Raw genomic sequence first — 144,179 nt, 5'->3', positions numbered from 1 at the left:
CAAAGAACAACAGTCAAAGTCTATTAAATATTTTTATCCTATGTTGCCTATAAGGAGATACGATATCTTAGGGTCAAGGCTTATACAGCTTTCCATGCAGAACTGAAAACGTACACTGTAGTCTGCGGGCCTGTCCCTCCGACTGGGAAGGACTGACACCATCTGAATCATACCCTGTTTTTTAGGGATTTATTTATGGGTGGTACTAATAGTCTTCAGCCAACCTCTGCAAATAAACTGTTGAATATAAATCCAACAACTAAACCAGGTCCTTTCCCCTGAGAACAGGAGCTTCCTTGTCAGAGTGTCCCTGATCCCAGCAGCTCTTCCCCGAGCCCTCTTATAGGCCATCTGCCTGGAAATCACCCTATTGCAGAGATTGGCATAGGAGCCAACCTGTGGCAGTTGTCCTCCCTCAAATTGAGCTCTTTCAGCCTTAATAGAAGTTGGGTGCTCATCAGGCAATCGCTGACCACTTACAAACTACCAGGCCCCAACCTGTTCTTAACAGGGCTCCACTTCAGGACTGGGCTGGCTGGTCCCAGGTCCTTATAGTGGCAGCCCACTCTGTTACACATACCAAGAGGCAAATCATGGAATGGTAATGAACTAATTTTGTTTGAGAGTTTCATTATATTGGTGTTTCAGCCATGAAAATTATGTCTTTGTAAACAGCATGGTGCCTCATTTTAGTTTCATTATGTACAATAGCACGAATATCTGAGCAAGAAAAAATCAGAAACAATGTAAAATAACTCTGTCCAAATCATTTGTTTGCTTGGCTTATCGGCTTCCACGTTATAGAATGTTTCTAGTTGAGCTCTCTTTATTACCCTCTGTGACTAAGGGATTGGGTTATTCAATCCCTTTCACTTGTGTTTTATATAATTCAGTTTAATTATTATTTTTACGATGTGTCACCCTCCACTTTCAAAGTAAGCTCCATAGAATTACATCAGTAATTTTAAACATCTTAATAAGATCTGAAATATAAAAATCAGTTTAAATAGGGACTTCACAAATAGTTTCAATAATATTGTCAAAGCCACTACTGCTAAACAGCTATTTTTAAAAATAATCTTCTATATTTGTTATTTTAGAGCTATCAGGAAAAATTGAGTTTTGGCAACCTTTTTTATCTAGAGTTATGTTCCTAAATCCACATTTAGGCACTTGAACACTTATAGAACTTCTGAAAATTAGGCATTTTTATTTAGGTACCCAAATATGGATTTAGGAGCCAAAGCCTGATATACACACGCGGTTTTTTTTGTTTTTGTTTTTTGGTAGTATAACTTCTTCAGTTAGGTGTGTAATTTGTTTTCGAAAATAGTTATACTGGTACAGCCCCTAGTGTGAATGCAGTTACACTACTATAAAAGTGCCTTATACAGAGTTAGATTATTCTCCTTCTCATATGGTATAAGCAATACAACTTTTATGTGTAGATAACCTTATCTTTAGTCTTCGTGTTTGAAAATTATTACCTTAATTTTTACTAACCTACAGATTATCTTCTTATTTCTAAACCTCATGTGTTATCAAAGGTGATGCACCGATTGCAAAGCTGAATGAGAAATGGCAGGCATCCATCTCCTACATTTGGGGGCAACAAATACAAAATTTGCCCTTTTTTGATTGCTTTCCTCTCTCTCCTCCTCCCCTATTAACATTACTTAAGTCTTGCCTGGGCTGAATCTCCAGCAAGTTGTTGCTGTCTAAACCACATTCTCAGCCAGATACATGGATAAATGGTTATGCTGTACCTCCCAGATTCAATTAAATGGAGAAATACAACTGGGTATCATTATCATATTAACCTCCTAGAATTATTCAAATAGCTCCATTATTTTCTATCTATCCAACCCTCTTAGGGTACTAACATGTGAACAAAACTTCTTGCTCAGCAAAGCCAACTCAGCATATGCTCTTGATCTTTGTCTACGACATCCACCGATACAAACAGCAAAGGGATATGTACAGACCTACAAAACATTTCTAACATATACAGAGGATGGGCCAAATACATCCCCATTTTAATTCATTGTGGAATTAGAACAGGGATGTGTTTGTCCTGAAACAGAAATTAAAATAAATGTTATAAACCATATTTAATTTTTGTCAATCTATATTTCAGAGGCTGAAGCTTAGTTTCATGGACATTTCTTTTCTTTTTCTCTACCTAATAAGAAATCAGTACAACAGTTAATTCCCATGTTTGTTGTATCATCAACCTGGGCCCACAGGGAATGCTGCAGAATGATGAAGTAAATGAGAGTTCAAACTAATGATTACAAACTGTTATTTTGTACACTCCCTGGTACTACTAAAAATACTTGAGGACACTAAACAACAAGAAGCTCATTAATATTAGAACACACATAACACAATACACCAAAAAGAATCAAGAAGCTAGAAGGTGAAAACCTCATGTAGTGTGTTTCTTTACAATATTAGCAAAGGCAATAATCGATGCTGTTCAAGCCAACTCTTAATTAAACCTGACAATGCACATAAAACATTTGATGTGGTAAACAATCAACACTAATAAAATCTTATAGTAGAAATATCCTCAAAAGCATTTGATAGTTGAGCTGGATCAAAAACAATTAAATGACAGATACTCTACTAATCTGGTACTGTGGTGACTTCTATAACCTTCTACACATAGCGGAAGGACTAGTAAAACACAAAGAATCAGAGTAGCTATTTTCACATGACAGGATGTAAATGAATGGAACAGAGGTGTAAAGATGGATGATAAAATGACTGAAGAGGTGCACTGAATACTTTATGTTAAGAATGTCATTGCTTTTCTTATGCTATGTTTTTGATGCTGTATTGTTAATATTGTCTAAAAGAGTTCCTATTTGATATGCACTGGAATTACTGAAGAAATCTAATAACTAGAGATAAATCTAACTTTAATACTGGGACCATGCATACAAAGTGATGTGTTCTAAATTAGCTATTACCACTCAAGAAAGGAGATCTTGGTGTCATTGTAGATAGTTCTCTGAAAACATCCGCTCAATGTGCAGTGGCAGTCAAAAAAGCTAACAGAATGTTAGAAACCATTAGGAAAGTGATAGAAAATAAGATTGAAAACATAATGCCACTATATAAATCCTTGGTATGCCCTCACCTTGAATACTGCATGCAGTTCTGGTTGTCTCATCTCAAAAAAGATATATTAGAATTGCAAAAAAGTACAAAGAAGGGCAACAAAAATGATTAGGGGCGTGCAACAGCATACATATTAGGAAAGATTAAAAAGACTGTGATCGTTCAGTTTAGAAAAGAGACAACTAAGGGGGGATTGATCGAGGTCTATAAAGTCATGAATGATCTGGAGAAAGTGAATAGGGAAGTGTTATTTACCCCTTCACATAACGCAAGAACCATAGGTCACCCATTGAACTGACAGGTTTAAAACAAACACAAGGAAGTACTTCTTCACACAACACACAGCCAACTTGTGGAACTCATTGCCAGAGGATGTTGTGAAGGCAAAAAGTATAACTTGGTTCAAATACAAATTGAATAAGTTAATGGGGGATAACTCTATCAATGTACATAAACTAAGATTGTCCGGGATGCAATCGCATGCTGTGGGTGTCCCTAAACCTGCAACTGCCAGTAGCTGAGGCTGGATGAGAGGGGATGGCTCACTTGAGAATTGGCCTGTTCTGTTAATTCCTATGAATCATGTGGCACTGGCCATTGTTGGAAGACAAGATACTGGACAAAATGACCATTGGTTTGACCCAGTTGTGATGGGTTGGAACACAGAAACCCCCTTGGGGGCTACCACCTGATGTGTCAAGACTACTTCTGCCCCTGCTTTCCCTGCCAGCTTGGGACTCCAGCACCCTGTCTTGCTGAGCCAGACACACTACTTTACTCCAACACAGACCAAGGGTCTGAACCACATGCCCCAAAGTTTCAGACTTAACTGAAAGCAACTTAAGAAGTGTTCCTGTCTTTAACATTCAGATGCCCAACTCCCAATGGGGTCCAAACCCCAAATAAATCTGTTTTATCCTGTATAAAGCTTATACAGGGTAAACTCATAAATTGTTCGCCCTCTATAACACTGATAGAGAGATATGCACAGCTGTTTGCCCCCCCCCCAGGTATTAATACATAGTCTGGGTTAATTAATAAGTAAAAAGTGATTTTATTAAATACAGAATGTAGGATTTAAGTGGTTCCAAGTAGTAACAGACAGAACAAAGTGAATTACCAAGCAAAATAAAATAAAACATGCAAGTCTAAGTCTAGAACAGTAATAAAACTGAATACAGATAAAATCTTATCCTCAGAGATGTTTCAATAAGTTTCTTTCACAGACTGGATGCCTTCCTAGTCTGCGCACAATCCTTTCCCCTAGTACAGCCCTTGTTCCAGCTCAGGTGGTCGCTAGGGGTTTTCTCATGATGGCCGACCCATTTGTTCTGTTCCACCCACTTATATATCTTTTGCATAAGGCAGGAATCCTTTGTCTCTCTGGGTTCCCACCCCTTCTTCTCAATGGAAAAGCACCAGGTTAAAGATGGATTCCAGTTCAGGTGACATGATCACATGTCACTGTAAGACTTCATTACCTACTTGCCAGCCCACAGGTATACTGGAAGACTTACAAGTAAAACAGAGCCATCTACAGTCAATTGTCCTGATTAATGGGAGCCATTAAAATTCCAAGCCACCATTAATGGCCCACACTTTGCATAACTACAATGGGACCTGAGATTTATATTTCATATTTCTAAAGAAAGAAAAGGAGTACTTGTGGCACTTTAGAGACTAACAAATTTATTTGAGCATAAGCTTTCATGAGCTACAGCTCACTTCATCGGATATATGCAGTGGAAAATACAGGGGGGGATTTTATATACACAGAGAACATGACACAATGGGTGTTACCATACACACTGTAACAAGAGTGATCAGGTAAGGTGAGCTATTACCAGCAGGCGAGAAAAAACATCTTTTGTAGTGATAATCAAGGCGGACCATTTCCAGCAGTTGACAAGAACATCTGAGGAACAGTCGGGGGCGGGGGAATAAACATGGGGAAATAGTTTTACTTTGTGTAATGACACATCCACTCCCAGTCTTTATTCAAGCCTAATTTAATGGTGTCCAGTTTGCAAGTTAATTCTAATTCAGCAGTCTCTCATTGCAGTCTGATTTTGAAGTTTTTTTGTTGAAGAATTGCCACTTTTAGATCTGTAATCAAGTGACCAGAGAGATTGAAGTGTTCTCCGGCTGGTTTTTGAATGTTATAATTCTTGACGTCTGATTTGTGTCCATTAATTCTTTTACGTAGAGACTGTCCGGTTGGCAGAGGAGCATTGCTGGCACACGATGGCATATATCACACTGGTAGATGTGCAGGTGAATGAGCCTCTGATAGTGTGGGTGATGTGATTAGGCCCTATGATGGTATCCCCTGAATAGATATGTGGACACAGTTGGCAATGGGCTTTGTTGCAAGGATAGGTTCCCGAGTTAGTGTTTTTGTTGTGTGGTGTGTGGTTGCTGGTGAGTATTGGCTTCAGGTTGGGGGGCTGTCTGTAAGCAAGGACTGGCCTGTCTCCCAAGATCTGTGAGAGTGATGGGTCGTCCTTCAGGATAGGTTGTAGATCCTTGATGATGCGTTGGAGAGGTTTTAGTTGGGGGCTGAAGGTGATGGCTAGTGGCGTTCTGTTATTTTCCTTGTTGGGCCTGTCCTGTAGTAGGTAACTTCTGGGTACTCTTCTGGCTCTGTCAATCTGTTTCTTCACTTCCGCAGGTGGGTATTGTAGTTGTAAGAATGCTTGATAGAGATCTTGTAGGTGTTTGTCTCTGTCTGAGGGGTTGAAGCAAATGCGGTTGTATCGTAGAGCTTGGCTGTAGACAATGGATCGTGTGGTGTGGTCTGGATGAAAGCTGGAGGCATGTAGGTAGGAATAGCGGTCAGTAGGTTTCCGGTATAAGGTGATGTTTATGTGACCATTGCTTATTAGCACCGTAGTGTCCAGGAAGTGGATCTCTTGTGTGGACTGGTCCAGGCTGAAGTTGATGGTGGGATGGAAATTGTTGAAATCATGGTGGAATTCCTCAAGGGCTTCTTTTCAATGGGTCCAGATGATGAAGATGTCATCATGGATGTAGAAGCCCTCTATGCCAACATTCCACACAAAGATGGACTACAAGCCATCAGGAACAGTATCCCCGATAATGTCACGGCAAACCTGGTGGCTGAACTTTGTGACTTTTTCCTCACCCATAACTATTTCACATTTGGGGAGAATGTATACCTTCAAATCAGCGGCACTGCTATGGGTACTCGCATGGCCCCACAGTATGCCAACATTTTTATGGCTGACTTAGAACAACGCTTCCTCAGCTCTCATCCCCTAATGCCCCTACTCTACTTGTGCTACATTGATGACATCTTCATCATCTTGATTTCAAACAAGATATCTGGTACCAAGCAGCATAGTCTAGAGGGTAGGGCATTAGACTGAGAGTTTACCAACCTGCTCTGTGACCTTGATCGAGTAACTTTTTGTGACTCTTTTTCTCCTCCCTTTCTTTGTCCATATTGATTTTAAGCTGTTTGGAGCAATTACTATTTCTTACTGTGTGTTTACTAGAACTGGTAGAAAAACATTGAAAAATATCACCGATTCAAAAAAAATTAACTGTTGTTTCTTTTTTTCATTTCCAAATTTCAATTTTCCAAATTTCAACATATTTTAAAATTGCTATGTTTAATTACCTCTATAGCTAATTAAACCCCCCACTCAACAAAAATCTTTTAATTTTTATTTTTAATTTAAATTAGGGCTGTCAGTTAATTGCAGTTAACTCAAGCGATTAACTCAAAACAAATTAACTTGATTAAAAAAATTAATTGCAATTAATAGCAGTTTTAATTGCACTGTTGAACAATAATAGAATACCAATTGAAGTTTATTATAAATATTTTTGGATGTTTTTCTACATTTTCAAATATATTGATTTCCATTACAACATAGAATAGAAAATGCTCACTTTATATTATTATTTTTATTATAAATATTTGCACTGTAAAAAGAAATAAGAATATAGTATTTTTCAATTCACCTCATCCAATACTGTAGTACAATCTCTTTTTTGTGAAAGTGCAGCTTACAATGTAGATTTATTTATTTTTACATAACTGCACTCAAAAACAAAACAATGTAGAACATTGGAGCCTACAAGTCCACTCAGTCCGACTTCTTGTTCAGCCAATCGCTGTTTGTTTGTTTACATTTACAGGAGATAATGCTGCCCGCTTCTTATTTACAATGTCACCTGAAAGTGAGGACATGCATTCACATGCCACTTTTGTAGCCGGCATTGCAAGTTATTTACATACTTGATATGCTAAACATTTATATTCCCCTTCATGCTTCGGCCACCATTCCAGAGGACACGTTTCCATGCTGATGACACTTGTTAAAAAAAATGCATTAATTGAATTTGTGAGTGAACTCCTTGGGGGATAATTGTGTCTCCTGCTCTGTGGTTTTATCCACATTCTGCCATATATTTCATGTTATGGCAGTCTCAGGTGATGACCCAGCACATGTTCGATTTAAGAACACTTTGACTGTAGATTTGACATAACGCAAATAAGGTACCAATGTGAGATTTCTAAACACAGCTATACACTTCACCCAAGGTTTAAGAATCTGAAGTGCCTTCCAAAATCTGAAGCGGATGAGGGGTGGAATATGCTGTCAGAAGTCTTAAAAGAGCAACACTTTGATGCAGAAACTACAAAACCTGAACCACCAAAAAAGAAAATCAACCTTCTGTTGGTGGCATCTGACTCAGATGATGAAAATGAACATGCGTAAGTCTGCCCTGCTTTGGATTGTTATTGACCAAAACCCATCACCAGCATGGAAGCATGTCCCCTGGAATGGTGGTCGAAGCATCAAAGGGCAAACCAATGTTTAGTGCATCTGGCACATAAATACCTTGCAACGCTGGCTACAACAGTGCCATGCAAACATCTGTTCTCACTTTCAGGTGACATTGTAAATAAGACGCAGGAAGCATTATCTTCCATAAATGTAAAGAAACTTGTTTGTTTTGGCAATTGGCTGAAAAAGGAGTAGGACTGAATGGACTTGTAGGCTCTAAAGTTTTACATAGTTTTATTTTTCAGTTCAGTTATATAAAAATAAATAATTCTACATTGTAAGTTGCACTTTCACAATAAAAAGAGATTGTACTACAGTATTGGATGAGGTGAATTAAAATACTATTATTTGGTTTACAAATATTTGCACTGTAAAAAAAGATGATGTAAAGTGAGCACTGTACACTTTGTATTTTGTGTTGTAATTGAAATAAATGTATTTGAAAATGTAGAAAATACCCACAAATATTTAAATAAATGGTATTCTATTATTAACAGTATGATTAAAACTGTGATTGATCACGATCTTTTTAATCTCGTGATTAATCACTATTAATTGCTTTAATCGTTTGACAGCCCTAATCTAAATTTTTAAAAATTCAACCAGCATTAGTGTCTACAGTGCCTAGCACAATGGGACCTTGCAAATCAAATAATTAATACATAATAATAATATTTAGTTACATGCAAAAATGAGATGAGTATCAACCCCAAATATCAACCCCAAAGTTCAACATGTGCCTTTGAAGTGTTATATGTTAAACAAACAGAAGTGGAACATAATTGTTTACATAGGAGTGCTATGCTGTATTAAATATTGGTTATACTGGAACATAATAGAAGATGTGTATTTTTGGAAAAGTAATTCTGGGAATGAAGTCCAGTTTTACGTACTGATTCTTTGCTGTTCCATGTGGTGCTAAGTGGCTGTATTTTGGCCAGAAGATCATTCCTTTAGTTAGAGGAACTGGCATATATTATTCTAGATAAAGCCAATTTTCTTTTATATTACAACAATGTATATTTTCAACCCTAATGTATACTGATCTAGACTGGGGTCAAAGTAAAAGGCAGTAGTATTATGGCAGTGAAACCTAGTCAAGATTATAATTTCATAATATCAGTTCCAGTGTTAATTTAATACACTGAAAAATTGTATAGCTCTTAAAACTCAAATTTATATATTGTATGTCATTAGTTAGAACCTGTCTTTGCTCTTTACCATAACATCAAAGTCCAGGTGCACTTGAATATCAATGACACCCTAGGAAGGTTGCAGTCTGGGTTCTGGCCTTTCTTTGGAGTTGAGTCCATGTTTATCAACGTGCATGATTTTCTGATTTTAGATCAGGGTCACTTGGGCATTTTGGTCATGCTGGGCCTCTTGGAAATTTGTATATAACTTATCATGCTTTGTTTCCTGAGTGACAAAAGGACATTACTCTTGTATCAGGAACTTACTCCTGTGGTTCAAATTATATTTAGAAGAAAAGATTAAATTGGTGCTGTTGGACAACTTTGTGCTATCAGTAAGAGCTTTGATATACAGCATCCTTCAAAGGACCATGTTGCTGGTGATATTTCTAATCATGGGTGAAGTATCATTGAAACACAGATGCATATCTATTACCCTTATGGGCCATATAAATTCAGTCTCTAATCTGGTATGATGCCTGGACAACATTGCCATCTGGATGTTTCAGAATGACCTCATCTTGATCCCCAAGAAAACAAATTTTGCTATTGGATAAAGAGTCTTATGCTGGGGTGGGTGCTAAAGAGCTCCTCAGATGAGTGGGTCTTGGAGTTAACATCCCACTGGGAGTAGCTTGCACCTGTCAGAGCTATGATTTCAGACTGCAAATATCTCTTCATTGGTCACACTCAGTTCACGTTTTCAAGACTTCTTCACAATCATTAGGTCTAGAAACTTTTTTTTAAAAAAGAAGCTTATGTGATTACATCAGAAACTGACTCCATCAGCTGGAGCCCTTAAGTGCCTATGCCTTAATCTTGCCTTGTACAGACCTTTCCCTGTCTCTGATTTTCCCTTTGGTCCCAATTGGATTGAGCTTCTCTGATGTCCAACAGTTTACCCAATAAAGAGGAAAGTCCCCTAGTTATGTTGAAAGGATCAGTCCTTTCTTCAAACCATCACTGCTTTTGTTATTTTAATCATATTCAGTGCTACAATTGCTTCCATGGAACCATGAAGGTTTATTTATTTTCACAGTGAATAATAATTTTATGATGTACAATTTAGTTATTATGAAAATGACATCTGGCCTTATTCTGTTCCTAGTTACACTGATGAAAATCAGGAGTAACTACTCAGGGGCTAATGGAGTTAAACTAGTGTAAACCTGGTATAAGTGAAATCAGAATCTGGCACACAAGTCCAGGAAATACTAGAATAATTATCATTGTAAAAACTAAGTATTAAATTTCTTTCACATTTACAAAAATGTTATTTAAATCAATATTAGCTAAAATAGAGAAGGCCTGTTCTGGATGAGAGATTAAATTACTTGCAATATGCACACAGTCTTTGAAAGTGACTGTGCTTCCTTTCTCCTTCCATCTGCCTCTTTAAATGGCACCAGTAAAACTTCTCTGCAAAATGAAAATGTGTTGTTGGCATAAGAAAAGCAAAACCTATTGGAACAGAGTCTGCTCTGTGACACTCATGTAAATCTGGAGTAACTTTATTTACATCAATGGAGTCACTCCAGATTGACACCACCGTCACACAGAATGTAGCCCACGAGGCTGCTTTTTCTTGAAGATACAAATTGAACTTTTGGGGTGCTAACTTCCATGTCATGTAACTTAAAGTATCTTCAAATTATGTAAAGGTCATTTATTGCAGCGGTTCTCAACCATTTTCCACCTGGCACCCCAAAACCACTGGCATTGTCTTGCTATGACTCACCCAATCCTACTATTCTTGTGGTTGCAAAATATTGTGGGACTGAAGCCTTGAAAGAAACCACAAGTGGGTTTTGTTCCTGAGTGGGAATTCTGAGCCTTTTTTGGTGTTGGTTGGAGTGTTGCTGAGGGATCGTGAGTGAGAGCTACATTGGGAAGGTTTGTGGGTGGGGAAGGAGAGAGTCAACGTGGGTGTGGTCCAAGTCTGGTTGGTGTTGCTGATAGTGGATGAGGGGGCTGTTTTAGGGGCTGGCTTTGGGCTGAGGGTGCTCGAGGGAAGTGTGGCTGATTCTAGCTATTGGGAGTGCTTTTCTTCTGTCCTTTTCACCTGCCTACCCAACGCTCATCTCTGGGAAACTGGCTCCAAGCCTTCTGAAGCACCATTTTCCCTGCTCTAATACAGAGTACTGGTGGGTGGCAAGAGGAGGTGAGGGATGAGAGCTCCCCTAGGATTGGATTTAGGGGCAGATTATTGGACAGTTTGTCCAGATGAGTCACATTAGGCCTATGCACTTTAATTATGTAGGACTCAACCCTGCACTCTGCTACCCAGCAGCTATCACGGTACAGTTTGGAAAATCAGCTGAGTTTCCTACATTCATGATCCAGCACCAGTAGCTTGTTTTTAAGCAAAATGATGATGATGATGATTTACGTACTGGAGGGATGTAGCAAGTCCATATGTTTTATATATAAAAACCTAGTACTGTACCTTAAAACACCCCCTGGGATAATCTGGGGCTTGTCTTCATGGCAAGTTACTGTGCAGCAAGCCAAGGAGTGGCTCTACAGATCTTGCCATACAGTAACATCCCATTTGGACACAGGACTTCAGTCTGCAGTAGCAGTGTCCACATGGGACATTACTGGGTGGCAAGCTGGTGCACAGTAGATTCACACCCTGGCTTGCCACTCAGTAACTTGTTGTATAGGTAAACCCTGGGTCTCATTCACTTAATCAATGCAAAAAAGTATTCAAATACATCTCAGAGACTAAACTCACTGGGTGAAATCTGGGCTCCACTGAAGTCAATGGGAGTTTTGCCATTGACTTCAGTGGGGTCAGGATTTCACCCAGTCTATTGACTGATCTTAACTTTAACTTACTTGTATGAACCTACTTTGCTTTTGCCCTTTCATTCTGCTAGACAAAGATATAAAAGTATTTAATGCATTATGATATTTAATTAATCAAAACTACAGAAAAATAGTTTTAAATATTAAGGTTACATATATTAAAATATTTTAAACTTCAATTCATCTTTATTTCAGTAATGGGTATTTAATAATTTGGTAAGAAACACATAAAGCACAATTTAAAATATGTAATTTCCCCACATATAAAAAGTTACATTTTGATTCAGGAATTATCAATTACAGAATCCCAGTTTAGGATTACTCCTCCTTATCACCATCACCAACAATAGTAATAAATCATAATTATAATCTACATTTACTATATTATCTCTCTGCAGAGGATCTAAAAGCATTTTACATCCTGAGGCCTGATCTAGCAAACACTTATGTATATGATTAACTTTACTTTTGTTTTGACTGAGGTGACCGTGGACTGTTCTAAAGCTGAATGCCCATAATCCCAGTTCATCAAAACACTTAAACGCATGCTTAACGTTAACCCTCTGCTTAAATTCCACTGGCTTTAATAGGAGTTAAGCACTCGTGATTAATGTTAAGCATGTGCGCAAATACTGTGCTGAAAGCATGTGCTTTGCTTTGCTATAGGTAGGGTTGTCAACTTTCTTATTGCACAAAAGCGAGCAGCCTTGCCCTGGCCGCTGCCTTGCCCCTTCCCTGAGGCCCTGCCCTTCCCCATCCCTGCCTCGCCCCTTCTTCTTCACCCCTGCCTCCCGCTCCATCCCTCATGCAGGAGGGGATGAGGGCTCCAGCTGGGGGTGCGGGTTCTGGGGTGGGGCTGGGGATGAGGGGTTTGGGGTGCAGGAGCAGGTTCCGGGCTGGATACAAGGCATTCAGAGTGCAAGACAGGGTGTGGGATTTGGGCTTCGGGAGAGAGTTTGGGTGTGGGAGAGGGCTTAGGGCTGTGGGTTGGGGTGTGGGAGGGAGTGTGGGGCGCGGGCTCTTGGAGGGCGTTGGGGTTTGGGAGGGGGTTTGGGGAAGGGGGTTGGGGTGCAGGAGGGGTTTCAAGGTGCCGGATCTGGGCGGCGCTCACCTCAAGCAGCTCCCCAGAAGCAGCGACTGTCTAGGAGCCAAGGGGCATGGCCATTGGGCTCTGCGTGCTGCTCCACCCACAGGTGCCGCCCCTGCAGCTCCCATTGGCCACGGTTCCTGACGAATGGGAGCTGTGGAGCCAGCACTCAGGGCGGGGCGGGGGCAACTCACCTTGACCGTTCCTCCACCTAGGAGCAGCAGGGACATGTCGCCACTTTGGGAGAGTCACACGGAGCCAGATAGGGAGCCTGCCAGCCCCATGCCAACTGGACTTTTAATGGCCCAGTCAGCAGTGCTGACCGGAGCTGCCAGGGTCACTTTTCAACCGGGCATTCCGGTTGAAAACTGGACACCTGGCAACCCTAGCTATAGGACTAAATTTTCTCAGAGGAACATATATTTTCTAGAGAGAAAAAGGAGCATCTGAGAATATTTTGCCATGAACTATATTGTCATGCATAATAACTACTATATCAGCAAGGTTTCCAGTGTCTGCCTGGTGGCTTAAAAGGAATTCGTGGTCTGAGACTAGGCCCTATTGGACGAGTATTTACATCTGTGGCAGAGTTGGAGTAACCTAAGGCTGATTCACAGCTCCATCCACTCTGTAAACTTCCCAGCAGGGACCTAATTTGGGAGATACTTTATTAAGGACTGGGTGATTAACCAATTAACAAGGAGATTCAGCTCCTCTGCTGGGGATGGCTCAAAAGGAGATGGAAAGGGAGTGGGGAGGCTGGAAGGAAGGGCAAAGAAGCCTTGGATATCAGAAAAGTGTGATTTCTCCCTCCACCTCTTGCCCTGTTACCTCAGGAGTAGGTAGGAGCTTGGGGAAAGCTTTATGCTGTGGGGACATGACTTTACTTGTATACTATGTAAATAGAGCATAGAGTGTTGATTCCCCTACAGGGGAGTGTGTGAGGACTGTTTGCAAAGTGGAACATATGGGGAAAGAGAGCCCACCCTATGACAACACTGCATAAACCACTATTATAATTGTAATTAATTGTCATCCTTACTGGTGGGCTCAGCAAAGAAACCACAGATTGAACGGACATGAAAAGTGAACTATCTTCTCAGCTCCATAGGTGATCCATTCAGATTAGGACAAGGTATATTGGCAAGATGGAGTGGAAAGCTTGCATTTCTGGTGTCCATGCTATACTTGATCTGTGATTATAAAAGAGGATTTAAGTCTTGTATTTTGGATGGGCACTGAATTTATGTAATTGTTTTAAAATTACATTTAAATTCAATCTGGTGTTTTGTTTATAGTAGGTATCACTATCTTTCTTTAAGTCCTTCTGTGACATTCCCCTGGTATTATCTGGACCGGTGATCTGCTAGGTCACCCCAGTCCTTGACTCTGGGAGCCAGCCTTACCCTGCTCTACTGTGAGAACCCCCACTCCTGGGCTGTTCACACACAGCCTCTGGTATGTAAACTGCTTGGATTGTGCAACCGAATGACACTAGCCAATATCTCCAGTCCCAGACACAACCCTAGGAACCTCCATCTTGCAGTGTCCAGTTATGCTTGCTGGACGCTGAAAGCTTATATGAGTTTGTCAATTTAACAAAGAAATTGATATGCACCAGGCTTATTATCGCCAAAGGGAGTCTCTGACATGCTTCAAACCAAATGCACTGCTTCAGGTAGAATAAACAAACAAATTTATTAACTACAAAGACAGATTTTAAGTGATTATAAGTCAAAGCTCAACAAGTCAGATTTGGTCAAATGAAATAAAAGCAAAACACTTTCTAAGATGATCTTAACACTTTCAGTGTCCTTACAAACTTAGACGCTTCTCACTACAGGCTGGCTGGTTGCCCTTCAGCCAGGCTCTTCCCTTTGATCAGCACTTCACTGGCTTGGTGGTGGTGTCTATAGGTGTAGGTGGAAGAGAGAGAAAGAGCATGGCAAACGCCTCTCCCTTTTATCATGTTCTTTCTTCCCTCTTCGCTTTGCCCCCCCCCCATTCAGGGTCAGGTGAGCATTACCTCATTGTAGTCCCAAACTGACAAAAGGACTCACTCGAGAGTCCAACAGATCCTTTTGTTGTTGCCAAGGCCCAGTGTCCTTTGTTCCTGTGAGGCTGGGCTGGGTTTGTCCCGTACATGCCCTGATGAAGTGTGAACTGCCCCTCTGTTCCTGGAGAGTTTTGCCTGGGCCCATTTTAAGCCATGAGGACACATTTTCAGCCTCATAACTATATACATGAAATTACAACCTATAACATTAATATAACACTACTGTAACAACAATTACTATAACAAAAATCCTCACTGTATCATGAACCTTCCGAAGACACCCAACATGACACACTTTGCATTGGATACCACACAATCACTTTATAAGGATGAACATGGGGGTGAAGGGTGTTCTCATGAGGAACAGAACATCACACCTTCCTCTTCCTTTCAGGCCTGGGTTCATAAACAAATATTTTGCCTGATGGAGGGTTAGCAAACCTCACCAGTCATTTTACTCTTGTGAGCATTCTTCTTAGTAAATCCAAAGGCCTAATCACATGAGTAAAATTAATCAATTGTGTAAGGATTTATGGGATAGGGCCCTAAGGATAATATAAATTATACTCTGACATAATTATATACTGTATTTAAATCCATACATACCCTCTGTATCAGTGAAATACTTACCGTTACACATGCAAGGTACGCAAGGTTAAAAATGGGTAGCTTCAGAGTAAAGAAATAAATCTCTGAAAATTGTAAAATTATCTGGGCCCTACGGAGCTGGCAAAATTTCCCTTCTGAATAAAACTCTGGCTGTACTGCAAGAGGAGGAGACTTTATGATTTGTCTACTTAATCATAAATAGTCTCTAACAAAATGCCGGGTATATTGTGCGGTTGTTAAATCATAAAATGTCATGAACATTTTAAAGTAAGATCAAATATGATGTGCAGCTGATAAAACAACATCGATATTAACCACGTTATAAGTGAACAAGATCTATTTACAGATAACTTCCAGATTCCCAGGGATGTTACAATTTATATACACAGCTGGCTTGGATCCTCCTCCTTCCACTTCTGGCTTTTGTCAGGTTGAGTGCTAAATTTTTGAAGGGGAATAAGTGTTAATTCATTATACAGACGAGATTTTTCATCATACTGCTCACTGGAACATTGCGTGGGGCAGCCTTTAGAAAGAAGCATTTATGAGCCAGATTCTGATCAAACTAACAGTCTCAGTTCTGCAACTGAATCCATGCACATAGACCCATGTGGAGCCCAACTGATTCAAATGAGATTTTGCTGGGGATTGGTGGGGAGGAGGAATTCAGCAATGTACACTTGAATGCAGGCCTAAGGCCTAAAGCAGGCATAATTATGCTGAAGTCGAAGGAGTTACACCAACAATAAACTGTTGAGTAGTGCTTGTTAAGAAAAAAAAATCTTCATAAAGTTTTGTTTTTTCATCTGAAAATTGAAAGCTCCAAAAAAAAACAACCCTCCATTTTTTAAATGAGTCCTGCTACCAGCCACCACTCTCTGGCCACCCAGCTCTGAAGGCAGTGCAGAAGTAAGGGTGGCAATACTGCAGCCCCCCCTAAATAACCTTGTGACTCCCCTGTAACTCCCTTTTGGGTCAGAATCCCCAATTTGAGAAACGCTGGTCTCCCCTGTGAAATCTGTATAGTTTAGGGTAAAAGCACACAAAAGACCAGATTTCACGGTGGGAGACCAGATTTCATGGTCTGTGACGCACTTTTCATGACCGTGAATTTGGTAGGGCCCTAACCTTCAGATATCACTTCTGAGCTGTGCTTACAAACTTCTGGAGTGACTAATTCTGCAAAGAATCATGCCCACAGTACAGCAGGCTAAGGGTGATGATCAGGCAGGCTTCAGACTTAATAGGACCACTTGTGACCAAGTTCTTGCTCTTTCTACCTATATAGAAAATAGTTTTCAACACAAGGGGGCTATGTGTTTTGACAACAGCATATGGTGCTGTCTGGCACACTAGCCTGCTATCTTGAAAAAAGAATTTTCTTTCATCTGATATGCATAGCTACATTTGTAGAAAATGTTTATTGTTGATTGTATTTTGTGTTATTTTCTCTGGAATGTTTAAAAAATAAACAAACTCTCTAGCTTTCATTATCTAAGCTCAGTTGCATGACTTATAACTACATTTAGCATGGCCAAAACTTGCTGTGTTCCTGTGGTGTAGTTTGTGGAATCCCATAGGGTTGTCTAGAACTAAACAACCACTTTGCTGAGTGCATTGCAAAACCCAGAGTACACATTTGCCATATTTCTCATGTGACAACAACTGCTCATACACAGGGAGGATGGGTCATTCTGACAGGCATGGAATTGGTGATTTTCCTTTAAAAAATTAAGTTAAAGGGTCTATCCAGTCTCTGGTTCACTCTTGAAATCTGGAAATGCAATGAGAGCATCTTATCAGGTGCTGGGTAAATCTACTTACCAATTGTGTTTTCCAGGGATTATGGAGGGTGAGTTACTTGATATAGCCACATCTTTTTACTGCACTTTCCAAAGAGTGCAAACGACCTAGGTGGCTCAGAAGAGCAGAAGGCCTGCTCCATTTCTTCTATTCCAGCAGTGTGCAGTGGTGAAGAGTAGACAGGGACATAATCCCAAACCACTCTCCCCAGTAATGCTAAGGACCACACCTCTTCTTAGAATTCCCTGCCTTCTCAGAGCCTGGGACTGAGTCAGCTGCGGCTTACTTAGGCGCCTGCTGTGTCACAGGCGTGCTTGCTATTCTCCCCAACTGCCAGGGGAGACCTGGGGAAAAGTATGGATCTGGCTGTTCTTTTCATGTGAAGAAAAGAGTATGGTGCAGACCTATTTGTGCAGAGTACATTTCAACCAGGGGAAAATGACATGCATCATTGATTGAGGCAGAAATTGTTTCAAAATTTGTCAGCACAGCCCTGCCGCTGTGACTCCCAGTCCTCACTGTCTCATCTGCATGGCAGTGAAGGCTGCCAGTCAGCCTGGGGAATGGTCTTTTTAATACCTCTTTCTATATACTTGATTTTCCCCTCCCTTCCAAACACTGTTTGGTAGCACACTTACAATTAGCAAAATTTACTGATGGAATGAAATTTTCAGATTGAAAGCAAACAATAAAAATAATCCCACCAGATTTAGAGAGGGTCAATTAATTAACACCATGTAGTTAGTAAGTATCAAGTGATTATCTAGAGCTGAGCCTTTGGGGTCAGAATTACTACCACTGCTAGAAAACCTGACTAAAAAGCCAAGAGAGGGTGATGCTGGAGGCAACTGGCTTTTATTTATTCACCTAGACCCCTCCGCCCCCAGTCTCACAAAAGTACTGATATTATTTTTCTATTTTCTAACTCCTGAGCAACCTGCACTCAGTCCTGATTCATACTTTACAGAATTATAATCTAAATGTCTGCTGTGAATGCAGCACAAGTAAAAGAGAGACATTTTTCCACAACAATATTCACCACAGTGAAGATAATTTTGACAGAGTAGCCATAGAGGAGCTGAAATATTGTTTCAGCACTCTTTGGCACCGTCATTAAATAAAATGATAGACAAGAAATGTATGCACTGTAGCATAATATGACTTGGCAACAGAAGAATCCTTTAACAGTAGAACTGTGGCAACGTCAAACTACTCATCATATAATGGTTTTTATAACTTGGATTTATAGCCAGTTTTGCTATTATGTGAGTTTTATGTCCAATGGTTTCAGGAGAGTCACATCCCAATTGTTGCAGGATTTAAATTCAATGACACGGACTTCAGAAATGAATAGGCTCTGAATCTCCGAGCTGCACCATGGGACTTGAGAACATGTGAAGGTGTTTCACTGATTAGGGATGGATTTAAGTATATGCTTAGGTGCTTTGATGAACTGGGGCTTCCGCAATTAAAGCATATTGAAAGAGGAGAAGGAATTCTCTCTCTCTGCATGTGACAGGATGGGGACAGCAAAGCTTCAGCACTTGCGGTGGGATCCCCAAAGGGACTTAAGCACTGCAATTCTGAGTGTTACAACACCTAATTTAAGGAGCCTAGAAAAACACAGGAACAACACTGTAATCCTCAATGCCGAGTTAGGTGCCTAAATTCCCTATACAATGAATGGAGAAAGATAGGTTCCTTAGAATGCAATCTACAAAAGCCAGCATGCTAGGTGTGAAGCTGCCTACAGTAGCCAGTAGAGATGCCAACCAGACAGTTATATGCTAAGCTCTTCCCCCTCTCAGAGATACATAGCTACCTAGATAGGCTTAGCAATCCTTGAACAAGAACCAGCCCATAGGTGCCGACTCTGTGGGTGCTCCAGGTCTCGAGCAACCACAAAAATAAAAATAGCGGTTGCTTAGCACCCACTGGCAGCCAGCTTCCTCCCCCCAGCACCTCCTGCTCACTGGCAGCCCCACTGATCAACTTTTCCCCCTCCCTCCCAGTGCCTCCGACCCGCTATGATCAGCGGTTTTGCGGTGTGCAGGAGGTGCTGGGAAGAAGGAGGAGGAGCGGGGACGGGGCACACTCAGGGGAGGGGTTGGAACTGGGTGGGAAGAGGTGGGGTGGGATGGGAAGAAGTGGGTTATGGGTGGGGATTTGGGAGAAGGGGTAGGGTGGGGGAGGGTGTGGGATGGATCAAGGGCGGGAAGAGGGTGCAGGCTTGGGGAAAGGGGTTGGGTGGGGATGGGGCTTGAGCACCCCCTAGGCCCAGAGGCGCCTATGAACCAGCTGCCTGGAGTCAGGTAACTTACGTACCAAAGGCATTTCTTGCTTCACACAAAGTGGCCATACGAGGAGGTGGTGGCTACCTTATAACTCTTAGCCCAGTGGTTAGAGCAGTTACTGGGGATGTGGAAGGCTCATGTTCAAGTCCCTTTTCAAGCAGAAGGGGAGAAAGGATTTGAACATGGGTCTCCCACCTTTCAGAAGGTGCGTGGTAACCACTCAGCTATGGGATATTCTGATTTGGGCTTTTTTCAGTCATTCCTGTTGAAGCTGTTGCACTGTGGATAAATAATGAAACAGTGATTAGAGCAGGGGACTGGACCTCCCAGGTGGGTGCCCTAACCAGTAGGATAAAAGTTTTAAGCTGGGCACCACACCACCTCCTCTTCTTCCTCCAGCTAGAGTTCGAATGGAACCTGATTCAGTAGATATGCTCAGAGGGCGCCTACCAGATCAGACCCTGCACACTACTTAGGTAGCCAAATGCTTATCTCCCCCAAGTTTTTTGTGGGTATAAGTGTGTGTTAATTGATTTGCATTTAATAATCACTGTGAAATCCCACTGAACTAAGGATAATTTTACAGGACTGATGGAAATTAAAAAGTACAGAGAGACTGAGCCTCGGTGTAAGAAACCCTGGGACTAGAAGGCTTGGGTTTGGGGAGTCTGTGATAGTAGCTGATACTCCTACATCACCACAGGAAGGCTATGCAGAACTACCTCAAGGCAGCACTGTGAGGATTAGGCGCTGCAGGAAGTACCACCCACAAGATCTAGAGTGGCAGCACCCTGCAGCCCTCTGATTGGCCAGGTATACTATTTAACCCTGGAGAGTGGCCCAGGAAGTTGTCTGGGCAGTCATATAGGTGTTTACCTTGCTGTGATGCCGGATTTCACCTTGCTTCTGATCGCTAGTGTCTGATCCTTGCTTGACTTTTGCCATCTGATTCCAGCCTGGCCTGATTCTGACTCTTGGTTACTGGTTCTGGCTCTAGTGGTTACTCTTATTTTTGCTTGCTGGCTACTGCCTCGTGACTGTCCTGGACTTGTGGACACCAGCCTAGCTAGGCCAGCCTGCCTGTCCCCTGGTCCCTTATAGTCTTTGTAGTAAACAAAAATATTTGCTTTAGTTAAAATAAGTTTAAAGAGCAAAAATTATAACTACACAGTTTGGAGGCTGCTTCTAACTGCCACACAGAGGATACTGTGCACCTTCAATGCACTAGTTTTATACTGAAGACCTTACAGAAATACAACAGTGGGCAAGATCAAGTTTTACCTAATTATCAGGAAATCCCTTTAAAATCTGTGCTGCTAAATAATAGGCTCATAAAAAAAAAAGTGAGAGACTGGTTATAGTCTAATCGCTGAAGTGCTTTATAAAGTAGGATTTTCAAAAGGTCGAAGCATAGGCCTAAATCTGTTCCCATTGACATCAAAGGCCAATGATTTCAAATTGAAGCAGAATTAGGCCAATGTTGTACCCTTTTGAAAACCCCACCCTTAGTATTGAACATATATAATACACACAGAAAATTACGTTAAAAGAACATTTTTTAGGTTTTGAAGTCAAGCTCTTAAAAGTGAGAAAATGCTAGAATTAAGGTCCCTTTCTGCACTTTCAGTTTGCCCCCCTTGTAAGTCTATAATTTCATGTTCACATGCTTTTTTCTCACAATACCCCTGCCTCATTCAGTACCATTCTTCCTATGCACTAACTGAATGAGCTATTCAATATTGCGTTTACTCATTGTTCAGTGCATGACCCCAGGCTTTATTTACTGCACACTATTCAAAATCTGCTCTGAAGACAGAATTATCAACTTCTTCATGGGATTTTCTATGGCATTCATCACTATAGTATCAGAATGATTCACAAACATTAATGAATCAATTTTCACAACACCCTGTGAGATGAAGGGCTATTATTATCCCCATTTTACAGGTGAGAACTGAAGCACAGAGATCAAGATAAAATATTCCACTAATTTGGAGTGTCCAATTTGAGGCACCTAGGACCTGATTTTTCAGAGTATTTAATATATGATAGCACTTTATATGTTCAAAGCACAACTCTCATTCATTTCAGTAGCAGCTGTGAGTGCTCAGCACTTCTGCAAATCAGACCCAAAGGACTCAAATTGGGCATTCAGAAAATGAGGAACACACAAATTAGTGACCACCTGTGAAAAGTTGGATTTAAGTGACTCGCCCAGCCTCCCATAGGAACTCTCTGATAAACAGAGAATCCAGTTCTCCAGGGCAGTAATGAATTGCCTTAACTATGAGATTGTCCCTTCTCTTACTGCAATCCCTGCCTCATTCACTACACACCTTCCAACTTCTACAACAAATGAGGTGGGATCATCCCCAGAACAGCTGCATCCTGTGCCCTGAATGAGGTAAGGGTCCTGTGGGAAAAAACAGTATATAAACATGTAATTAACGACTGCATCATAATACACACACACACACACACAAGGGGGCTCAATTAAGGTTGGAACATTTAGATCAGCAGTGTTGGAACATTTAGATCTACCACACATATGCGTGCAGCTTGACTAACCAAGTAACTGTTAGCAGTAGTAGTTTATGTATGCGATCAGGCACTAGAGGTAGATGAGACATACACCTTGCTAGTGAGTTTCACCAGGCCCTCTCAGAGGTCCAGAGAGGCCCAGGCCACTGCCAGCTTTTGAAGCCCTAGCCATAATTAAAAAAAAATGCAATTGATATTAAGCATGGCGAGCCCATTCAAATGCTCTTGTCCCATAGTTGAACATGATAGTTCTTTACCTGCTTCAACACGTTGAAGGTGCATTCACCTGAAGCCACTGATGCAGACAAACGGACAAAAATACGCAATGCAAGTGTCTAAATTTGAGACCCCCTTTGAGTTTGAGGCCCAGTCCAAATGGCACTCCTGGCACCCCATCTGATTGGCTCTGAGTTTCACAGGTATTTACTAATGGCAGAGAACATAGAAATTCAGAACTCCTGGGTTCATTGCCAGGTTTTGGAACAGAGTGTGCTCTTATGGGTAGAGACCCTTCTGCCCCTCACCCATTCTCCTCTCAAAGCCTCCCTCAGTCCTCTCCTTCACACCCACTAGCTATTGCACTTTCTGCCTCTATGGGTATCACACACAGTCTCCCCTACCTGCACACCAATATACCTCATTGCAGAGAAACAGAAAGAGAAAAAAATTAGAATATTGCAGCTGTTTTCAACTTGTCAGCTAATGACCGTTAATCATATGTAAATCTGGACTAACTCCACTGAATTCAGCAGAGAATTTGGCCCTCTATCATGATACATGAAGTGAGAAGAGTCCACAAATCTGATTTCAAAGCACACCACAATAAAACTGTATTTTCTCCTTCCAGAAATTTCTCAACAAAATAAGTGTTTTTTCACCAATCCCTTTTTCCTTTTCCCCTGCCCCCACCCCTAACCTAAAGTAAAAATATGAGAGGGTGAATAACAGCTTTTGGGCATTTCTACTGATGTGCTAAAATCTTTGCAGTGCTCTGGCTTTGAATGGGAAGCCAAGCCTGAACTGCAGTGAACTCTTCAGCAGAGATTAAACCAACACTCACAAGCTGCAAAAAAGAGAAGTCTTTCTTTACAGCTTTTAACTTTTCCAACACACCTTACTAAGTTTTAATTGTTCTTTTCTCAACTCCTTCCCACACACACAGGCACAGTTCTCACTCTTTAATCCCTGTCTACATCCCTTGAATTTTTTTTTACTTTAACATATGCTATGACAGAAACTGGCAACACTGAACTGCACCAATTCTCAGTCCAGGTTGGAGGCTACGGCAGCAAGGCACCATAAAGGGCAGGCACCCCAGGTTACAAGGCAGGGGTGACTCAGCTACTCATTGGTCTGGCTTGTGCCCCAGGATGTCTCACCCACGCACACAATGCTGCTGCAAATCTTAATAAATTGGTCAAAAAGCACATTCATCATGTCTTTGCTCTGTGGCCATTTCAAGCTCCTGTCTTCTTGAAAAAGGAGGATCTTAAGCTTAAGGACGTGGAAAACTTTAGGTAAAAAATACACTGTACTGAACCCATTTATCTCCTCTATATTTCCAAACCTGCAACATTTGTCCAGTGCCCACCTGGTAGATAACCAAAAAGGTCTTTGCTATCCCCTGGTTTCTTCCATTTGTGCCTGGGTGCTGACTGACAGGACCTCATTCCACTGTATTGTACAAATGCAAGGTGATGAAGTGCTGCTCTTTGCTCCAGTTGACACAGGGTGGATGGGATCAGGAGAAGAAGGAGAGGTGAACGGTTCAGCTAAATGACACACATTTGTAAAATGTCAGTGCTGTGCCTCAAACAAACACCTGTGTGAATGCCCACATCTTGGCCATTTGCAACTATGGCGTAATTTTCAGCATCTAGGCTGCGCTATCTCTGAAAATAAAAACATGAAACACCATCCCATGCAGAGGCAACATGTCGGAGGGGGCATCCTGGGTCAAATGCCCCCCCAGCAGCCAGCTCAGGCAGGGAGAGGAGGGGCAGGGCCAGAACCACAGCAGAAGGGGCTGGGCCAGAGACTCTTCTGACCACACTGGACTGCTGCCTGGTGCAGTGCAGCAGCTGCCTGGGTGAGCATCTGGCTGCAGTGGCAGGCTGCTCCTCACCCAGGCTCGGTTTCCGGGGACAGCAGCCTAGCAAGCCGGAGGCACCCCCATCCCTGGGGTGGGGAGGAGACGTGGGAAGGTCACATGTCCTCCCCTTTAGCTTCTTCCTCCCCAATATGGGGAGGAACCAGTCATCTATGATCCCATGCTTGGAGAAGTTCTGTTGCATGCATTTGCGAGTTTCTTCGAAAATGTGGCCCAGACCAAGCAATGGAGGAGTTTCTCCCATGCAAACACCTGGAAAAATGAAGTCAAGAAATGCTGTCTTCAGTTGCTTGCAAATAAAGATTGAGCCACAGCTAATGCAGTGTTTGGTATCTCTCCCTCAGACGTCTTGGATTCAGGGATTTTACTTTTAAAAAAAAATCGATGATGACTTGCCATTTGGGCTTTTGCATGAGGGCAAGAGGATGGGTCAGTAACAGCTGAACTAGTTTCACTGCAAACATTTTAAAGCTGCCAACATAAAACATGGGCATGTAAGGGAGAACAGGCACTTGCATAATTAGAAGTGAGGTTTTCCTGCAGGGCAAAGCGAGATATCAAAGTGAAGTGGATTTTGTGGAATGCTCCCTGTTTCTCTCTGTCTTGGGCAAGGGATACTGAGCCTGATGACCAGACCATGAGTTCATGTCTCACCTCAACTGGCTTCTGTATGTAATTCTTTACCGCCTTTATTATAGAGAGAGGCCTTACACTCCAGAACACAGATAAGTATCATTATCCCCATTTTAGGAATAACTCAAGTGAGAGGTTGCATAAAGTTAGTTCAGGTGGAGCTGAGAACAGCTCTCTGATGTGGCAAACCCAAGTCTCATTGACCGTGTCACACTACCATCCCCATATCTGTGAGCTTGGTTAGCCTTCTGACAACCACTGCACTAACCACTGGACCACACTCCATGCTCAAAGAAAGGAACAGAACAGAATCCGGGAATCCTGACTGCCAACATTCTACTGCAGACTGGAAAATATTACGGATCCAATGGGCAAATTATGTGTCACTTTCTCCTTTAGCGTTTGGTCTGCAGAGAGAGTAACAGCTATTCCTTTACTCAAGTGGTAGAGGGCTGTGCTGGGAATGTAAAGGTGCAGGAGTCTTTAGGGTTGTACACGATGGAATTTATTTTTACAGCCTGATGTTTAAAATGACAGGTTTCAGAGTAACAGCCGTGTTAGTCTGTATTCGCAAAAAGAAAAGGAGTACTTGTGGCACCTTAGAGACTAACCAATTTATTTGAGCATGAGCTTTCGTGAGCTACAGCTCACTTCATCGGATGCATACCGTGGAAACTGCAGCAGACCAGGGATGTGAGAAAACCTGGATTTGTGCAGGAAATAGCCCAACTTGATTATCATGCACATTGTGTAAAGAGTTGTCACTTTGGATGGGCTATCACCAGCAGGAGAGTGAATTTGTGTGGGGGGGGTGGAGGGTGAGAAAACCTGGATTTGTGCTGGAAATGGCCCAACCTGATGATCACTTTAGATAAGCTATTACCAGCAGGACAGTGGGGTGGGAGGAGGTATTGTTTCATATTCTCTGTGTATTTATAAAGTCTGCTGCAGTTTCCATGGTATGCATCCGATGAAGTGAGCTGTAGCTCACGAAAGCTCATGCTCAAATAAATTGGTTAGTCTCTAAGGTGCCACAAGTACTCCTTTTCTTTTTATTTTTAAAATGGTTTACATAATTCATACAGTGAAAGAACCATTATAAATCGCTCAGTTCTGAGACAAAAAACAAGAGTGCCACAGTTTGAACATTTGCACATTTCAGTGGCTTGTCTCTCAAACTAGCAGGTTTGAAAGTTGAAGTGTATGATGTGGGGTCATGAATTCTTTGGAAAAATCCTGCAGCTTAAGAAACTGATTGAGGATTTGAGCAGGAAGGAAGCATGGAAGAAAAACAGTCCTGTCCACATTTCTGCACTGTGTGAGGGGATGAGTTATCCCTGAACTAGAGCCTGATGAAGCCACATGTGATGACCAGTCATTCCTGTGCTAGGATCCAGCCAATCCACCAGTCGGACTGGTGCCTCTCAGGGCAGGTATATAAGGCCCACAGGTGACACAGCCGCTCAGTCTGAACACCATCATTTCATGGCTTGGAACTCTCCTCTGCCTGTTAGCGGTGACAGACCACAGGCCTTAGGCTATTCTAGCTCAAGCCTTGTTCCCAGTCCTGCTCCAGCCCAGTGCTAGCCTTATTCTGATCCTGATCTTGACTTCTGGCTCTGATCTCTGGCTCCAGTTCCTAGTTTGACTGCCCTGCATTGACCACTAATCCTGACTGCCATTGCTCCAACCTTTAGGCCTGACCGTCCAGCTCTCAGTTTCTGATACACTGTTGCTAATGAGTTGTCTTCCACTTTCCACTCAGATGTTTTAAATGTATAAAACCAGACTGCATGAAGATCTGCAAGTTGTGCATACATTTGTGTATCTATATTTGTGCACACAGTTATGCTAACTACATGCAAATTCAATATATGCATGCACAAGTGGGAAGATAGTCCTCGTATGCCCATTCGGGTGCCAGTTGCTCACTTTGCAGACATAGTTCTGGCTCAAGCACACTTCTGTGTGCACTGCATAGCCCTTCACCTTTAAAAACCTGGAACATATTCTTTAAAATGTGTGTAATGAATTAATTTTATGTAGAGATGTGCACAAATCATGTTTGCATCTCTCCAACCCTGCACTTTGGAGGAGTTTGTTCAGCAGATGGGGGAGAAATCTCCAACTTTGTGTCTCTAATTTTTCAGCTTTAAATCTCCTCAACCTGGAAGCTCTGTAATTTTATTACATATATGGTACCAAAGAAGTACTGTATCTAAGGCCAGATCTACACTACAAACTTACATTGGTATAACTGTGTTGCTCTGGGGTATCGCACAGGGGTGTGAAAAATCCACCCCCTGACTGACATAGTTATACTGACTTAATCCCCAGTGTAGACAGTGCTATGTTGATGGGGGAGCTTCTTCTGTTGACATAGCTACCCCCGCTCATGGAGGTGGATTAACTAGGCTGATGGGAGAAGCTCTCCGGTCAGTGTAGTAGCTAGAGCACCACAGTGACGCAGCTGCAATGCTGTACATGTAGACAAGCCCTAATTCTCGTTCTCTTTCTCTGTTCCTCCTTGTTATAAACAATTCATTATAAGTGATATTTCTTAAACAGAGGGAAACAAGCCTTGTCTTTTTTGTCTTTATGGCTATCAATGCTGTCTTCACAGCTTGTATTAAGCCTAGTACCCTTTCGTGATTTACACCCTGAGTGGTTGCATTTGAGTTAATAGGATTACATGGGGCATAATGGAGAGCTGAATTTGTCCCACAGAAGATGAAAAATAAGGTTTTGGTTATCTGCTGCTTTTTGCTTATCCATTTTATTTGTCTGTTTGCGTTCGTGTACATCTTAGCTAAAACTGCAGTAATTCCAACTGCACAAAAAGATGTAGAGTACAGGGATAAAGAGCAATTTTAACAGTTAATTGCAACGTACTACGCAGCAGAGGAAATGTCTAGTAAAATACAATCAATTAGTGCAACCAGTAGAGGGCCTGCTAGGTCTGACACAAAAGCTGAAAGAACATGAACACTTTAAAGCCCATCCTCCACTCAAAAAATATCCTTAGTGTGACATCATGGGCTAGAGGACAGCAATGAGGCCTATGCTGCATTCTAATCAGAAAGCATGCAGAAGCCATTCAGCAGAGCATTACCCAAATCAGCAAGCCACTTTGTATTTCTTCACTAAGCCGTAGGGGTTTTTTCCACACCATCTTTACCTTGCAAGCACAGAAGTGCAGTTTCAAAAAGAAGACTGCGGACATCAAATTGATGGCCAAATAAATGCTCTGTGAAGGCCAAGGAGCTGTGAGAAGGAACTGCAAATTTCTGTGCTCAGAAATCCAATTAACCTAGAACCGGTGCTTTTTATTTGTCTGCTCTTCAAGAGGCTGTATGGTCTACTGACCAAATGCTAGAGCCAAGCAACTCAGGAGAACTGTATGCATGCATATTTATTGCTTCTGATTCTTCCGTTTGGACAAAGAAGATGTGTGAGCTGAAACATGCTGGTAAATTAGGTATGAGTGTTGGGAGTAAAGTCTCCTTCAAGCTCCCAGTCCAGCTCATTGATGAACAGGGGCAGCAGATGATCATGGGAGAGCAGGAGTACAGTGGGACAGTCCTTTTTCACTCACCTGGTAAGTTACTTGAACTATATTAAAGACAGGAACTAAAAGCTAAAAGGCTGAGTGATGTACACACATAGCCAGTGAAAGCAGGCAAGGGATAATGTCCCTGTGCCTTTAAAAACATTAATTAATTGGTCCTGAATGCATAATCAACCCTATGTTTATCTGAAAGTTTCCCAGAGAGATGGGGCTGCATTCATGTCTACTTGCAAAAGGCAATGCATAAAGTGGTGGAATCAGTGATCTGTATGGTGGAGGAGCCAGGGAAACTTTTTTTGTCTCTTTAAAAAGAGAACAATATCGATAACAAATGTAAATATCTACTTGAAACCCCTTCGTATCTTTGAAATAGCATGTGTCATTTTTCTTTTGTAAGGGCTGTTTTGCCATCCACATATTTTCTGTGCTTCCATCTGTTTTTAGAAGATTTTTCCCTTTCTGTTCTCTACTGAATTACTGAACTCCCAGCTCACTGATAAAATGCAGTATTTAAAGGAAAAGGCTTTCACTGTTGAGGAGCGATACCATCCCAAAGGAGGGCAATTCTGTTTTTTGATGCAAACTTGCACTATAAGGGTATGTCTACACTACAAGTGCAGACGTGGTAGTAACACAGGTAGGCATATCTGTGCTAGCTTTAATCTAGCTAGCATGGGTAACAATCATAGTGAAGACGTGGTGCCATAAGCTTGTGCTCAAGCCACCCGAGTACAAGACTGCCAGGGAGTTGGGATTTGTACTTGAGTTGCTTGCCCGTACCACCACATCCACACTGTTCTTACCCTTGCTAGCTAGACTAAACCTAACATGGTTATACTACCTATGGCATAATCACACCTTCACTTGCAATGTAGACATACCTTAAATGAGGTAGAGGAAAACAATCAAACTGCAGTGCTCCTTACACTGGAAAGATACGTCAATACAGATTAAAGACACTTTCCCCAGATCTATACTGATTTGGGGCATAATTTAAATGGAAAAGTAATGCAGAGTAGCTCTCTTATAAGGCTTAAACTGGTGTTAAATGTATTCTTCTGTCTGGAGTCTTCTCCATGTAATTGTTTGCTTATTATCTAGCCAGAATAACATTGTTGAGTGGAAATCCGAAGGACACAGGGGAATGCGGGTAGTCGGAAGATACTTGTGTGTTCCAGCTGATGGCAAGACACTCTAGCAGATTTAGAATTAGCCCCCTATCCTACTATGTGTCCCACGCTTTGTCCTAGTACAGTAATAATCATAATGGGCATACATGTCCCACCGCTGGAGGAAGGACGATTGCTAATTAAATGTCTGCTTAATCAAGTGTCTTGCCATCAGCTAGCAGATGCAGGAGGAATGTCCTAAACCACCAGGTTGCACCTGTCCAAACTGGGAGCAGAAAATACTAGAAATCCCATAACGGAGATGGCTCTTGTGAGATTTCCTGCCCTCTTTTGCAGACTCTGGCGGTTCAAGAAGTTTAGTTAAGAATTGCAGTGTTTGGGGTGTTTGTTCAACCTGTACTTCCAAACCTTTTATGGTCTGTATATTTATGGTTTGCCCTTCACAACTCTTAACCCTGCTTACCTGACAAATCTAAGAGAACACTATTACTGACACACACGATACCGCTCTTTACTTTTAAGACCCTTGAGAGCTTAGCTCTACACTACCTACCAAGTCCAATGTGCTAATGAGCCATTGGCTGCTCCCCGGCAGTTCTGCAGATATGCCAGCTTTCATTACCCGTTAGTCCAATTTTTTCCCAAGACCCTTCATGCTTTTTTCTATGCCATTCCTTATGCATGAGAGTTGCTTTCCCCATCCTCCTCCAAATCCATAAAGCCACTGTATTACGTTCCTTCAAATCCCATCCTAAAACTACTTTCCACCATGGTGCCTACAAAATGGTCAAAAATGGCTAGGCTCCCCGAGAGACTGTAGGTCAGACTTGATAAAGGCATTCATAATTATGCCTGTCAAGCTCTCCTGCAGTGGCTCAAAAGCATGAGTATCAGACTCAAGGCAGACTGTTAGAAAGCAGGGCACACCAAATTGGTTGTAAGTTCTATACTTAGATTTCACCAACCAAGGATCAAGTGTAAACTCCTTAGGCACTATAGCAGCCCAACCATGGAGTCACAGACAGTCACCTTGAGTACTCTGATCTATCTTGCCACCCAGGTGAGGCTGTCTTTGTCACAGATGGTCCCTTACACCAAAGATCACAGCAATATTCAAGTTACTTCCAGTCCCATAGACCAGTCACTTACCCCTTGTGAGTTGCACCTTAGATCTCACACCAAAGCCAATCCTATAATAAACTATCAAAAGATTTATTAACTAGGAAAAGAAAATAAGAGAGTTGTCATATACATACAGATAAGGATAGCATAAAATCCCTCCTGGGTAGCTGTACTGAATCTTACCTGTGAGGGGTTAAGAAGCTCAAATAACCTGGTTGGCACCTGAGCAAAAAGACCAATAAGGAATGAAGATATGTTCAAATCAGAGCGGGGGAGGGGGCGATTTTGGTTGTGGCTCTCTTTGTTGTTCCCTCTCGGACAGAGAGAGAGAGACCAGGCAGGAACAACATCTCCTGAAAACAGATCTAAAATGATTCATATAAGATTACAAAAATTGTAAGTAAGGCAAGGAAATGCATTAGATTATCTTTTGTTTCAGCTGGTTAATTTTCCCTATGCTAAGAGGTAGTTTTATTCCTGTTGTCTGTAACTGTAAAACTGAGTCCAGAGGGGAGTCCTCTGTGTTCTAAATCTTTTCCTTGCTTTCCCTTGCTTATGCTTAGAAATCTTTCCCCTCTCCAAAGTCTAAGCAACATAGAGATAAAGTTTCTTCTTATTAGGGATTTTTATTCCCTTCCCCCCAGAGTTCAAACTGATGGTGTGAGTACACATGCATCTCTCCTCTTCATGGAGGCGGGTGTGTGTTTGTGTGTGGAAAAGGAATGCAGTTAACAAAATCTTTGTTCTTTGTTCCACACTTGTTCATTTGGTTTCATGGGTCTTCTTGGTGGGCAGGACCTAACACCTTCTATAAGAAGCCAGGATTTTATATTATTTAACGCTTCTTTTCTGTTTGATGACATACACAATTACAGAGGATTGCAATGTAAACATTTAATATCACCTATAACATGGGGTACAGTTGTTATGTGAGATTAATACATGCAGCATCTTATAAGCATTTCATAAAGTCTAAACACTAAACACATTTTTATGACTCTAATACTTATTTTAACAATACAGACACACAGGTGAGCCAGACTCATTTTGGCTGTGTTAAGTTGAGGCCTAAGGCCAGGAGCTGGTACCTGGTCTGCCAGAGTCTCAAGGCTCACAGTATTTGTGCAGAAGTTCCAACCCTTTTATCACATGTGCAATTTCCTGTCCCATTTCTGCATGCAGGCTGGGCAACTGTGAACATTAACATGGTACTTATTTTGTGAAGGCAGAGGTTCAGTATGTTTGCACAAAATGTTAAAATTGTACATAAGCTGAAGGGTGTGTTCACAGATGTTATAGATGTCATTAAGGAGGCTCTTTGTAAATGTGTCCCTTTCTCTTGTGTGAAAGTTTGCAAGAGTTTAATAGAGACAAAACGAATAGGGCTGTATTGGGTTACTTTAAAACATATGCATTTGATAGAAAATGATACCTTCTCCATTTTTTTTTGTTTACCCTTCCTCTAGAATTCTATAGCAAAGATGTAATTTTCCATCTAATTCTCTATTCTGGGCATAAGTGGAATTTAAGTAGTATGTAACCCTTGTGATGGCCCTCTGCACAGCTATGAATTGCACCTGGAAAGAGGAAATTAAAAGGGCATGAGCATGATGAAAGCCAATTCCCTTGCGGATTTGAACCAATATTTTCAGGCTCTTTTTGTATTTGCAATTCCAGAATCGGACTCTTGAGTCATCTCAGGACCCATATGTAATTCCATGGTAGAGGTCATCCACAAATCGAGTGCACTTTGACCTACTCCTGTTAGGAAAGAACTTTTAACGTGCAGTAGCAGGGTCTAGATGGACAGTTAGTGCACTGTAGATTTATACCCCAGCTTGCCACATGCTAACTGTTCGTCTAGACAAGCCGTCAGCCAACTTGTAAGTTTCAAATATTTTTGGTTGCTTATCCAAGTCAATGTGAACCTTAGTTGAACCTCCAGACCTTCTAAGCTTTCCCCACACTTAAAATGCCCTCCTTTCTCCTACTCTGTGACCTCTTTTCCCATCAACAGACTCTTCCCTCTACCTTTTCTTGATCCCTTGCAGGGTTATTCTGCCCATCCTGTGCATGGTCAAACTGTCTTATGCTGGCAGGCACTTTAAGGTGCAGAGAAGGAGCCATGGGCACTCTCCCCAATAAGCAGCATAAGATAAAGAGAAATGCAGCATCATGCTCCAACTAGCAGCTATCTACAGGGCAGAGAAGCTGGGAGAGAATGACTTATCTGAATATATACAGCTGGTTTATTTGGGGGCTAAGACAAAGTCTGAGGACAGTTCTCATTTTATCAAGATGGTTTTGCCTACCTCTGTTTGTTACAACTAGAGCTGATCAAAAATATTATTGTGAACAAGTTTAGATTGGTTTTCATTTCAAAGTTCTCAAATATGACCATTTTTCATTGTTTGGGAGTGAAATCAATTTGTTCTTTTCAAAATCAAAACAGTTAGCTAGTTTATCTGGTTTATGGAAGAAGAAGAAGAAGAAGAAGAAAGCTATTTAGTTAAACTTCTGCGATGACTTAAGGAAAAAGGCATGAAGTTTTTCCACAACAAATGAATAAATTCGGACCATATTGACTTTTTTTCGTGAAAAATATTCATTTTTGAAAGGTCATTTGTTGGTGGGAAAAAAAGGTTGGTTGAAAATTTTTGACCATCTCTAGTTACAACATTAAATCAGGCAGGTAAAGGAAACCAGCTGTAGAAGAGAAGGAATCTATTACACGCAACTATGTTGTTTATAAGCAAGGATAGGAAAGGAAGTAGAAAAAAGGACATGTCAGTTTAATGAGATTTTGGTACAAAGAAAAGTGAAGTAGTCCTTCTTTAAATAAACTTTACAACCCAATGGTAGTCCTTTTCTGTGCATGGAAGGTGCATAGAGCATTTAATTTACCCTCTGGATATTTTAAAGACAGAATGCAGGAAGATATATAGGTTAGAGAAAGAAGATAAAAAGAAATTGTCTCCCTTGGAATTCTAAATGATAATGGATAAATTCTGAGCCTGATGCATAAGAAATATTTACTCAAAAGTAGTGTGTCTGACATTTAATTAAATGTAAAACCTGCATGATAAGTAATCTTCCCAATGTGATCTGTGAAGGTCAGTTGTCCCAATCAAAGCCAAGCAGGTAGAAATACAGAACTTAAAGGAGACCGTTAGCCTGAAAATTTTCAAAACCGTTAATTTAATTTTTGTCAGGGAAATTATAAATCAGTAATTAAAAAAACGACCAAGAGTGGCAGTGGTGAGCGTTTAATTAGAAATTATGTGCCAACTCTATTTTTAATTGCAATAGACGTAATGTAATAATGCTGCGAGAGAGAGAGAGAGAGATTGGATTTGCCTTGAACAAGCTGGCATGACTAGTATGGCTGTACTGAATACACAACCACGTTTTCTCAGACTTAACTAGAGCATCTGAAATTATCCTTGAGTGAGCTGATCACTCTCTCGCTGTTGGCCAAACAAAGCTGAAGTGGAGGAAACACTGAAACCATCCCACACTGAACAACATATGTCCAGGATGAGTGAGCAGCACCACTCCACAAAACAAACGATCAGCTTTTCGCAAGGTGGAGGGGGGATTGTTATGTTCTCCACAACAGTTTTGCAGAGCTGCCACATCACATAGATGGTGTGTCCATCTATGCCACATGCACAACCATTCCATAAGGTTGCTATTCACACTGCAGGTTTAGGGATTGCTCACTATTGTCTGCCTTATTTTGGAGCCAGAATTTAACACTGTGGTGGCTTCTCTTTCTAAATTCAATTTGTTGTTGGTCACACATCACTAAACCGGAAACAAATGGCTGGATTGAACCTGGCCCTCCACAGATGCACTCAGATCTCCCCTACCCCATGATCCCTTCTACTGCAGTGGGGGAAGGGCTTTCCAGATCCAAAATGGGAATTACTTCTTCCTTCCTCCCCAAATGCTGTTTGATGGGATGCTGTTGTATTTTCCTTCAAATGGACCTTTCTCTTTCCCCAGCTGAGCTGGGTCAGAGGGCTCCTCGAAGCTAGTAAATTCCAACCTACCACCCAGTGACCTGCTAACAGTTGCTAGGATAGAAGCTGAACCACAACTGAGGATTCCAGTCCTGGAATCTGACTGGCAGAATGCTGGGGGTCCTGACTACTTCACAACTTTTGTATAAACCCAGCAAAAGAACAGGAAGTTGTCCATGCAGCTGGGATCTCCCTGTGGAGGGATGCTACTCCCTCAGCAATACCTGCTCTAACTCACCTGACCCTGCCTGCCTCCTGACACCCAATTTTCCCTTTGGCCTGTCTTGTACTCTGATCTCCTGGTAACCTGACCCTGCCTGCTTCCTGACACCTGACACTCGATTTTGCCTTCCGGCTTGCCCTGGACTCTGACCTCCTGGTATCTGACCTGATCTGACTCCTGCTCTGACCAGTAGGTCAGACTGCCCATGCCCCAGTCATGACACTTACTCAGCCATGTAGGGCTAGTCATGATCTAGCCCACTGACTTCTGGCTGTTGTTCTATCATTCCTCATTTAGTAGACCCTTTCAAATTCTAATAGTTGTCTCATCAAAGTCGGTGGTTGTTGTTGGCAATGTCATCTATAGAAAAATATAGGGCAATTGCATGTCTAAGTCATTCAGGAACCTGTCCTTTGTTTTGACTACTGAAGTAGTTTCCTCCAGAGTGACTGTTTCATTCAGTCCAAGGGTTATTTCAGAATTTTATGTCAATTTTTTGTGATCAAACTTGACCTGATTTCTTCCAAACCTCATTTACCAGAAAAGGGTATTACTACATAATTCATCAGAGACCAGAAGTGCATTAAAATATATATTTGACAAGAACTAATCCCTCCAAGAAATCAAATAACAACTTATTTCCTTGAAGCAGTGGCAGTGGAGTATGCCAATGTCTAAACATGCCAGACTTTGAATTTTTTTACATTAAAATAAATAAATAACCATCATAATGTCTCTGTGTGCACATATATAGAAAGAATACCAAGTTCAGTTGACCAACACGAACTAAAAAAAATCCAACAATCTGATACTCAGCTATAAATGAAAATGCACACACCCTCTGGCTAGAGCCTGGACAAAGAGCTGACTTGGTGAATTATTTAATGTCACAGACCCTAGACAAATCCTTTTTTCTTCCTCATATTAACAAAGAGGTGGCAGACATATGAGCAGTATAAATGTAAGCCATGCTAACACAATGTGGCTCTTTGTCACCCCCCAGTGGTGAGACCATACATAGAGGTTTGAGTCTGCTACTGCCACTAAGATAACTCATCTAGTCCTTTAGTTCAAGCAGTATCAGGTTTGTGCTTTTAAATCCACAGATGCCCTAACCAGGGGCATGGTTATGCATAGATTAAGGCTATGTCTACACTTAAAATGCTACAGTAGCCCAGCTGCAGCTACTCCACTCTAGGACTTCAGTATAGACACTTACTACAGAGTTCGGAGGGGTTCTTGCATCACTGTAGTAAATCCACCTCCCTGAGAGGAGGTAGCTAAGTTGATGGAAGAACTTTTCTGTTAACCTAGCGCTGTCTACATGGGGATTTAGGTCAGCTTAACTACATCACTCAGGGGTGTGGATTTTTCACAGCTCTGAGCAACGCAGCTGGGTTTGATCTAATTTTCTAGTGTAGACCAGCCCTAAGATGTTTACAACATTAGATTTTGAACTTCCAGCAGAATCTTCAAAAGATGTAGAAACTACTTAGAAAATCTGTTTTAGCATCAGCCTATCCATATGGATGATCATCTGATTTACTATATCTTCCTCCCCGAATTCTTATCATTTGCCAGTAATGTAGGTTGCTAAATTAGCTCTGAAGTAATGAGGAAGCAAAAAAGTTTTTGTAGAAAGTGGGGGTGCTCCTTGGGGAGCAGTTTTGTTTCCCCTGATGAGTTTAGTTCCATCAGCACATAGCAGTATACACCCGCCATTGAGAACAGTGGAAGCTGCTGGGTGCTAAGCATGCTGGAAAACCTGGCCACCTGCTTAAGGTATCTAAAAATACCTTAAGCAGGTGGCTCTTTAAAATGTGACCCTTAGTGCAGGTCTACACTTTAAGCACTGCAGTGTTTAAGCACTGTACCGCTGTAGTGCTTTAGGGCTTGGCTACACTTCCAAGTTAGAGTGCATTAAAGCAGCCCCGGGCGCTCTAACTCCCGATGTGTCCACACTGGCAAGGCATGTAGAGCGCCTGGACTCTGCAGCTGGAGCACTCCTGGTAATCCACCTCCACGAGAAGCATAAAGCTTGCTGCGCTCCAGCTGAAACGCCCGGGCGTCAGTGAATGAGGTGTTGCATTACTACGCTAAGATTGACCTCCGGAAACATTCCATAATCCCCTGAAGTCAAGTGGCCACTCTTGTCATTGTTTTGGAATCAGCTGCAGGAATGCGGATATGCCCTTTCAAAGCTCCGTTTCTGACAGCCGGCTGCTTATCTGCTCCGGGACAAAGCAACCATTACTGTGGAATGCTGCTTGCTGTGAGTGTGTGAGAGAGAGAGGCAGGGGAGAGAGGGGTCTGCTGCTGTCTGAACTTACAAGACAGCATGCTGACATGCTCTCAGCCCCCCAAAAACCCACTCTCTCCCCCCACATACACACAACACACTCCCTGTCACACTCCATCCCCCCACATTTGAAAAGCACGTTGCAGCCACTTGCATGCTGGGATAGCTACCACAATGCACTGACCTTTGTGGCGTTGCAAGAGCTGCTAGTGTGGCCATGCCAGTACGTTTGCAGCTGACAGTTTAAACACACGGCAGTGTTTTCCCTGCTGCGGTCTCCGAAGGCTGGATTAACTCCCAGCGCTCTACATCTGCAAGTGTAGCCATGCCGTTAGTGAAGAAGAGCATCTCCCATTGGCGGAGTTGATCCACCTCTGGAAGTGGTGGTAGCTATGTCAATGGGAGAAGCCCTCCCTTGGACATAGCGCTGTCTACACCAGGGATTAGGTTGGAATAACTGTGTTGCCCAGGAGTGTGGATTTTTCATGCCCCCTGAGCAACGAAGTTATACCAATGTAAGTTTATAGTGTAGAGTAGAGCCATCCATAGTCATTTTCTTCACTATTAATAGTTAAGAGTAGAGCAAGGCTGATACTTAATTTTTCTATTTCATGGGAAATTCTTCAATTTTGAAATTCTGTTCTGAAATGGGATGAAAACAAAATATTGTAAATTTCCTTTTATTCCAAATTCAACTCTATTATATAAAAAATTTCAAAGCAAAAGTTGTTTTGAAGTGACAAATTGAAATGTTCCATTTCAAAAGTGTCCAAATAGAATACTTTGATCTTATCAAAATATTTATTTCAATTTTTTTTCCAAAATGAAATTTTGTTAAAATTGACATGTTTTTATGAAATGTTTCAATGTCATCAAATCTGCATTTTCTAGTGGAAAAACATTGCACTGGGATATTTCCTATCAGCTCTAGTTAGGGTCATAGGCACAGCCAAGCAAATTTTATTTTGTTTTACCCAGACAAAAAGTGCAGGCAGTTAGAACTGCTTCAGGACAAATAATATCTTTTTTTGGGTTGTTCATAACATTTTCTCTAAAGGAGAAAATAGCAAAGAAACCTTTATTTTTAAGGGATTCAGCAATTCTTGGGACATTTCTACCTCGAGGGATGGAAGTTTGACTGAATTACTTACCAGAAAGTTCTTTTCATCTGAAGCTGCTACAATGTGTTGGAAATCATTCATTCACAAGGAGTTTCTCACTGTGGATGTCAGTTATTCATTTTAGGGTGATGGGTTGAATGGATTAAATCAGGCAGGCCATTTGTCTGGTTTTAAGCCAGACAGTCCTGTATTTAAATGTCCTGTGTGGTACTGAGACAAAACTGGACATAGTTTTGTCTGGTATCAGGGACAGGAGATGCCATTTTGAAAAGTGCACTGCTTGGCCCCCGCTGCTGAGTTCTTGCATGCACGGTTCATGTGGGGTCACGCTGGTGGAGATGAGGTCCCACAAGTGGCAGCGGAACCATGCCATTCCAGGAAGTAATGGAATGTCTGGTATTCTAGGGATGCGTGAGTGGCCACCCTAGCTTCCCTTGTAAGAAATGTGTTTCGTTTCTGAAAGTCACTTTTAGCCCCCAGCCAGATGTCACATTTCATTTAAGGTTTGTAAACTTTTCTACTAGATGATATAAATGAATAATCAGAAGGTATAAATATTGCACAAATAGTCATTGTCTTGATTTTATTAATGTTCACATTTGAACTCCTTCCATTGCATTTTCTTCATAAAGTTTGTATATCTAATTTTAGAATTGAATTTTGGGGTCAGATCCTCAGCTGGTGTAAATCAGCATCACTTCATTGAAGTCAGCTGAGGGTCTTCCGTTTGATGTTCAATAACAAGAAAGAAGGTCTGTGGAGGGTCTAAGTTTTGGTCTGAGATATAGTATGTGTGGCCTGAAGCCCAAGAGCATAGTGAGCGGACTATGACACCTGTTGGTGAAATGGGAGAAGAGTGGCCCAGAGTTGCTTGAGAAGTCCAAAGGCTCTGTTGCGGCAGGAAATCTCTCTCAGCATCTGTTGGTTGAGCAAGGGGCAATGAATGAACTGGGCAGGCCTCACTTGCATTTCAGTTCTGAGACAGTTTGGGGCATTTCAGTTAAAATACAGTTAAGTTTTGAGTTTGGGGGCAATAAAATGCTATTGGCTCTGTTGGGAAAAGAAGAGATAAGAGAACTGCACCAAACATACCTGAGGCAGCTTGGGCTGAAGATGTGGAGAGAACAGTAGCCTTCTAAGAGACTCTGGGATAGGCCTTCCTACCCAGCAATTAAAGCTGCAATTGCCTCAGCTGGATCATGTGGCATAGAGGCCCTGGAGCAGCCCAAGCAGTACTGACCTGCCAGAATCCTTGAACGTCTCCGACCCCAGACAACAAACTGCAAGCAGGGAACTGGGGAGTATGGCAATGGCTAGAATACAATGGCCACTCAGAACTGCAAGAAGAGGACTGAGGTTTGGATTATTGCTAAGGCACCCTGTGGGATGGGAGTCTGACCTAATAGTGTTAATTAGTTATATGCTGGCTTTCCCAAATTTTTTCTGTTATCTCCAGGGGTGAAAGTAACTTAAAGGACTTGCCGGTACTCCACAGTCCTGAGGAGGGGGCAGGGCCTCAACCGGAAGAGGCGTGGCCTCTACCAGAAGAGGTGGGGCCTTTAAATCCCCAGGCCCTTTAAATCAGGATTTAAAGGCCCAGGGCTAGGGCTGTGGTAGCAGCAGCTGGGAGCCCTGGGCCCTTTAAATCACCCCCTGAGCTCCCAGCTGCAGAGGTGGCTGGGAACCTTGGGGCACGGGGGCGATTTAAACGGCCTGGGGCTCTGGCTGCCGGTACCGCAGCGAAGCCCTGGGTCCTTTAAATTGCTGACGGAGCCCCGGAGGTCCAGCAGCTGCTACCCTCCAGGGCCCTTTAAATCATCCCCAGAGCCCTGGGGTAGTGGCGGCAGGGCTCCGGCGGCTATTTAAAGGGCCTGGGGTAGTAGAGGCAGTGGGAGCCCCAGACCCTTTAAATAGCCACCGGAGCCCTGCCACCACTACCCCAGGGCTCTGGGAGGGAGTTTGGGTTGGGGAGGAGGTCTGGGGTGCAGGCTCTGGGCTGGGGCGGGGATTGGGGTGCAGGAGGAGTGCAGGGTGCAGGCTCTGGAAGGGAGTTTGGGGATGGGATGGGGTGCGGAGGGAGGGGGTGCAGGTTCTGGGAGGGAGTTTGGGGATGGGAGGGGGTGCAGGGGTGAGGGCTGGGGATGAGGGTTTGGGGTGTGGGAGGGGGCTCAGGGCTAGGGCAGAGGGTTGGGGTGTGGGGGGATGAGGGCTCTGGCTGGGGGTATGGTCTCTGGGGTGGGACAGGGCTGGGGATGAGTTTGGGGTGCAGGCAGGCTTCCCCGGGACTGGAGCCAGAGAGGAGGACTCCCCCCAGCCCTCTCCCCATCGGCAGCAGCGAGCTCTGGGGGAGGAGGCCCCCTCTCCCACCCCCACCCCCCCGCAGCATACTCACCCCCACCACTGTCACTGCACGTGGTCCTAGGGCCCCTCTCAGGTCCAGGAATCTCCCTTGCCTCCCCCGTCGTGGGTGCTCGGGGGGGGGGGGGGGGCTGCCATCACAAGTGCACGTTGTCTCCTGCTGCTGCCCCTCACTGTAGCCTCACTGAGGTTGGGGGATGGGGCTGCCCCTTGCCCAGTGTGGGGCAGGAGCGGTGAGTGCGGGCAGGGGGGGCAGCTGTACTGGTGGAGCGTCCCGCCGGAAAATGAAAGGGTCTGAGGGGGAACGGCAGGGTAAAGGCAGCCTGCCCTGGCAGTAGGGGATGCGGAGCGCTAGGACCCTGTGGCGGCAGTTGATACAGGGAGGCAGCATGGAGCTTCAGGGGAGAGATAGGGACGCTGTGCTCTGGGACCCAGGGAGGCATGCTAGGGCAGCAAGGGGGGGCCAGGGGCCACTCGGGGGAGACTGGGGGGGCAGCAGGTGGGACTAGGGAGGGAGACCCGGCCCCAGACATTGGTGGAGCCGGGCCCTCAATATTGCTGGAGCCACAAGCCCATATAACTCACCTTTGCTGCTTGCCAGTACGGGGTACCAGGGCATACTGGCTTACTTTCATCTCTGGTTATCTCTGCCCTGCCACCCCCCATTTATAAAGTTTTCTTTGTTTTAAAATCCGTGCATTCAGTGCTTGCAAGTGGAGAAGACTATCGAAAGCACCCAAGGTGTTATATATAGTTTCACAGGTTTCTGGGTAGGGGTTTAAGCCAGAAGTTTTCAGAATGAACCCCCCAGAAAATAGAACCTTGCCCTTTTTTGCTGCCAGTAACACCTGGAAGAAGGATTACATTTATGTGAATTGCTTTTTAGTAAAGTTTAAAAATAAGATCCAAGTTGCCAATGCTCAGGTCCTGCAAACTCTTATTCATGTGTTTAGCTTTACATACGAGCAGTGATATTGAAGTTAACGGGAGTACTCACATGCTTAAAGTTAAGCCCCAGTGTAAGTGTTTGCAGGATCTGAACTCCAAATAGTCTTGAAGTACCTCACCATTTTGAACATGCGGAGCATTTCATTTCTGTTGTTGTCTGAATGGTGGGATTGTTTTCAGTAATAAAGAATATTTATTATAGTGCTATGGGAAGGTCTTTCTAAAGAACTTTTTTTAATGGGATATCAAATAAGTCAGTGTTTTCATTCTCTTGACCTTGGAGCTTAACATTTAGAATGAATTATGTTAAGTGTGAGCCATCAGGATATTTGAAACCAAGTGACATCACTCACCTCAGAGTATTGTACAGACATCCTGCTGCAGAAAACACCTCATTTCTAGTGACCAATCTTAACCATTTCAGGACTTGAAAAATTAAACCCCTCCCTGCATATATTTAATTTACAAATATTTTGAATACCGGGCTAGATTGCCAAAACTGATTACCTTAATTTTCAGCCGCAGTCTTGCATACAGACTTCTGCATGAGCCAAATGGGCAACGATCTACACAAGTTCCTTTTGCAGTCACAGTCACCCGTGTAAACATGCTCATGTAAAGGCATAATGCCAATTTTCTCCATGCAATGGGTTATGTGCACATTCTACATGTGCTACGCAGTGAGTTTTAACAATTTGATCCACAGTTTTATATCAGCCATAAAACTTGATGTGCGGGGGAGTAAAGTTCACAGACTGTTTTGGCTTAAAGGATGTGAGTAAAAAGTTCCTTGGGGAATGTGTAAAAATAACAAAGGTTCAGAGAAGTTCTTGATAATGTTTAGAACATTACAATCTTACTGCATACAACAACGGTGTCAACACTAAAAATATCACCTATGTATTATGTTCTTACAGGAATAGCAAGGAGTATCTTCTCCAGATCATAATTTCTGATACTAAATTTCAATTTCTGCTGTTCCAGCAACATTATATCAGTAAGGTATATTAAATCCTCACAATGAAAACAGGGAAAGTGGCTTAATAGCCACATCATGATATCAATGATATCATGATATCATTATAAAATCAATATAAACCTGGAATAAATTGTATGCATAGTCCAGAATTGCAAATCTGATCTCCCTGAACCCTGGGGATGTGTGTACAATAAAGAAATGTGCCAGACAGGTTGTAAGTGTATGAATATTATTGCTATTTGGGGCATAGGTGCCGACTCCAAGAGTGCTCCCTCCAGCCCTGCAACACCCACCGGCAGCCAGGTATGAGAAAAAATATATTTCATCTAATTCAATATAGTGAGCTATCTATTCAACATTAGCCACATTTTCTCATGATTTAAGAGAAATTGATCACGTAGACACTCAGCCTCCCCCCCACCCCCATATGTACACCTTCTATCATATGCACTTACCTGGGCTCCACCACTCTGATATCTGAATGTTTCACCATGTTTTAATGCATTTATCATCACACCACCCTGGGGGGAGGGGGGAGAAGTGCTATTATCCCCATTATAAAGATGGCAACTGAGGCACAAAAAGAATATATAACTTGCAAAAAGTCCCACAGGAAGTCTGTGGTGGAGCGGGGAATTGAACGTGGGTCTCCCAGACTATGCCTTAACCACTGGACCATTCTTCCTCCAAAATGCTACTGTAACTCAATACAGGAAGAAGGATTCCCCATCAGATAAAAGGAGTCTCTCCACTCATCCTCTCAGGGCCTGTGGACTAATCACCGATGAAAGGAGGATTTTTTCCCATGATAGCCTGTTCTCTCACTGATCTTATTTTAAATAATGTAACATAATGAGGATTTATTTTGGTCTCTATATTTTTTTTAAACCAGCCAAAAAGGAAATCTGTTATTTGTTTGATTTCTAGTTTAGTACTTTATATGACAGCTTGACACAAGAATGTGGCTTACTCATTTGTGTATGGAGAGCAGTCTTAAAGGATCACAGACCAATTATCCTCCAAATTATCACACACAATCTGGCTGATATATTTTGAGTAAGTAAAATAGTTTAGAATAATAACCCTTGTAGCTGGCCAATAATTTTTTGGAGCCTGCCTACAGGGCTCAAGTAATTAGTATTATTTATTTTTTAAGATTAAACCTTTGAAAACTCCAAGTCCTTATGTGCTGGCTCCATGCTCCAAAAGTTCATCCTTTGGAGTTGTATCAAATCACAGAAGGATGAATTCTGGAGGAGCAGCAGAATGGAGCTAACCAGCCAGCCTGGCAGTAGAGAAAGCCACTGATCATAGGAAAATAAAGTTAGTTTTGATAGTTTATACACTGAATGTATCTCAGAGACAGGTTAGTAGGGTATTTAGTATTCACATATGAAGGAAGTGAAATTTACCAGAGTGACCCAGGGATCCCTTGATGCCCACCAGCAGAGGGCACAGGTGTAGGTGTGTAGGGCTTTGCAGGGATCCTCTGGTTCAATATATGCATAATAGTTCTCCTAAGGGTGGCATATGAGGTCTCTACTGAGAGTCAGTAGCCCATAAATTGTTGTGGACTGTATGTACAGATAATATTTAAGGAGTTATATATCAATCCTAAACATTATGTTCCTCAGGTCTTGAGCTAAGGCAGGTCACCAGGAGGTGACATACCTCAGAAATGTTCCTTTCAGGCAGGAGATTACAGACACCTATCTCCCTGTCAGGTCATTTGTAGTGCGTATAGTGTACACCTCACAATGTAGGCCTATTTGAATACTAAGCCACGAGTGATAGATTGTTTCAGCCTGTGGATTTTCCAAACAGTAGATGGTGTCCTGTTTATGAACAATGACAAAGGATTGTTCTGGTATATCTTCGGGTGCAAGGAAACACCTGGGGTCCTTCACCAAGAAGGCAAGCTGATAGCATACCTGTCTCATGAAAGGAGGGTCTTAGACAGCCTGGCTGTAAAGTGTAAGGTGGGCAAGACATGGTTAGACATGAGCCTATCCTGTTAATTAAGTCTAGGCTCCAGAATGCATGTTATGATTTTATATGTAACAATTTGTTTCCAGTATTTCTACTTGCTATTATTTGAATCTCTATTTTGGTAAATAACCTTATACTTAATTTCACTAGAGACATATCCAAGTGCTGTGTGTTAAGCGGAGCGGTGATCTAAGGTCGAACTGGTAAGCAGGGGTGCACTGCTTCTTTGGAAGCAGCAAATCTGTGAATTCTGCGAGCGCACAGGGGATCAGGGGCTGGACACTTCAAGGCAATGTTCGGAGGGCTCATGGGTTGGGGTGTGCCAGTCGCTAACCTGTAGAGAAACAATAGGGCTTATGAGGTCTGTGAGGCCAAAGGACATGGGGAACTGACTTCTGGCAGGTACAGATAAGGCTTCCTCATGCCAAGGGCAGGTGGTAGCGAGGTGTCTCACAACTCTGGGTACCCTAGAAAGCATCACAACCAGTTTTAACTATAGATAGAATCACAGAAGATTAGGGTTGGAAGAGACCTAAGGAGGTCATCTAATCCAACCCCCTGCTCAAAGCAGGACGAGCACCAACTAATTCATCCCAGCCAGGACTTTATCAAGCCAGGCCTTAAAAACATTTAAGGATGGAGATTCTACCACCTCCCTAGGTAACCCATTCCAGTGCTTCACCACCCTCCTAGAGAAATAGTGTTTCCTAATATCCAACCTAGACCTCCCCCACTGCAACTTGGGACCATTACTCCTTGTTCTGTCATCTGTCTCCACTGAGATCAGCCGAGCTCCATCATCTTCGGAACCCCTCTTCAGGTAGTTGAAGGCTGCTATCAAATCCCCCCTCACTCTTCTCTTCTGCAGACTAAACAAGCCCCACTCTGTCAGCCACTCCTCATAAGTCATGTGCCCCAGCCCCCTGATCATTTTCATTGGCCTCCGCTGGACTCTCTCCAATTTGTCCACATCCTTTCTGTAGTGGGGGGTCCAAAACAGGACACAATGGCGCTGCAATCCCATCAGCCTCCTGTAAAGCCTACGTGTCAGTCTTGCAAGGTTCTGAGCACAACTTTGATCCATCAAAGCATTTGAGCACATGAATAGCCTCACTGAAGTCATTGGAATGCCTCATATACTTAGTTAAGCATCTTTCATGATTGAGCCCTGTGACATTACTACAGCTCTCCCCTACCTTCCCACACCACCCTTCACTCCCCTGAGCTCCCCCCCCACACACACACCCTGAAAGGAAATAGACAGGAAGAGGCACAGAGCCATTGTGAAGTTCCAGAGAAATACTGCAAAGTCAAGTGATTTATCTGACATTTTGAAAAATGGATAAAGTTCAGTGATTATATTTTGCTGTTTTAGCTGTGAGATCTGCATGCTTCAAATGTCAAAAACATTAGGCAGGATTCCCAAAAACCAAGAACAAAAAATTAACCTGTGAGTTTCACCATTTCCTCTTCCTTGCATACTTGTTCTCTCTTTCACAGAATTGGGGAAGTTTCTTTAGTGCTAGACAGAATTATGTCTTTCTGGATCTCTCCAGCCCCTTATTACGTTACTGGCTTTCTGGATTTTTAAATATTCACCTGGTGTGCATATATATATAGAGAGAGAAGTGCGAAAGATTAAAGTAGATACAAGTGCATGAAGTGTGAAATATCCTCCCCTGCAATTTTGCAGATAAACAAATAAATGAACTGCTGCTGCAAATGAGTCACTTCACTCTGTACATTCATCACAATGTCTGATTTCCATTTTACATGGGCAATGAACTTTTTAAAATGCACTTTTGTAAGGGAAAGTCATCCTCCACATATGACAGGTTTCAGAGTAACAGCCATGTTAACAGTCTCCCCCACAGGTCTGATTCTCCTCTACAATCATTCCTCTTGAACTCAGTAGGAGTTACTCCTATCCCTCAGGGGATAATCAATCTACAGTACTGTGCTTCACAAAAAACTCTTGTAGACCATTAGCCCACAGTCATAGCTGCATGGGCAGGTCCTTGTGCCCACATCGGGATCTCTTGAAGACCAAGTTCTGTGCAGATGCATGGTTCCATCCATGTGATTCCAACTGGAAGATCAGGACCATAAATACTACTTTAGTGAGTGTATATCTTCATCATAGGGCCTGATCTGTAGCTCACTGAAGTCAATGGGATTCTTTCCAGAGATTTCTCTGGGCTTTGGATCAAGCCCTTAATGAGAGCTTAAAGTCCTGAAGCTGCAGTGAGTTCTGCGTGAGCCGTCCTATGCTCCTACATGTTGATTTCATGAGGGCTGCTCATGGGTGGAGCTCTGCAGATAACCGATTTTTTTCAATCTGGTGGTCAGACAAAAAATTTAAAACAAATGGATTTGTGAAATGTTTTGAGTGACCTGAATATGCACTTTTCATCTGAAGCATTTCATCCAGCTCTAGTCATGGTGGAAGGTGTTCACCTACATGGAACTCATTGCAGAATCCAGGCCTAAGTTCTGAGCTCCCTTGATTGAGGCAGGCTGTTATGTTGGAGATAACTAAGAGACAGATAAGTAATATATCTGTATTTCCATAGGATTATGATGCTGTTCTTTGGCTGGTAGCATAAAACTCCTCTTTGAGCAGTATGAGGTAAATAACTTGACATTAGCTAAAGTTTAATTTCTCTTATAGTGGATGGAGTTTTCTAGTTTCCAAAAGCAATAACATACTATAATAAAAACTAGAACTGGTCTGGACCCAACCAAAACCCCCAGATCCAAACATATGCAAACATGGGAACATTTTGATCCAGATCCAAGCTTTGTGGATCACACAAGGCCCGCTTATAGCAAAATCAGATGTTTCTTATATTTGAGATGAGAAATGACTCAAGCTAACTGGCCTGTTCTAGATAAAATTGTCAAGGATTATTGCAATTTTTGGAATGATTTTTATTTTTCTTAAGCTCACCTCTTGTGAGGTTTGTGCACCATCTGAAAGAGAAATCATGATTGTGATGGGTTAAGAGACCACCTACAGGAAATCTCACTATTGCTGTGTAGTACGATAACTAGGCTGGTAATATGAGTCAGAACTGTACATATCAATTGATCTGTAAATATATCTACTGATACTAACTGCAGTTTTTGCGAAAAATCAAGGGGAGAATAATTGTTCTATCTCTATAAGACCCCATTTTCTGCTACCAACAGCTCCCTGGCATTCCCCTGTGCCCACATGGTTCTTAATTCTGGATCAAGGTCTATGTCACTTCGCCATAGTTTCAGTCCGATAAGATATTTCCCACTTCCTCTCCTAACTAGAGTATATTGTTGTTGTGCACTATTAAATAGTTGCCATGATTTGCCCCAAAGTGGCTCCATTTCAGGAATGTATGAAATGACTAATACATACGTGCAGCCGGATCCTCAGTTAGTGTAAATCAGTATGGATTCACTGAAGTCAATGGAACTGTACTGATTTACATCAGCTGAGGATGTGGCCCATAGTTTGTAAAGTAGGCTGGTGTCATTTTTGATGAAAGATGCTATCTAAAAACAGTTCATTTTCATTATATTGCAACACTCTCAGCCAACTGGTCTTACTTAAATGAATCTAAAAGAGCATTACTTTGATAGGATATACAGAATTAACTTTTTATACTACTTAAAAATACAATATCATAACCAGAACAAGCTAAAAATTCATCCCAACAATTGCATATTATATTGTCCTATGACTTTTGCTCAGTTGAAGGCTGCTTCCATTTGGTTTAAGTTTCATAGTATCCACAAACCTTATAAATGCATCAAATCTAATTTTCACTGTGGAAGATAATTCTGTAATCTATAGTGTAAAACTAGCAATTAGGTATCTAACCTAAATGGCACAGCAGCTGATGCCTTAGCAAAACCTGTAATATACGCAGAAGGGCAATGTACTGAAGGATATTACTAAAAAATCAATTGAAAAATCCCTTAACATTATTTTAATTTTGCACAATAAAGCACTCAAAAATAGGAGGTGCCAAAGTTAAGATTGCCTGTGCAAACACACCATTGTCTCGTGTCTGTATGGACTGTTATAATACAGACTTTAATGTACGTTTGTGAGTCTGTGCTATTTTTCCCGCAACAACTGGCCTGATCCAAGGCCCAGTGTGAGTGTGCAGGATGGACTGTGCTTCGTGACTGAAGCAGCTATTTGATTGTTATTTGTATCCCATTTTGTTTAATGTCCCATACTGGGCACTATGTCCAACTCCTGCACCAACTGAGGCAGAAGCAGTCTAGTTTCATTCACTCCATGTTGGCCAAATTGTCTGCACTAACTCTGTCTAACTAGAGAAACACTCCATAGACCTTTTATGACAGGAGCCATGGTCGGGGGCATGGTCCACAAGTTGGCATGTGTAAATTCCCTAACCAGGTAATAACCTATTGGCTCAGGTCTTGTGCAGAGTATTTCTACACTTAATAGTAGTAGACTGTAAGGAGACTGTGCATGGAGCTGGTATTTGGCCTGAAAATGCACAGTTCAATGTCCATGTGTGTAGGATTCATACAAGGTTGAGGCACTCGGCAACATTCAGGGCACACCCAGAGTGTTGTGTAGGAGCTGTGCACACACAGCTCCTCTCAAGGGCATGAACCTTGGAATCTCGCCCAGATGACATGAACCGTGGGAAGCCTCCCAGGACTGGGCTGAAGGCCCGAGAGCAAGGAATGCAGTAGATAGAAATTGGTAAATAAGAATGTTAAACAAAGCCAGTGTATTCCTTTTATCTGTTGGAGAATGTAATGCGCGGGGGGGGGAGAGAAAGAATAAAGGAGAGGGTGGAAAGCTGACAGGACCAGCCCGTTGGCAGACCAGCCTGCTTGCTTGCTTAAAGCTTTGTGCTGTCTTGTATTTGAACCGCAACAACTGGCGCCCAAACGTGGATCCCTCAGCACTCACCTCGCCCGGCAAGGGTTTCAGACGTGTCACTCATCCGCTTCGTGGATCCCGGTGAGTACTTTTCATTGTGGTAAGTATGGGAAGCTCCCTCTCTGCTTTGCAAGTGCAACACCGCAATGAGCTACAGTATTTGCTGCGTAAGGCTCAGCATGATTGCCCCACTCGAGAACTCACTCTCCTGCTACAGGAGGTGAGTGCCCAATGCCCGTGGTACCCTGAAGCCGGAACCCTTAAGCTCGCGGACTGAGAGCGGTTGGGCCAGACATTGCACAAAGAGCCTCGGGCGCCCGTGCAGGCTTTATATGCCTGGCATCTCTGCCGCGACGCGATACAGCATGTCGCCTCGGACAGGCCCTCCCTCGCGGGGCTGGTGCTCTCGCCACTCCCGTCCGCTCCTGCAGCCATCCCCCCTCCTGGTGATGCGACACAGCGTGTCGCCTCGGAAAGGCCCTCTCCCGCGCCAACAGAGGGGCTGCCGATTCCGCCACCCCCGTCCACTCCTGCAACCATCCCTCCCCCTGCTTCGCCCCCAGTGCCTCTATTACCACCGCCTCCCTTGCCTTCCCCACCGGAGCCGGTGTGTGATCACCATCCCCCCATGCTCCGGGGTCCCCCGGGGGGTCGTCCGCATCTGCTCAGGGGCTTTTGCTGGTGCAACAAATGGTTCACGCAGCGAAGACTCGCTCAGATATTACAGCAGAGGAGCTGGCTGATCTGGTCTCAGTTTGTCCGGTGACCTGGCAGGATGATGGCCAGGGCAACCAGGTTGCAAACTGGGTCAGTTTGCCTTACTCGGTGATCAGAGAGGTAAAGAAAGCGATTCGCAAGTTTGGCCTCACTAGCACATATGTACGTGGTCTCATTGAAGGACTAGGTACTGGGTACACCCTGGTCCCTGAAGATTGGAAGGCACTGTTGCGCATGATGCTGATGCCCAGTCAGTATGTTATTTGGCTTAGTGAGTATCGGCAGATGGCGGAACGCCAAGCCCAGGTATATAGAGAGCAAGGTATCATTTATGAGCACTTGGCAGGGGAGGGCCAGTTTGCTACCGTTCAGATGCAGTCTCAACTCCCTCAGGCCGTCTTCCCCATTATTTCCACCTGCGCTCAGCATGCTTTCCGGAAGGTCCCGGATTCAGGCAAGCCTACCAAAAGCTTTGCCAGTATCCGTCAGGGTGCATCAGAGTCCTTTATGGATTTTACCAACAGATTGCAGGAGGCTATCCTCCGACAGGTGGATAATCCTGCGGCAGCTCAGGAGATCCTGTTAAAAATGGCGGTTGAAAATGCGAACGAGGATTGCCGCCGTGCTCTCCAGGCAGCACAAGCCGCTGGTGTTCTAGAGCTGTCGGACATGCTGCAGGCGTGCCAAAACATCGGCACACAAGCACATAATGCCGGGGTTCTGGCCGCCGCCCTGCGGAAAAGCGGGAAGGAGGGGAAACATTGTTACCGCTGTGGTAAGGACGGTCACTTTCAGCGGGAGTGCCGCTCATCGACGGCGCCCACCCGCCCCTCAAAGAAGTGCCCCAAGTTTCGGAAGGGCTATCACTGGGCTAATCAGTGTCGTAGCAGGTCGGGAAACCGCACAACGGGTCTCCCCTGAACCCAGGGCCAAACGGGGGTGTTTCCCACTCAGACAACTGTTCCTCTGCCTTAAAATCCATAGACTCCATGAGGGCGGCGACTGCTGGAAGTGCAGGGCTTGATTTGATTATGCAGGAGGACGCTGATTTTCAGTTGCCGGGGGAGGTTTGCACCATACCTACACAGGTGACGGGACCTCTCCCTGCCGGATTTGTGGGTCTGGTTCTCCCTCGCTCACACGCTGGGAAACAGGGTTTTTTTGTCATCCCAGGGGTCATTGACGCTGATTACACCGGCGTTATTAAGGTTCAGGTATGGACCCATCTTCCGCAGTTGCTCCCGCGTGGACGGTCAATTGCGCAATTGATTTTAGTCCCCTATCAGGTGCCAGCCGCAGAGGATCGAGCCAGGGGTGGGAACGGCTTTGGATCAACGCTGTCTCAGTTGCCGTCTCACAACAGGTCCTCTCCACTTGTTGCTCTAACAATGTCGGTCCACCCCTCAAAAACTCAGTTAACACTTCTCTTAAATAATGTTCCTTTTACAGGGCTGGTGGACACTGGAGCTGACGTTACGGTGATTCGTGATCCGGAGTGGCCGGTCGGTTGGCCAACAGTTCCTTCTAAAGAGTTGTGGGGGATCGGGGGTAGCAAACGTGGGCACCAAAGTTTGTCTTGGGTCACGGTCTCTAAACCAGGAGGCCGTGCCCTTGCTACAATCCGCCCTTTTGTACTCCCTGTCCACCTCAATATTTGGGGCCGTGACTTACTTGCAAATCTGGACACCACCCTCGATATTAATATATAATGGCCCAAAATCCTCCCTCACCCACCTTGCCATCCTCATTACCATTGGTATGGCAATCCTTAGAGCCTGTATGGATTGACCAGTGGCCCCTCCCCCTAGAAAAGCTGAAAGCGCTTCATTCACTTGTACAACAACATTTGCATGCATAGCGCTTGGAGAGCTTCACTAGTCCTTGGAACTAGCTGCTGTTATTTTGGCCTTTCAACTTTTTGCTGATTGTCCCTTTAATTTGATCGTGGACATGCATTATGTTTATCAGGTAATTGATCATTTACCCCTTGCCCTCATCACCCCTCAGGTCGATGCGGACCTTCTTCGCCTGTTTTTGTCCTTACAGTATCTCCTCACCACTCGTAATTTCCCTTATTTTATTGCTCATATTCGCAGTCATACCCCTCTGCCTGGGCTACTCACTGAAGGCAATGCGCGCACTGATCGCGCATTACGTGGTCAGGTAAATTCCCTTTTTTCTGACCCCATTGAAAGCCATTTCTTTTTTCATCAGTCTACCTCTGTTTTGGCCCTACAGTTTTACATTCCTGCTGATCATGCACATTCTATTGTTTGTTCCTGCCCCCACTGTGCCGCTGCTGCCCCTACCTTTTCTTATGCCGTTAACCCCAGAGGTACCGCAGCAAATCAGCTGTGGCAAATGGATGTCACTCACGTGCCACAATTCCACCCCTATTCGTTTTTACATGTTTCCATTGATACCTATTCGGGATTCCTCTGGGCAACCCCACAGCGTGGGGAAGCCACTCCCAAAGTTAGTCACCATTTGCTAGCCTGTTTTGCTGTTATGGGTCGCCCGAGCCAGATAAAAACGGATAATGCCCCAGCCTATTGCTCCACAGCCCTCTCCACCTTTTGTGCCCAATGGGACGTCCGTCTCAAACATGGGATCCCTTATAATTCCACAGGCCAAGCTATTGTTGAACGTGCAAATCGCACTCTAAAAACCTTGCTCAACAAACAATTAAAACAAGGGGAGCTGCGTCTCCGAACCTTAGGAGACATTCAGCAACAATTGCATATCCTTTTGTTTACTTTAAATAATTTAACGCTGAACGCAGATCAGCAGACCCCCGCGGATCGGCATTTTCACAAGTCCGAGGTACTGGAAAGACCGCATGTCTATTACCGTCAGCTGCCCGATCCGCAATGGCTGGGCCCAGTGCCTTTAATCACTTGGGGTCGGGGATATGCTTCTGTGTTTCTCCCTGCAGGACCGTTGTGGGTTCCGGCCCGGTGTGTGCAACCGACACTGAAACAGCATGGCGTGGCACCAGGGGCTATCGAACCCCATACTGGAGTTTCAGCTGACCTTGGAGGAGAACACGGTGCCTCCCGGGTCAACAACGGTGGGACGGAAACGGAGGAGGCGTAGCATCCCAAGCCAGCCCGTGACATGGGGAGCAGTGAAAGCATTGGTCGCCGCGGCTCAACGAAGACTGGCAGCAAACCAACAGCCAGAGACTCCTGAGACTTTGTGGCAATTCTCGCCCAAATTACTGCTAATTCTGTATTGATTGTATGCCTTTTGTGCCTGCTATTTCCTGTAGGGGTTGGCTCGGGAGCGCTTCCTCCGTTATGGGCCCAAATGACATATAACCTATGGGAAAGATTGGCTTCAATAGCAAATGTTACCCACTTTTGTTTATTTGATTTTGTAGCAGCTGAAGAATTGTTAGGTACGTGCCTTATTCCTGTATGTCATCACCCTGAGGAAATTGGGAATGAGATGATGCTCGCTGCTTACACGAACCTCTCTTCCCAGTACTCTAGCATGGCTAATTGGGGCCCGGCCAATTACATTTTACCTTCTTAAGCTTATTTTTTGCTGTTGCTGTGTGCAATGTATTTCCTTTTTGTTAAGGCTTTGTCGAGACCCGCCCTGGCAGGCTCCACGAGTTATGACCTTGTCTGTCCGGGAGTTAATTGGCTTGCAAAAGCAAATTGATGGCTACCATGAGATGGCCGAGCACAAATAAACAAAAAAGGAGGGGATGTAGGATTCATACAAGGTTCAGGCACTCGGCAACATTCAGGGCACAGCCGGAGTGTTGTGTAGGAGCTGTGCACACACAGCTCCTCTCAAGGGCATGAACCTTGGAATCTCGCCCAGATGACATGAACTGTGGGAAGCCTCTCAGGACTGGGCTCAAGGCCCGAGAGCAAGGAATGCGGTCGATAGAAAATGGTAAATAAGAATGTTAAACAAAGCCAGTGTATTCCTTTTATCTGTTGGAGAATGTAATGCGCGGGGGGGGGAGAGAAAGAATAAAGGAGAGGGTGGAAAGCTGACAGGACCAGTCCGTTGGCAGACCAGCCTGTTTGCTTGCTTAAAGCTTTGTGCTGTCTTGTATTTGAACCGCAACACATGTGTGCTCATTTCAACATCCATTTTGCCTGGGTGCTCTTTTTGTTCCATTCCATCTCTCTTGTATCGATAGACAACTGTCACTGTTGTATGTATACAAATACATGTGGGCATATATATTTGAATTCAAAGGTGAGAGAGGAAAGTGAAGGCCCTGTGGCATTCCCAAAAGTCAGTCTTTCAGCAGTTACCCCATGTGGAATGCCAAGGGGCAATCAATAGTCATCACTAGAGATAGGCCCATGTTTTAAACTGTGGATCTGAACCACCCTGTACTGTAGGGAAGTTTGTATCTGGATCCAAATTCACTAGCATGCTTCTTTCTCTCTAATGAACAGAACTCAATCCATGGAGCCAAGTGCTGTAAAATTTGGGAAAGTTTGGGTGTGGATCCAACTGCTCCAGTCATGTCCATCTCGAATTTTCAGTAATCCCAGTTCAGCAAACCATCCCTATTTAGCAAAGCACTTAAGTATATGTTTAATGTTAAGAACATGTTTATTAGCTCAGTCCTGTCCTTTCTCTACTGCCTGCAAACGTGCCTACCTCCCTCTCTCTTTTTAACCTTATCATAAATAAAGAGTACCACTTACTCTTTTCAAGCCCCTATTTGGACCAGCTACATATTCCAACAGAGTTTTCTTGGTAGTGATGTCATGGAATCACACCATTTGAGATGTTGCAGCACAGCCGGTGTTGGCTGGTAACACATTAGATGATCCTTCAAAGAGAAGAAAGTGATCCATGTGGTGAATGCCTCTGTTGGTCCAGTGTTGTTTTAGCCGTGTTGGTCCCAGGACATTAAAGACAAGATGGGTGAGGGAATATTTGTTATTGGACCAACTTCTGTTGCAAAAGGAGATAAGCTTTACACAGAGTTCTTCTTCAGATCTGGGAAAGGTACTCAGAGTGTCACAACTAAATACAAGGTGGAACAGATTGTTTAGCATAACTAGTTAATACTACTGTAAGAGACTATTCCAAGTGAAGCAGCCCATTAACACTTCTGCAGTCATAAGACAAAAGAGGAGAGGTTTAGTGGGTTGCATTGTTGTAATAAACCATAAAGCCAGTGCCTTTATTAATTAATTAAACCTATTAATGATTTTTAGTGTCTAGCAAAGTTATGACTTTAAGTTCCCAGGCTAGTCTTTTGAAGGTGTTGTGCAAGTTTCCTTTGAGGATGTGGACTGAGAGGTCAGATATGTGGTGATTGCTTTGGGAAAAGAGTTCACTCATGAGAGATGGGGTGCTTTTGTCTTTTATCATTTTTCTGTGCGGTCTCATTCAAGAGCATAGTGATGGTCTCATGTCATCAACATAGTCATTATAGGACACTGGATGAGGTACACCACATGTTGGGATAGGTATGTGTAGGAGCCATGGATCTTGAAAGGTGTGTTTAGAGGGTATTGATCATTGGGGTGTTGTCTGAAGGCCAGAAGAGGGGCTTCAGGAAAGATTCTTTCAGGATGTGGTTCCAAACTCCCTCTTTGGCCTTCAAACAATTCCCCCACCCTCAAGCTCATTATCAGAAGCTCCACACAGACAGGACACACCAACTCAAAGCAACACCAGACCCAGCCATAACAACTGATGCAAAACCTGTAGAAATATCTCCAATGTTACAATGATCAATATCTACATAAGAATTGCCACACTGAGTCAAACTAATGGTCCACCTAGGCCAGTATCCTGTCTTCCGACAGTGGCCAGGGCCAGAGGCTTCAAAGAGAATGAACAGAACAGGGAAAATTTTAAGTGATGCATCTCCTGTCATCCAATCCCAGCTTCTGTCAGTCAGAGGTTTAGGGACACCCAGAGCATGGGGTTGCATCCCTGGCCATCTTGGCTAATAGCTATTGATGGACCTATCCTCCATGAACTTATCTAATTCTGTTTTGAGCCCAGTTATATTTTTGTTCTTCACAACATCACTGGGCAATGAGTTCCACAGGTTGACTGTGACTTCCCACAACACACCTTTCAAGATCCATGGGTCCTACACATGCCACACCATGTGGTGTACCTCATCCAGTATCCTAAATTCCCCAGCAACAACTACGGGGATGAAACCAGACAATCACTGTGCTCTCGAATGAACTCACACAGTAAAATGATGAAAGACAAAAACACAATATCATCCATGGGTGAACACTTTCCACAAAGCAGTGGAACACTTTCCACTCTCCATATCTGACCTCTCAGTCCTCATCCTCAAAGTAAACCTGCAGAACACCTTCAAAACATGAGCCTGGGAGCTTAAATTCGTAACTTTGCTGGACACTAAAAATCATGGATTTAATAAAGACACTGGTTTTATGATTACAACAATGGAACCCACTAACCCCCCCTCTTTTGTTCTATGACTGCAGAGGTGTTAACAGACCACTTCACTTACAGTAGTGTTAACTAGTTATGCTAAACAATCTGTTCCATTCTGTATTTAGCTATGACAATCTGAGTACCTTTCCCAGACCTTCAGAAGAGCTCTGTGGGTATGTCTACGATGTGATAAAAGACCCACAGCATGGCCATGGCTGGCCCAGGTCATCTGACTTGGGCTCGCAGGGCTCAGTTTTTGGGGCTATAAAATTGCAGTGTAAACGTTCCGGCTTGGGCTGGAGTGTGGGCTGTGAAACCCTGCAAAGCAGGAGGGTCTCAGAACTCAAGGTCTAGCCTGCACCCGACAGTCTACATTGCAATTTTTAGCCCTGTCAGCCCAAGTCAGCTGACCCGCCTCTAAGACTCGGTGCTGCAGGGTTCCCCCCCCCCCACACAATATAGATATAACCCATGTAAGCTCAAACCCTGATCTCTTTCACCAAGAGAAGTTGGTCCAATAAAAAGCATTACCTCTCTCGCCTTGTCTCCCTATTAGTCCAGCACATTCAGGATATATATGTAAAATAACTGAAATTTCCTTTTTTGATTTGCAAGTGACCTTTTAAAGATTAGCTCTTTCATTCGTAGTGCAAATACTTTATTCGTTAACTCACAGTATTTGCACATTTCAGAGACAAGAAAAATGCAAAATAAGTAAATTAATTAAAACAGCTTGGCTTCAGAGGCTCTCAAATCTTTAATGTATTGATTGTGTTCTGTGAAGCTCTGCATAACACACACAAGAAATAAGTTCCTAACTGAATATCAGGTTTTATTCTGAGGAGAGCCCGCATGATTAATAAACTGCAAGAACTCAAGTACTTAGTCAATGTTAATAGAATAATCAGATTAAATTAGAACTCTTGTGTGCATTTGGAATCTAAAATCATGGATTTGTCTCTTATTTTTAAAACACAATTTAGTATCGATTCAGGAAAGAAGTACAGCTAGAGGTTGAGTTTCATGCACTGCCCTTGAGACAGAACTTAGGACAAGGAGGTTTAGGGGGAAATGTTCCTCTTCATTTCTCAAAGCAGATCTCTACTGCATCTTGGACACAATCTACTCCATTGATTTGCTGTACTCAGATGTAGTGGTAGGATAACCAGATGGCAAGTGTGAAAAATCGGGAGGGGGAATGGTGGTGGTGGGGTGGGTAATAGGCGCCTATATAAGACAAAGTCCCAGATATCGGGCCTGTCCCTATAAAATCGGGACATCTGTTCAGGGGGCTGATCTTCAGCCACCCAGTCCTGGTATAAATTATAGCTGCAGAGGAACAACTTGAAAGCCACTGGTATAAAGTCCCTGAGGAACCTTACAAAAGTAGAAAATGGAGAGTAGCAGAGCTCTGTTCTCCTAAGCCCTTTTTCCTGCCTGTCCCCAAAATGCCTGTGACATATCCTCTCCATCTCCTTATGTCAGAAGAGGAGGCACATCTGGAACAGAACGTGACTGCCTCGTCAGCTTTATCAGCTATCAATCAGTTGGCTGAGAGTTCCCCTGTGCAGGGCGAATTCTCTATTGGCCAGGTGCAGTTGCTTTAAGACTTCTTACACCGCACAGTGATATTACTGGACTGGAGAATCCAACCTGTGATTTCAATGGAAATTAGATTGGGCCAATTTTGCACTAGTTCTTCACTCAGAATTATTCTCCCCTTTGCTCTTGGGATTTTGTCTTCATTCCTAAGATGGTTGTTTACTGTGCATGGTGTTGGAAAGAGGGTTTGGGGTTTTTTGCCTCTGTATGACAAATTGAAAATCTTCTTTCATTGTATGAGATGTGAGGTGGGAGGAAATGTCTGCAAGGTGCTGTGTGATTTGATGCAGTTAAAGCACTAAGTGTTCCTGGATGTCCGGGGAGAAGGCATGCGGTTAGTGTGACCCAGAATGAACAGGGTTAGTGTGGGTATTACACAAGATGAACAGAAAAGGTTGGGATGGGTGTGATACGGAAGCACAGAAGCAAAGATTTTGTAGGCCTGCTCCATTATTGCCGTCTGGCCCTAATGTCAGTTTATTCAGCCAAGGTAGGGTCACTCCAGTATAAAGAGATTCTCTGGTGGCAAAGAGATGACATGAGGACACTTATGCCACATCAGCTCCCTGCTGCCAGCCTTGCAAAGAGAAGGAGGCATAGTCTGCAGACAGAAGGCATGGTTGTGATGCACGGCACCATTCCAATCCTTGGCTACATTTTCAGCCCTTTGTGGGCATTGTCACCAACCAGCCTGAGGCCGTCATGGCAGCTCTGCAGTTCCACACAGTTGTCTGGACAACAGAAACTACCCCCCAGAAAGTGATGCCTTCCAACCTGCCCCACTAACCGTCCAGATCATGGTTTCATTCTGTCCTACACTTCCTGATATACTTTCCTGTTGTCCTAGTAAATGTGAGTAGAATGACTCAGATGAAAGACGTGCAGAGAGACAATCCAGCAATCAGTGAATATTTATTGATCATATCTTCTCTGGCAGGAAATCCTTGGTAAAGGCAGAATTCAGGATACACGCTGCTAATCTCCTGCTTTCAGGCTGCAAAAAATGTAACGGTTAGGGGGCTTATACCTTCACGCACTTACTTCCCTGGTCCTTCTCGCATGAACAGAGAGCAACAATACCCAAAGTCCAAAGGTGCAAACAATTCAATGTTTATTGGGGTGAACTTCCAGCAAGCATGATTCCAGTTTCCTTCCTTAGTGTCCCGCTTCCCAGCTCTGACACCACAGAGCCTTACCTGTGTCCCTGTTCCCATTCCCCCCCCTTAGCAAAACATGATTCCAATTTCCCCACCCCCATTCCCTGTTCTCATTCCCCCCCTTACTTCCTGATTGACTGCAGACTATATAGTAGAACTTGAGTTCTGCTTAGCTATACCTTAACCAATCATTTTCCTGAAATTTAACTAACCAATCCTAACATATTGTAACATGATTATTTAACCAATTATATCCCTTAATTAGTTTACACCCAGCAAAATTAATTATACAGCAGACAGAAATAATCACAGAACCAGACAGAGATTATACAGACAAACAATAGGAAAATGGGGACTACAATGATAGAACAACACAGAAATGAGGATTTCACATCCCAGCTATTGATAAGTGAGTTCTTGCCAGACAGGATGCTATCAAACTAAGTTTCCTTTTACATTTTCTAGGCACTTCCCTTTCTCTGGAGGTGATAGGCATTATCAGGACAGGATTGTACTCCTAACAGCCCAATAGCACCTTATTTCAATGTGACTAGTTTGGAATGTGAGGATGTGACCGTTCGCTTTCCAGCTTATGGCTGCCTCTGCTGCTTAGCCAAAGATCTTAGCCTAAGAACAAGAAAAGGAGTACTTGTGGCACCTTAGAGACTAACCAATTTATTTGAGCATAAGCTTTCGTGAGCTACAGCTCACTTCATCGGATGCATAAAGCTTATGCTCAAATTGGTTAGTCTCTAAGGTGCCACAAGTACTCCTTTTCTTTTTGCGAATACAGACTAACATGGCTGTTACTCTGAAACCAGCCTAAGAACAGGGTCTTAGACTGTCACAGTAAGAGAAGGCCCTTACACCGGCAGACAGTGATTTTGAGTCTTTCTTTTATACCTCTATAACTAGCTAAGTGATAAGAATACACCTAAATTCTTAGAGTATAGGCCTTTACAGACAGGCCTGAATATCTATATCCTAACAGTAATGAATAAATAATACAACAGCATGCAGAGGAATATCATTCTGTGGGTAAAGTCGGAAATAAGATGACTACACCTGGTTTAGTCCTACTGAGTAATAAATGAACTGTCTTTTTCTCAGCTAATATAACTGCTCTCATTACTGGAAATGTTCTATAATAATCATTCATCCAGGATCCCTGTCTCTTTATAGATGTAGATATTATACTTCTAAATGAAACCCCCTAATTTTCACCATGGATATACAACTGACATATGATGTTGAACTCTTTTATTCATGCTATGAGGAAGGATTCAGCAGCTAAGAATGACAAGAGAATACATTTATATCTTATTCCTATTTACATTATTTTTTCTAAGTGGACCATCTCCTGATTTAATATAACTTTTAATGTTCCATCTCTCGTGTTCACAGTATCTCACTGTTCCAGGTGTAAATTTATCTGAATTCTTTGCCGTTGAAAAAGATAATAGATTGTATTAACAAGTGTGGATCAAACATTCAGTCTCAGTTCCACTAAACTGAAACAAATTTGAGATTACGGGACATTTGAACAGCTACAATGATGACAATATGGCAGTGTTAATAAAAGCTGTAATCCAACACACTATATATGTCTGCAAAAAACAGAGTTAATACAATATTCAGGTTGAGAAAACAAGCATTCATAAATCAGAAAATGGAGTATGAAGGCTGAAAGATAAATCTGAATTATAAAACCTTGTGCTTAAGCTTACTGTATAGTCTCTCCCTACACCAGTATAAATTAATTGCCCACTAGTTAATACACACTATAATACAAACTATTATTTGTATTATACACACTGTTACTGAAAAGCATCAACAGCAGAAGATACTGTGGAACAGAACTTTGAAAATACTGTATAATGTAACAATGCAAACCAGACTTGGCACTTTGCTATTTTCGAAACCAAGACATGATACAATATTTCTAGACAGTTTGTTTACAAGACAGTGAGAGATCTTTAAAGCTGTGAATTCCCTTTATGGTTAAGCAATCAAATCACTTTATGTCTATTTGGTTTATTTCATTAGCATAAGTGCATTTGATACTGTGAAAGTGTACTGCAAACATCTTGCTCTGGATCTGTCAGGGAATGCTTTGGGTATCTTCTGTTCTTATTTAATTTGCCTGCAATCTGTAACCACTGAGATGTTCTTTGCTGCACTGATGTGTTGTGGTTTTCCATGAGTATCCATTCTGAGGCATTTGTTCTTTGGTTTTTTTTTTAAGGATATTTTTAAGAACGTAAGAATGGTCACACTGAGTCAGACCAATGGTCTATTTAGCTCAGCATCCTGTCTTCCGACAGTGGTCAGTGCCAGATACTTCAGAGGGAAGGAACCAGAGCAGGACAATGAAGGAGTGATCCATCCCCATCTCTTCTGGCAATCAAAGTTTTAGGGAAAGCTGAAGCATAGGATTGTATTCCTGACCATCTTGGGTAATAGGAATTGATGGACCCGTCCTCCATGAAGGTATCTAGTTCTTTTATGAGTCCAGTTATTCTTTTGGCCTTCACAACATCCTCTGGCAATGAGTTCCACAGATTGACTGTGCATTGTGTGAAGAAGTACTTCCTCATGTTTGTTTTAAAGCTGCTGCCTATTCATTTCATTGTGTGACCCCAGGTTCTTGTGTTGTGCTCTCTACCCATTCCTGAGTTTATAGAACTCTACCATATTCCACCACCCATCAGTCATCTGCTTTTTAAACTGAACAGTCCCAGTCTTTTTAATCTTTCAGCACATGGAAGTTGTTCCATATCCCTAGTCATTTTTTGTTGCTCTTCTCTTTACATTTTCCAATTCTAATATATCTTTTCTGAGTTGGAGTGACCAGAACTGCACACAGTGTTCAAGGTGTGGGCATATAATGGATTTATATAGTAGTGTTATATTTTCTGTCTTTTTATCTATCCCTTTCCTAATGGTTCCTAACATTGTTCGCTTTTTTGACTGCCACAGCACATTGAGCAGATGTTTTCAGAGAACTATCCGGGGTGACTCCGAGATCTTTCTTGAGTAGTAGCTAATTTAGAACCAATCCTTTTGTGTATATATATAGTTGGAATTATTTTTCCAATGCGTGTTACTTTGCACTTATCAACATTGAATTTCAACTGTCATTTTGTTGCCAAGTCACTCAGTTTTGTGAGGTCTCTTTGTAACTCTTCACAGTCAGCTTTGGACTTAACTATCTTGAGTAATTTTGTATTGTCTGCAAACTCTGCCACCTCACTGTTCACCCCTTTTTCCAGATCATTTATGAATATGGTGAACAGCACTTGTCCTTGGGGGACCTCATTATTTACCTCTTTCTATTACAAAAACTCACCTTTTACTCACCTTTTACTCCTACCCTTTGTTTCCTGTCTTTTAACCAGTTACTGATCCATGAGAAGACCTCCCTTTTATCCCATGACTACTTACTTTGCTTCAGAACCTTTGGTGGGTGTGGGACCTTGTCAAAGGTATTCTGAAAGTCCAAGAACAGTATATCAACTGAATCACCCTTGTCCACATGTTGATTGACAAAAAATTCTAATAGATTGGTGAGGCATGATTTCCCTTTACAAAAGCCCTGTTGACTCTTCCCCAACATATGGTGTTCCTCTATGTGTCTGATAATTCTGTTCTTTATTATAGTTTAAACCACTTTGCCTGGTACTGAAGTTAGGCGTACTGGCTTGTAATTGCCATGAGCACTTCTGGAGCCTTTTTAAAAAATCAGCTTTGCATTATCTATCCTCCAGTCATCTGATACAGAGGCTGATTTAAATTATAGGTTACATACCACAGTTAGTATTTCTGCAATTTCATATTTGAGTTTCTTCAGAACTCTTCGATGAATACCATCTGGTCCTGGTGACTTATTTCTGTTTAATTTATCAATTCTTTTCAAAACCTCCTCTATTGATAGCTCTATCTGGGACAGTTACTCAAGTTTGTCATCTACGAAGAAATGACTCAGACGGGAGCATCTCCCTCACATCCTCTCCAGTAAAGACAAATGGCAAGAATTCATTTAGCTTCTCCACAACAGCCTTCTCCTATAGCACCTTGATCATCCAATGGCTCTACTGATTTTTGGTAGGCTTTTGCTTCTCATGTACTTTTGCTGTTAGTTATTGTGTCTTTGGCTTGTTGCTCTTCAAATTCTTTTTTGGTCTGCCTAATTATACTTTTACACTTGACTTGCCAGAGTTTATGCTCCTTTCTATTTTCCTCACTAGGATTTGACTTTCAATGTATAAGGGATGCTTTTTGTCCTGTAACCTCCTCTTTTACTTTGCTGTTTAGCCACAGTGGCACTTCTTTATCCTATTTTTTAAAATTTGGGGTATACATATCTTATAGTGTTTTTAAATAGTCTCCATGCAGTTTACAGGCATTTTACCTTGGACACTGTTCCTTTAATATCTATTTAACTAGCTTATTTATTTTTGTGTAATTACTGTGGTGGATATCTTTGGTATTTCCCCTCTACAACAATGTTAAATTCAATTACATTATGGTCGCTATTACCAAGTGGTTGGACCACATCCTGTGTTCTACTTAGGACTAAATCAAGAATTGGCTCTCCCCTTGTGGGTTCCAGGCTTAGCTGCTCCAAGAAGCAGACACTCATGGTGTTGCGGTTCAAATACAAGACAGAACAAGGCTTTAAGCAAGCAAGCAGGCTGGTCTGCCGACGGGCTGGTCTGCCTGTCAGCTTTCCACCCTCTCTTTTATTTCTCTCCCTCCTCCTGCGCATTACATACTCCAACAGATAAAAGGAATACACTGGCTTTGTTTAATATTCTTATTTACCAATATCTATCTACCGCATTCCTTGCTCTCAGGCCTTGAGCCCAGTCCTGGGAGGCTTCCCACGGTTCATGCCATCTGGGCGAGTTTCCAAGGTTCATGCCCTTGAGAGGAGCCGTGTGTGTTGCCAAGCGCATGAACCCTGTATGAATCCTACATCATGGTGTCTAGAAATTTTGTCTCTGCATTCCATCTTGAGGTGACCCATACCCAGTTAATATGGGGATGGTTGAAATCCACTATTATTACTGGGTTTTCTGGTTTTGTAGCCTCTCTAATCTCCCTGAGCTTTTCACAATCACCATTACCTTCCTGGTCAGGTGGTTCGTAGTATATTCTTGCTGCTATGCACTTATTATTCAAGCATGGAATTTCTATCTAAAGATTCTATGGTACAGTTTTGATTCATGTAAGATTTTTATTATATTTGACTCTATGCTTTCTTTTACATAGAGTGCCTCACCGCCACTAGCATGACCTATGTTGTCAATCCTATATATTTTGTACCCTGGTGTTATCGTGTTCTGTTGATTATCATCATTCCACCATGTTTCTGTGTTGCCTATTATATCAATATCTTCATTTAATACCAGGCACTCAAGTTCACCCATGTTAGTATTTAGATTTCTAGCAGTTGCATAGTATAGAATTTGTCAATATTTAGTTATCTGCCTTCATGTGTTATAATTGAATGAGACTCTTTCTGTTTTGTACTATTTCTTTTCTGGTCTGTCTCCTTTCACTGGATAGTTCTTCTCACTTTATGCTGATGCACACAACTTTATTTTCGTCTGTGACATCTTTGATCAAGAAGAGTCTTATTCTGTAGTTATATAAGCCTGGCCTCACAAAGAATATGTTGACTGTTCAAGCCTGAAGCACTGTTCCTGAAGGAGTAATCAGCTATTAAATGGAGCATCATTGAGTGAAATGATATGAATGTCTGCTATTTATTTAAGCTCTGAAGGGAAAAAAAGAATCTGGGTGATTATTTTGAACATGAACTTACTTTAGAATCACAAGTGCAGTTGGAACAATTTGTAAAATGTTTCATTACTGTCAACCCAGTGCATTGCAGCTTTGGCTCTGCTTCTTGTTTCAGCCAAAGTTCCTTATTTCATGCATTTTTCCGGTGGCAGTCATGCTGCAAGAGATACAGCTGTTACAACTTCCCTGTTAACCTCTCTTGTACTGAAAGTTCGATCATCTATCACCTGCCTCCTGAAGGAATCCCATCCCTGCCATTTCTGAAAAACTCATTTAAAAAAATTGCTGTTCTCTCCCAGGTTTGATAGTACCTTAGTAATGCTCCTTTGCATTTGGCTGAGTTAAGCTTTGACTGTTGTCCAACTCACTCTGAACTGCCAACACAAGCCTTTTGTCTTTCCTAGCATTTAATCTCTGTTTTGCTGATGTCGGAGTTCAGGTTATTTTGCCCCATGTTTGTAGAATTGTTGTCTTCGGAAGCTCTAGCTCATTGATTCTCATAGACATTTAAGGTCAAAGCATTTCTCACTTTCTTTTTATTTTTAAAAAAATATGGTATTGCTTTCCTATTGTAGAACATTATGAAATATACTTGTAAAAATGCTGGTTTGGCCTATTTCTTAGTTGCAGTCAGGAGTATTTCACTGTAGAAGGGATGTCTGTGTGTAATATAACATGGTGTCTGGCAATCCAAGGTCCTGATCCTGTAAAGACTTATGTTGAAGGTTATTTTGCACACTGTGAGTTGCCTATTGAATTCAATAGGATTAATTAACCACGGGTAAAGCACATGCATAAGCCTGTGTAGAATCAGCACCCAGGGGTATAATCCAAATATATATGAGATGTGTGAGTGTGTATGTCATACAGAGTGGTGCTAGACGCTCCATAGCTAAGATTGAAGCTTCCCATTGGAAGGCTGATTTTGAATCCCTATAACTCCCATCATACCCTGAAAGAAACCAATGCACATAAAATTTCACATGCCACATCTCACACAAGACTAGAGTTTTTCTGAGAAGTTTGGAAAATAATAGAAAAGGAGTTTTAAAGTGATAGCAAAAATTTCCCTACAACTGACATCTTTTGACTTTTTTGGCTTCCTATAGGTCAATATGAACAGACAGACTCTGCAAACTCCAGATTCTCCTGGTTGGCTTCAATATATATATATGTTGGTAATGAAAGGAGCATGATTAATACGACAATTACACAGATATGTATTATAAAGAGCTTGTGGTCGGGTATACATAGCTCTCACCAAGGATCAGCTGGGTGTTCATTCAGGGTGTGATTTAGCTAGACACTTAAGCATGTCCTTAAAAGCCATGAATACTAATGGGATTTAAGCACCTACTTAAAACATGTGCTTAAGTGCTTTGTTGAAGGGGGATGTTTACTGAATTGGGGCATAGAGGAGGAATATAAAGAGGAGGCACAAGAGAGCTGGAGGATGGGTCCTGAGAGTGCAGGTATCCTTTCCCTCTCCCTGCCCTCTGGCTGCAAGGAGGAACAAGAAAATATAGGGTTGCCAATAGATCTGTGTAACAGGGTAGCTGGTAGGGTGACCAGATAGCAAGGGTGAAAAATCAGGACCCTTATTTTTCAGGAGGCAGAAGGAGTAATTGCATATAAAGATTTACAAAAACTAAAAATAGAATGTGCACATAGGCTGTCTTTTACTGAAGATCACACAGCTCTCAATTTTCAGCATCAGCAGTTTTATACTTCGTTGATGACGTTCCAGCCTGGCATGGCTCCTTGAGCCCCTTGAAACCTGAGCCTACTTCGGCCCCCCATGGCTAGAGCTACTTCAGCCCCATGCAGCTCAGGCTGGGGCTCCTTCAGCCCCATGAAAAATCAGAACAAATTACGTCCCAACAGTACTTTGATCGGGACACGGAACAAAGTCTCTAATACCGGGACAATCCTGATTTTTATCAGGATGTCTGGTCACCAGAGTAGATGGACCCCATGAAATCAGGCCCAGCTCTCCTGTTGTAGTCAAGGTATGCCCTAGTTGGGGAAACAAGGAGGGAGGGCTGTCCCCTGGGAGTTATAAATGAGAGACAGCCCAAAGGCAAGAAAGAGAGTTCAGAAACCAGAGTCCAGAAAGAGACCTCTCAAAAGAAGAGCAGAGCTGGGCTGAGAGCTTCAGGAATGGAGATGCCCCTGAGGGATAGAGCACTGAGAGCTCCCTAGATGAACAGTGGCAATTTAAAAGCAGAAGACAGTCAGGGTGGTGGTGGAGGTCACTATAACTTCCCCATGCCAGAGGGGGCTGAAGGCTAAGAGCAGCAGAGGAGACGCCTGCTGGCTCTTTGAACCAGAGAGCTGAAGCTGCAGGGCCAAAGTGGGCTGAAGGCTGGGTAATGATAGAGAGGTGAGACCACTGATGTCTCTGGGCAAATGCTGGGACCATACCTGAACGGAAAACAGGGCAGAGCACCACCTCAGCTGGAGGGGCTGGAGTGAGGCGTGGTGAGTGATGTGGCAGTACCTGAGAGGTGATGCGTGCTGAGAGATGCCAGAGCAGTACAGTATTTGGGGTGTTGCTGGATTGTTGGGACTTGAAAGGTGAAATATATTCTTTGGACTGTGCTGGGGAATTCTGGATTATGGTTGTGGGACATTTGTAATAAACTAACCCTGCAAAGGGCTATTTATGCTCAGAGAGCTTGTGTGGAGTTACTGGGGATTCTGGAAGAGGGAAATTGAGGCAGGGGCTGCTTACAGGGTCATCCTGAGACCATGAGGGGGAGAGCCCTACAGGCAGCCACCCCCTGACAGTCAGGCTGGCAAAAATCTGATGAAATTTGTCAGAATTAAAATATTTTACAGAGATGGTGTGAGTTTGACAAAGATCTGCTGGAACCCAGGCTGGTTTTCATTTGAAACCCACCTGGCTTCCTGCTAGTTTACCTGCCCAGCTCCTTGACAGCATGCTACTGTTGTCGGTAGCTACCGGTGTGGTGCTCTGCTCTTGTTCGATGATTATAACAGTCGGCTGCGTGCATGTTCCCTCTGTGTGCTGCCCCAGCTCTGCGCAGATAGCTAACACAGCAGACCTCGAGAGAACCCCCAAAAACCACAGACTCTAGTAAGGTACGAAGGAACCCAAGCCAGGTTTATTGTCAAACGAAGCACAGTAATAGTTCCCTATAGACTCTACAGGGCATACTACGAATTTGTGCTCCCTGGCAATGGACACAGCTCAGTCAGTGGCGGGACACTCCACTGCCCCCTAGGCTGGTCAAAGATATGCGCCCGGGACCTACTTTTATACTGTTGCAGGACCGATTACTCATCATAGTTCAAACGAATCTATCCATCATGTTGTCCTTTTGACCCTGTCTTTAAGATGCACCTGGCTGTTCCTTGTTATGTCTATGGAGTGTCTTGCCGCCGTCTTGGCACAAGGTTCTCTCATTACCCCTTATGTGTGTGTGTGCACCTGCCTCTAACAACCTTTTCTTGCCAACTTCTGTGAGTGGGACCTGCCTCTGGCTCACAGCCCAGCTTTGCTTATCACTGCCTGGAGGTACTTTGGTTCAGGCTTTACTTTAATTCAGGCTTCAGGCCTCAGACTAGGTCTCTGATACAAGAATTTATGTTTCAGGGCCTCCGCTTACTACAGCTTCATGCACTGCCTCTGAATTGGGGCTTCCAGGGCTTCCAGGGTCCATAACTCTAGGGCAGCTCACCAGGCAGATTGCCCCAGAACTGGGCCTCTGTTTTCTTATGCAGAGAATTTCAAAAGTTTTAGTTTTCATTCCAAATTGGAAGCAAACAGTTTTCAGAATATCAACATTCTCCACAAAATGGAATTGCCTTTTTCCACACAGCTCTAATTGCCAACTCTGGTGATACCTGGTGTTTTGCTTGAACCCCCAGCTCCGTCGAACAAATGGTTAGGTGAGAATTATGGCTTTCACTTTTTAAAAATGCGGGCTTGTCTACACCACTCAGCTTTTAGTGACAAGGCTGTGTCGACACAGCCTTGTCACTAAAAGTCAGCGTGTGTGAATGCTTTTTATCGGTAATTTGTTGGCACGTTTGCTGACAAAATACTTCCAGCCCTGTGAGCGGCATTAGCTTTGTCGGCAGGAAAGTGCTCCTGCAGAAAAAGTCACATTCACACTGCCACTTGCATCAACAAAACTTTTCTCTTTCGCATGGGGGCTTTTTTAAGTACCGTGAAGGACAAAAGTTTTGTTGACAACTTTGTAGTGTAGACATACCCTTAGTTTCTAGCCCTTGTGGTTGCAGAGAAAAGCTTGAAAATGTGACCTGAGTGCAATATAGCAACTTGGAAATGAGAGGGCAAATAAAAAGAATCTCACATTTATTTGTTTAAAAATTTTGTGGGGGAGGGCAGTTCATGTTTTTTGAAAGTTTGAACTTGGAAGTACTGCCATCTTGATCTACAGCTGACATGATACTCTGTAAGGTAAGGGCTGTTTTTTTCCTCAAGTGAAGCACATCTCCCTTTACTTGCTATTTTGCTCTTTTTTTTCTGACTGAGATGAAGAAAACCCCTATCCTAAGTTTATGGTGGAGAAACTCTCCACCTTGTTTTTGTGTGCTACAGCTCACTTCATCGGATACAGCCGATGAAGTGAGCTGTAGCTCACAAAAGCTTATGCTCAAATAAATTTGTTAGTCTCTAAGGTGCCACAAGTCCTCCTTTCTTTTTGCGGTTACAGACTAACACAGCTGCTACTCTGAAACCTCTCCATTTTGTGGCAGGATATAGAATTGCAGGGTTCCTCTCTGTCTCCACACTTGTTTCCTCCCCTTCCCCATTACTGGGCTGTATTTGTACCCAGCTGATTCTACAGATGTACAGCACCTAGCACACTAGTATCCTGGCAGGTAATACAAATAATAATTAATACATAATACATGTTCATAAACTGACCAGCAGCTGACTCCAGACCATGCTAGTGCAACTACGTGGGGCATGTGGATGAAGGATAGGATCCTGGTGTGAATTAGACAGAGGCATGAGTCTAGGAGGGCTTAAAGCCTGGGGTGGGGAAGGGAGCTGGAAGTCGCATAGAGGGTTTTTTCAGCACAAATGTGCAGGAGCTCAGTGCACAGAGAGCTGTAAGCTGTTTGGGGCATGTAACATCTTTTTGTTCTGTTTGTGCAGAGCCCAGTACAGTGTGGTTTTGGGCCATCGCTAGGGCTTTGAGGTGCTACAGTAATATAAACAAACAATAATAATATAGGTTAGGGTTGCCAAGCCTTCAGGATTGTCATGGAGTCTCCAGGAATTAAAGATTCATCTTTACTTAAAGATTATGTCATGTGATGAAACCTCCAGGAACAAGTCCAACCAAAATTGGCAACTCTAATATAGGTCCAATTGAGAAGGATGTAAATATGAGTATCTGAAGTGTTCTGCAGTTTATACTGATCCACTAGGAGGAGCTAAAGGGTAATTTATTGCAAGGCAGATCAGTCAAAGATTTCAGGTTACATAATTAATGAAGGGGTGGTAGCGGGGGCAGGGAGACCCGTGAGACCTGGAGTTCTCCACCCCTGCCATGTAGAGCTTTGTTCTGGAACTCTCTGTATGAGCTTCAGTTAGGAATAACTGGGGTCCTCTTTTGTTTATCTCTAACAGTGATCACTGATTTTGAGGGCCCCACCTCTGGTCCTTAAAGAAGCCTGATCCTGAGAGATGTATACATTCCTGAGGCATTTATTTAAAAAATTGTACATTTAAAAAATTCACTGCACAGATTTTAGCATGAGATTGAAATTCATTATGTCATAGACAGATGCTGTGTGTATGTACGTATGTGTATGTAACATTGGCACTCCACACACACATCTATCCAATAAAGCATTAAAATAAATGAAAGCTGTGTTGATTTCAGTTTGATTTCATTGCATAGCACTTCACTTTATACCTACTGGTTCATGCATATATTAGGAGCATTGTACTACTGCTTGTGCTAAACAGTCATGTGTTGTATCTAGTTATGTAACGTATGGCAGGAGACATTAGGTAGCATTGTTACACATAGTATACAGCCTTTGAAGAAATGGTGTATTGTTAGTTTTGTTATGTTGATTCCTTGAGGTAAGCTGTTGCAAACAAGAGTTTGCTCTCTGCCATAATCTCTGCTGAGTTGAGTCTTGGTGTAGTGTAGTTTCACAGAATCATAGAATATCAGGGTTGGAAGGGACCTCAGGAGGTCATCTAGTCCAACCCCCTGCTCAAAGCAGGACCAATCCCCAATTTTTGCCCTGGATCCCTAAATGGCCCCCTCAAGGATTGAACTCACAACCCTGGGTTTAGCAGGCCAATGCTCAAACCACTGAGCTATCCCTCTCCCAAATTTCTCCCCCCAGTTTCTGGGAACTGGACTTTGGTGGTTGGGTTGACATTTCTGAAAGAAAGTTTGCCTGGGTGGTGGTTGACCTCAGTTCAAGGACTGGTATGTAGTGTAAATAAACAAATTACACTAAAAACATATCCTGACTCCATGCTGCTGATTTCTCCTCCAGTGGGAAACTGATTTTCTAGGCCTCAGTATCTACTGCTGCTTGATAGACGGGTGATATAACTGTAAGATGCTACTGTGTTTTCCTGAAAGTCCCCTTTAAATAGATAGGAGCCTGTCTGCATGGTTCCAAGCCATGAACATTTTGTGTTTCAGTTCAGATGCAAAGTGCTACAAAATGAGTCACACTCTCTCTCTCCCTTCTTTGGAAACTTAATATCAGTTTGTTCTTTGTTGTTTGATTTAACAGGACATAAATGATCAAGACTGAAATACAATTTCTCATACACAAAGTTCAAAGAGTATCGCACATGCACCTATATGCAATTTTCAAACATCAGTGAACATGTTACTTTAAAACCACCTTTAACCAAAAATGCCCCCAAAAAAGTATGCTTCTCATTTAGGATGAAGTCGTTGGCAAAGTTTGAAGTGAAACTTCTCAATGCTTTCCAAAAGATTCATCTTGGACAGGGGAGGGCAAACTATGGCCCTCAGAATGGATCCGGCCCATCAGGGCTTTCAATCCAGCCCACAGGATTGCCAGCCCGGTGGCGCAGCAGGGCTAAGGCAGGCTCCCTTCCTGCCCTGGCCCCGCGCTGCTCCCGGCAGCAGCTGGCACCACGTCCCTGCGGTTCCTGGAAGAGGGGTGGGGCAGAGGGCTCAGTGTGTTGCCCTCGCCTGCAGGCACCACCCCCTGCAGCTCCCATTGGCTGGGAATGGGGAACGGCGGCCAATGGGATCTTGGGAGGTGGTACCCACAGGCGAGGTCAGCGCACGGTGGAGTCGCTTTCCTCCCCGACCCCAGGAGCCACTGCCGGACATGCTGGCCACTTCTGGAAGTGGCGTGGGGCCAGGGAAGGGAGGGAGCCTCCCTTAGCCCCGTTGCATGCCGCTGCCACCCCAGAGCCGCTTGAGGTAAGCAGTGCTGGGCCGGATTCCACACCCTGAACCCCTCCTGCATCCCACACCCTAACCCCCTACCCCGAGTCCCCCTAACCTCCTGCCCTGAGCCCCCTGCCTCATCCCTCCTGCACCCCACTCCCTGCCCTGAGCCCCCTCCTCCACCCTGCATCCCTCTTGCACCCCAACCCCCTACATACAGTTTCCCCACACAGATGTGGCCCTCGGGCCAAAAAGTTTGCCCACCTGGATCATGGAGAATATTAACCCATATGTATATGAACTTGGGTTAATATTGTTCACGTTATATGTGTAATATGCAAAGTTGTAAGTGGCTAAAGATAGATGCTTAGGGCCAGATTTTCTACTGGTGTAAGTTGGTGTAGCTTCTTTGCCTTCAGTGGAGCTGTGCCAATCTACACCAGCAGAGAATTTCATCCTTAGAATGAAATTTTCTCCTCAACTGTATTATAACAATTCTGAAAGAGTTTACTCATGCTGTTTTTCTAGGTTTCTCTCATTCATTGGTTTAGTGTCAGTTCTGAAAACCACCTGATGAAAACAGGCCTCCTGTTTTAGTTCTGGACCTATGGTCACTCCAGTTCTGCTCACTCCTTCTTTCTGAGTAAAATGAATATAAGGGGATAGCTAGTTGACACAATAGGTTTGTGCCTGTAACCTCTGATGACCACTTTTGTTCTAATCTTGTTTTATAATAGGTTACAAAATGAGTTTGGTGCTTTAGCACGGTTGTAATCTTTGCAACCGTGCTAAAGCAACCCAGGGCTGTGGGGTGTTGAGATTCAAAATTGACTAACAAAGCTGGATGAGGGGCTTGCATGCTGCCTACCCTCACTACTAATAGCTCTAGACAAAGCTCTTTGCACAAGTCTTTTTAAAACGTTAAGCAGAAAGGGGAAAATTAGGGGAACTTGAGTCTGCTGTGTTTGGTATCAATCAGGATTTAAGTATCAGAAGGGTAGCCATGTTAGTCTGGATCTGTAAAAGCGGCAAAGAGTCCTGTGGCACCTTATAGACTAACAGACATATTGGAGCATAAGCTTTCGTGGGGTGCATGTAGTGGAAATTTCTAGAGGCAGGTATAAATATGCAAGCAAGAACCAGGTGAGGGATAATGAGGTTAGTTCAATCAGAGAGGATGAGGCCCTCTTCTAGCAGTTGAGGTGTGAACACCAAGGGAGGAGAAACTGCTTTTGTAGCTGGCGAGCCATTCACAGTCTTTGTTTAAACCTGAGCTGATGGTGTCAAATTTGCAAATGAACTGAAGCTCAGCAGTTTCTCTTTGAAGTCTGGTCCTGAAGTTTTTTTGTGCAGGATGGCTACCTTTAAATCTGCTCTTGTGTGTCCAGCGAGATTGAAGTGTTCTCCTACAGGTTTTTGTATATTGCCATTACTAATATCTGATTTGTGTCCATTTATCCTTTTTATGTAGGGACTGTCCAGTTTGGCCGACGTACATAGCAGAGGGGCATTGCTGGCACATGATGGCATATATCACATTGGTGGACGTGCAGGTGAACGAATCGGTGATGGTGTGGCTGATCTGGTTAGGTCCTGTGATGGTGTCGCTGGTGTAGATATGTGGGCAGAGTTGGCATCGAGGTTTGTTGCATGGATTGCTTCCTGAGTTAGAGTATTATGGTGCGGTGTGTAGTTGCTCGTGAGAATATGCTTCAAGTTGGTGGGTTGTCTGTGGGCAAGGACTGGCCTGCCTCCCAAGGTCTGTGAAAGTGTGGGATCATTGTCCAGGATGGGTTGTAAATCAGGATTTGCTCTTCTGATATCAGTGTAAAAACAATGTGAGATCAGAATTAAGCTCATAGGTTTTCCATTCCATATAACAGATTTGCCCAGACTGGAAGGCTCACTCATAAATGGTGATCTTTTGGATGCAATAATCACTTTGCATGCTGGGACCATGAACAACATTTACAAGTATAGTGTATTTTGTTTGCATGGTTGCTAGTCACAGCTCTGAGTCTCAAGCCATAAGGTGATAGACTCATGCATAGGAGTGCTCAAGCATTTTAGACTGCAAGCTCATAACATCTTAATCCTCATTGTCAGATGCTGCCACCACTTAAATTATATGAGGAGGGTTGTGGTGTGGATTATTTTTACCTACAGAGGACATCTAACGCCTTCATTTGAGCCCCGTTTGTATGCATGAAGATAAAAAAGACAAGAGGCCAATACACTTACACAAAGCTTCAATACATCCAGCAGTGTTGTCTCTCAAAATTGCAAAGCAAAGATGCATTCGGCTGGGCACGTGTCAGCTCTCATTTTATTTAATATTACTGGCATGCAGCCACGTCAGGTTTTTTGTTTTGTTTTGTTGTTTTTTCTCTCCATTACAATGTCAGCAGGATCTTAGCAATAGTCCTCAGTTTTCATATTTGGGAACTTCACACCTGTACAAACAGTCTTTGCTAAAATGTAGGTCTCCTGAAATCAAAGTCTCTGTTCTAGAAGGAATAGTATATAAGCACTGAAGAAGCCATTAAAAAAAAGAGAAGCAAAAGTCTGCAGCAGGCAATGTTTTTAGGAATCCATGAAATTTCATTTTCAAAATCTGTATTTGAAATCATATCGTGCTTTGGTTTCTCTAGGTCTGACTCACTGTAAGGAAAAAGAAAAAGTCTTTTGCAAACTCATTGCTGAAAGGAAAGGCATATCTGGGAATGATATCTTGGATCTCCTGTTGAAAGAAGAAGGAGAAAATGCCAGCAATATGGGTAAAACACTTTACATGGATTCCAATGTCCAGTCACTCCCAGTCAGCAAAACAGTGGATGATGATGTCTGCCTGAGCAGCAAAAGAAGAAAAATGTGTGCAATTCAGAACCTTTCTTCCACGGCTGCTGGTCTAGCATCAACAGCGCCTGCTCAACTCCATGCCATCTACAGCTTGCCATCTGTGTCGGTGAAGTCAGAGCTGGCAGGAGAGTTAAGACAAAGATCTGCATTGGAAGACAATTGCTTTCAGCTGTCATGGGAGGATCTCCAGCTGGAAGAGGATGAAGACATGGGGGAGGGGGATGAGGAGTGCAGTGAGGAAGAAAACCCATTTGCTGTTCTTGAAAAATTGATAAAGGAAAATCAAACACTACGGAAAGAAAATGCACGTTTAAAACAGATGCAGCTAGCAGCCCAGAATTCAGGTAAGCGTGTTCTTATTCTCTGGTTCCAGATAGGGTTTGAAACCACGTCACCTTACACAATAAGTATTAGTATTATCTTTATAGTTTTTGAGTGAATGTTTTACCATCATGAATAAATTTGGTCAACTAGGGACAAACCCTGTTTTGTGAATCAGAGCCCGGAGTTCAATTTCCCACTATTCCTGGAGTCTTTATTATTCAGTTCTCAGTAGTATGATGTCATTGGGAATTGAGGGCCTCCAGGACCACACAGGAGATGTTCAGCATTGCCGAACATCAGGTCTGTGTGAGCAAGTGTTGTGACAGATTTCCCATACAGCTCTGCCAGTTCATCTCAGTGATGGCTTACCACCACCTCCTACACAGGTCCCAGACCTGGAGTTCCCTTGAAAAAAGACTGCCAGCTGTTGCCAGATTGTGGTGAAATGGATAGACATCTGATGGGAACCAGAGTGTGTCCACCACATCTATTTTGACTCCCAACACACTAGCAAGTTATTTTTCAGAATATTTATTAACAAGTTCTCACTTCTGTTTAATAGCCCTTGAGAAGCATTAAATGAAATCTGATGTTTTATTGTTTTTCCTCTACTGCCTCCACATTTCCATTTGTCCTTGGAAGCTTTTTCATGAATGTAGTACAGCTGGCTCTGATACTTTCTGAAAGAAACAGTAATGCCTGTGTTTGGAGTGGAAATAATATATTTATCTGGATGTCAGAAATAATTATATATATTATATAAAGAGTAAATCAGATTTTGGTCCAACATTACAAACTTTGACAGGATTTCAAGGAAAGCTTCATTTGTTCTATCCAGCACAGTGTTCTGTTTCCTTCCATGTATGAACTTTGAAATTTTATTTGAATAAGAAATGCTAAATTTGACATTTCCGTGCCTCTTGCAACATGTGACCTGTTGTCAGGGTCTATTAACCACGTCTTAGTCTAATGCCTCTTTAGTAACCACAAGAAGAAATTTGCTTCTTTTAAGTAACTGAAATCTTTTTATGTGAGAAAGGAAGGTTGTCACTCACCCTGTGCATTTTCAGTGCACTTTCAGAAAGGTTGTCACTCACCCTGTGTTTTCCTTTAAATGTCTGTTTAAAATATGTTTTTTGGTTTAAAAAAAACCCTCCTTCTTAACTCCTTGAAGACAATGGGAGTCTTTCCACTGACTTCAGCAGTCTGTGGATCAGGCCTTTGTTGCTCTTACACCTGCTGGTGGAAGGAGGGATAGACCAAGCTATGTGCATCTTTGAGACTTAGGGCTTGTCTACATTACCCACAGGATCGATGGGCAGGATCAACGGGCAGCGATCGATCCAGCAGGGGTTGATTTATCGTGTCTAGTCTAGATGGGATAAATCGACTGCTGAGCGCTCTCCTATCGACTCTGGTACTCCACCGGAGTGAGAGGCGCAGGCAGAGTGTGTGGGGGAGCATCAGCTGTCTACTCACCGCAGTTAAGACACCGCGGTGAGTATATCTAAGTACATCAACTTCAGCTACATTATTCACGTAGCTGAAGTTGAGTAACTTAGATCGATCTTCCCCCCACCCCCACCCCCCAGTGTAGACCAGGCCTTACTGAATTCTGTAATAACCTTGATACTCTGAATGGTTACATATTGTGCCCTCAAACCATGTATACAGCTGTCATTGGCAACAGTGCGTTGTGCACGTGGATCAAGGGTACCATATGTCATTTTTTGACAGCGCTTCTGAAAACAGTTCATCCTGATCTGGCAGCCTCTGTACATGAACAACATTTGGAGAAACACTCTCCTGCAATAAATTGCCTGACAGAACGTATGGCTATACTTTGTGTTACACAAATGCACTAAGGGCTCCAAAGGTGGCAGGATGTATTCACTGAGGCCTAGATCTAGACTAGCATCATCCTCACACTTTGTTGATGCACATAGAGAGATTTTAAACACTGAACCTAAATAAATAACTACAAGATTTCAGAGTAGCAGCCGTGTTAGTCTGTATCCGCAAAAAGAAAAGGAGTACTTGTGGCACCTTAGAGACTAACAAATTTATTTGAGCTCAGATAAATTTGTTAGTCTCTAAGACGCCACAAGTACTCCTTTTCTTTTAACTAAAAGATTGTTTACTTGTTTTTCTTCATACACATCCTTCATGCATCTCATTTTGCTCTGAATTGTTGTAGAAAGCTCCTTCTGCTTTCCCCTTTTAGTAATTTTATTTGCTCTCCCTGACTGTGCTATCCTCAGTGACAGATATTATATATTTAAAATTTGACCTACATACAGTAGTATTAAGACACAGCCATTTACGGAGTAAGTGTTATATTAATTTAAATGGAATATATGGGCCAAAGGTGTTAACATAATCCAGTCACTGCCCATCATTATACAGTGTTAAACAAGATTGGGGGTTTGGTATACAGAGACCACAACCTCCTTAGGACCAGGGTAAATACCCCATTAAAAAATCCTTGTAACCTTTAATAAAAGATAAAGAAAGGAAGGAAAACAGTTAAAGCATTTGAAATGTAAAATATTAAATAAGGCTCTTATTTGAACCACATCGCTTGTTCCCTTTCCCTGGAGAGCATTTTAGAAGGAAAAACCTTCTTGTTTGACCCTCTCTGAGATGGTATCAAAGAGGGTAATAACTGTTCTTCGAGGGGAAAGAGAAGATGTTAGTTGACATGGGCCAGAGTGGTTGATGTTGCTGCTGTTGTTTTTAAAGTACAATCCTCTTTCATGCCAGGTGGTGCTGGGGATTCATCTGGAGCCGGTAGAAGTGGTGATGTTATCTGGGTCCCCTTCTCTGGTCAGGTCTGGTCAGGACATCTCTCAGGATTAGAACAAAGAAGGTCTGGGGTTCCAGGAGATAGTGGGGGTGGCAGCCAGGATGGTGAAGCTCACTCCAATAGCTACTGTCCTTCCATATCTTCCCTCCAAAATGTCTTTCTTTAAGGACCCCAGAAGGAAATGATGGGTGGCACACCCTCATTATTTTGTCCACCAATTAAGCCTAATATCCCACATTCCAATTCTAATTGACTGGTTTCTTGTTCCACATTTTTCTTATTTACCAGGCATGATCTTAACACAATCCTTTTAATTATATCATACTGCCTTGTTGATTGAACTAATTCAGTCTTTCTGTCTCCCTACCATACCTTTTCCCATCAACATTTGTTGTTATAGGTTACTGTGACATCTTATGAACTTTCAGATACTTTTTAAAGTTGAGCTCACATTTAGGGTGGATTTGTAGGTGCAATTATTACAACAGTGTACTTTAAGACATGTCCCCTTGTTGGGAGGGTGTATAAGTGCACCAGCTCAGTAGAACTCCAGTAGGTACAATGCCTCTTGGAACTCCCAGGAGAGCAGAGAAAACATGGCTAAGACACCATTCTAGAGGGTGCAAGGGTTGCTTTCCACTACTGGTGACTGCATTGCTAGACAATGTGGAGGCGTCCCTTTAAACCTAACGATTCAGTGGGGGCTAGCCTAGTTTTACCGGTGAGATTGTGTCTGGTACTTATGGAGAAAAAAGCTCCTTACAACTTCAGCCCCCACCCACCACAGACTCACTCAATGCAGGACACAGTCTGGCCTACAGTCAACCTTTGGGGCCCACAAAGTCCACGGTCATATTTCCCATTAATTTGAGGGACTTAACAATATAAAGGAGAATCTTAATTTCCATTTTAATTTTTTCCAATTTAATCTCCATTTTAATTTTTAAGCACATTTCTAGTTCAGCCTTCTAGGACAGCCTTGGGAATGAAGCTGAGTTGAAAGGTTGTCAGTAATATTTTTCTAATGATGACAGCTTATCCCGTTTTTCCTTCACAGACTGGCTTTGGGGGTCTGTGAAAACTATAGTCATGGTTCCCTTATCCCTGAGAGTCCAAGGTCAGTCTAGGATCATGAGGACAGTTCCTCCCAGGCTGCCACTGGTGGACACTCCCTCAGAAGTAGTTCCATACAGGTCAGTCATCAGCTGGGCAGCCAGTGTGAAGTCTGGCCACAAAAAAGGGCATCTCAATAGCGTGGGAGGTTACCCAGTGTAGTAGACTAGGTACAGAATTGTATTCTAATTCAAGGCCTGATACTAACTCCTGCGCTGGCCTAAACTACCTAACCTTTCTAGTTATCTCCCCATCTGTAATATTGGGATAATACCCACTATACAGGTGGTGGTAAGGTAGTTGTAATAATGTAGTAGTTAATGTTTAAAACACTGTATGTGCATTGGATCCTGCTAAAATTTCACAGTGGGAGCTAATTGTCCACCAGATCCCCTATTTGCTTGGACAAATGTCCCTTGTAATTTTTTTTTCAATATTGGCAACTGTGCTCACAGCCCAGCAGCATCAAGGGTTCTCTTCTGCAGCTGGATTTTTCCCTTCCCGACATTCTTTATATAAAGTGTGTCATTTATATTTGGACTGTACTGCAAAGAATTCTCCTTGACTCACCCCAAAATCACCAGGCTGGCCTTGTGTGCACTGGTACGATCATGTGAACAGAAATTGATTAGGTTTGGAGGGGCAGGGACAAATTGGTTGGCAGGTGTGGTCTGACATATTAAGGAATCACCTCAGTCTGGATCTTCATGAAAAATAGAGCAGTGAGTGAGATTAGTTTTTTTTTTTTTTTGGCTCTCTTTATCCTTGTCATGGGGCCAATGGCCCTTCAGTAGAATTAGGTTCTAATTGGCCCATGACAAACCAGTGGACTACAGTTGGGAGCAATCAGGTATTCCGGGTGGTGGCTTTTAGCTAATCAGTAATGGAGCAACTGAGCTAGAAAGAGGCTGCGAGAGCAGCATAAAGAGTTGCTTGAAAGGAGGAGGGAAAGAAAGAGGGCTCTTGCTCTAGAGAAGTTCTGTGGCTGCTGTAGGAACCCACAGGAGGTGGAGCAGTAGGGACAAGTGCTGAATGGGGGTTTAGAGGTAACATTGAGAGCCCAAAGAGAACTATCAGGATCCCTGGGGAAGGGAGACCATGGCCAGCCATGACCAAACGGCATCCCAGGTGAGGAACATCTTCAGCGCCCTCCCCCCTCCATTGGTTAAACTTTTGAATACCCTTTTTTTTTTACTACATTTGTAGCCCCGTGCCTCCCAAATCCAGCACCCCAGGCAGTCACCTGCTTTGCCTCCCACTAAATCTGGCCCTGAGGGAGACAGTTCAGTGCTCCTATCAATAAGTTCCAGCAAGGAAACTGGGGATTGTGCCTAGACCAGCCAGTCCTACAGTTTGAATCTGGCTCCTGGGAAGGAGATAGGAAGATCCACAGGGAGCAGAGGAGGCTCCTGTGTGGAGGGGACCCTGAGTTAGGGTCTACAATGGTTAGAAGAAACTCACAGGGAACAGGTTTGGTTACTGTTGGGGAATTCCTGAGGTAGGGCTGTAAATGGAAATGGGGAGAGCCCGGAGATAAAGTGCCACATCCCCTGGGGAAGGGAGGCAGTTGGGGAATCCTGCTGGTGAAGCAGCAATATAGGAGAAGCTCTGCATGGGCCCGGAGAAGGGGCACAGGAATCAAAGCAGAAGAAATTATTCGTTTGGAGATTTATATTTTGGATTTGCATTTGGACCTCTTCGTTATTCCAGAAGGGGGTTTGGACTTCTTGACTTGGCCAGACGACCAAGCCATGGAAGGCCCTGTGAGAGGCAGCTAGCCTGCAGGAGTTGCTGGAGCTGAAGATACCAGTGACATTATGTACAGACTCAAGGGGGCATGCTAAGGGAGAGTGTGTCCCATCGGAATCCCTATGGAGAAAGTGATTTCCCCCCTCAGACCCTTTAATGAGCCCCTCATACTTTACATCTAAATGTTACTAAAATCTCCAGCTCTTTCTGCTGACAGGAGTGAAATACCAAATAGTGGAGCAATGGACCAAAATGAATGGAAAAAAACGGGGTGGGGGGGAGTTTTGTGTTTTTTTTTAAGACTCTGTAGCGTGGTGTCTGGAAAAATATTTGACACCAGGGTTTATGAGCTTTTGTGCCAAAAGAAATGTTCCTAAATTGCCTTTAGCCCTTATTAAATCCTAATATATTTCTAGTTCTGAGGTTAGTGACTATTTGGTGATAAGGGTTGATGACAGCTTTTTAGGTGTTACAGCCTTAGAGGGAGGAACTGTTCTGAACAAATGTTGAATCCATAGGCTAGATCTGTCTTGTCTGATAACTGAAAGCAAAGGAGATTTATAAACCAAATGTTACAAGTCTGAAGGACTTCAGGAGCTGGGGAGTGGCAGAACATTATTTTATCTGAGCCTTCCGGGGTGCTGTCCCTGAATCAGATGATGTGACAATTTCCCAAATTTTTAAATAGTTCATTAATGAGGGTGACTCCTGTTTTGCATGTGTACAGTATCTATCCTATTTTATGGTTTGTGCTTTTCCACTGTCTAGAAGTTCTACTGTTCAATTTTAGATTTCCCCTGTTGGTTAAATGAGTCATTTTACTGGTGTCTTTGGGTATTCAGAGAACTGCAAAGTTATCAGAATTGGGATTCTGGACAAATATTATGAAAGCATCACAGTTCTACAATAAAATAAAAGATGAACCGGAGAAGTGAGTACATGGCCCAGATTTCAAACCACACTTATGTGTGCACTTATGGTAAACTGTTGCAGAAAAAAAATTTCATATAGTAAAGCTCTCTCAGACAATCAGTCAGAGAAATACTTTTAGCTGTATTTTACCCAGCATGTGACACATAAGGAAACCAAACTCTGTTCCCTACTGCCAAGACAGACTCGTTCATATAACTACATACACATTCTGTCACACGCACACAACTCACACAGTATCTGCCTGATTACAATACCACAAACCCACAAAATGGATTGCTTCATACACATATGCTTTTGTTTCCAAGGAAACAGAACTGCATTTTTGTCAAATGCACGCAATTTGTTACTCATATCTATTACCATGCCAGTTTTCAAACCTTTTTCTCCAGCTACAGTATGTGCTTCCTGATACACAGTCTAAGCTAAATAAAATATTTGTGGTTGCTACTGGAAAGCTGTCTTCTGTTATTAGCATGGATGCATAGTGACAGTGGATTGCACTCCGACACATAGAATTATAGAATCATAGAATCAGGGTTGGAAGGGACCTCAGGAGGTCATCTAGTCCAAACTCCTGCTCAAAGCCTTCCAGGGGATGAGATTGAATGGACATGGTTGAAAAGTAACTATTTATTACTGCAAGGTTTCTGGGTTGGTGGACAATAGGCTCATGAATGAGGTGACACTGGGCCAGATTTTAAAGGTATTTAGGCATTCACTAGGACGTTCAAAAGTGCCTAAATCCTATTGAAATCACCTTATTACTGAACCTACTGTCCAGCAAGTGATTAAAGTGCCAACTAAGGGCCAAACCCTATCCTGTATTATGTGGATATTCTGAGGAGAAATGGGTGTAGGAAACTTCTTCTTTTCCCACCCCACCCATTCAGCAAGAGGGTGCCTAGTGCTCAAGAAAGAACAAAACTAAAGGGTACCGTAGCCAATCCACACTAACTCCAACTGTTGCTAGCCCTGGTGAACCTGCTCAGTGCTAGACCAATGATGGGAGAAGTGCCTAAAATTCTTGGTGTAGATACAACTTAAGAGCAAAATGGTGTTGGTGGCAGATCACTGCTTGGCTGCCAACGAGTCAGATAGGATTTCCCCCCTGAAGGTACACAAGACATCTTCACTGGTGAAAAACAGTAGAAAAATAATGGGTTTTGCCTCAACTTTTATGCTAAGATAGTTACTGTAGGTGAAAACTGCTATTTTCACATTTGAATTCAGAAAATTATCTGTAGAGTAGGTCTAAAGAAAATGAAATGTAAGCCCTCTCTTGTAACCTAGAGATGGTATGAGGATCAGCATACTCATTTGCTGTATCTCCAATTCCACTCTTCGTGGTGTGCCCCTCCAATGTTCTTCCAGATGGTGATCTGTCAATGGACTAAGAATTCAGAGGGTATTGGTGGCTGCTAAGAATTGTAATTTATCAAGTAGCATCTTCATGCTTCCAAATCCACCTCCCGGAAGGTAGCCACACTGCACCACGCTAACCCAGCAAGGGATTTGGAATGTACCGACTGGTCAAAGTAGGATGACCAGGGTGGCATAAATTGCCCTAAACATATACTTTGAATAATTGTGCTTTGTATATGGGGCCGTGATGCAACTTTTTGCCATCTTTACTAAGGCAGATCTTTGCAAAACAAATGTGGATTTTGTTACTGTGGCTTGTTTTAAAAATAGTTAATTGAAAAATCTGTTTTCACTGTAAACATCTTAAAAGGTGAAAATGTTTATGTAAGTCTAGTACCAACACAGTTACTCAGAGCACACCCTGAAACATCCATTTAAACACTGCTTTTGAAGAAATGATGACCAGACAAGAAACCTGTCATAAGCTGTACCTCTAGGGCACTCCCTGGAGGTGAGGATAGACACCTCTCTCATCTCAGACATCCTTCTTTGGCTGTAGGCATTGCTGTATCACCTGTTCAGAGTGCAGTATGTCTTAGGGGAGCAGCTCCCCTGCTTCTGGGCATAAGAAGCAGTCCAAAACAAAAAAGGCAAACAAAATAATCGTGCAACCCACAACGCAGTGTGGGTTTGCCCTGCTGTTTCCCACAAGGCCAAAGGTAAGTTTCTGTGAAGTGGGCTGGATTTCTAACCCATGTGTGTCTGAGAGACCCAGCCTGAATGCCCAGGCTCTAATAAAAAGAAAACAAAAGTACAGATGATCCCTTTACATGCAGTAGAGGCTCTTCAGCAGCTTCACTGGTAAGCAGTCCCTGCTCTGTGGGACTAAGGAGCTCTTGCTCTGCTTCCCTCTGAGTGCCACCTTTAAGGACCTGCCCATCTCTGGTCTTGCCAGGCCTCAAGAGTGCACTGGATTGGGGATGCTTGTGCCTAAAAGAGTTCTTTAGATCCTTCCTGATTATGGTGGGGAGTTTTCCCCCTCACCAAGGTCTGTTGGCCAGATCTTCAGGCATGGCCAAAATGCACAGAGCTGAAGCCAAAGGTTTATGCAGCGATGACTCCTTTGCACTGCCTTGGTCTGGATGCTGTTCTTTGTGTGCCATTCTCCCTGCACTGTGTTAGAGCAGCCTGAAGGCTATCTAACTTGTGCTTCCCCGTAACAGCCACCAGAGACAAAAATGCTGCCCAGGACTAGCATGGCACAGGGGCATCCTGACCATAGCTCTTTTTCTCAGGATACATCCTGCCTTACCCACTATACTAGCCAGAAGGATATGTGGCATACAAATCTTTGTCTATTCTATGTAGGTTCTTATATCCTGCTCATCCCTGCAGTATCTGAGCAGCTTCCACTAGTGTATTAAGCAGTGTGAGTACATGCCTGTCATGTGTTTGTTATCATGCTCTCCCCAGAATGAAAAGTGTGTGCAGTGTGTGTATGTTTTTTGTAAATATAAATATACTTGCTGTTGTGTGTTTATTACAGAAGGCAAAGGCAAAGTAATGTGTCTCTGTCAAGGTTCCTTCCCCACTCTGAACTCTAGGGTACAGATGTGGGGACCTGCATGAGAGACCCCCTAAGCTTATTCTTACCAGCTTAGGCTAAAACTTTCCCAAGGTACAAGGTTCCCTTGTCCTTGAACCGTATGCTGCCACCACCAAGCGTTTTAAACAAAGAACAGGAAAAGAGCCCACTTGGGCACATCTTCCCCCAAAATATCCCCCCAAGTCCTACACCCCCTTTCCTGGGGAAGGCTTGATAAGAATCCTCCCTAATTTGTACAGGTGAACACAGACCCAAACCCTTGGATCTTAAGAACAATGAAAAATCAATCAGGTTCTTAAAAGAAGAATTTTAATTAAAGAAAAGGTAAAAGAATCACCTCTGTAAAATCAGGATGGTAAATACCTTACAGGGTAATCAGATTCAAAACACAGAGAATCCCTCTAGGCAAAACCTTAAGTTACAAAAAGACACAAAAACAGGAATATACATTCCATCCAGCACAACTTATTTTACCAGCCATTAAACAAAAGAAAATCTAACGCATTTCTAGCTAGATTACTTATTAACTTAACAGAAGTTCTAAGGCTGCCTTCCTGATCTGTTCCCGGCAAAAGCATCACACAGACAGAAAAACCCTTTGTTCCCCCCCCTCCAGATTCGAAAGTATCTTGTCCTCTCATTGGTCATTTGGGTCAGGTGCCAGCTAGGTTACCTTAGCTTCTTAACCCTTTATAGGTGAAAGGGTTTTGCCTCTGGCCAGGAGGGATTTTATATCACTGTATACAGAAAGGTGGTTACCCTTCCCTTTATATTTATGACAGTCTCTCACTCAGAATGGAAAACAGTGAGGTTTGTAATGGTCCTTAGTTCTTCAGGGAGTTCATTCCACAGTTTCAGATCACCCTCAGAAAGTTCTGTTTCCTGCACAGATGAGAGTTATTCTTATCGTAGAGAGTTCTATTGTGCCAGAGGAGCATAGTTGTTGACCATGGTGTTCATTTTGGAGCTTTAGATAGTCTCTTAGATATCCTGGGCCCATGCCATGGAGCACTTTGAAGATAAGGACTGAGATCTCAAAATTGATTCAAAATTCTATGGGAAGCCAGTGGAGGACAGGTCTGGTGTGTTCATGGTGGCTTGTGTTGCTGAGGGGGCATGCTGCAGATTCTGCACTAGCTGGAGTTTCCTAAGTGCTTATGGCTTCATGGATGGGTATATTGCACTGCTGTAATCCAACTGAGACGTTTTGAAGGCATGAATAACTGGGGCCTGGTCTTCATCTGCTAGGATGGGACAGAGTTTCCTAGCAAAGTGGGGATGGTAGAAAGTATTAATCACAGATGCTGCTATGTGAGAGCTCAGTGTCAGCAAGTAATCCAAGACTACAGACTGAATTGACCCATTATGCATGTGACTCTTTAATCAGTGGAGACCACATCATGACTGCAAACCGTTCAAAATACTTTCCTTGGTCCACCAGCATCGTCTCTGTCTTGCTCAGATTCAGTCAGCTGTTCTTCCTCCATGAGATGATCTCATCCAAGCAGTGGGCCATCTTGGTGGTAGTGGAGTGGTCATATGTGATGAAAGATAGGTAGAGCTGTGTATCATCTGCATATTGCTGGCACTTGAGTCCACGTCTTTAGACTAGTTCACCTAGTGGCTGCATGTAGATGTTGAAAAGGACCAGAGAGAGAACTGATCCTTGTGGAGCCCCACAGGTAAGGGGACTAGTTTTGGAGGTGCAATTTCCTATCACTAGTTGTTGGTTGAATCCCTCCAAACCATTTTAGTGCATTACCCTGGACCCCTGTCGCCTCTCCTAGGTGAGACAGAATGATCAACAGTGTTGAATGGTGCAGCAGACACCAGGGAGATGATAGTGGATGTTTTTCCTCTATCCATAGACAGGAGGAGATCATCCATCATTGCCACTAAGGCTATTTCATCAGTTCTACGCCAGTGTATGTGATCTTCACTAGACCAGGTAGGTAGTGTCTGCAGAGTCCACCAGCAGTTTGGTGCAAAGGTGTTGCACCATGCCCAAAGACCTGGCCCTAAATGTTCTTCTCATGTTTCATTCCATTTTAAAGCCTGGAATGAAGAGAGGTAGACCTGGAAAATTCTGTATATTCAATATACCAGTTACTAAGGTTTGAAAATCATGGAAACTGGAATATGCTTTTTCAGGGCTTCAGAAGCTATGCTGAATTTTATAGCTTAAGTTCTTTAAATGAATGCTTCAGACCCTAGTTAAACTTATTATGCTCAGTTACAAGATGGAATCTTCTACTGTCAATCATACTATCATATACTTATCATGCATCCTAAAATAGGGGGTGTTAGCAGCTAGTTGGCAGGTACTGCATTTTTGCTGGAGCCAAATGAAGCTTTTGGACTTCACTAGGGTCAGATAGAAATTGTGTGTGTGTTTGTAAACCCCAGGATGAGCATTATAAGACCTGTTTACCGAGGCTTCAACAGCAATTAATCAAACATACATTTTAACAAAAGGCTATACTGCAAGCTTTGGATATTTCCTATTCTAGAGGTGAATTTGAATTTTGGTGGTGGGTGAGAGAGGAAAGGGATCAGAGGTGGGCAAAGAAGGTGGGCTTTGGACAGGAATTAGTTTGGGGCTAAGATTTGGCTTGGAGGTTCAAGGTCCAACCAGGGTTAAGATGCAGGCTCAGGCTTAAAATCAATATAGCTGAAGTCTCTCAAACATTTCTTGCAGGATTCCAGACCACAATGGCAGGGACTTCCCAGTTCTGTTGTTCACATGAGATTCCTACCATTTGGGGTTGTAATTGCGCAAGATTTTAATTTGCGTGATTCTGACCACATCCAACCTGGAAGCAGGAAACAAGACCTCTTGCAGTTTTGGAACCTATTCAGAACCAAAATTGTGGAGGTAGGATAACATCTGCGATTGTGAATCTAAACCCCACAAAATTAAAGTGGTTCCATGTTCCAAAATTGGCCCATTTCTAGTCACACTGGACATCCGCCGAATCAAGGGCCACAATGCCGTAGTTTGTTACAGGTGGAAGCTTTAAAAGTAAAAACCTCTGAAGTAACTTTCTTTTTTTCTTCAAGCACCATTCAGGTTGTTCTCTCAAGAAACACGTGACTCAGCTGCCTATTAACTGCGGCTAGTCCTGGAAAACTTAGAAAGAACAGTTACAATGGGTTCTTCTCCTTCCCCTCAGGCAGTGGAAAGCAAAAATTCGACCACAACAGTCAATCAGGTAACAGGAATCTTCACTGGATAAAAATGGTTTGAGGTTTCAGCCTTTAAACCACAACCCTTTCTAATGTCATTCTTACTCTATTGTTTTCATTAGACTTTTTTTTTATGTAGCATCTGAACAATACAGAGATTGTTACCTTTCCGATCTGTGTGCAGTATTACATGCCATACAGAAGTTCAATAGTATGTGTGTATGTGCATACACGTTTATCGAGCATGTGATCAGGTCTCTGGAAACTTAAGCACATGAGGACAATGGTATCAAAGTTTTGGTGAAAAGGACATGCTTTTCCCGTTGTGTCAGCATCTTTCAGAGGAAAAAGTAAGTTAAAATAATTCAATGAGGGGCATAATTAGACCCTACTGGCTTTGTTGTTGTAATCGGTTTGTGATGATGTGTTTACTGGTGACAACCTAGTACATGTTGCATCTAGGTCAAGTCAGGCCAATTTACCTAATTCTGTGCAATTATTATTTTGTAGCAATCCTATTTCCAGAAACCCACAAATGACTAAATCCAGTTATTCTGAACTCTAATCAAAGTTAATCTGATGACTGAAATGGTCTTTGTAGTGGTTGCCATGTAACAGACTGGTTAAACTGAGACATAGAAGAGTTAAGCATCTTGCCTGGGGAGACATTGTCACCTAAGCACAAGGCTGGCGGTAAGGAGACCAAGGTATAACAGAGGATACGTCACTTAACCTCTCTATACTTTTGTTTCCACAAGTGTTTCTATAAATGAGGATACATATATGCCTAATTACATCATGTTTGGAAAGTGTTGTATCTAGTAAGTGCAAAATATTTAGCCAGCCATTGGCAGACGTGAGACTAGAACTCAGAACAGAGATGGTCAAAAAAGTGAGCATTTTTGGTGAAAAATTAGTCCAGTGGCCCATTGCATGCAAAAATAATTTTAAAAAATCTAAATTGTGAAACATCTGTTACTTGAAGCTCTGATGGAGGAAAAAACTTTTTTTCCCCAGAATTCATCCAATTTTGCAGAATTTTTCAAACAATAATATAAGCAAATATTAATTGGGGGAAAAATTGATGAATATTTTGTCCAGTTCTAAACATATACGCCCAGATCGTCAGCTGCACCATATTTCCATTCGGTGCTGCTGAATGGGGAAGGGGTTGAAGTGAAAGGTGTCTTTTTTCTACTTCTGCACTATCCCAGTGCCTATGGCTGTTAAGGGGATATATACTTCAATTTGGCTCAGCATAATTTAGAGCGGCTCTGAGACCAAGGTGCATCTGGGTTTTTTTCAGTAGAACTGATCAAAAATCAGAATTTCTGTCCCATGGGAAATCCTGGTATTTATTTACTGCTTTTTATTCTGAATCATGACAAAATATCAAAACAAGAAGTTCTGAAAAATTTCAGTATGGAAATGAAAAGTTTCCACACTTTCACTTGGACCTTTTTGGGCAAAATGAAATGTTTCAACATTCCTGAATCTGAAAATTTTGTTGCAGGTCGGTTCAGTGTTAACAATGCAACCACTTGAGCTGCCATATTACTTCATGGGAGTTGTGGTTTGGGTTCCTGATGGCCTCCTATGGACCAAGCTTCCCAGCCAGATTGCACCTTCCATAGTGCATCATGATTGTGGGGTTACTGTGCTGCACGGTAGCAGCTCAGTCAGAGGGGAGACTGTGGTGCATCATGGGAGATGAAGTCTGGCTACAAGTCTGACCCATAAGGGAGAACAACAAGGGTGTAAGGCACCTGAATTCCAGTTTCTATTCCAGGTTTCACAGCAACTTAAGTGGAAGCATATTAATATCAAACTGGTCTGACCTGTAATGTTTCATTTGAGTTGACTGACCCAAAATGAAATAATTTGGAAACTAAATATTTCATTTCAACTTAACCAATGGCACATTATTATTATTTTTTTTTTTTTTTGCAAAATTGATATCTTCCCATGGAAAATTTTGACTTTTTTGCAGAACCATTTTCTGTTTAAACATTGACAGAAATTTTCCAAGCAGCTCTATTTATCAGACAGCAGGCCACATCTTTTCCTCCCCTGATACTTTTCTTACTCTTATGTTAGTAGATGAGTTGTGGCATAGAGCTAGCTATGCCAGTTCCATGCCACGATTGGATTCCTCATGCCAGGATACTATATAAGTTGTAATTATCACTGTAGTAATCTTCTTGTACTGTCATGTATATGTAGTAATAACAGGACGATGAATAATGAAATTATCTGACCACTAATTTGTTTGATCTCAACTATAGAAGTCAGTTGAAGTTTGCACAAATAATAATGGAAGGCAGAGGTAGTGGGGAAACAAAGGTGACTTTTCTGAGAATATATCAGGGACTAAGGAAAGAGAGGATCATCTTCTTTAGCCCTGTGGACAGGGAGTTCAAATGAAGATCATTGTCATGTTTCACATAAACCACTGGATTCTTTGTGAACTGGTTGGAATTAAGCTGGTTACTGGAAGCCAAAAGAAAATTACTGGTCTTACTGAAGATCATGATTCAATTTGATGGCTGCAGTGAGCTTGTGTTACCGGAGAAAACTGTTTCTTAAGAATCCTGTTAAGGAATATCCATGTACCCAAATTGTACCTATAAAGGGCTCAGAGCTAGAATGTTCTAAAATCTTATCAAGGTAAGCTTCCTTTTAAATGCACTTGGAAATAGAAAAGTATCTCAGCCACACTGTCAGGGGTTCGTTCACCTGCACATCTACCAATGTGATATGTCATCATGTGCCAGCAATGCCCCTCTGCCATGTACATTGCCCAAACCGGACAGTCTCTACACAAAAGAATAAATGGACATAAATCAGAGATCAAGAATTATAACATTCAAAAACCAGTTGGAGAACACTTCAGTCTCCCTGGACACTCAATAACAGACTTAAAAGTGGCAATTCTTCAACAACAAAAACTTTAAAAACAGACTTCAACGAGAAACTGCAGAACTGGAATTAATTTGCAAACTGGACACCATCAAATTAGGCCTGAATAAAGACAGGGAGTGGATGGGTTACTACAAAAAATAATTTCCCCAAGCTAATTTTCCCCTACTGTTACTCATACCTTCTTGTCAACTTTTGCAATGGGCCACCCTGATTACTTTGGCCTCATCACTACTACAAAGTATTCTACTGTTGAGAATAGCCCACTTCCACCTTGATTGAATTGTCTTATTAACACTGACCCCCAACTTGGTAAGGCAACTCCCATCTTTTCATGTACTGTGTATTTATACCTGCCTACTGTATTTTGCACTCCATGAATCTGATGAAGTGGGTTTTAGTTCATAAAAGCTTATTCCGAAATAAATTTGTTAGTCTCTAAGGTGCCACAAGGACTCCTCGTTGTTTTTGCTAATACAGACTAACACGGCTACCACACTGAAACCTGTCACTTTCTTTTTGTCTTGTGGCCATAAAGATAGAGAAATAACATTAAAATCCTTGTAGAGTATTGAGACATAAATTTTCATATGATAGTTATAAAGAGTCCTTTACAAGGTTATATCAGTTATGTTATCTCAAGTGGAGGATGAAGACATTTCTTCTAAGTAGATTTATGACCAATGATGTTTTGGATTAGTCTACCAGCAAACCAAGCTTTGTATGTAGTCTCAAACAGCTGTCACATGTCAACAGTAAGTTTTGGGGGGGTTTGGTGGTAGAGGGTATTGAGGAAGATTGTGCATTTGCCAAAACTGTAGGTATACAGTACCCGAAATGCAAATGTATATCAGCAAAGTAAGATTAACTCTCAATAATCACAGCAATATTTGTATCAATCTCTCATGTACATATAGTGGAGATGTTGCTATTATCTGAAACTAAACTGAAGACTAAAATGGTGTGACTGCTCTGATAGTGGATGAAGCACAGTTTGACAGATTTGTATAAGTCCCCAGAATTTAATAATGCACAAACACTTATTACGTATGTACATACATTATATTTCAAATTGAGTGTAATAGAGTAAATCATAAAAAGTCAGTTTAAGTGGTCTACAGACAGCCTTGTGCCTTTACAGAATAAACTTTGTGTCCTCTCCCACCCTGTATAACGGCATCAACTTTCAGTTGCACTTGTGCCACAAAACCCAAACAATGGGTGTCTTAAATCTGTAATGTGTTCAGTAGAGATGAATTTACCTTTTCCCATACCCAAACCCTTCAAGCTGTTGGGGCACTTTAGTAACCTGGCTTTCTTCAGGGCTTTAATTAGTACAGTTCTCCCTGCAAAGTGCTACACAAAAGATAAATAAGGCAGAAATGTCTTGAGAGGGATTGAAGGTGAGCAGAAGCTGGAGGCCTTCTCCCCCCCCCTTGGCAGGGTGGATGCCCTGGGCCTCCAGTCCCTTGAATTGCTGTGAACTGGAAGAACATAACTATTTAAAGGATTGGGGGGAAGTCCTACAGCTGAGTGATGCCAAAGGCCTCCACCTTCCCTTTCTGTTTCAGGTTCTGTGGCTTCAACTACACAGCTTAGAACTGTTTCAACCATCTGGACAACCATAGGGAATCTTCTCCAATGCTCCCAGATAAACTGGTAATACTGATTCTAGGGTGCTGGCTCCTATGTTTGAGTTCCTAGGTCCTATGGAGAAAGCTGCCCAGGCCCTCAAGCAGTTCCAGGCCCTCATGTGGTGCTCTTGTTGCTGTGGTCCCCATCTTAGCACTCTGATGTTGCCCACCTCTCTGACAATATTCAGACTGTATCTGTGCGTTCCTCAGTAAAGCACAGACAGCTTATATTTACCATCTAAATTATCTTTATATAACCATAACATGGTCAAACAATTAGGGTTTCATTCAGCATGAAATAAACATTTTCCTTTTCCTTTACAATTTTTCTATGGAAATTCTTGGCTTTTTTTTGTGGGGGGTTTTTTGGCGGGGAGGGGGTTGGAAATTCAAAAACCAAAGTATTTTGGTTGAAAACTCAAATATTTCAGTTTGGAAATGATGCCACAGAGCCTCATAGTTCCCATTCTCCTTTATAGATCAGGCTTCCTGATCAGACTACATCTTCTTTGATGCATCATGGTCTCCCTTTTTGTGGAATGGAGGAGTTGTTTCATGTGAGCTTCTCTGGCCAATGTACACCTTGGGAGATTTAGTTTGGTGGGGGAACTGGGCTACTGAGGAGAAAGGGCGCTTGAGACACCCAAACTAAACCTCCCATGAGGTATCATGGCAGTCTTTCCGATTTGAAATATTTGGGGCTTGGGGCATTCGTTTATTCAATGCAAAAACTGAATTTTTTCACAGGAAGTAGACAATTCTCACACAAGAATACCCCATTTTTTAGTTGGAAACTCTCAATTTTCTGCTATTTCAATGGAAATTTTTCAACCAGCATAACACAACAGCAACCAGAGACTGGTATTGGCTGCAGCTTGCAGTTCCCTGCACTCCCAAGCGCACCTTCAAAAATGTAGGTAGACTTCTGGTCTCTGCAGCTACACCCACATCTTCATTGTGTGGAACCGCTGCTGTTGCTGTGTAAGCAGGAAGGGAGAAAGCAAGGAAGGTGATAAGAGGAATGGGGTGGGGACTGGGTCTAGAATTCTCCTAGCAGGGACCACATGAGGGAGAAGCCCTGGCACTATAACCCTGCCAGGCATGGAGTCAGAACCCTAGCAAGGGCAGAGCAAGGATGATGGATGCTGCTCACCTTTGCTCTCTGCCTGGCCTGGATTCTTGCTGACAAACTCTATCAGCTACCGTGGTGACCTACAGGGGGGAGAGGGATACAGAACTCTAGAAATGATGCTGGAGGTTGCTGTTCAAATGGAGAGCCAGGATGAATGAGGTGGAATTAGTGTGAATAGAGTGGATTTTTGAAAAATTAAAAAAATGTAGACACTAGTAGAATGGGGTTGGGGGAATTCAACCCATACCATCTATGCATTTAAAATGGCCCACATCAATGTAGTATCTGAGCAACCTGGTTTGTGCATATGTAAAAAGAGATATAGAAATGTTGGACTGGAAGAGACCTTGAAGTCATCGTATCCAGTCCCCTGTACTGAGGCAGGACCAAATAAACCTAGACCATCCCTGACAGATTTGTCCAACCTGTTCTTTAAAACCTCCAATGATGAGGATTCCACAGCATCCCTTGAAAGCCTATTCCAGTGCTTAACTATTAGAAAGCTTTTCCTAATATCTAACCTAAGTCTCCCTTGCTACAGATTAAGATCATTACATCTTGTCCTACTTTCAATGGGCTTGGAGAACAATCCTCTTTATAACAGCCTGTAGCAAGGAGGCATGGCCGCCCTCCCTGACAGAGAGACCCGTGACCGCCCCACAGGAAGCAGAGGGGCAGGACAGGGCCCGGAAATATAAAAGGCAGGCCCTCCAGCTCACTTAGAGGAGAGCTGCTGGAGGACCAGGACATTTCCCCCTCCCTGCTGCTAGACCTCGGGCCTGACAGAGGCCGCTACACGTCAGAGACCTGGAAGGACTGCTGGAGCTACTAGGCACTGGAGGGCACCGAGCAGCTGTTGGGGCTGCCACTAGCTGTTTATCCCAGCGATGAACCCAGTCACCCCCTGGATGGGAGTGTAGGAAGGAGCCCAGGGAAGCTGAATAGGGTTTGGCTGCATTACTGACTGTTGCATGTTGTGGCCGGATTCACTGCTGACCGGTGGCAGACCACTCCTAGGGCCCTGGGTTCGGACACAGTGGAGTCAGGTGGGCTTGTGTCCCCCTACCCCTGTCATTCCACCCCTGCAGATGGCAGCCTCTCCACCTTTAGACCAAGAGGCCTGCATTGGTCTGTCGTCCACTCGAGCTAGGATACTAGACAGTTTTGCTGTCTGCCCCGCCAGAGAGTTTATCCCTGGCAGGCCAGAGCCATTAGCTGCCCACCCTGATTGAGTGCCCCAGGCCTATAGACTCATTGCTGCTCTGCCTGAGTGCAGGCCAGAGCTCTTAACTGTTAGCTTCCCCGCCCTGCCTGAGGGCTGGGGTGCACAGACTCAATTGCTGCCCAGCCTGGACTGCAGGTTTGGGCCTACTAACTGTCAGCTAATTCCTCCCTGAACTGGGTTGCTCCAGAGCAGGAGTCGGCAACTTTTCAGAAGGGGTGTGCCGAGTCTTCATTTATTCACTTTAATTTAAGGTTTCGCGTGCCAGTAATACATGTTAACGTTTTTAGAAGGTCTCTTTCTATAAGTCTATAATATATAACTAAACTATAGTTGTATGTAAAGTAAATAAAGTTTTTAAAATGTTTAAGAAGCTTCATTTAAAGTTAAATTAAAATGCAGAGCCCCCCAGACCGGTGGCCAGGACGCAGGCAGTGTGAGTGCCATTGAAAATCAGCTCGCTTGCAGCCTTCGGCACATGTGCCATAGGTTGCCTACCCCTGCTCCAGAGGCATTATAGTGAAGGGGCGTGGTCTCCCTCCCTGACAGATGGGGAGAGAGACATGACTACCTTAATCAGCCCTTAACATATTTGAAGACTATATTATCAGGTTCCCCGCGCAGTATTCTCTTCTCAAAACTAAATGTGCTCAGTTTTTTAACCTTTCCTCATAGGTCAGGTTTTCTAAACCTTTTATCATTTTTTTCTCTCTCCCCTCTCGACTTTCCAATTTATCCACGTTTTTCCTGAAGTGTAACACCCAGAATAGGACACTGCTCCAGCTGAGGCCTCACTAGTGACGAGTAGAGCAAAAAATTACCTTCTGTTATGGAACACTTGGTGGAAAAAAGAGTGCACAACTGTCACTTGTGTCACATCAGCTTTTGCGTTGTAAACTACTTGGGCCAGGGATTGTGCCTTGTTTGTTGTTGTTGTTTTTTAAATGATCTATCACATTTTTGTACTGAAAAACTATTTATTAATAATAATGAATCATAGATATGCTGCTTTACCAATTCCAGTAGATGTTAGTGCTGATCCAACTTTTTGCGTATAGTTGTAATAGAAATTTTTCATGCCCCAATTTCAGAAATAATTACTAGCTGTGATTGCCACCCCCAAGGCTCCTTCCAGGACCTCTGAAATATAAACTGTGGACTTAAGTCCTCCCGGTTCCTGTAATGGGATTTTCTCAGCAGGTCCTTAGTGCCAGACAGAGTGCTGTTGATTTCAATAGGACTTCACAAGGCTGGAATGGTCAAGTGCATGTATCCCTTTGTATGATCAGGGCCTGAGATTCTGCAAAAACATACACCCTACTTTTCTGTGTGTCACTGTCCTCGTGCAGAAAGGCGTTAATCTTACTAGTCCCTGCAACAGTCCTGTATGGTTTTATTTGGTCAGGACAGATTCTTTTATATGGAATAAAAACAGCTTTGGAGCTTTGCAGATTCAGTTTTGTCATAGGTGTAGGGATAGAGTAGAGGAAGAGTGCAGCTACCTTCTGTTAGTGTCATGGGCTCTCGTGCACACGCAGTTCTTTAACAGATATCGCACTAGGGCTGAGCTCAGCAATTCTCTGCCACTTGTTTTTTTCATGCTTTTAACTTGTGGCACTCTTGTGCGGTCCTCGTGCGGTGAGGGAGGGGGTCATTTTATGTCTTGGATTAAGGAGACCAACAACCTGCTTCCACTCCCACTAGCTACCATCTAGCAGCTCCTTGTCAATGGTGCTTGGAAGCAAATTGTTTGTTTTTAAAAAAGGCTTGAGCTAAAAATACATAGGAAGATTATTTTGAATAGTAATGGGCCTTAATGGAGCTGTTAGCTCCATTTGCTCTTCCCCAGCACTGCTCCACTTCAGGTACCTTGCTCTCAGGCAGCTAGCCCTTCCCACTCCAGGGCCAGAGCTCCCCCAGCTCCTGCCCTCAGCCCTCTTATAAGGGCCAGCTGGGCCCTGATTGAACTGGCCACACCTGTGGTCAGCTATTCACTCAGCTTTTCCCAGCTGCAGCCCTCTCCAGGGCTGCTTTTAACCCCTTCAGGGCCAGAGTGGGGTGATTACCCCGCTGCAGTGCCCCATTCTGCACTGTATATACACAGTTTAATGTATATAGATAAATGGGCATACTTCCTGAAGTGTTCTTGTGCGCACACCCAAATGTTTACATTTATACTCCCTCCCTCCTTTTCTATTTGAAGCAGTTCCCACAGACACTGCAGCTAGAAGAAATGTCACAATACGCTATTTGCCTGGCAACTCTAGGAGCTACCTATCAAGATGCTGTACAAACAAGAAGGAACCCCCAAACTAGAAGGGTTTGTGTAACGTGGGTTTCATAGATTCATAGATATTATGATCAGAAGGGACCATTATGATCATCTAGTCTGACCTCCTGTACAATGCAGGGCACAGAATCTCACCCACCCACTCCTGCGATAAACCCCTCACCTATGTCTGAACTATTGAAGTCCTCAAATCATGGTTTAAAGACTTCAAGGTGCAGAGAATCCTCCAGCAAGTGACCCGTGCCCCATGCTACAGAGGAAGGTGAAAAACCTCCAGGGCCTCTTGCAATCTGCCCTGGAAGAAAATTCCTTCCTGACCCCAAATATGGCAATCAGCTGAACCCAGAGCATATGGCAAGATTCACCAGCCAAATACCTAGGAAAGAATTCTCTGTAGTAACTCAGATCCCACGCCATCTAACATCCCATCACAGGCCACTGGGCCTATTTACCATGAATATTTTAAGATCAATTAATTGCCAAAATCATGGTATCCCATCATACCATCTCCTCCAGAAACTTATCGAGTTTAATCTTAAAGCCAGATAGGTCTTTTGCCCCCACTGCTTCCCTTGGAAGGCTATTCCAAAACTTCACTCCTCTGATGGTTAGAAACCTTCGTCTAATTTCAAGTCTAAACTTCCCGATGACCAGTTTATATCCATTTGTTCTTGTGTCCACATTGGTACTGAGCTTAAATAATTCCTCTCCTTCTCTGGTATTTATCCCTCTGATATATTTATAGAGAGCAATCATATCTCCCCTCAACCTTCTTTTGGTTAAGCTAAACAAGCCAAGCTCCTTGAGTCTCCTTTCATAAGACAGGTTTTCCATTCCTCAGATCATCCTAGTAGCCCTTCTCAGTATCTGTTCCAGTTTGAATTCATACTTCTTAAACATGGGACACCAGAACTGCACACAGTATTCCAGGTGAGGTCTCACCAGTGCCTTGTATAACGGTACTAAAACCTCCTTATCTCTACTGGAAATACCTCTCCTAATGCATCCCAAGACCGCATTAGCTTTTTTCACTGCCATATCACATTGGCGGCTCATAGTCACCCTGTGATCAACCAATACTCCAAGGTCCTTCTCCTCCTCCGTTACTTCTAATTGATGCGTCCCCAGCTTATAACTAAAATTCTTGTTATTAATCCCTAAATGCATGACCTTACACTTCTCACTATTAAATTTCATCCTATTACTATTACTCCAGTTTACAAGGTCATCCAGATCTTCCTGTATGATATCCCGGTCTCTCTCTAAATTGACAATACCTCCCAGCTTTGTATCATCCACAAACTTTATTAGCACACTCCCACTTTTTGTGCCGAGGTCAGTAATAAAAGGATTAAATAAGATTGGTCCCAAAACCGATCCCTGAAGAACTCCACTGGTAACCTCCCTCCAGCCTGACAGTTCACCTTTCAGTATGACCCGCTGTAGTCTCCCTGTTAACCAATTCCTTATCCACCTTTCAATTTTCTTATTGATCCCCATCTTTTCCAATTTAACTAATAATTCCCCATGTGGCACATTATCAGACGCCTTACTGAAATTTAGGTAAATTAGATCCACTGCGTTTCCTTTGTCTAAAAAATCTGTTACTTTCTCAAAGAAGGAGATCAGGTTGGTTTGGCACAATATACCTTTTGTAAAACCATGTTGTATTTTGTCCCATTTACCATTGACCTCAATGTCCTTAACTACTTTCTCCTTCAAAATTTTTTCCAAGACCTTGTATACTACAGATGTCAAACTAACAGGCCTGTAGTTACCCAGATCACGTTTTTTTCCTTTCTTGAAAATAGGAAGTATGTTAGCAATTCTCCAATCATACGGTTCAACCCTGAGTTTACAGATTCATTACAAATTCTTGCTAATGGGCTTGCAATTTCATGAGCCAATTCCCCCTGATTTAGTCCCATTAAGCTGTTCGAGTATCGCTTCTACCTCAGATATGGTAATATCTACCTCCATGTCCTCATTCCCATTTGTCATGCTACCATTATCCCTAAGATTCTCATTAGCCTTATTAAAGACTGAGGCAAAGTATTTGTTTAGACATTGGGCCATCCCTAGATTATCCTTAACCTCCACTCCATCCTCAGTGTTTAGCGGTCCCACTTCTTCTTTCTTTGTTTTCTTCTTATTTATATGGTTATAGAACCTTTTACTATTGGTTTTAATTCCCTTTGCAAAGTCCAACTCTACTTGACTTTTAGCCTGTCTCACTTTATCCCTACACGTTCTGATCTCAATAAGGTAGCTTTCCTTGCTGAGCCCTCCCATCTTCCACTCCCTGTATGCTTTCTGCTTTTTCTTAATCACCTCTCTGAGATGATTGCTCATCCAGCTTGGTCTACAACTCCTGCCTATGAAGTTTTTCCCCTTTCTTGGGATGCAGGCTTCCAATAGGCTCTGCAACTTTGACTTAAAGTAATCCCAGGCCTCCTCTGCCTTTTGATCCATAAGTTCTTCAGTCCAATCCAATTCCCTAACTAATTTCCTTAATTTTTGAAAGTCAGCCCCTTTGAAATCAAAAACCCTAGTCACAGATTTATTTTTGTTTGCCCTTCCGTTCAGTTTGAACTGAGTTAGCTCATGATCACTTGAACAAAGGTTGTCCCCTACAACCATTTCTTCTATGAGGTCCTCACTGCTCACCAAAACCAAATCTAAAATGGCATCCCCTCTAGTCGGTTCAGCAACTACTTGATGAAGGAATCCATCAGCTCTCGCATCTAGGAAAATCTGAGCCCTAATATTATTACTAGCAGTCGTCCTCCAGTCTATATCTGGGAAATTAAAGTCTCCCATGATCATGCAATTTCCATTAGTATTTACTTCATTAAAAACATTAAAGAGGGCTCTATCCATATCCAAATTAGATCCCGGAGGTCCATAGCACACCCCAAGTACTATCACAGGGGAGGCTCTAGTAGTTTTCTTCCCCAATATGATTTTTGCCTAGGCAGACTCTGTCTTATCCATTCCATCGCTTCTTATTTCTTTACATTCTACCTCATCCTTGATATACAGTGCTACTCCACCACCTTTACCTTTATTTCTGTCTTTCCTAAACAGCATATACCCTTCAATACCTGTAGTCCAGTCATGACTACTATTCCACCATGTTTCTGTTATCCCTATAATACCTGGTTTCACTTCCTGCACCAGTAGCTCTAGTTCCTCCATTTTGTTACCTATGCGCCTCTCATTGGTGTGCAAACATGTTGACTGTTGCTGGGGGCTTGGCCAGAGAGATGTCTTTATCGGGTCAGGGACATACCTGACATGCTAAGACAACCAATTACTGGTGCAACTACTCGCTGCACATAGCTAGGATCACTCAGACATGTTCACTAAGAGCAGGTAAGCACAGTGTTCTCGGGAGGAGACCCTGAGGAGATGCAGCTTCTCAGTGGTTTAAAGGAGGGAAGAATACCTAAGTCTCCCACATGCAGGAGAGAACCACCCTGGCCTGGTAGATCTCACCCTGCCACCATGGTCTGGTAGGTCAAACAGGATTTGAACATCCAGGGGCTTGCTTCACATCAAATGGTAACCTCTGTGCCTTGCAAAGGGGAACATCACACCATTCTCTTGAGCTGAAAAGCTCTGGTCAGCTAATGCCTGAGGGGAGACTATGGTGTTTCTCCTCTTGCTTTTTGTACTCTGTGGGATTGTAGTCAAGTGAGGAGGGAAGTATTTGATTAATGCTGTGGAGTTATTCTTTTGACTTCTTTGATGGTGTTGATTTCCATGCTTTTCCCTTTTATCCCTGGTTCCTGTCTGTACCCCTTCTTTTAATAGCACCCCATCCTTTCTCTTAGTAAAGGGATAGTTTCTTTTTACTATCTGATTCCTCTAAATAGAGATCATAAGACCTGTGTATTCATTCACGAGGACACTAGGCTTATGTGTACACTACACCTGGAAGTGAGCCTCCCACCCTAGTCCACAGATGTGTTCTCAGAGCTTGCGCTAGCTCAGGGGTGGCCACATCGGGGTGCAAAACTGTATGGAGGGCCAGGTAGGGAAGGCTTTGCCTCCCCAAACAACCTGGCCCCCACCCCCTATCTGACCCCTCCCAATTCCCACTCCCTGACTGCCCCCCTCAGAACCCTCCACCCATCCAACCCCCCCCCCACTTCTTGTCCCCTGACACCCACCCCAACCCTCCCCCTAAGACTTCCCCTCCACCCCCCCAGTTCCTCATCCCCTGCCCCCCCCAAACCACTGCCCCATCCAACCACCCCCTGCTCCCTGTCCCCTGACTGCCCCCCGGGACCCCCTGCCTCATATCCAAACCCCTGGCCCCGGCCCCCTTACCATGCCGCTCAGAACAGCATGTCTGGCAGCCGCGGCGTCCGGCTGGAGCCAGACACGCTGCCGCGCTGTCCTGCAGGAACGCACAGCTCTGCTGCCGAGAACACTGCCCACACTGCGGCGTGGCTGCGGGGGAGGGGGGAAAGCAGGGGAGGGGCCAGGGACTAGCCTCCCCGGCCAGGAGCTCAGGGGCTGGGCAGGATGGTCCCGCAGGCTGGATGTGGCCTGCGGGCCGTAATTTGCCCACCTTTGCACTAGCTTGTTAAAAATAGCTGTGTAGATGTTGCTTGGATGTTGTGGCTCAAGCTTTCAAGCTGCACCGTCTACACAGCTGTTCTTGACATGGTAGTGCAAGCTCTGCTAGCACAAGTCCATGGACCTAGGCTGGAAGGCTCGCTCCCAGATGCAGTGTAGACATACCCTAGGAGGGAGGCACTGCACCTTAATGTGTATAGTCCAGGAAGGATGAGCTAAAGGCTGAGACTCAGACCATAGGGCCACTTAGGAAGGAGGGGTAAGTGGTGTGTTCACCCCTAGTGTGCTGGGGGGTGCTCCAGGAGGGAGCTACGTATATACTGTGTGATAAAGTTCCTCCTCTACCTTGGTGGGTCTTGCACTTATTGGTGGATTTGCTCACCTTGGAGCTTCATGGCAGCCCTCAGTTTGGCTGTTTTCATGAACCCACAGTCCAGGTCAACTCCTCTTGTGTCTGACTAGGAGTTGGGAGGTTTGGGGAGAACCCAGGCCCACCCTCTACTCCAGGTTCCAGCCCAGGGCCCTGTGGAATGCAGCTGTCTAGAGTGCCTCCTGGAACAGCTGTGTGACAGCTACAACTCCCTGGGCTACTTCCCCATGGCCTCCTCCCAACACCTTCTTTATCCTTACTATAGGACCTTCCTCCTGGTGTCTGATAATGCTTGTACTCCTCAGTCCTCCAACAGTATGCGTTCTCACTCTCAGCTCCTAGTGCCTCTTGCTCCCAGCTCCTTACACGTGCACCACAAACTGAAGTGAGCTCCTTTTTAAACCCAGGTGCCCTGATTAGCCTGCATTAATTGATTCTTGCAGCTTCTTAATTGGCTGCAGGTGTTCTAATTAGCCTGTCTGTCTTTATTCTGGAACCTTCCCTGTTACCTTACCCAGGGAAAAGGGACCTACTTAACCTGGGGCTAATATATCTGCCTTCTATTACTCTTCTGTAGCCATCCGGCCCGACCCTGTCACAACTGCACATGAATAGTTTAATACTAAATTCTTATGGACTTTATTTTTTACATATTACAGAAATATAATGTATCATTCATTGTACATATATCCCTCTGTATAAAATTACTCAATGTTTATTAAACTTAACACAAATGAACATTTCTTAAAGAAATGGAAACAAATTACTACGCTTTCTCTTTAAGTATTTGTGATTATATTATTGCATTATTGCACTCTGCCTTTGGCCTTTTAGACACCACCTTCACATTGAAACAGCATGGACAACATCATTTTAAATATGTGTTTTGACTTCTGAAGTGCTTGTGATTAAGGTTAAGTTTAACTAATATCCTTCATGAGTATAAGAGCCAATATAAGTTAGCCTTGTGGCTGCCTGCACTTGCAACACAGCATAAATCCACAACACCCATAGCTCTGACACTTTGTTTTTAACCGTATTCAACACATGGATAGGTCCAGCCATTCAAGTTTATTATGACTTGTAATCAAGCTCTTTACAGAAAGGAAACTACAGGGACTCAAGCCACAAACACTTGCTGCCACTACCATGGACATTTGTATTGCACATAGTTGTTTTTTTTAATTATCTCAATTTTTCTTGGCAGTGGCCCCAGACTTTAAGACTCTCTGTTGTCCTTCTGAACCCCAGCCAGGATACATGCTACAGGAGCCAGGCCATAACCATTAAGACAGTAACTCAGAAATGTTAAGCTGTTTCATCAGCACAGATCCTTCATGTGGATGCATCATTTTTTCCCATTTGCAATTATCTTCCTCAGTCCTCTGCTCCAACAGCTGGATCATGGAATATGCCCTGAAGTCATGACAGTATCACCCTTAATTTTTAATTTTCTTGCTCTTGTTGATTTGTGTTTCTTATTCTTAGATGTAGAAGGTTTCATGTGTGTTATACTTCCCTGGGGGATAGTATCCTGTCCATGTCTGTGTTTAACTCCTTTTGACATTAATGGAATTTACGTCCCTATACTTAAAAATGTCTAAACATTAGAGCTCCTTGAGGTACTCCGTGCACAGACAACTTTTTCTTTCCTCTGTTGAGGTAGATTTTGTTTGTTTTTGTTTTCTTTACGTAAAAGCTCTTCCTGACACTGACTTCTATTTTAATTTAATTTTACTGTATTAAGCCAAACAAACTGGAGTGAAATCTTGGTCCCATTGCAGTCAGCAGTAAAACTCCCACTCACGGTGGCTGCATCTTTTCAGAGCCCACGGCCCTCCTGCAGACTTCTGGCCACTCCTGGCTCTTCAGGGTGCCATTTCAGATTTTCGGGAGTGAGAGGAAATTTTTAACCATGATTCCAAGGACTACTTAGGCACCTGAAAACTCTCAGGATTTTTTCAGATAATAATTTAGGATTTAGCTGACAGGAGCACTGTATCTAATTGTTATATAAAGAAAGAAAAAATATATACAAACTCCAGTTAAAGTCACATTTAAAGTTTATATGTAAATTTAGAACAAACAGGAGATAATACACAAAATATTCCCAATCCCAAACCTTGAGGTATCAGGTCTGGAGTTTTAACACAGATATTGGAAAACACGTTCAATACTTTGTACACTATCTTTAGTAGCGATAAATAAAATCTGCTTAAAATCTGCTTACTTTCTCTAACAAACACACCCTGTGTGACTGCCATTATCTACTCTATTTTAGTCAATTGTTTTAACGCCATTAAAAACATACTTGATTAAGGTTTTTTCTCTTTTTTATTCAGAAAGGGAGTTTATTTTTCTAATTATTTTGGCATTTATGTTTACCGATCACAGTCATGTATGTGACTCACTAATATTTGACTCCATCATTGCTATTGGTATCATTGCTGTAACTGCATTTATTTTCATGCAAATTTTAAGTTATTTTACAGATATAACTAAAAATACAATTTAAAAATAAGCAACCTTCTTCTGCCCAGTGTCTAAAGTTGTGTTTAGCTAATGTTTCTGAAACTGGCACTGCTAAGGTTAGTACAAGCTAAAGTTACATTCTAGAAGGATACTATTGTTTGATTATACCACTTTAAATAATGAATGACAAAGCACAATATGATAAACGTAATAATGATAATTACTCCAGCCAGAACAGGTCAGGCATTTTAGAACTCACTACTCAAAGAATTAAATTTAAGCATAACAGAGAAATGAAATGCATAGACTAGTCAAAAACTAAAATAACAGCACTTTGAAAGAATAAAATTACAGAGCATATTTGTGCATTGCAGGAAATACCAAGAAGTACCAAAACAATAATCCAACTTTGTGTTGGGGGTTGAGTGTGAAAGAGACAGTATGTTTGTGTGTGTGTGTGTGTGTGAGAGAGAGAGAGAGAGTGAGACAGACTGTGTGTGTGTGAGAGAGAGAGAGGGGGACAGAGTGTGTATGTGTGTGAGAGAGGGGGAGAGATAGAGAGAGAGAGAGAGAGATAGAGAGAGTGAGTGTGTACTGGGGAGTGTATGAAAGACACCCCTTTAAGCACAGCAGCACTCACCAGTCTGAAGGCTTGTTCAGACCACAGCAGCCACCAGCAGCTCCTCCCTCTCACTCCTGAGCCCTGTCCCCTTCTCTCCCCCACTCTGCAGAGATGAGGTATATGGGGGAGAGGGAGAGGGTCACCCTGACATCAGCGCCCTCCCCCGCACAGCAGACAGGAAGATCCCTGGAGCAGCTGGCCAAGGGCAGCTCCAAGTCAGGGGGCAGGAGCAGTGCTGCAGACGGCAGCAGAGCAGCCAGGGGAGGGGCACCCCTGCTCCAAAAGGGCACCCCTTTATAATGGCGCCCTGGGCCTTTGCCCCATTCCTCCATGCCTAAGGCCAGTCCTGTTGGCTAGGAAGGGGTTAATGAGCTGCTGTGGACTCATCTGGCCTACCTTGCTACATCTATGACAGGTGACAGGCTTGGAGGGAGGGATTAAAGGGGGAGAGGATAGCTTAGTTGGGGGCTGACCAGGAAGGAGAACACATGAGAGAGAACTGGCCTTAAAAAAAAAAGTCCTAATGGATCTATGGAACGCATCACTAGTATAGGTGAAAATGTTGCCCACGCTGGTCTTGGGCCGGTATAATTTTTACATGGGAGAGTCATAGAGTTTAAAGCTAGAAAGCACCACTAGAACATCTAGTCTGACCTCCTGTATAGTACAGGCCACCACCTGCACGCTGGTCTCATTTTGGTTGTAGGGTTAAAGTATTGCAGCCCACAGGAGACTAGACTATTATGTGCCACAGGCAGAGAACAGGAGGAACTGAGGGCACCAGTGCCCGAAGCTGCCACAATGTCAGGGAAATGATTAAATGAGATATACCCAGATAATCCTGTAAGTGACCCAAACCTACAGACCCTCTGCCCCAACAAGGTTACTGTCAATCTGAGCAGGGGGAAAATTCCTTTGCGAACCTACATATGGTGATCAGTTAGCATATGAGCAAGCATATGAGCAAGAAACCAGTCAGCCAAGCACCTGAGAGAGAGAATGCTCAGTGCCCCCCTCCCCCAAGTCCCATCTCTAGTCACGGCCATCTCCTGTTGCTTCAGAGGAAGGAGACTTAAACAAAACCTCCCAGAATCCACTGGGGGACCCCTGCTGGTGGCCAACTGAAATCCTGAAGTGTGAGCTTGAGGAACACAGGACATAAAATGGAAGTGATCCCTCAGACTGTTGAGCCATGTCTCCTACCAACCCAGACAACCCCATCATACAATTGCACTCAAAAATGTGTCCATCTCTTGCTCTCAAAACAAATTACATTGTTTGATGCTCACAACTCCCATTTGGAGAGTGTTCCAGAACCTCACACCTCTGAAACCTTCTTCTAATTTCCTGCCTGAATTTGTTCATGTTCAATTTATATTCACTTGTTCTTGTGCCAACATTGTCCTTAAATAGCTCTTCACACTCACAGGTATTTGCCCCTCCATCCAATGTATATAGAGACAGTAGAGCTGTCAAGTGATTAAAAAAATTAATCGCGATTAATTGCACTGTTAAACAACAATAGAATATGATTTATTTAAATATTTTGGATATTTTCTACATTTTCAAATATATTGATTTCAATTACAACACAGAATACAAAGTGTACAATGCTCACTTTATAATTTATTTTTATTACAAATATTTGCACGATAAAAACAAAAGAAATAGTATATTTCAATTCACCTAATACAAGTACTGTAGTGCAATCTCTTTATAATAAAAATTGAATGTACAAATGTAAAATTATGTACAAAAAATAACTGCATTCAAAAATAAAACAATGTAAAACTTTAGAACCTACAAGTCCACTCAGTCCTACTTCTTGTTCAGCCAGTCGCTCAGACAAACAAGTTTGGTTACAATTTGCTGGAGATAATGCTGCCCATGTCTTGTTTAGAATGTCACCTGAAAGTGAGATCAGGCATTCGCATAGCACTGTTGTAACCGGCATCTCAAGATACTTACATGCCAGATGCACAAAAGTTTCATATGTCCCTTCATGCTTCAACCACCATTCCAGAAGACATGCCTCCATGCTGATAATGGTTTCTGCTTGATAAATATCCGAAGTAGAGGAAACTAAAGCACGTTCATTGTCATCATCTCAGTCAGATGCCACCAGCAGAAGGTTGATTTTCTTTTTTGGTGTTCGGGTTCTGTAGTTTCCGCATCGGAGTGTTGCTCTTTTAAGACTTCTGAAAGGAGGCTTCACTCCTCATCCCTCTCAGATTCAGTGCCCAGATTTTGGAAGGCACTTCAGATTCTTAAACCTTGGATCGAGTGCTGTATCTATCCTTAGAAATCTCACATTGGTACCTGCTTTATGTTTTGTCAAATCTGCTATGGAAGTGTTCTTAAAATGAACATGTGCTGGATCAGCATCCGAGACTGCTATAACATGAAATATATGGCAGAATGTGGGTAAAACAGAACAGGAGACATACAATTCTCCCGCAAGGAGTTCAATCACAAATTTAATTGACGCATTATTTTTTTAATTAGCATCATCAGCATGAAAGCATGTCATGAAAGCACATGTTTGAGGCAGGCTTAGAAATGTGATAAGAATGGGTGAAAAACGACGATCAAACAAAGCATGGGAGGAAGAGAACACCAGGAAAGGATGTGGAAGACCTAGCATACAATGGAAATACTTTGTCAAGAGAACTTTGAAGAGAAAAGGACTGGAACTCCAAGACCTAGGCACCTGTGCTGTGGACCAGAAAAAGTGGCAAAGGATCGTGGGTACCTCCCACCCTGTGAAAACAGAACAAGGAGTCACAAAGTGAAGTGAAGGAAATGCTTTTCCTGTGAATAACTTCAGCCAAAGTAGTAAAGATTAGGGGCTTTGATTATTTTGCTCTGAGTTATATCAGTATCAGTCTGAAGTAAATACATCGGTATTAATGGCGCTTCTCTGGTTTGACCCTTAGAGCAAAATCTGGTCCCATAATTCCATGAGAGACAAATATAAAAACAACCCCCCATAAGTAGGCTTGGCAGATCTCATTTTTTCTATATAATTTCAATGGATAATGTTTTGTTTTTAACTTTTTATCAATCTTAAATTTTTACAGTTGCAGGAAATTATGGAGGGTCAGAGAATTATTTAATGACAGTAGATGTTTAGATTCAAAAAGTTAAAGCTTTATAACCCTAAAATCACAAATTGTCAACATCAGATGTCAAAATATATGAAGTAAATATCCTTAAATCAAACTCTAAGCTCTTAGGCAGCATATTTCTTACTTTACCTTTCTGTAAATTTCAATTATGGATGGCAACATTTTTTTCACCTGTATGTGTGGTGAAATTGACATTTACTGATATTTATCGATAAAAATCTAATCCTTCCAACTATACACATAATCCATATTTTGGTAAAATGTGTAAGATTTGAAACTTGCGGCAGTGACTTAAGTGGTCTCCTTGTTCATGGTATATTAGTGCTTTCATAATAACGTTGGGTCCAATCAGACCCTCTTGAGTTGCATGCTGAGGACATCTCTGTATTCCAATACCCTCTACCTCTCGTAGATAGGGGAAGGCTGATTCAGCAGCCTCTTCTTATGGACCAGGAAGGGGACACTTCTTGAGTGCTGGGATCCGCATGGGGGAAGGTTATATTCTAGAAGAGGAGTAAATGGGGTAGGGCATAAAGCTGTGGAAAGGAGGCACAGAGTACTTGAAGAGCTCGTGGCAGAGAAATAATACAGTTCCAGGTGCCGTGATAATTCTGCAGCCCATCTCCATGGTGTGGCTCTCTTAAAGATCACCTCTATGTTGTGAGAATCTTGCTGGAGGGAGCATCATTGACCTACAGACAGTACAGAATCAAGGGCCCTCTACTAGGGTGGCCTTGACCATTTTGGAATCTGAGGGAAATGGGGGGCCCTGCACCAGTGCAAGTGGGTGACAACCCTCCTTTCCCAATGGAAGGATCAGACATGTCTCCCTGAGGTAAAATTTACATAGATGTCCTGCCCTTTTGCTCCTTCCTGTGGATATTCCTGCAGGAGACAGGCCCTCTCTTAATTTCAAATATAATATCACACCTCAAGCTACAAAGCCAAATCTTTTCCTCATCAATAATACTTGAATGTCATGAAGAAAACACTTCAAGACAGAAATTAGAGAAACAATCCCAGGTACCTAAACCTGTTTTTTCGTACAAGTATGGTTCAATTCATGTATTTATAATCATATGATGATTTCTCAGAGAAACTGCAACAATGATCAGAGGCAAATTAACAAGTAAATGCTTTATTGACCATGGTAACATGATACAAGAGAGAGAGGAGAATATTTTAGGCCTCCTCTCTTAATGCCTCAAAAAGCAATAGCTGTCTTCATCTTCCATGGTCTTTCCCCAAGAGTGTGTGGCTTAACACATCTGTCTGTTCTTGTCTATATAGGTTCTTATACCACACTCATTGCCATAGTACCTGAACATCTTCCAGTAGCGTGTTAAGTAACACGTCTAATATCTGACACGTTTGTTCTCTTGTCCTCTCCCCAGGGGGAGAAACATGCAGTTGAGTGCTTTGTTTTGGAATTGTTTAAATAATTATATGTCCATACACACAAATTGCTGTTTGCTAGAGTACAAGTTTAAAAAATGAACCTTACACGTACAGCAGAAGGTGGTGAGGTTTGTGATGGCCCTTATTCCTGTGGAAGTTCATTCCAGAGGCTTGGACCAGCACCTGAGAAAGCACTGTCTCCTGCACAGACAAATTTTACCCTTATTGCAGAGAGTTCAGTTTTGTCAGAAGAATGAAGTTGTCAAACACAGTCTTCATCCCAGAGCCTTAGTAATCTTTTCGATATCTCAGACTCAGGCCATCCAAGTGCTTTAGGAATAAGGACGGAGACCAGAAACCAGTCACCTGTTTACAATAAGATCATGTAATCATTGCAAACAATGCTGTAAGAAGGACATAAGAGAATTCATCTGCAAAAGGTAGGAGATTTTGTCTACTTTAATGTAAGAAAAGGTGAGATACTGTGTGCAGGGCTGATGCTGATGGGCTTGGAAATCATGTCTATGGCCAGTAGATTGGAGAAACTGGTCGTAGCAGTTTACTGAAATGAGGATATTACTGCTGCACTGCTTCTGAGGTCACTGTCAGTTAGTATTATCTACCCTGTAAGTACCACTCCTTCCACCCACACTGAATCTGGCTAGATCTAAATTGGACAGTTATATATTTTTTTAATGAAAACTTATTTATTATTTATTATGCTTGCACCCAAACATTGGTGTTTGTTATATTTCAGTTAGTAAAGAGAGGGGTTTTTAATGATAAATGTCAACATTTTGAATGTCCTACAATTAGACGTTAAGAGTCTGATCCACAACCCATAAATGTCAATGTGAATCTTTCTGTTGACTTTAGTGGGTTTGGGATCAGAGCCTGAAACTGTACTGTGCTGCACCAACCTCAGCCTTCTTGTAGTGGTTGCATAGTTGCAATAGTTAAACTAGATTAAATGAGAGGTCTTAGTATGAGGAGAGAGGATTAGACTGCTGGCCAGCTGAAATGGGAGAAGGCAATCTACTGGTCAAATTCATACTGCTCAATCACATGATCTGTATTCAGCCAATTTCTAGCTCCATGTCAAGGAATAGCTGTTATTGATTCAAGGAGCCTTCTTCGTTTTGCCAGTGGTCTCATCTTCTTTAACACATGATAAATACTGTCTCTACTAAAAATATCTGAAGCCTACTTGCCTTGGTGTTGGAAGACCAGCATCAGTAGATCAATGGTTCTTGATCATTCCATACTGTAACCCCATGCTACAACAGAAGAAAGGCCCTTCACCGCTCCGCCTCCTCCCACCGCTCCTATCTACCCATAAAGAAAAGGAGGGTGACTGTGACCCCCTGGACCTGTTTGTGATACGCAGGCTGAGAATACATGTAACAGAGAATGAGAATTAATGTTCCATGGTGGATGTGTAATGATCAATGATTTTCATAAATTTTTCCACTCACAACTAAAAAATCATGTAACTCCTGTTCTGCATTTGCTTTCAAGTCATGCTTACAGACACCATGAGCATAGGTCAAAAAACAAATCAATAAGAGTCTCATTATAAGACTGGTAAGCCAGTGAAGTGAAAGGCAGATCAAAGATTTAATTGCTGCCTATTAAATATATTGGAGGGGAATATAAATGAGTTTTAGCACAACATGATAAGAGGGTCTGGTTTTGTTCCAAATAAAATTGTTTTTTTATCTATCAAATTGGCAAATACATAGTCAATTTCTTTCTGATTTTTCTGATCTAGAGTAACATCTAGATCTGCAATAGTTTTGGATAGTATTCAGATCTAATGAAGAAAAATTCTTAAATCTGATCAACTACTAATGTGCATCTACAATTTAGGTAGGCAAGCATTATTAGTTGGCCTTTGTAGAATTGCAGAGCTTTTCAGAATCCTATGTATTTCCTTTCTAGTTGTAATTACAGAATTATGACATCTGGAATGACATCAGATGTAAATACTTCAAATGAAAAATATCAAAAATTGATTAGAAAATCAGACAGATCTACAAAATAGTTATATTTTGAAGGTCTCTGTCCCTCCCTGTTTGTTTTATATTACAGGACACTTAAAGAGATCTCTCTTCCCAATGAATAATGTCAGTTTTGAATTTCTAATGATTACAGAGTTGTGGTGGTTGCATTCAAAGGTGTAACAATTGGAAGGAACTTTGGCTTGCCTATTTTTTATGAAATTACACATTGATTTTAAAACTCAATCCTGTACCAGTGGAGCTACAGAAATGTACATAGCTTACAATCTGAACTGATATATTTTTTGTAGCAATTGAAAATTCTGTAGAGCTGAATGATCTTTGTTCTTTTACTCACCTGCATTTCTTTAGCTTTTATATTACTTTTTATTTTTAAAAGATCTATTTCGCACTGCAAAGAGCTACTGAAATGCCTAAAAGCACAAGAATTACCAATTCACTTTTATTTCTAGTTCTGTTCTCTTTTATCCTTCTAGGGTAAATACGTGAAGCCTTTGATTGTTGATCCTGATAACCCAGAGAGGTACTCACAGGTGCTTGTGGACCCCAACAAACTATACAATGTGGTGAAAAAAGCTCAAGAACAGAAATCCCACCAGGAAGTTAGCCTGTTGAATGGACTCATAGATCTCGTGTTCAGCACTCAGGAGCTAGCAGTAGCCCATGGGCTGGGGCTGAAAGGGAAGGATAAAGAAGAAAAGGCCCTCAACAGGGTAAAAGTATCAGCCTGTGAAGGTAAATATTATTTTTAAAAGGCCAAATGATTGATTTGAAACTGGTCCTAAGCAAAACAATGGAGCCTGAATACTCTACCACTGCGGGGTAAGTAACTCCCATTCTTGGCTGGAGCTACTCCTGATTTATGTTGGTGCAAATGGAAGGAGAATTAGGCCACACTTTCTAACTGAAGTGATCAATCTGTGTCTTCTGGCGTGTCTAAAAGAGCATGAATTTGTTAATAAACAGTGTAACTTCCCCTGAGCGGCATAGATCTTCTTGAGTTGAATTTTCTAGCGATGACTTTCAGCTTTTTCTCACTCTTAGTAGCTTCTCTTTCAGGGAATAGTCTCTCATTTTATATCCCATTGCTAGTACCCCTTAGTCTTTGTGTCTCTGTTTCTTTAATCCCCCCTTTAATTCACACCCCCAGCTACTATTTTCTGAGTGTGTTCTCTCACTCCCTCAGCTTTCTGGCTCACTAGACCCTACACTCTTTATGTGCTTAAACTTCAAGACCATCACCCTCCTTTTTCTGCTCCAGCACCTCCTCCTCAAGTCGATTAAAATTGTACAGATCTTTGATTACCTAAGGGAACCAGAATAAATATTTAGAAAACTATGTGACTCCTCTAATCCACGTATTTTAAAAGTTCTAGAAACATTCAGCAGTATCTCTGCACCTAGTTGAGATCTCATCGGATGCATTAATGCACCTCCAAATACAGCAGAAAGGATTTACCCTTTTGATCATTATGAATTATTTACAGAACTGATTTGTTTCATACATGACACAAAAGAACTAGCCTGACCCAGTCCATTCATACATATGCTTCTGATGTGTTGCACATGTGCTGATGTTTGTAACAGGGTGATCTGAACCTTTGAGGGCCTGTTTAGTGATAGAGACCCTTTTAACAACAGGTGTTTGGGCTTGGGTGAAGGGATTATTGGACTCAGCTGGAAGGGACCAGGGGACTGCTGTAAAGGGCTGAAAGAGCACAGTTGAAGGAGAGCTGCAGGAAAGAGGTTGTCTTTTGTGGCAGGCCCTAGAGTGGGGGGATGTGCAAGGGGGAAAGTCTCTGAGCCCTTGCAGCCTGGGTTGGTCGAGGGATGGTTGTTTTGTATGACCTTGATTGATTTTGTGTTTCAATATTGAACTGTCCCCTGAAGAAAGGGCCTAAACAGACTCTTAGTGTGGTGTTTAATGCTTCCTGAGTTGAGGAGACAGGCCAGTAGCTTACAATGCCATTGCACACTCTCGCCTGGTCTACATTAGACTTAATTTCTTAAAATTTTCCACTGTTTCCTACTGCCAGTTCAGCTCTCCGAATTGGAGCAACAGCATGAGTGCTAGTGTACGGAAATGTTGGCTGCCAGTGTTCTAACCACAAGGTCATCTAGACCTGCTCTGAGCTAGGTAGCACACAGCTCAGGGTCTTCAGACATTTTCATGCATGCAGGCACAGAAGGCAACTAAATGCTACCATCTGCTCTCTGGCACTGAGATTGCTGGGGGAGCCAGAAACCAGACACCTGTGTGAAATAAGTTTTTATAATAAATAATTGCAAAATAATGTTGTAAGACGGATGTGAGTAAATTCAAATGAGCAGAAGGCAGGAGATTCCTTCTTCTCTTACAAAAGTAAAGGTGGAATAACACATGCAGGGCTGAGGCTGATGGACTTGGGAAATCATGCCTGTGGCCAGTAGACTGGAGAAACTGCTCTGTAGCAGTTCACAAAAGTGCTGATATTACAGCTCCACTGCCTCTGATGTCACTGTCAATTTGAACTACCTACCAGGGAAGCACCAATCGTTCAACGGAGATCAAACCCTGGGTTAGGTCTAAACTACATAGTTAACTTTTCCTAAACTGCTCTATTTTTCATTCATGAATTTGAGTTCCTGTTTTGTTATGGCCATAACAATTCCTTCTCCTAGGGCTTGTCTACACTACCTACCGGATCGGCGAGCAGCGATCGATCCAGCGGGGGTCGATTTATCGCATCTAGTCTAGACATGATAAATCGACCGCTGAGCATTCTCCCGTCGACTCCGGTACGCCACCAGAGTGAGAGGCACAGGCGGAGTCGACAGGGGAGTTTGTCAGCCGTCGACTTACCACAGTGAAGACACCGCCATAAGTAGATCTAAGTACGTCGACTTCAGCTATGTTATTTACGTAGCTGAAGTTGCATAATTTAGATCAATCTCTCCCCTACCCCCCAGGGTAGATCAGGCCTTAATGTCCTGTCCACCCTTATTTATATACACATGCCTCATACCTGCAATGTAATACATTTTCCAGAAGTAGAAGTTTCTTATACAACTTTTCTAGTGACATGGCTGAAATCCAAGCTAGCTTACTATACAGAAGACTGTCCCTCTTCCGGGCACCATGTAAGCATATGTTTAACTTTAAGCATATTGACTTCAGTGAGACTTAAGCATATGCTTCAAGTTAAGTATTGATTTAGTTGCTAAATTCTTTTCTGAATCTTAGCCATAGATAATACTGTACATTTAAAGTCAATTACACTTCTATTTAGATTTTGTCAAAGTATGGTGAAACAAATATTCAGTTGCAACTTTCTGAGATTTTATTATTAATGTGTCTGATAAAATGTCTAGGACATTAATCAAATCAATTATACTTTTTAAACTATGTGACCCCATTTCACCTTTACATACGTAAATAGATTTTAATTGCAGCTCCTTCTTCTAGCAAGCAGCAATAAAGCTGAATGAGAATGTAACCATAAACCGAAATAAAAATATAGACTTGTATATTTAATACAGCAGGTGATCCTGTTGCCCAGGATAGTAAGTGACTCAGGAGAGGAAGTCACTAACAGAGCAGTGAGTTTATTTAGAGCCAGTTTCCCTCTCTGTGGTGTTTGGTTTGGTTTGGAGGAGACTTGATACTGCCATAATTTAAGCTTCATTCCATAAACACAGCCTTGGCTTTCACTCTGCTTCACTCTTTCCTTACTTCACATTTTCCGGGCATTTCCTGCCAAGCTACGTTTACTCTTTTTCATAGCAGATTACTGCCAGCTATCTCCCGGGTTCCCTTACACTAAGTCCCTTTAGGCACCATAACAGGGCTTTTGAATGACTCTTCCCTTTGAACTGTGAAAGAGCAGCACAGAAACTCCCAAGTACAGGGAACTGGTAGTCTGGCAGCACCTTGTTCATGTCATAAATCAGGCTGACAGATCACTGAATATTATTTGATATGGCCTGAATTGAAATGCATATTGACATTGGAAAAGCCCCTTTTCTTTTTATCCCTCAGAACTTTCACATGATTTTCTTTTCCTATCCAAAGATGTGGCTGGTGAATTTTCATTGGTTGTAGACAGTTGTAGAAATTGGTCGTAGAAATGTTACTCTTTATCTTAAGTTAATTTCTTTTATAATACTCTCAGTCTGTGTACACACAGTGGCTGATTACAAGAGGGTTGTGTTTTGCTTCATCCTAACATCTGAACTAAGCAAAAAGCATGAGCAAAGGGGAAGGGGATTTATTTTCTCATTAACAATGTGTTTCCCATGTTGGAAAAAAGTGTAATGTAAGGCTTCAAGCTATTAAAGATGTATACTGCATATGCATGTTTAATAATTAGTTGTAAAGTCTGCCTGAGTGAATTATAGATCGTATCATTATAGAAATGAAATAGACAAGACTAATTGGGCCAAAGTTTCAAAAGGTAGAAGATGTGGCATGGCTGGTGGAAAAGGCTGAAAAATCAGTGGCCACCGGAGTTCTCTGGATTATGGAGCCTCCCAGGCTTGCCCGCTGGAGAGTGTCCATTCATGGCCCCGGCACATGAGAGAGAGTTCCATCTGAAGCCCAGGCTTGTATACACAGCCTTGCAGTGTGGGCAGGGGGTTGCACTTTAATTGTCCCATGTAGACCCTGATAGCATGAACTAAAAGGTACCTAGTTGACAGTAATGTAGTCCTGTTTCAAATAGGACTAGCTATCTACTTCACGTTTACATAGTTCACAGGACTACATACAGGCAAACTAGGTACCTGTTACATTGGCTAGCAGGGTCTGCACAGGGCAGTTACAGTGCAACACCTTAGAGTTCTCTGCAATTCACACCCCCATGGTCGGCGTTGCAGGGCTCTGTAGACAAGTCCTTAGAATTGACAAGATCTCAATGTAGTGATCATGAGGCTGCTAAGTTGCCTCTCAAGCCTGCTGGGATACCTCAAGCTGGGCTCCTGACACCAAGTAATAGATCAGAGTTTCTGTGGAACTTGACCAGTGAGAATGAACAAATTGATGTAGAGAGCTACAAATTCAATTCTGCTGCTGTGGTGGGATGTCCGCCCATTATCAAACTCCTTTGCTGTGCGTTATAATACTCAGCTTCAGGGCCCTGTCAATCCTGCTGCCTATGACACGTCAGGAAATGGAGAAGTTCCATGCAGTGAAAAAAAGATAATCCCATTAGTCTCAAGTGTATAACTCACACATTTGTCCAGCAATTCCACATGTCAGAAATCCAGCAGTATAGTTAACTTTATGAAACCACTTCTGGCTCTGTGCTGGCTAAAAATGCCAAACAGAAGGTTGGTTGTGAAGCAAAACTTGGTTCTAAGCTTGGAAATGTTTCCAAAACATAATTGGGTTGTCAGAAGTTCAATAAAAAACCCTTTCTCTGTGTGTGTGTGTGTGTGTGTTAACAGATATGATCATTTGTGGCATTGTGGAACTCCATGTTTGCAAATGCTGCTAAGTGATGATAAAATGGCAGTGTTACTATTTGGGTAAACATAGCACTTATGAAAGTCAGGACCTTAATAGCATTGACTAAAGCAGGCTTAAGGTGGGTAAAGCAAAGCTTTGTCCTCCAAAGCTCCACCGAAGCACCTCAGTCCTGCTGTGCAGCACAACTGCCATTCTTGTCTGAAGTTGGGCATCTCTGGAGCAAAAGCTACTGATTCCAGTTTTGCAGCCATTTTGGGGAGAAGACCATCACACTGATTTGCATTCCTCATGGCATAAGATAAACTGTGAATCTAGATCAAAAGAGGTGAATGGCTAGTGCACTAATTAACTGTGCAAGCTGGTACTTGTTGATTTGGAAAGTGGCTTTTTGACAAACAATATAGGCCAAATCCTGAAGGGCCATATTCAGCCCTTATTCAGACAAAACTCCCATTGAAGTCTATTTATGTTCCCATCTAAGTGCCTGGTCCAAAACCATGAAATCACTGGAGTCTTTCCATTGATTTCATTGAACTTTGGATCAGGCCCTAAGTGAGTCTTCTGTGATTTCACACACCCTAGATTTCACTTTGTGAAATTTCTATAAAATGGCCATTTTTGCACTGAAAGCCTGAAGGTAGTAGGCATTCTGTCTAAAGACTGTGTAAAAACTGAGGAAGGCCTTCATGATTTGTGCCATTATTACTAGCTTTGTGTCTTCCAAACTCTTTCCCACTTATTTGTGGTGCAAATGACTTGGAGAAGTGTTTGAGAGCACTGCAATGAGACATAGCCCCACTGAACAATCAAGTCACTAATATGCTCTACAGGATTATGTGGTGCTATCCACTCAACAATTAAAGACCAAATGGTTTACTATATACAAAAAGACTTTATCCATTTAAGCAATTTGTTTGTAAGAGCTTTCTCTTTCAGCAGCGGAATACTAACAGATTCAGCAAGGTGCTCTCTCAAATATTAACAGTAGTTACACATTTATGCTGCTGTAATTAAGGCTGAGTTGAAGTTTCTAAAATGCATCCCTTGAGAGTCCTTATGACTCAGACTGAGTGCATTTTCCTCTGGTCTAAAGTTAGGCATTCAAGGTCTCAACTTGGAACACTTTTATTTTTGATTTCCTAGCAGTATGGAAAATTTGGTCCAGCCATTTTAAAATTATACTCACGAAAAAAATAAAATAAATAGAGCTATTGCGTTAGATTGGGATGTTTTTGTGTACTCGAACCCAGCTTCCATTTAAAGAAAGAAATATTGGCAAGCTGCAAATCCATAATAAGTTGGTATTTTGGAGAAAGGAAATTTTAAATGGGACTTTGATGAACATTTAAATACATATTTACTCAAGAATCTAACGTGGCTCAGGAGAAGGAACTATTCTAGTTTGTTGGATAGGGCTACGGGTTTACAGCTGCCTAGAATATATGTTTACCTGACGGAATGTTCTGGTCTCTTAGAAAATAATGTATATTGTATGCTTGGTTTTACTTATATAAAGGAAAATATAGTCACAGTATATTTTAACTAACCTGAAAAGTCAAGGTCCTTAATCCTTACTTTTGTTGTTGGGGGGTCTTGCCATGCTACAGTGTGAGTTAATGCAAGGACAGTGAATCAGAGTGTATAAATGAGCGCTAAGAACTGGAATTATAATCATTAGAAAAAGAGAAAAACAAAAGGGAAAATGACAGATGTTTTGAAATATTGAAGGTCAAAGAGAATATAGGTGCCAAAAACCTTTCCAAAAGTAATGGGATGAAAACCAAGACATGAAATGAAGAAAAGATCAAAAAGGAAGGGAGTTTATATTTCCAGACTTTGTCCAAAACTCACTGAAGTCAATGGGAGACTTTTCCACTGTCTTCAGTGGCCTTTGCATCAATCTCTCTCTGGACAACAGATAATTAGGTTCTGATTCAGCAAAGCTCTTAAGCGAATGATTAACTCCCATTGAGGTAAATGTGATTTAAGCATCTGTTTAAAATTAAGCACAAGTTTACGAGCTCGGCTGAATTGGAGCCTTAAATGCTAAATGCAGGCCGATTAGATTCATGGCGTCTCCACCTCAGGGAAACAGTCTTTATATCCTTACATTCTAGTCTACTCTAGAAAAAATTCCTGTTGCTGCCAGTGGATGTTAAGCCACATGAAGCGGAAGCCATTGTTAACTGCAAGCATAGACAAGGCTAGATCATGCTCAGCACCATTACAAAAAACTGGGATTAAAAATTAATCTGTGCAGGGGTCTTTTAAACAAATGGAATTTAATTTCCAAATTAGGGAAGGTATGGCCAGGTGAAAATTGTGAAACATTAAATGGCAAGACTATACAGGTAGCAAAGACACCTATATTAAACTCCTAAAGTTATGTATAAGCACCTAAATCAATTACCTGCTTTTTTCAAAAGTGCTGAGAGCACAGAAGCTCCTACTGAAGTCAAATAGAATGGCTAGGTACTTGGCATTTTTGAAAATCAGGCCACCAATTTAGGTGCCTACATATTGCTTTGGGAGCTTAACTTTACATGATCATTTTTGAAAGCCTCGTCTAGAAGCTGTAATCATGAACACCTTCAAACAAGTTAGACAAATCATTTTTATGGGCTGATAACTCCACTCAAGTCATTTATATATTAGATTAACATATTTCTGATTTTCAGCAGTCTAGGTTGGATCACAAACAGGCCCTTAGGATCCAACTTTACCTTCTGATGTTAGCACAGATTTCCTCCTGGCTGCAAGGAGAGCTGTTATACACCAACACATCAGAGGGTGGGAGCTGAAGATGGGAGACAGGGGGAACTTTGGAAAAAGAAAATGCTAGCTGGATAGGCAATTGCCTTAGATGTTCGAGTCCTTCAACCCCAAACTGGTACTGTAGCACATTCAAGCCTTTGCTTCCAATTTTCTGGTTTGTCAGTTTGATACAGCACTAATGTTATTTGAAGCAGGCTTTTTAATAAACTATAAATCTATGAACGTAGGTGAAGTCCTAAACCACATTGTTTTCGGTTCTTATCTATTACAGCACATTTGCTGAATTTTACTCCTTCCAGCTCCAGTGGCTCAAAAAGAAAACACAAAAGAGTTCCTTGTTTCAATAATACATGGAAAAATGAGCTGAAACTATGATATTTGTGAGACATGAGAGCATACATCTTAGATTGCTATTATTAGCCAATGCTGGGATTTTAGTCCTGGAACATATGCTTAAAATATTGCTAACCCCCCTCATGAATATAACTTCAGTAGAAATGTGGTAATCCATTGAAACAAATCTACACAGAACATTATGTTATAATTGAAGTTGTTTAATTGCCTATTATATCCTTTAATTGATCCCTGGAAACACTGTTATTAGTATTTAATGTAACATTTCTGTAATAAAAAAAGATGAATTTATTGGGTGAAAGGACAATCTTCCCTTTCATGAAATACAACTGGCAGATGGAAATATGAAATAAAGTACCTTGAGCCAGCTTTCACTATACCTGCACATAAACTCACTTACTCTGAGACATTAAAAATGTATTTCTTTGGAACATTTACAGTCTGTTGAAGGATCTGCTCCTCCTCCAGTTCCACAGTGATACGGATGCTCTGCAATTCTAATATATTGTATTGACCTCCAATGAAAAAGGGTTGTTGTAAGGGAGAATGCACCTCCGCATGTTAAAATACATTAAAATGTTTAATAAGTATGAGAAGGCAAAGTGGGAGTTTCTCAAAACACTCTGGCTGGTGCCTTTTATACATGCCTTGAAAGAGCTTTGACAGTATTATGTAAATACATATAGCGTCTGTATTGTGATGCACATGGGATAAATTGCAGAGCCACATGATAAATTATCATGCACATTTTGACCAGCTCACCTGGCTTCTGCCCAACAATCCATTTCCTTGGCATTTATTCTAGCATTCCAGCCCTCTGAGCAGCTTCAAACAGCATCCTGCTAGAGACATATTTCCTCCTCCAAATGTGGAATTTCACCCCTATTCTCAGACTACACCTGACCAAGACCCATGGTTGACAAGAGTCAGTCCTGGCTCAGTAACTGTTTTTCTCTACAGAAAAAAAATCTCACTGCTTTAAAATCCATTCTTTCAAACCATAAACGGAGGGAAGCAGGAGATTTAGGCCACTAGAAATTCTCCATTTGCCATTGGCACCCAGCACTCCCCTCTAGCCTTGAAATGGCCCAAACATTGAACTTTAAAGTTCTGAACCCCCTCTTTTTTTAAAAACTACGTTAAGAGATTTTGTGGTTCCCTCTTAGCCCTGCACAGTTAAACTGATAGGTAAATCCCTAAACTGCAAACGCTGACACATAACCTTAACTTAATGTGAGTGAGTAGTTCCACTGAAGTCAATGGGACTACTCATGTATGAAGTCAATGGGACTACTCATGTATGAAGTCAATGGGACTACTCATGCATGAGACCTACCCCTCTCTCAGGTCTCAGAGCCCAATCTCTAGCCCAAGCATCTACACGGCAACTTTATAGCCCTGCAGTTCTAGACCCGTGACTTCAAGTCAGCTGACCCAGGCCAGCTGCATCCATGCCATGGGTCTTTTATTGCAGTGTAGACATATCCTCTGATTCTAATTGTTTTCAGGTCCTGGGCCTATAGCATCCGGTCTTATAGGCAAAGGGATACAAGAAATAATCTTAACTTTTAACTTTCTCTCAAATATCCTTCAAATAATATTTCAGTAATAGATGTGGCACACAGACTGTGTGATGGTGTTGTATGGAAGTTTTATCAGCACTCATTTGGGATGAAATGTATAACTCAGTTGTGGCTTCACTTCTTGTGAGTAATGTGGACTCTGGTCATGCTGATAAAAACTTTACATCGCTATGTATACTTTCTATGCATGTGTCAATATTCTTCTGAGTAAATTTTGGATCCTCAAATGATTACATAAAAGTTGATGATCATTCCTAGGTCCTCATCACTAGTATGTTAGCAGGTGGTACTATTTGAATGCTACAGTTTCCTATGAATTCATCAAAACTCCAAAGCATATCCAAAATATTTAGGTAAATTCAGCACCAGAAGATTCACTGCATACATTTATTTATTCATATAAAATAATACTAATAGTTATCCTTACTGCATGGTATAAAATGCTGTCAATGGGTATAGTCAGCTAGACTGCCCAAAATTACTTATCAAAACAACAAATCGTTTAGAATCCAATGCACCTGCTTTAGGCTTGCTTATAGTACCGAGTGGCAGATGTTGTGATATGCTTGTTTCCAGCAGATTTTGAGGCGAGTTAGAGAACTCAGGGAACAGATGTTAATTGTGTGAAGTTCCATTATAGTACTAATTATTATTGCAAGTTCTTTTCACTCTCACTCTTTTTACTTATTGACTTCTGAGATCATGTCTCTCCTTTTCTGTGACAGCTTTTTTAAGACAAACATGCACTGCAGAAGGCTGGAAAGAGCTGAGCCAGGTTGAATTCCAAAGAAAATTCACAGCAAAGATTTGCAATGCCCGGCGGGATCTGAAAAACTCCATGCAAAAATCATCTTGAAAACATCCTACCTCTGAGGTCTATGGGACTTTGATATGTAACTCCAGATAATCTAATGAGGATCCTCTGACTACATTTTCACATGGCATGTTAAGAAACTTGGTACTTCTGCTGAATAACTTGAAAAAGTCAATTATGAAACAATCTAAGGGATTTTTGGGCCATATAGAGTGCCTCAAGCATGGATATGAATGAGACTATGCATTAGAGAGAGAGAGAGAGATTTTTTACCACCTACTGTTACATTTATTTTTAAAATGGTGTTAGGATAGTAAATTTGAACAAAAGCATTGCATTTCTTTAGCTAGTTATCGTCATCCCTTACAATGCATTTTCTGTTGTGTCTGAGGATAACTGCATGATAGGGTGCCTTGTTCTTAGCACTTTGAGTAATATAAGTGAGCGCATGAAAATGGAGCCCTCCTGGAAAGGCTGTGCAAAATGCACCTCGTGAGCTAATTATGCACAAGATGGCATTTATGAACACGGATTGTTCAATAGAAAATGAAACACTTGGACACAACAAGTGGAAAGGTGAACGCTCAAGTCAAATCTAAGAGGAAACGGCATAATGAAGCAACTGTTTGATCAAAGTTCTGCATTGTTTTAAATTGTAAGTACCCCAGCCGGGAATCTTAACCCAAACAGAGTCCAAACTGCCCACATAAACAATAGTTCTTTATTCAATCTGGAGCCTCAAAGGCTCTTAAACAGTCATTCCAATCTTTGGCAATGGAACACTGAGGAGTGGCAGGGAGTGATGTACATACAAGGCTCCATCCGTTATAATAGAGCAAGTACTCAGATGGATGTAAAAGCATCAATCTCCTTTCACAGGATACGTGCTCGTGCTCTCATTACAGGGCACACATGCATTTTCTTTTCCAATCAGATATTTACATTTTTTTTTCACTTTTAAACACAGTGGCCATCCTAGCCCATCCAAAATTAAAACCTCTCTGCAAATGTGTGTGAGTTGATGAGTTATCTTATGATTATGTTGGTGCATATCAGATCAACTATATCTTCATGCCACATCTTGCCTCTTCTGCACCAAAATGTGGGAAGTGACAGATCATTTGCCTTCACAACACTATTCCTCCTTCACTGCGGGTCCATGGGTCTGAGATCCACACTGACCAAGCAGGACAACTACATCATCTGCAGCAGTCACGCAGAGATTATTCCCTAAAGTTGAGGCTGCTCTGCCTTTTTCTACACAGAGCCCTGCATTGGTAGGGCACCTGACTCCATCCATCTAAGGAGTGGTCCAAGGGCAGCCACTGGCAGGAAAAGCCGTAGTAATGGTGCTGCTGGGGAGTGTTGCCCCAGATCCAGTGCAGAGGCACTGAAATTCTAGCTGTGGGTTCAATCCCGCAAAGTGGTGAGCACTCCTGTGAGATGTTGTGGAGTCAGTGGGAATGGAGGGCACTTAGTACCTTGAAAGACCTATGGGCCATATTTTCAAATGTTCTGCATCCACAACTGAGGACAGATTTTCAAAAGAACTCATGTGCCATATAGGCCCCTAAAGTGGGTGCTCATCACGCAATATGTGGTGAACCGTTTTGAAAATCTGTCTGACACCGTGGCTGCTGAACCCTCTTGAAAGTGTGGATCTAGGTGGCTTACACAGAAGTGCCAAGTGCCTTGAGATCTCTGCACATTCCAGGGGAGCCTGGTTTTTCGGGACAGAGCTAGAGCTCATTAAATAGCAGCAAATTTAGCCCCATCAAAGAATTTGGATGAACTGCCCAAAGATAAGAGAAACTTGCAGGAGTTTCCAGCAAAATCCACATCAATGTTTCCCTTCAAATTCTGGAATTTAGTTACGTTGGGTTTTGTTTTTTATCCTACCACTACAACTGCACATTTTAAATACCAGATCTCATTTTTAAACATAAGAAGAGTCATTCACAACTGTTTGTTGGGCAGCGTGTCTCTTTATTAGACCATGCAAATAGGAGCCAGAGCTCCAGCATTGTCTATAAGGGTGAGTTCAAGACTTCGTGACCCTATCAAATTGTTTGTGTGACTTGAAAAATTAGTTCATGGATGTGAAGCATTTTTTTCTCCTTCAGTTTAAACCCATTTTTGTTCCGTGTTGCATTGCTGGCAAATTCTCAGTCTATGCTCCACCCTAACTCTTGCTCAACACAGCGTTTAAAACATAAATAGGACATTAATAGTTTCAACAAGGAAAGGAGCATCTTAAGAAACTGTTATGTGAACCTTAAACAGGCTTAGCAAAGGTATAATCCTAACTCTGCAGAAAAAAGTACAAGCACATAAAGTGTGTGTCTATGTGTATATTTTTATATAAAAAACCCCATGCTATACTAGTACAGGCTTTGTCGGTCTAGATCTTCCCTGATAGACTTATTTTTGTGTTCCTTGCTTGAATTTTCTAATAACTCTCACTTTTTTATTCAATACAGAGCTTTCCCTCTTTGCTCTTGAAAACTTCCTTGAGTACAGTCACATGACCCACTTTAATAGGTCTACCCTTATTCAGGTGGTCTCTTAGGCCTCCCAGGTGTTTCTCATAAGAAAGACAGCAGCCACTCTGTAAGTAATGGATACTAGTCACTCAGCATACTTCTGGCTAAGAAAACCCTGAGTTAAGGTAAGCTTTGTGGGAAAACTTCCGAATGTGATTCTAGAGACTGAGTGATGGGGAGGTGATTTTTTTCCCCCCAGAAGCTGAAAAATAAAGGAGCACTACTGTGTACAGGTTATGATAAGGCAGTTCTCTCTTCTCATGCAAGGGCGTTGTGATTCCAGTCAGGTCTTGTTTCTTTGTTTTAAACAATGTGTAATAAGGTGCTCTGTGGAAATTGTACCCAATAAGCAAAACCCTATAACTATTGAGATTTGGCAAAAATCTCATTGACTTTAATAGAACTGGGATTGGCCCCGTCTCTTATTTGGTCATAAATTGGTATTCTCTCTTTCTGTACCTGGTATGATCAGGATTGTGATTAGCTATTGTGTTATACTAGTCTATTTTATTTGGTGGCTAAAACTAATAGGAATCTGAATGAGGCCATGGGGGAAAAAAATGATACAAGCACAAAAGTGAAAAAATTGATATAAGCACAAAAAGCTGATTAACAGAGCCTGTTATGTGACACTATGTATCTTATGTGTAATTAGCAAGATGTAAACAGTTGTATTTAATAATTGCTTGTTGCACAGTTTGCAGTACAGCATGCTCTTTTTCTAAAGTTTTTAGGAAATAAGGCTAATACATACATGCCTAGAAAATACCATTCTGATGTATGCATCATAAAAAATGGCGCTATATAACTCAGTATGTTACATATAAAGAAAAGGAAGACTTGTGGCACCTTGGAGACTAACACATTTATTTGAGCATAAGCTTTCGTGAGCTACAGCTCACTTCATCGGATGCATTCAGTGGAAAATACAGTGGGGAGATTTATATACACAGAGAACAGGAAACAATGGGTGTTACCATACACACTGTAAGAGAGTGATCAGGTAAGGTGAGCTATTACCAGCAGGAGAGCCGGGGGTGGGGGGTGGGGACCTTTTGTAATGATAATCAAGGTGGGCCATTTCCAGCAGTTGACAAGAACGTCTGAGGAACAGTGGGAGGTGGAGGGGGGGAAATAAACATGGAGAAATAGTTTTACTTTGTGTAATGACCCATCCACTCCCAGTCTCTATTCAAGCCTAAGTTAATTGTATCCAGTTTGCAAATTAATTCCAATTCAGCAGTCTCTCGTTGGAGTCTGTTTTTGAAGTTACAATTACACTGATGATTATGTGTGTAAGTATGTTTGTTGCTTAATTTTGAAAAGCTTTTGTTATTCAGAGCCAACTATTGACAACTTCATTTTAGCGAGAGAGCTTGACATATCACAAGCAAAGTTAATGAATAAAAAAATAACACCATAACCATATAAACAGCATCATATGTACTAACTAATGTTTTGTCAGAAGTACCAAACTAAAAATGAAGGGGTGTTACCTGTTCTTTTGAAACTGTATGATAAACTCATTTACAGTTTCACAATGGTGCCTTGAATCTCAAATACACTTTGTGGGGTGTTTGTTTGGGGGGTTTTGTTGTTTTTGTTTTTATTTTAAATGTCTGTATTGATTTATTGCACATTCTATGCAAATAGTCATGTTGGTTTGGGCATGACTTGGTCTGCCAAAATTTGCAAGATGGTGAATTGATGAATTAGAACACAATACAAAAGTGAGGTACTGTATATAGTGTAGATTTTGAAGGCATTAACTGCAAAATGAATCAAATAAAGTGAAAATCATGTACTGTGAGATGATTTTCATAACAGTGAATATGTCTACAGAGCACTACAACAGGGCATCTGATCCATCCTGCACTGGTGTCATTCAATAATTACTTTTGAGAAATGGAAGATACTTGAGGGGTTTTCCAGACTTTCACTTCCCAGAATCTATTAATGGTACTAGATTATCCTTTAAAAATAATTCCATTAAATGGAGTGCTCCATTCAATCGCATGGCTCTATAGTCTACTCCAAAATATATTCATTCCATAAAAAGAAAAAAAGATATATTTTTGTGGGGGAAGGGGGTTGAATTGTGTGACTATTAGAGTTAACAAATTGTAGATGTCTTACGGGGGTATTTTTGGCACACTGTATCTCTTTTAAAAGGTTCTCTCTGACTTTATTCCACTGTGCCATTTCCACTGCTAGCAATTCATGAAGAGCAGCAATCTCCATTTCTCGGTGGTAAGGGGTTAAGATCGTTTCCAGTTCCAATTGAAGGAAATAGGATTTTTTTCCCCATTACTTTATGTGAGCTGGATCAAACCCTTAAAGTGCACATTTCCACCTTTTCTTTTAGTGCTTGGTATCCCCATTAAGAAAGTTACAGGTTGAGAATTCTGAGTATATATTCTACCTTAATCTTGGGTGTCTATAATTTACACTGTTAAGGTGAAATGTCTGCTATAAAGGTGAAGTTTATAGTAGACATAAATGAAATTAAGAACCTGGGTCTCCAGCAAAGAATCTTGTGTTTTATGGTACTTTTACTCACATAGCAATGACATATTAGAGGAGTTCAAGGCCTGGCAAAAAATTGAAATTGCTTGACCCGTTTGTGTATGTTTGAGGGCCAGTCTCTTGGTCACTTATTGAAGAACGCAAAAAGAAAAGGAGTACTTGTGGCACCTTAGCGACTAACCAATTTATTTGAGCATAAGCTTTCGTGAGCGACAGCTCACTTCATCGGATGCAAATACAGACTAACATGGCTGTTACTCTGAAACCTTATTGAAGAACATAGATCAGAGATATTTTATTTTTAAAAGAAAACAGGTCCTTGTCATTTTCTGCTGATGAGAAATGGCCCTTCAATCTCATCTGCTTTGTTTCTCAATATTTAAAGGTACTTTACCACTCAAGTCATGCCTGCTGCTACCAACCAATCAGCTTTGCTCCCGTTCCAAGAATGGGATCTCTGACATCTGTAACTAGTTTTATTTCTTCTATCTACCCTCTTTTTCTTAAAAGGACTTATCGTAGCAGGTTACAAAGGCAAGTTGAAGTATGCTATTAACTGCTTTATAACAAAGTCCCTTAACATACTGGGTATCGATCTTGTATGTCACAATGTGCAGTACATTAGGGATTGGATGGTTATTACTTTTTGAAATTGCAATTCCTTTGTTGCTTGTTAAATTCTTATTCAGAGCCCAAGTTTGGTATGGTGTGACAGAGCTTTGCCTTCTCTGACAAAAGAGACTTAATTTCATTTTCAATTAAAAAATAGAAAACAACCCCCCTTCCGCCAAGATCTAATTAATTTTCACTTCCAGAAAAGTTAATGGCCAAGGATGAAATTTACTTCACTCCTCTAAGGCCTGACTAAGTGGGGGAAAAATCACTTCCTCTGTCAGGAACCAGGGCATGGGACTGCAATCTGGGCCATAGTGGGGATGCTACTTGCATGGTATGCTTTGTCCATTGAATCCATGTGTGCATGGGTACTCTGGCCTATCCCTTGGCCAGTCCCCATTGCTTCCCTCTATGCCAAGCCATGTAGGATCAGCACAGAGTACAAGGGATGTAGAGAAGCTGTGGCTGTTCTGTCAGTGACCATCTCTCTTCTCTCCCCCCAATCTAATATGGGGCTTAAGTGGTACAGAGGACCTGGTATTATAAGTGTGGCTGTTTACATCTAGGTCCTGGTCCAAAACATGCTGAAGTTACTGGAAAAGCCAATGATTAGCTAAAAGTAAGTATTCATTGAGGAGTTTATCTTATCTTGAGTCTATAAACTCTGTCACAAGAAACTAAATTGGAATGTGAGCTGTTCTTTCCTTGCAAAGAACATTATCACTGTGGTTTGCATTTAAAATAGCTGTAACACATCAGTTTGAGACATTTAAATGTGGACAGAGTAAAAATGTTAGAATAAATCAAAATGGGAGCACTTCCCATTGTGTTTGGCTTTCTCTCAAAATCCTGTGATTTTTGGTATACATCGTGTATGGAAAAAATAGAATTCTAGCTTTGTATTCCCACCAATTATCTTTTCATTTGCAAGTTGTCTTTACTCTTGGGCACCATTTTGTTTTGTAACTCCTCTCATTGTGCCTTTAAATTTAATGTTGTGTGCCTGAATGAACACACATTGGTTATAAATCTGACTTAACCATATAGTACATCATATCCTACAAAATGTATATTTAAGTCCTCTTTAAAGTAGCAGATTAATTGTTGCTCTCTTGATGTTCTCCATTTTCATAGAACTAAACTGCAAGTGAATGAGTGTGCTGACTACTGGCAGGAGATACAATCAAGACAGTGCTATTGTGAGAACAACGGGAAGTCCGGTGGCACCTTAAAGACTAACAGATTTATTTGGGCATAAGCTTTCGTGGGTAAAAAACCCCACTTCTTCAGATGCAACATCTGAGATGCATCTGAAGAAGTGTTGTTTTTGGTTTTTTTATCCACGAAAGCTTATGCCCAAATAAATCTTAGTTTTTAGGGTGCCACCGGACTCCTCATTGTTTCTGTGGATACAGACTAACCTGGCTACCCCTCCAATACCTGATTGTAAGAGGACTTCTCTGGAGATTTCCGAGCCACAGTCAAGACTTTCAAAAGTGGATGCCTAATTTTAAGCTCATGTGTTCATATGTAGGCACTAAGAGTGGCTTGACTTTCAAAGGTGCTTACCACTCCCTTTCTACTTTGGTGTGAGCTACTCAGTGCTCAGCTCACTTAAAAATCAGGCCAGTTAGGTGTCTAAGTGTGGAGTTACAAGCATAACTTTACGGAGCTACTCTTGAGAATTTTGGCCCAGCAGTCAGATTTTAAGAAGAGAATGTTTGGTTGGGAAACACGTTAACAGGGAGATGGTGTCAGGATTTTGATATTTCCTGAGGTTTGCCCATGGCACAATTTTTTTTGTAAGAAACTTTTGTATTAGCAGGACAAATATGAGAATCCCATTCGATGAATGTGATAGCATTCTGCTCTCTGGTCCATGCCTCGGCTGATGGTCTGTTCTCCTTTCATATGTGGAACTTTATGTGAGGAATACACGCCCCGCCCCACCCTGCCCCTCTGCCCCCCTCCCCCAGAATGGTAGCACTCCCACTGATGGAAGTGGGAATTGAGTATGTAGGTAGGACAGAGCTTAGACTTGAGAGCATAATTTTACCCTAAATGAGGTATTTCTTTATGTGGGTATTTATTTTACATTCTTTATGTGGGTAATACTTTTCCATTCCATGCAATGTATCTTTTTAACACACTGAAAGAAATATAAATGTATCCAAGCTTTACTTAACATTTTTTTAAAAAATTACCTTTGAAATCATGATATTAAGCACTCATAAAAGACTGGATTTTAATCTGTTAAACCATTGTAATTGATTGAGTGGTGGGGTTTTTTGTTTCTTATACTAGAGTAAATGTGATCAGCGATTTTTGAGCAATACCTGTATTGTTTTATTTAATTCAGTGTTTAAATGTTGATCATTTTAAAAGAAGTTTTCCCCTAGATGCAGCTGCCTTTTTTAGGACGACAGAAGTTAATTGTTCAAAAAAATAACTTTCCTCTTTCTGTAAGAGAAAGCAGAAGATCAATGTATTTCCCAACCACAGGCTTTACTTTCTTCCCAGGACTGCAGCTGCCATGACGCACACATGTTTTCTCAGAATGAGAAGAACTTGAAACTCACCATAATCACAGCTGTCACTTTCTACGCAGCCAGACACACCCAGAGTGCTAGTCTCTTTTCAGGAATTTAATCCCCAGAATAATATTTAAAACACCATGCAAAATGACTTGTTTTATGCTAGCAACACTTTTTTCCCAGCTGTATAAAAGCTGGCTTGCTCTTTCTCAGAATTGTAGATGTGTGAAGGAAGGGACATGAGACACAAAAAGAGGGGTTAAAGCCTGTGCTACTGTCGTTATTGTGACCTTTTCACAGCACAGATGCAACAACTCCCAGTTGAAATAAATAAAAAGACAAGTCTGCTCTGTAAAAGAATGAATCTATTGTCATTTAAAAGTTTCATCTTCTTGATCTCTTCTGATTTCCAGAGTATACAATGTACTGTTGCTTCCTGTTTCATATAATATTAAGTCAGTGTAGACATTTCTGGAGCCAGATTTTTCTACTGCTATAAATTGGTATAGTTTTGAGTTCAGTGGAAATATGTCAATTTTATGCCAGCTAAGGATCTGGCTGTAGCCTGCAGTAAACAAATGATGCTGTTGTCCAAGATGTACTTTCCTAGTGGCAACAAAGATATTGCAAAATTGCTATTTAGACACCACCCCTCCAAAAATGATCAAACCCAACACACGTACTCAGAACAGGAGAGGATGGAGAGATGTGAGGGGGCAGTTTCCAGCTCCCTCAAATTTCTCCCTTCTACCCCATCCCTGACATGATTTAGAACAGCTGGTGGGCTCCTCCAGGTTGTGCCACTGGTGTAGGGTTCTTAATAGATCCTGCACAGTGCAGATAAAGGTAGCAGAGTTCTGCTCCAGCCCAGCCCATCCATGTCCACTTCATGCCTTGCAAGTAAGATGGATGACTATGCAGGGCTGTCAGCAAAACAGCTAGACTCTCTGGTAGTTCCCCATCAAAAGGGTACTACTTTGCTTGACACTTGTAGGTAGTGTGACAAAGTTCCTCCTCTACCTTGGTGGGTCTTGCGTTTATTGGTGGATTTGCTCGCCTTGGAGCTTCACAACAGCCCTCAGTTTGGCTGTTTTCATGAACCCACAGTCCAGGTCAACTCCTCCTGTGTCTGACCAGGAGTTGGGAGGTTTGGGGGGATCCCAGGCCCGCCCTCTATTCCAGGCTCCAGCCCAGGGCCCTGTGGAATGCAGCTGTCTAGAGTGCCTCCTGGAACAGCTGTGCAACAGCTACAACTCCCTGGACTACTTCCCCATGGCCTCCTCCCAACACCTTTATCCTCAGCATAGGACCTTCCTCCTGGTGTCTGATAGTGCTTGTACTCCTCAGTCCTCCAACAGTATGCGTTCTCACTCCCAGCTCCTTACACATGCACCACAAACTGAAGTGAGCTCCTTTTGAAACCCAGGTGCCCTGATTAGCCTGCCTTAATTGATTCTAGCAGCTTCTTGATTGGCTGCGGGTGTTCTAATCAGCCTGTCTGTCTTAATTGTCTCCAGAACGTTCCTGATTGTTCTGGAACCTTCCCTGTTACTTTACCCAGGGAAAAGGGACCTACTTAACCTGGGGCTAATATATCTGCTTTCTATTACTCTCCTGTAGTCATCTGGCCTGACCCTATCACAGTAGATAGGTTATGGTCCCTTTGTGCCTTAATGAATTACAGCATCTGGCCCATGATCCTGTATTCCTTACTCGGACATAATTAACAGTGATGTTAATGGGAGCTTTGCCTGTGTGCATATTGTACAATCAGGCCCCTAAAATGCTGCTATAAAATAAATTACTCCATGCTAATTACAGCAGAAATAGATTTGTTTCTTCCACAAAGTTGATGGGATTGGCCCGTTGTGTTCAATCGGGGTTAACATACTTTTTGTAGATAGTATGGAAAATACATTGATCTATGGAAGATTGAATTTAATTCCTTGAAATAACTGTATAAACAGGCACTTGAATAATCCACTTTTCGGTTTGCTTGTACAAAAGCTTTGCCTTTGAAATACTGACCTTGCAATACAAGAAGGTTATAGGCTCCTATTTCTCCATAGCAAACAAAGCTCTTGTTTTGATTTTGAATTTAGGCTTGGGGACTGTGAAAGAATTGCAGTATTAATCCTAAATTTTATAGTCTTTATTGATCAAAAGATCTTATCGCATAATCATGCTTTAAATGGAGAATCCATAGCGCTAGATCCTTCTGGGACACTCACTTTACTTCGTTTTATTTATTTTTACAATGCAACACATTTGTTTTCTACAGGAATTTATATCTACACTGTGATGCATCCATACACACTATATAGCAGTTTGCTCATAAAACTACAGTCCAGTGCTGACTCAGGAGTGCAGTTTAAGTCAGAGGCTGAAAAAGAACAAAGTTGGTTCGATAAATTGTGTCAGTACATGCCATTTCTGAGACTGCCTAAATCCAATTCTTTAGCAAGCTGGCAAAACAGCAAAATAGTAAAGCCCTACCAGCTCAGTTGCATTAAAGAAGTTCAATCAAATGCTTGCTGCTAGCCTTGAGTCCCTATTTGCACAGTAACGTAGGACTAAACAAATTTCTACCTAAAACTGCTGTAATAAGCTGTGGTTGAGCCCTGGTTCAATTTCACACCACTACTGTGCTGTGGATACCCAAGTCATTTTCAGTATATTAATGGCCACTTGGGGTAGCAAACAGTTTGATGCTGGCTGCTGTGTAGTGCTCTTGTATTAAGCTCTGTAAGGATGAAAAATAGTGTTTACATTTATTCAGTCTATTTAAACAAAGGAAATAGCACAGGAAACAGTTTCCTTATGCAACGTCTGTATTTGCTGCCCTGCCACATCCTTGCTATTGCACAGAGACTATCTTGGACACATTTAAGTGACACTCTGACAAGATTGTGTTATTTAATATGTTTCATAAAACAGGATTCTAGGAGCTGCACTTATCCAGAGTACAGAAACTCGTCATGAGGCCTATGTTTCTACTCAAAACAGTTCAAGTTCTGAATTTCAACTAACAAATATCTTTAATGACATGCTATTGAACAATATATGCACCAAGAATTATTCATTTGAATTCTAAAACAAATCTGAGAAAATCACAACATACTTGCAGAAAAATTGCAAATGGAAAGAGGTGAAATACATTTAATAAATAACTTGTTATTCACCCAGTTCTATTTAGTTAAATCAGTGTAACTCATTAAGAGTGACCGAAGTCTCAGGACAAAATGCCATTAAAAACTGAACACCTCTGTGACAGTAGAAACTGTTAGTTTGGATTTATTAGAAGCAAAATTTAAATGTTTCACTGCTGTATGAAACTATTATGTGCTGCTGTTGGCTCTTTCTACAGTTTCTGGCCTTAAATCTATACGTGAAGATTTATCGTCATTCTGTTTTTCTTTATATAACACCCAGTAGTTTCTTAGGTGCTGTACAAATAGTGGCAAAGGATTCTATTATACTGGTATTTCATTAAAAGCTCAAAACTGGCTATACCATTATTTATGCTGCAGTTGAGAAGGTCTGGGTACTTGATATCAGCATATATCTTAAACTGGGGGGAGAGGGGATGGGAAAGTGTACACAGCATACACATTTTACTTGGTACAAGTTCACTGGCATTATCCCGGATATCAGTCTATAACTTATAGGGCAATTTGGATTCCTGTTACACTACAGTGGGCAGGCCTCTTAGGACCAACATTAGTTAAAATTTATTAGCAACATGCTGGCTCATTCATTTCCCAGTTCTTGGATGGGTAGATAAATTTCCAACCTTTGATCTATTTTTCTTTTAGATTGTAAGATAGTGATTAAGAACTGCATGTGTCTGCAAACACTTTATGCTAGGAGGGTGATCTTGCCTTCAGACACAGATTTGGGGGAAAGATGAATGTGTTCGTTCTCTTCCTTGGAAGGTTTGAGTGTAATCATCAGTGGCTGACTTCAAGATGTTGCTTTGGTCAAGGAGGTCAGATTTAGCCAAGGTGAGGAAACCTATGATGTTAGGGATGGCTTTACAAATCCCAGAAAATTGGAAGTAACCAGTCTACCATGGCAGGGGTGATCAATGCATTTGACCTGCCATTGCACGCTTTAATACAAAACATTCTCTTTGTGAGCTAGGAATGATTAAGGATATTCCACTTACCCATTTTCTGCTAAAGTTCTAAGCATCCTCAGAAGGTGTCCAGCTGTGTTTGTCACCATATATATTCCACCTTTGGGTGCTCTTTCCATTTCCTTCAGGCCTTGATCCAGAATGGCCTGTGAGGTGAGCAGCAAGATGTGTATAGCTGAGATGTGAGTGTAGGCTAACGTGGAACAAGTGAGAATGATAACCAACAGGGTTAGTCCTCTATACTGTTAGTGCTGTTGAGTACCCATTCCACACTCAAGTACAGATTAAAAGAGGAACTTTGTCCATGATAGCTCTGTTTTGAGGAGACATCAGCCTATACATGCAAACCTCAGCATGTATAGGAAGTGCTTAGCTACCCACCCTCTTTGGACCCACTACTGCTACAAGCAGGAGTAACTTGGATGCTGCATAGTAGCACTCTCCTTAAAGCAGGATCATGTCCCCATATATCTCATCCTCCTCCTACCTTTTCACCTTCCACATGTATGCACAAGTATTGTGGAGGATCAAGTCCTAAGTATAATCTGGACATCAGAAACCACACAAGTGCCTCTTCTAAGTTAAGAAATATTAATACTCAGCACTCTATGTCCAAAGCACTGTATGAATTTGAATTACAACATCCTCAAGGTGTAGCTATCATTCAGCAAGCTACATTTGAAATGAAGGTGGACTTTTCCATGTCCCCATTCATTGATGGGCATCCGCTGAAGAAAACTGACCAGAAGGTAAGTTCTTATGGAGAAAAAAGGAATTCAAACTTTTGACATCAAGAATGTTTAGCCTTCACCTTACTTATCTAATTATTGCCTTTTGAAGTAAACAGAAGCATGTTGTGGCTTACCACTCATGGATTGAAATGTATCGATTACTTATCACTGGCAATATAGCTACATAAGACACACAGGTCGGCCGGCCTTACCATGAGTTAACAGTGCCAATGACTGACCTACTCATTACCCAGCAAGAAGCTTCCCCTTGGAGAACCCCTGTACCTGCACAAATGAAGTCAATGTGGTTCTGTGAAGGTAGAGAGGCCAGGATACAATAGGAAATCCAGAGGAGGGAATAAACTAGGGGGTTAGTAGGATATTCTGTTGTAGTGATTATGGAATTAATAAGTTTTCAGGAGGAATCTAAATGAGTAGTGAGGCTTCTATTCTAAATATGCCTCTCTTGTTAAGAAGAGACTGCATTTTCTAAGACCTGCTTTTGTTTATAATGAACTGGAATGTAACTCTAGTCACAAGGGTAGCCACCACATATAGCCATAGTATAAATATTTTATACAGTCCCTTGAAGATGTAAATTGCTTTGTACTGTAATGTTTGAGTATTCTAATAAGTTTCCAGTCTCCTAAATTTTATGGAAACAGTGTTTGAGTAATACTCCCCATGACCCTAGTATGTAATAATAAAGAACAAGTTGTTTATCCTTCTGCAGAGTATGCTGATATAAATATTTCATGAAATTAATACAATGAAAAGCTGAAGATCCAGGGACTTCAGGATTCATAGGATAAATTACTTGATTGTATTAATAGGCAATAATTGTTGATTGGTTTTGAAGTGGGAAGATCATTTTGTTCTTCTTTGAGCACTGATCTCTATGTGTATTTCACATGAGGATGTCATAAGCCTGCCACTGAAGAATTTGCAAGTAATGTCCATTGATCCACAGCTATGCCCTGACACACCACATGCTCAGGACCAAGGTATCAGGGAAGGGGTGGACCTACTGCCTCTCCAGTTCCTTCTTACCACCACATCGCCTGAGTCAAATCCTCTGTCTGAAGCTGCTTCATCATTTTATTATCTGTATTGTAAATAGTTCTAAGTCTTTTACTCTTTTAGTGCTAGAATAGTCTTGGTTTAGTATAGAGTAGTTTTTGCCCACCTTGGGGATCCTCCCTGTGCTTCTCCTGAGGAGAAGGACTATTCCCAGAGTTCCAGGGTCTATGAACTACATCTCCTGCCCACATTCCTGCATCAGCGACAATCATCGGCATGGCCGAACTCCCTGGAGGAGGCTCACATCTCCACCAAGTGCAGCATCGGCTATTCCTTCCCTCCCCAAACCTCCTCAGTTAAAGCTCTTGGGTATCTCAGGGAGACCCCAGTCAGACTCAGGCCAAGAGGATTCCCCGTACATCAGTCTGCCAGCAATGACCCTCCGAGCACAAGCTCTGGAGCCGAGACATCCCCTTCATATTGGTGCACATAACATTCATGTGCTGGGAGTGGGGGCAAAGGGTTCAGAGAGTGGGAGGGGGCTCAGGGCTGGGGCAGAGGGTTGGATGCAGGGGGTATGGGCTCCAGCTGGGGGTGCAGGCTCTGGGGTAGGGCTGGGGGTGAAAGGTTTGGGGTACAGGAGGGTGCTTTGGCAGGGAGAGAGGACTCCCCGCAGCAGCACCTGGGCTGGGGGTGAGAGGTGCCTCTCCCTGCTGCGGCGAGGCTGGGACTGCAGGATAGGTGCCCCTCCCCCAGCCCCAGCAGCAGTTGTGGGCTGGGGGAGGGGTGCCCCGGCTGTGCCTGGGTTCTGGGCCACAGCAGAGTTGGGGCCAGGGAAGGGGTACTGCAGCAGGTCCAGGGTGTCCTGGCCACGGCAGATCCCTAGGCGGGTTCCCTGAGTGCCTGCACGGCACTAAGTAGGCTGCTGCACGGCTGTGCAGTTACAGGGAACATAGGTGGGATATTAAGAACAGGGCCACTGATTCAATGAAGATCAGCTTCCTCATCACCTTTGCCATCCCATTAGCCAGAAGGGTGAGTAAAGTAAGGATGTTCATGGCTGACCCACTATACACCATAATGACAGGTTTCAGAGTAACAGCCGTGTTAGTCTGTATTCGCAAAAAGAAAAGGAGTACTTGTGGCACCTTAGAGACTAACCAATTTATTTGAGCATGAGCTTTCGTGAGCTACAGCTCACTTCATCGGATGCATACCATGGAAACTGCAGAAGACATTATATACACACATGGTCTCTGTGTGTATATAATGTCTTCTGGAGTTTCCACGGTATGCATCCGATGAAGTGAGCTGTAGCTCACGAAAAGCTCATGCTCAGATAAATTGGTTAGTCTCTAAGGTGGCACAAGTACTCCTTTTCTTTCCACCATACACCATATTTCATAAGAAGGCTTCCCTTTCCCTCACCTGAAAGTCATCCTTGAGGTAATTTCTGTGTTTCACATAAAATCAGTCCAATCACTTAATGATATTCTTTCCAAAACCTCGTGTTTCCAGTGAGGAGAGGAGACTTCACTCCTTTGATGTCAGATGGGTTCTCGTGTTTTACCTGTAAAGAACCAAACCAGTTAGGAAAAAGTGTCTACTCTGTTGCTATAGCAGAGCAATCACAGGAACAAATGTTGTCTGCCCAGAGACACTCTCCAAGCAGATAGGCAGCTCGATCACTCTGTTAGCAGTTGGTATGTCTCCTTCCCGCAGGTGGGCTGAAGACCCTGTGATGGGCTGGATCTCTTGGGAAGTCACCTGATGTGCTGAGATACCACTGAGTCTACCTGTTCTGCCAGCATAGGCCCCCTTTAACCTGTTTTGCTAAGCCAGGCTCTTAAAACCTCCTCTAACCTACACACAGATAGGGCCAGATCAGCTTTGGGAAGATTCCGCTTAAGGGACTTGCTCCAGCACTCAGATGTCCCTTGGAGTATAGACACAAAGATATATTGTTTTCACCTCTTCCCTCAATGTGGAAAATATTATGCACAATTTCTCATGCTCCTGCCGCCCAGTTAGAAATCACATAAACTGGGTTGTAGTGTAAACCTGTGTGATGGGTTCAGTCACAGAGACCCCCTTGGGACTGTTACCGGACACGCTGAAATTACCTCTGAGCCTGTTTTCCCTGCCAGCTTGGGACTCCAGAATCCTGTCTTGTTGTGCCAGACACACTAGCCTGCTACAAACACAGACCCAGGTCTGGTCCAAGCCCCAAAAGCTGCAGACTTTAACTAAAAACTGCTCATCAAGTTACCTACCTCCAGCACCCAGACACCCAGTTCCCAATGGGATTCAAACCGCAAATAAATCCGTTTTACTCTGTATAAAGCTTATACAGGATAAATTCATAAATTGTTTGCCCTCTATAACACTGATAGAGATGCACAGCTGTTTGCTCCCCCAGATATTAATCACTTATTCTGGATTTACTAATAATAAAATCACTTTTGTTTAAGTATAAAAATGAAGATTTAAGTGGTTTCAAGTAATAACAGACAGAACAAAGTAAGTCACCAAGCAAAATAAAGCAAACACACACAAGTCTAAGCCTAATACATTAAACTGATTACAGGTAATCTCACCCTCAGAGATGTTCCAATGAACTTCTTTCACAGACTAGACTCCTTCCTACTCTGGGCCCAATCCTTCCCCCAGATACAGTCCTTGTTAGTTCCAGCAGACATCTCAGGTAGTAACTAGTGGTTTTCTCATGACTGGCAGCCCCTTTGTCCTGCTCCACCCCCTTTTATAGCTTTTGCACAAGGTGGGAGTCCTTTGTCTGTGCTTGGCCATCACCCCTCCTTCTGAATAGGAGCATAGAAGGCTTAAAATGGATTCCAGTATCAGGTGACATGATCACATGTCCTGTGAGACCCCAGCCTCCATTCTTTCTGGGCTGGCCCACACATACACAGGAAAGTTTGCAAGTAAACAGAGTCATTTACATTCATTGATTCTGAAGCACCATTAATGGCTTCCACTTAATATTTACATCAGTAATACAAGTTTATATCTTATTCTCCTAACTTCAGACAGAAATAATACATGCAAACAAATAGGACAAACACACTCAATATGTTATAAGCTTTGTAACAATACCTTACAAGAGACCTTTTCCATAAAGCATATTCCAGTTACATATTTTCTAACTTATGTGACAAAGTTCCTCCTCTATCTTGGTGGGTCCTGTGCTTTTTGGCAGATTTGCTTGCCTCAGAGGCTCACAGCAGCCCTCAGCTTCTGCTAGAGGCTCAAGCCTCCCATTCACACAGCTAGCCTCATCACTGGCCAGCATGGGGGAAAAAGAGAATAATCCCTGCTGTCTGTCTGTCCCACCTAGTGGGTTGGGGACAGGCCAGATCCATTTCCAAATTAGCCCTTCCCTTCTGGTGTTTCTCACCTTCCTTTCTGGTGTTTCTCACAGCCTCCTGTGTCCAATCAGGAGTTGGGGGGAACCTAGGCTTACCCTCTACACTACATTCCAGCCCAGGGCCTTGTGGATATCAGCTGTCTACATTGTCCCCTGTATCAGCTGCATGACAGCTATAACTCCCTGGACTACTTCCCCTTCCCCCAGCACCTTCTTTATCCTCTCTGCAAGATCTTCCTCCTGAAGCCTGATCACGCTTGTACTCTTCAGTCCTCCAGCAGTACAACTTCTCACTCCTTGCACACCCTCCACCACTGACTCACGGGAGGTCCTTTTTAAACCACGTATCCTGATTAACCTGCCTGCCATAATTGATTCTAGTAAGTTCTTAATTGGTTCCAGGTGTCTTAATTAGCTTGTCTGTCTTAATTGGTTCTAGCATGCTCCTGATTGCTCTAGGGCAGCCCCTGCTCTGGTCACGCAGGGAACAGAAGACTGTTCATCCAGTGGCCAGTATATTTGCCTTCGACCAGACTCCTGTACCCCCCTAGTCTGGAAGGAGGAGGGAGACTGCTGCTGCTGCTGCTGCTGCGGGGCCTTGGCCCTTGCTGCTGCCGCTGCCACCACTGCTCCAGCTCCAGCTCCAGCTGCCCCCCTGGCCGGGCCGGACGCCATCTCCCCTACCTGGTTGCTGGCCAGCTACTGGACCCGCCCACCCTTGGGTGCTGCCGCTACTTTCCAACTGCAGCCCCTTGGGGGGGGCTGCTGGCCCGCTCCCCGGGGGTGGGGGGGGAGTGAGGGACCCCTACCCCAGCCGTCGGCGCTACCGCTGCTGTGGATGATACCACCATCACCACCATCACCACCACCTGTGAGGGGTCTTCTCTGCCTGCCTGGTCACCGGGTTGCTGCCTGGAGCTGCTGCTGCTGCCTGCGAGCTGCCGGACCCCGGAGGAGGCGGGGACGAGGCCATCTGCTGCTGGGGGAGCGCACACGGACTTGGTAGACCACTGTGGAGGGGGCCAGGAAGCTGAGTAACTCTCGGACTGTGCTCTTGTGGTGGGGGTTTTGACTGTGTTTGTGGGAACACAGGGGTGTGGCGTGGAGCCTGCCCCCTAGTCCATCAGTGTGCCCCCCAACCCCCACCACCACCACTGTCAGCGCTGTCCCCTCCACCACCCCCAGCGGACACTCACCATCTGCCTCCAGCTCCTGCTTCTGGGATTCCACTGCCTGCTGGGCCTGCTGCCCCTTTCACCACCTTTGGGGCCTGCAGCAGCAGCCAGCCCGCAGTGACTTTCTTTCACGAGCGCACGTGGGCGCACGTGCCCCCCGCCCCATCCTGGACTGACCCCCCCCTTACCAGCCCCCAGCTTTGTCCCTGGCTCCCTGCCCCATTTTCCCCTTGCAGCCTTCTGCCCTCCCCTTTACCCCAGCACCTCGCTGGCTTCAGTGTGTTTGCCTGCCCCGCCCTTCCCCCTCTGCAGCCTTGCTTGTTTGCCCCGCCCTTGCCTCTGAAGCCAGCCCCTAGGTTCCCTGTCCTGCCTCCAGCCTGGTTCTCCCCGCCTCCCTATGTGATAGCCCTGCCCCGATTGGCCCTTATTCAGTGCGCCCACGCCCCCTCCCATGCGCTTGTGCCCTTCCCCTGTTTGAGTTTGCCCCGACCTCACCGCACCCCCCGACTGTTGTTCTGACCCCCCCCCTCCCCCAGTGCAACTCGAGGAGCCGGTTTTTTGTTTCACTCTGAGTCGGTGACTGTCCCCCGCAAGCCCTCCCAAGCCCCCCTGTCCAGCCCGTCCCCTTTGGCGCCCTCCTCCCCTGCCTGCAGCCTAGCGGGGAGGAGTGGTTGACCTGCCTCACCCTTCCCCTTCTCCTTCCGGTGTCCTTCCCTCCCTCCCTGCTCATTATGGCGGGGGATACGACGGGGGGGGCCCCTCCAACAGCCCTCGTTCCCCCTCCCCCGCCTGCCCCTCCGTCACCCCCCCAAGCCTCTACCTCAGCCGCCGCTGCCAAACCACCTGTTACCGCCCCTGCCGGGGCGCCGGCAGCGGCGGGCACCGGGGTGACCTCCGTTGCTACCACGTTCCTCCCCCCCTTCAATTCGGGGGGAGTCCCCCCAGCCGGCGGGAAGGGCCGGGGTAGGAAGAAGGGGAAGGACCCTGCGAAGAAGCCCAGGCCCTCCATGGCAGGGACTGCCCTCACTGCTGCGGCCCCGCCACCGGCCGCGGCCTCCCGCCCCGCTGCTCCTTCCACCGGCTCTGCGGGTGCCCCTCCCCCAGCCCCCAGGGCGTACGCCCAGGTGGCGGCAGCCCCCCCGCCTACTGCTACGTCATCTCTCCCACCCGCCGCCTCCGCTACCAGCTATAGCGGCCGGGGCCCCTTTCCCAACATGACCAGGAAGCACGGTGTCCGTTGCCTCCTGGTGCCCGCCTCGCCCCACGTGGAGACGTACGTGCGGGCGTTGGCGAGGGTGGTGGGGCCCACGGCCATTGCGGCGGCCTCCAAGATGTACGGGAAGGTGGTCTTCTTCCTGGCATCGGAGGCCGCCGCCCAGGAGGCGGTGGAGAAGGGCCTGGCGGTGGGGGGCGTGTTCGTCCCCCTCGAGCCGCTGGACGACCTGGGCGTCCGCCTGGTCCTGACCTCTGTCCCTCCCTTCCTTCCTAATGCCGCCCTCCTACCTGCCCTCTCTACCCTGGGGAAGCCCATCTCCGTCCTGAGCCCTCTCCCCTTGGGCTGCAAGGACCCCGCCCTCCGTCACGTCCTCTCGTTCCGCCGGCAAGTGCAGCTGCAACTGCCGCCGGCGGCGCGTGACGGAGAGGCGCTTGAGGGGTCCTTTCTGATCCCCTACCAGGGGGCCCACTACCGGGTGCATTATTCTACGGGGGAGGCCCGGTGCTACCTCTGCCGGGCGATGGGGCACGTCCGGAGGGATTGCCCCTTGGCCCGGCACGGAGAGGCATCCGGGACCCCCGAGCCCCGGCAGGGCGCTGGCCCCGTCATCGCCGGCGCCCCTGGCTGCCCGGCGCCCGAAGCCGCCCCTCCTCCCACTCAGCCCACCACTGCTCCCGCTCGGGCCCGAGGGGCGCTCCCCCCGGCGCGCCCAGACGAGCGGGAGAGCCCCGCCTCTGCT

General features: G+C 42.9%; 2 protein-coding genes and 1 long non-coding RNA gene across 6 annotated transcripts; all 3 read left to right on the top strand.

The window, feature by feature from the left end:
* Positions 1-28,121: 28,121 nt before the first annotated feature.
* On the top strand, positions 28,122-132,112 carry LOC142071023 (uncharacterized). Of its 4 annotated transcripts, none has more exons than XR_012666976.1 (6): positions 28,122-28,681; positions 75,504-76,055; positions 87,473-87,552; positions 88,665-88,816; positions 113,062-113,320; positions 123,469-127,117. XR_012666976.1 is itself a non-coding variant. In XM_075125201.1 (6 exons), exons 4-6 carry the CDS (start codon positions 88,754-88,756, stop codon positions 131,776-131,778), a joined length of 339 nt encoding a protein of 112 aa, XP_074981302.1. In that variant the 5' UTR covers positions 28,122-28,681; positions 75,504-76,055; positions 87,473-87,552; positions 88,665-88,753; the 3' UTR covers positions 131,779-132,112. The 4 variants fall into 4 exon arrangements, 2 of the variants coding, with proteins under 2 accessions (XP_074981302.1, XP_074981301.1); XM_075125201.1 differs by lacking the exon at positions 123,469-127,117 and adding an exon at positions 131,762-132,112; XR_012666977.1 differs by lacking the exon at positions 87,473-87,552.
* LOC142071024 (uncharacterized) lies at positions 49,743-54,524 on the top strand. The gene is made up of 2 exons (XR_012666978.1): positions 49,743-49,832; positions 51,918-54,524. It is a non-coding gene; the product is annotated as an uncharacterized LOC142071024 (long non-coding RNA).
* Positions 49,829-54,524, top strand: LOC142071022 (endogenous retrovirus group K member 9 Gag polyprotein-like). Its single transcript, XM_075125199.1, has 2 exons — positions 49,829-51,970; positions 52,565-54,524. The coding sequence occupies exon 1, from the start codon at positions 50,442-50,444 to the stop codon at positions 51,387-51,389; it is 948 nt and encodes a 315-aa protein (XP_074981300.1). The 5' UTR covers positions 49,829-50,441; the 3' UTR covers positions 51,390-51,970; positions 52,565-54,524.
* Positions 132,113-144,179: the final 12,067 nt, after the last annotated feature.

The sequence above is a fragment of the Caretta caretta genome, chromosome 2, assembly GCF_965140235.1.
Source record: "Caretta caretta isolate rCarCar2 chromosome 2, rCarCar1.hap1, whole genome shotgun sequence".
Lineage (NCBI taxonomy): Eukaryota > Metazoa > Chordata > Testudines > Cheloniidae > Caretta > Caretta caretta.
Note: the sequence above shows the minus strand (reverse complement) of the source record. Positions and strands in the feature narration are given on the sequence as shown.

What these genes read in the sequence shown, in the direction of transcription:
- LOC142071022 (XM_075125199.1), top strand. Translation starts at nt 50,442, where the DNA reads ATGGTTCACGCAGCGAAGACTCGCTCAGATATTACAGCAGAGGAGCTG.
- LOC142071023 (XM_075125200.1), top strand. Translation starts at nt 28,453, where the DNA reads ATGCTAGAGCCAAGCAACTCAGGAGAACTGTATGCATGCATATTTATT. An exon ending in AGTCCTTTTTCACTCACCTG is followed by an intron (nt 28,682 to 75,503) that starts GTAAGTTACTTG and finishes TGGTTTCTCTAG; the next exon opens with GTCTGACTCACTGTAAGGAA.